Raw genomic sequence first — 144,179 nt, forward strand, 5'->3', positions numbered from 1 at the left:
TCTACCAGAGGAAACATTGATTTAAATCTACGGCTGAGGACCTTTCAGGCTTAGCCCATTCATTTTTTAACATAAACATAGCAGTTTCATCAACATCAAACGCTCTTTTGGATGTAGATGGTCTGAATTTTGACCACTTTGATAAACTTCTGAACCTTCTCCACAGGGAAATAGGTTCTAATTGTTTAAATGTCCTCATCATCATCGTCAGAAGAGGAACCAATTTCATCAAGGACCTTATATTCACGCCCGGATGGTGACACACACATGGGCCGATCATCTCTTCTGGGCCTCTTAGAGGATTTCTGGATGGAATCCTTAAGCTCGGACATTGAATCCTGGATGCCAGTGAGAGACTGTTTCACCCATACGACCTATGGGAACAGAACAGGGTAAGGTTGGAAAACTTAGTAACCAAAGGAGTCAGGAGGGGTTAAACCTTACCACATCGTGGATGGTAGGTTCATCTTTAGAGACTGTCATGCGGCATTTCTGACACTTTAGATATTTCCCATCCCTCTGGGAGGCTCCTTTCACAGTCAGCGCAGGAGAAATGTTTTCTTTTCCCAACCACCTTGTGGGCTTCAGAAGTCCTGATGTCTGAACCTTCCTTAGAAGACATCTGATAACAACACATTAAAATGAGTAACAAGGAGAAAGAAAAAAAGATTTTTAAGCCAGCGGCTCACACTTACATTAGTCAGCAGAGAAATACACTGAGCACTCTAGCACAGGGAAGAGCTTGTCACACTCCAGAGAGAGGGATCCAGCAGACTGGTGAGGCTGTGAGCACCTGGGGGGTTTAAATACTTAGTGTTTGGCTCCAAAACCGCCCATTCCCGCCCATTTAGGGCAGGATAACTACCTGACAACAGGTGCCTTGTGTTCAGACCTCACATCAGCGACCCTCAGGGGGAGGAGCCCAAACGCCACCTATACTGGAGGAGAAGGGAAAGACAAAGAATAGCGCTACTCTAGCGCTCCGAAACCGGAAGTGCAACACGGCGTACGCACGTCACGTCCGGTCTGCGGGGCCCTAGGCCACACAAAAATGGCAGCGCCCATAAACAGGGACACAACTCGAAAAACAACAGCGGCCTGGACACCAAAAGATGCCAGACCACTGTAATCTGTCCAGAGGACAGAACGCTCCACCGGAGCTTGTGCCGGCCCCGACAGAGTCCAGGACCGGCGATCCACCCGTCCCTAACCCAAGGGACGAAAATAAAGAACTAAGGAGGCTAAGGTAGAGGGGCCTTATATACGGAGGTGGGAGGAGCTACAAGTTTGTTTATTCATTAAAATTCCACTCGACCTAATGACCCACAGGGGTGAGAACACCCCAGCTATTGTGAGGCCAATAGGACGACAGGGAAAATAATATTACCAAAGCATTTGTGATTGCAATGATTTTCCAAAAGAAATTGAGTATTATCTGACAGAATTGCAGGGGTGCCAATACTTTTGGCCAGCACTATATTAAACATGGTGGATGTCAAAGAGCCGTGGGGTAAATTGTAAAATATGGGGGACAGGACAGAACCACAATGTAAAATATCGGAGAAAGGACATAGTGTAAAATATGGGGGACGGGACAAAGCTGGCGTGTAAAGGGTAAAATATGGGGGATGGGATTGAGCTGGCGTGTAAATTGAAGGACTGGGGACATATGAAGGATGGGACAGACCTATGGTGTAAAATATAGGGGACGGGACACAGCTGGGGTGTAAAGGGTAAAATATGGGGGACGGGACAGAACACTAGGGTGAAATACAAAATATGGAGGGGGGAGGGGGAACAGAGCTGCAGTGTAAATATGGCGGATAGGATAGGACTGCAGCCATAATACAAAAAGATCTCCTGAAGGGATGGAAAGGTTATGGGGGGCTACAGCCTGGACCCCACAATTAGCAATACATAGTCTAGTCCACGACCTCTCGAGAGGACAATCACAAGTGAGAATAATCACTCCTATCATGCCTTACCCCAGGAACTCACAATCTAACCTTTCTTTCGCACATAAGTTGTATCACTCCTATTATCCTTAAACTGATCTTAATACAGTGACAGGATGAGGGGAGGAATACAGGGGCAGGGTGAGGGGAGGAGTAGTGAGTACAGGGAAGTGATGAGGGGAGGAATACAGGGGCAGGGTGAGGGGAGGAGTAGTGAGTACAGGGAAGTGATGAGGGGAGGCATACAGGGGCAGGATGAGGGGAGGAGTAGTGAGTACAGGGAAGTGATGAGGAGGGGAATACAGGGGCAGGGTGAGGGGAGGAGTAGTGAGTACAGGGAAGTGATGAGGGGAGGAATACAGGGGCAGGATGAGGGGAGGAGTAGTGATTACAGGGAAGTGATGAGGGGAGGAGAACTGAATACAGGGGCAGGGTGAGGGAAGGAGTAGTGAGTACAGGGGCAGGATGAAAGAATGAGTAGCGAGTACAGGGGCAGGGTGAGGGAAGGAGTAATGAGTACAGGGGCAGGATCAGGGGAGGAATAGTGAATACAGGGAAGTCATGAGGGGAGGAGTAGTGAGTACAGGGACAGGATGAAAAGAGGAGTAGTGAGTACAGGGTCAGGATGAGGGGAGGAGGAGAGAGTACAGGGGCAGCATGTGGGGAGGAGTAGTGAGTACAGGGACAGGATGAAAAGAGGAGTAGTGAGTACAGGGGCAGGATGTGGGGAGGAGTAGTGAGTACAGGGGCAGGATGTGGGGAGGAGTAGTAAGCAGAGTGGGCAGGTATAGAAAGAAGCTACTAGAACGTTGGTCACATCACATCAGTTTTGTGCTTACACCAAGTAGTCCTTCAGCTTATTCCCTATATACACCCTTGTGTTCTCCGTATTTACCAGCTGTCAACTGTAGACAACCCTCATCCTCCTAATGTACAGTAGGTTATTTTGTTACCATTATTGAAGAGGTTCAGGTAAGGACAGGAGAGAGGTAAGAGACGCCCCTGAAATCTAAGGATGAGCAGAGGTGGAGAGTGGGGGATGTATTACCACCATCATCCTCTCTACTACCACCACCATCATCTCTATCATTACATGCCACTGTTATTGTGTTGTTATAGCACCAGCACTTCCCTGAGATCTTTGATATCTAAAAGATCCACAATATCCCCGAACATCACCAGGGAGATAAGCGGCATCCATACAATATAATATTGCTAAAGAGGATCAGATACCGGAGAAGAAGAGCTGCATCAGGGAGATAAGCGGCATCTATACAATATAGTAACGATAAAGAGGATCAGATATCGGAAGAGAAGATGAAAGAGCAGCATCAGGCAGATAAGCGGCATCTATACAATATAGTAACGATAAGGAGGATCAGATACCGAAAGAGAAGATAAAAGAGAAGCATCAGGGAGATGAGCGGCATCCATACAATATAATAATGCTAAAGAGGATCAGATACCAGAGAAGAAGAGCTGCATCAGGGAGATGAGCGGCATCCATACAATATAATAATGCTAAAGAGGATCAGATACCAGAGAAGAAGAGCTGCATCAGGGAGATGAGCGGCATCCATACAATATAATAATGATAAAGAGGATCAGATACCGGAAGAGAAGATAAAATAGCAGCATCAGGGAGATAAGCGGCGTCCATACAATATAATAACGATAAAGAGGATCAGATACCGAAAGAGAAGATAAAAGAGAAGCATCAGGGAGATGAGCGGCATCCATACAATATAAGAACGATAAAGAGGATCAGATACCGAAAGAGAAGATAAAAGAGCAGCATCAGGGAGATGAGCAGCATCCATACAATATAATAACGATAAAGAGGATTAGATACCGAAAGAGAAGATAAAAGAGCAGCATCAGGGAGATAAGCGGCATCCATACAGTATAATAACGATAAAGAGGATCACATACCAGAAGAGACGATAAAAAGACAAGCGTCAGGGGGGTAAGTGGTATCCATACAATATAATAATGATAAAGCCAGTCAGATACCGGTGGCCAGTAGACAGTGGTGGTCCCTAGATGGAGGAGAGCCCAGAGATGGAGTGGAGATCCGTGAATGGTGAAGGTCCCTAGAGGGTGAATGTAGCTAGATAGGTGTGATCCCTTCATGGTGGAGGAATCTAGACAGTGGAGATCCTTAGTAGAGGCCCTAAATGATGCAGGTCCCTAGATGGTGAAGGTCATTACATGGTAGAATATTCTAGATGATGCAGATCCCTAACTGGTAAAGGTTTTTAGATGGTGGTGGTCAGTAGATAGTGGCGGTCTCCACAATATGGAGATCCCTAGATAGTTGAGGTCCCTAGATGGTGAATGTTTCTAGATAATGCAAATCACTAAATGGTAGAAGCCTTTAGATAGTGGAGGTCCCTTAATGGTGGGGTGTCCCTAGATTATGGACATCCCTATGTGGTAGAGGTCTCTAGATCAAAAAGACCCATATGATGGAAATCTGCCCTAGAGGGCAGAGTTTCCTTACTTATGGAGGCATCTAGTGCGAGGAGGTCTCTAGATAATAGAGGTACCTAGATAGTGGAGATCCCTACATGGTGGAAGCCCTTAGATAGTGAAGGTCCCTAAAAGAAGAAAATCTTTAGATGGTAAAAGACCCTAGATAGTGGATTCAGGGAGACCAGCCAAACGACAACGGGCTCCTCTTTTGCATATTCATGTTTCCCAGGGGGCAATGCACCTAGGACTTCACTGCATTGAGCGCTTTCACTAGCAGCCGGTAGTGTTGTCGTTTGGCTGGTCTCCCTGAGTTCAGCAATCTGTTTCTTTTATGGCTCTACTAGGCATTGCTCCCACCTAGCCAGAATCCTGCTCCACACTGGTGAGGGGCAACACCCCGAATCAGCTGTATGTGGATGGTTACGTAGCCTTGGTTTATCCCTTGTCGTTACACTGACTTATAGGGCCACTTAATATGGTGGATTTGGTGGTTTCCTAACAGGAGCTGCCACTTGGCTGGGTCCTTTCTGGAGGGATATCTGGCTAGTCCTGTGTTTTGAGACTCTTCAATGAGGCTCCACGGGCTCCTCTTTTGCATATTCTAGATAGTGGATGTCTGTCAATAGTGAAGGTCCTAAGATCATGACAATCCCTGAATAGTAGAGATCCCTTGATGGTGGAAATCCAGACATTATGGATATGAAATAGGGAGGTGCCTAAATAGTGGAGGTCTCTAGTTGGTCCTTAGATTGAGAAGGTCTTTTGATTTTTATATGGTAGAGATCCCTAGCTGTTAAAAGTCTCTATATGGTGGCAACCCCTGGATGGTGGAGGTACTTATATAATGGAGTTGTCTAGATGGTTGAAGCCCTTAGAATCTAAGGGTCCTATTACACAGAGCGATTTTTAACGATTAACGACTAACAATAAACGATCGCAAACTAGACTGTTTATCATTAACCGGAAATCGTTCACCATGTTTACACAGAACGATGGTCATTACATATGATCCCAGCAAAACAATGAACCATGTGCAATTACACTGAACAATTAGTGAACAAATGCGGAACTTGCGCGAACGAGTGTGGAATTACAGCAGACGATTAACATTAATTTTAGGTTAAGATCTAAATCAACGATCAAGGACATACGAACAATTTTTTGATCGTTGCCTGCAATTACACAGAAAGATTATCGTTTAAATTTGAATGATATAACGATTTTTCAGGTGATAATTGTCCCGTGTAATAGGGTCCTTAGGCTTAGATCTCTCTTAGGTCTCTTCATTGTGAAGGTCCATAGATTGTGGAGGTGACTAGATAATGGAAATTCCTGTATGGCTGCAAATTACTTTTATCTAAAAAAAAAACAACAACCCCCCCCAGCCTTACAGTACAGCTGCTGTATGTCCTGCAGGAAGTGGTGTATTATTTCCGGTCTGACGTGGTGCTCTCTGCTGCCACCTCTGTCCGTGTCAGAAACTGTCCAGAGCAGTAGTAAATTCCCATAGAAAACATCTTCTGCTCTGAACAGTTCATACAGGACATACACTAGATGAAAGGTACTGGAAGAATTCAGCTTTATACACAGAAGTAATTTACAAATCTGTATAACTTCCTGGCATCAGTTAATTTAAAATTTACTTTTGGAGCCAGATACATCGGCAACAACGGCCGCACTTTATGCACCTGTGAACACTGCCTATTGATCTACGAAATCTCGGCCTGAGCATATACACATTGTATACGCTCTGGCCCGGATCCCGTGCAGCGCCGCAACGAACTGGCATGAATTGCGGCCGTAGTAAACCCTGTCAGTTCACACAGTGAAGTGAGCCTTGTCTGAATTATTCTGCACCTCATCACCATCAAGAGCTTCTCCATTATCACCTTAGGCAGCAGTAATAGAGAAGGCCCAGGGGGAACTACAAGTACCATCATCACCAAACACCTAGGTGCAGTCCCTCTCTGTAACCTCTGTGGCAGTATTTACCTCAGGAGGAGGGAGAGTTATTACCACTTGGCAGGGCCGGACTGGGACTGAAAATCAGCCCTGGCATTTCAGGGCACACAGGCTCACTCGCCGCGCGGTGACTGGAATTACAGATAATAACACCGTAAATGGGGTCAGAAGCTTCTGTCTCTGCACTGTGTAGCTGAGCTGCAGTTACAGGTCATCACCACTGACTACTGACTAATACCACCACATACTGACTACCACCGTATTCTGACTAATACCACCACATACTGACTTATAACACCGCATACTAATACCACCGCATACTGACTAATACCCCGCATACTGACTAATACCACCGCATAGTGACTAATACCACCGCATGCTGACTAATACCACCACATGCTGACTAATACCACCACATGCTGACTAATACCACCACTGCTACTGAATAAAATCCACTTTAAAAAGACCAATATCACCTTATACAGTTATATAGAGGTAGACCCAGCATCCATATACATTACAGTGCAGTTACATCAGGTGACTCACAGGGGACGTCTTCTCTGATCGGAGTTCTTACCTTTTCATTTTCCTCTTCTTCTGCCCTGGGCTGTTATGAGAACTTCGACGAGCCACGAATCCACAGAATCTGCCAGACAAACATATTAGGCTCCACACTCTGGCACCATCCTTATCTCTCTACAAACTGCACATCTCTATGTTGTCCCCTTATAGGCCCTCTCTCCCCCATGTCGTCCCCTTATAGATTGCCCCCTCTCTCCTACTATGTTGCCCCCCCTTATAGATGGCCCCCTCTCCCCCCCTCATAGATGGCCCCTCTCCCCCTATGTTGTCCCCCCTTATAGATGGCCCCCTCTCCCCCTCTTATAGATGGCTCACTCCCCCCCCCTTATAGATGGTCCCCTCCCCCCCTTTATAGATGGCCCCCTCTCCCCCCTTCTTATAGATGGCCCCCTACCCCCCCTCTTATAGATGGCCCCCTCTACCCCCCTCTTATAGATGGCCCCCTTTCTCCCTTACTTTATAGATGCCACCCCTCCTTTTCCCTACGGCAGTCACCGGGTCAGTAGGAGCACGGGACCGGCCCCTGGAGGCCATCGGCCCTTCTGGCATTTGCCAGAAGTGCCCTATGGCCAGTCCGGCCCTGCCACTTGGCCTGTGACAGGATATATCTCCAGATATTCATCATAACCTCTATCCTCCCCCAGTTCCCCTTACACCAGACTGCTACACATATACAGTAAACGGGGGTGTATACACCGAGCAGCCTAGTAGATATACAGTATTTGTTGGTATATACAGTGAGGGGACAGGTTTATGTGGAGCCTTTAATAAAATTTTCCTGGAGTGTGTAGGCAGCACGTTAAAGGGATAGTTCACAAAAAAATTCAAATCAACTGGTGCCAGAGATTAGTCATTTACTTCTATTAGAAAATCTCAAGCCTTCCAGTACTTACCATCTGCTGTATGTCCGGCAGAAAGTAGTGTATTCTTTCCAGTCTGGAGAGCAGGAGAGGTTTTCTATGGGGATTTGCTACTGGTGGCAACAGAGAGCACTGTGTCAGACTGGAAAGAATACACCATTTCTTGCAGGACACACAGCAGGTGATAAGTACTGGAAGACTGGAGATTTTTTAACAGAAGTAAATTACAAATCTCTTGCACTTGCTGGTACCAGATATCCTAAAAGGGAGTCAGGTGAACTAAAAATTAAAAAAAAAAAATTAAGATTGAGACAAATGGCTACACAAACAAACCTTCTGTGGGCTCTGAGAATCATAATATGAAAATAATAAAGGGTGAGTGCAGTCAATGGCTTTGCAATTACAAAAAAAGTTATTGATAAATTTGCAACAGTAATTAGTAAACCCCCCAAAACATTGTAGAGCATCTAATTATGTAGGTCTTGCCTAGTCCATATTAGCCCTGACTTTATCAGGGGCCATATGAAACTCGTCAGGTGTCAGAAAATAACTAAGGAATTGAATCTCCTGGACCCCAAACACACATTTCTCTACTTCTCGAATCATTCTCTCTTTACAAAATATAAGCATTAGAGATGAGCGAACCGGGTTTGGGTTCGAGTCGATCCGAACCCGAACGATCTGCATTTGATTAGCGGCGGCTGCTGAACTTGGATAAAGCTCTAAGGTTGTCTGGAAAACATGGATACAGCCAATGACTATATCCATGTTTTCCACATAGCCTTAGGGCTTTATCCAACTTCAGCAGCCACCGCTAATCAAATGCCAAAAGTTTGGGTTCGGATGGACTCGAGCATGCTTGAGGTTCGCTCATCTCTAATAACCATGTCTTTCAGGTAGACCAACACAGTCTCTGAATAAGTCAGTCAACGGCAGGAGCTCTACCAAACGGCATTACTAAATCTTATACTGTCTTTCTAGAGCAGGGGTCCCCAAACCGCACACATGCGGCCCAATGAGGCCATTTATCTGGCCCCTGCCTTCTCGCGGCAGAAACCTCCTCTCCACCGCACAGGGCGCAGACAGGTAGGGGGCACTTGACAGCGCCCGACCACCCGGACTCACTGTGACATTATTACTATGGGGGCAATGCAAGGGGGGACATTATTACTATGGGGGCACACCACAGGGGGACATTAGGGATGCTTTTATCAAGATTTGCCCTGTTGCCAATAAGACCTAGAAACTGCCCTGTGTGTATGTCTGTGTTAGTGGAGTGTGCGTTTGTGTGTGTTAGTGGAATGTGTGTGTGCTAATGGAGGGTGTATGTATGTGTGTGTGTGTTAGTGCTCATGTGTGGCTGAGGTAGAACTACAACTCCCAGCATGCACCTGTGTGGCTGTGGTAGAACAACAACAACTCCCAGCATGATCCTGTGTGGCTGTGGTAGAAGTGCAGCTCCCAGCATGCTCCTGTGTGGCTGTGGTAGAACTACAACTCCCAGCATGCTCCTGTGTGGCTGTGGAGGAACTACAGCGCCCAGCATGCTCCTGTGTGGCTGTGGTACAACTACAACTCTCAGCATCATCCTGCGTGGCTGTGGTGGAACTACAACTCCCAGCATGCTCCTGTGTGGCTGTGGTAGAACTATAAGTCCACCATCCTAAGCCCCCCCAATTGGCACCATCCTCCACCTACAAAAGCCCCCCCCCCGGACCAGATATAGCAGCAGCATATAGACCGGCCCTCTACCGGTCTAAGGGACAGTGAACTGTCCCCCTGTGTAAAAAGTTTGGGGACCCCTGTTCTACAGTATTAAAGGATGTTTTCCACTCATCCCCTTCTCTTGTTCAGAGGAGGTTGTAGGCTCCTCTCAAATCCAGTTTAGGGAACCACTTGATCCCAAATTTGTCGGTATTAATCGGTATTGGGAGCCAAGGGAGAAGGCTACTGGTTCTTCACCATAATAACAGTCTATTCAAAGACAAAAACCATCATCTTTTTTTAACAAAGCAGAATCTCACTAGTAGGAGGGGAAACAGAGGGCAAGATAGTAACATACATAGTAAGGCTGGGTTCACACTATGTATATTTCAGTCAGTATTGTGGTCCTCATATTGCAACCAAAACCAGGAGTGGATTAAAAACACAGAAAGGCTCTGTTCACACAATGTTGAAATTGAGTGGATTATTTTAAAACAACGGCTGTTGTATTGAAATAATGGCAGTTATTTACTGTTATATGGCGGCCATCCACTCAATTTCACCATTGTGTGAACATATCCTTTCTGTGTTTTTAATCCACTCCTGGTTTTGGTTGCAATATGAGGACCACAATACTGACTGAAATATACGTAGTGTGAACCCAGCCTAAATTGGGTTGAAAGAAGACAAAAGTCCATCAGGTTCAACCTAGGGAAACCAGAACAATCCCTGGATCAACGTATCACCGGAAATTTAATGCCCATAACTTGTAATATTATATTGTTCAAGAAAAGCATCCAGGCCTCCCTTAAACGTATTTAATGAATCGGCCATGACAACATCATGGGGCAGAGAGTTCCACAGCCTTACCACTCATAAAGAACCCGCGTCGATGCTGATGGTGAAATCTTCTTTCCTCTAGATGTAGAGGATGCCCCCTTGTCATGGTTACAGACCTAGGAGTAAAAAGATCACTACAAAGATCTCTGTACTGTCCATTCATATATTTGTACATTGTCATCAGATCGCCCCTAAGACGTCTTTTTTCTAGCGTAAATAACCCCAAGCTTGATAACCTGTCCTGGTACTGTAACCCACCCATTCCCTTAGGGTCCTATTCCACGGGCCGAGGAGGGCCCGATCAACGATGTAAACGAGCGGCGATCTGCTAGATCGCCGCTCGTTTACTGGGCCTATTCCACGGCCCGATGATCGTTGAGCGAGGGCTGCAAGGACATCGTTACCGATGTCCTTGCAGCCCTTGCAGCATCATACATTACCTGGCTGCAGGGCTTGTCCTCCGCTCCGTCTCCTCCCCGGGTCCCCCGCGCTCTATCTTCTGAATGGCCGGTCAGCTGACACACTCAGACCGCGGCGGTCCCGGCCTGTGATTGGCTGAGTGCTCCGTCAGCTGACCGGCCATTCAGAAGATAGAGCGCGCGGGACCCGGGGATGAAGACAGCGCAGAGAAGAAGCCCTGCAGCCAGGTAATGTATGATGCTGCTGCTGTTTCTTCTCAAATCGTCGGTCGCCCGCCGCGCACCGCTATTCAACCGTAGCGATGCGCGGTGGGGGAACGATGATTTTAGGTCTGGCTCTAAATGAACGATCAGCCGATGACACAATCATCGGCTGATCGTTCTCTCTATTTCACCGAACGATAATCGGCCGAATCGGGCCAAATGGGCCCGATCCGGCCGATTATCGTTACTGTGGAATAGAGCCCTTAATGACCTTTGTTGCCCTCCTCTGCACCTGCTCCAGTTCAGCTGTGTCCTTCTTATATACCGGTGCCCAAAACTGTACACAGTATTCCATGTGTGGTCTGACCAGTGATTTATAAAGAGGCAAAACTATGTTCTCATCTTTAGCATCTATACCTCTTTTGATGCATCCCATTATTTTATTAGCCTTGGCAGCTGCTGCCTGGCACTGATCACTAAAGTTGAGTTTACTGTCCACCAATACCCCCAGGTCCTTTTCGGAAGTAGTTTTACCCAGTGTTTTATTATTTAGCACATAACTATACTTATTATTTCTACGGCCCAAGTGCATAACCTTACATTTGCCCCTTTTCTAGATTGTCAGGAATATAATCTTTTAAGGACTTGGTATACGTGGTCCCAGAAAGCAATTCAATAACGACAGTCAGGAGGAAGAATATTTGCTCCGGTTTAAACAAAAACAACAGATCAGGTATTTCTTTTTTCTCATTACGGAGACTGGTTAGACATACAAAAAAGTATAGGTCAGAACACCCAGAGCTCCACTTCATCAACTCTCCAGTGGTCCAGTTTCATTCAGGAGTATGCTGTTCTAACCAGGGTACCCTAAAATAATCTCAGACAAAATACCTTCCATACTGTAGAATAAGCAATATTCACAATGCAGTGACCCCATCTGTAACAGGATTTGACGGGGTACAATGAAGGGATGAACTGTTTCTACCCCTAAGTGGTTCAGCAAGGACACCAAGGACAAAACCAGTTGTTGAGCAACCTTAAAGCAAATGTACCATCAGGTACATTCGCTTTAACATGACACAGATAGATCGGTGTCGGCGCAGGGAAGTCGGTGCCGCGGCCCATTTTTTGAACCGCGGCCCGTTTCCCGTGTACAGCGCCGTTCTATCCACAGGTACCGGGCTGGGGCTGAAGCATTGGAGGCGGGCCGGGCCACCCCAGTGGGAGGAATCCCCCACCCCTCTATGACGCGGCTCTGTTAGTATCAATGCAGCTGCGTCATAGAGGGGCGGGGGATTCCTCCAACTGGGGGCGGCCCAGCCCGCCTCCAGTGCTCCAGTTTAAAAAATGGACCGCGGCACCGGCTTCCCTGCGCCAATCTATCTGTGGGTCATGTTATGGGCCTGTGATTCTGTAATGTCAGGAGGAGTAAAAGGTGAGTGCAGCTCTGGAACTAAACCCTACCACTGTCCCAGTCGTAAATGGTGAACTCCAAGTGGGTAACGGTCCCTTTCTAAAATGCGAGGCAGACTAGACTGGTCACAAAAGAAAGACAAAGGGGTGAATGCATCTGAAGCCATGTTTTTTATGCAGCTTTAATTTCCTTCCGATACGTCCTGCGGTTCTGAGGCTGCCATCTGAGATTTAGAAATCTACTCCAGATCTGAGCTGGTCTAGATTAGGAATAGTTTACACTGAATAACAGTGTAAATTATGATAAATATTGCCCATGAAGAGAACACACCTCCCCTGGCACAATACCGTGCACCCCTCCTCGTCCACATGGCAAACAGGGCACCAAATGACAAAAAGCTGCACAATTTTTGAGCAAGCGGAGGCTTCGTGCTACTTCTTGCTTGCAACTTTTTGATGTTCTACGCTAGGCTAGACATGTGCTCCAAAGTCAATACCAGGCCGAGGTCAGAAAGTTCAGAAACAGCCAAAACCAAATCACAAAAGTAAAAGGCATTTCAACAGGCAGAGTCCAGCAGGCAGATAACCGCGTGTGAGGCTACAGAGACCAATCACATAAGTCCCTCCTGTCAGTATCTGAGGTGTTTTGTAGGCAGATTAAAGAGGCCCTGTGAGCAGGTTTATGGTGTCCTATCTTAGGGTAGCATAAACTAGTGACAGAGAAGCTGAACAGAATGATGTATCACTTACATTGTTCTGTGCAGCTGATTCAGAGATCTCCACCTGAATAACATGGACAATAAGTAGTCCTCTCCATTATGTGCATGAGCCCAGTAGTCCTGGATATTCATGAAAAGCAGAAAACTCCGCCCACCAGCTACTGGTTGGCAGTTATTTATCCATGCTGTGTATAGGCAGTCAACTGTCAATCAGCAGCTGGAGGGCGGGGGGAGGGGTGTGGCAAGAATCCTATTCTCCTGCATATTAGGAGAACGGCTGAACAAAATGATGTAAGTAATACACCGATCTGTTCAGCATTTCTGTCACTAGGTTATGCAGCCCTCATTTAGGGCGGAATAAACCTATTGACAGATTCCCTTTAAGGAGATCTGGATCACAGACAAAACCTGCTGCTGACTTCATACGTGTAATATTGTTAAGCAGTTCCTCTCTTGTAATCACATCTTCAATATCATGAGCCAGCTGACTACTCGTGTAGAGGCTGTGGCCACTGTAGCAGAGGAGGCCGCCGAGACATTATTTCTTGCATAAATAGTCAAGCGCTGTATCCGATTCTGCAGGCATATCAGGCTTAAGCTTGTATATTGATATGACCTTTGCCCCCACTTCAGTCCTTCCTTCGGGCTTACACCAATCTTTCGCTGTAGGATGAGATGATAACACTTTATTAGTATAGAGTTGCTCTTTTTTACAGTAAAGGTGGTCATACACCTTCAATAACTGATGTCAGTAATCTCTCCCATATATCCTCCCCACAGGAACTTTCTCTCTGTGGCTTATTTCTCATAGAACAAAGGGGTCAGGCAGTGATTTTATGTCACCCCCGACCCCGATAACCACCATCACCTGTCAAGTTATTTTCCGGAGGGCTCCATACTCCTTATACTGACAGTGCGGCAGGTACGGCTGATGAAAGTATAGGGTGTATGGGAACCTTTAGGCCCCACATCTCCAGTACATTCAGCAATCTTCTTTACTGCTCCAGTTTAGGATTGTAATTTTTATACAACAGATATATATCATCTATTGTTACAGTGTCGGAATCATCAGATGAAAAACCACTATTAGAGACAGGTCATTTTTCAGTGACAGCACTAGATGGTGCTGGAGAGTTATTTCTTATGGCATCTGCTCTATAACAAAATTAGAAAGTCTTCAGGCTGAAGCCGATTACCGGATCTGACGGACGGGACAGCACTTGTTATGTCCCCAGGAATCATGGATCGGCTGCAAGTATTGTCCCAGATTTACCAATCTGTCTGAGACAGAAATTGGACAGTTTGTTTTGTCTCAGACAAATGGCAACCAATCACAGATCAGCTTTCATTTTTCAGAATCGGCTGTGATTGGTTGCTGTCTATATAAGACAAAAATGTGTCAGCTTTTGTCTCAGACTGATTGATAAATGCGGGACCATAGTGCTGGGCCTTACAGAGGGCATGGACCAGATCTCAGAGGGCATGGACCAGATCTCAGAGGGCATGGACTAGATCACAGAAGACATGGTGTAGACCACAAAGGGCATGGACTAGGACATGGTGTAGACCACAGAGGGCATGGACTAGGACATGGTGTAGACTACAGAGGGCATGGACCAGGACATGATGTAGACCAAAGAGGGCAAGGACTAGGACATGGTGTAGACCACAGAGGGCATAGACGAGGACATGATGTAGACCACAGAGGCCATGGACCAGGACATGATGTAGACCACAGAGGGCATGGACCAGGACATGGTGTAGACCACAGAGGGTATGGACTAGATCACAGATGGCATGGACTAGGAAATGGTGTAGACCACAGAGGGCATGGGCTAGGACATGGTGTAGACCACAGAGGGGATGGTGTAGACCACAGAAGGCATGGAGTAGACCACAGAGGGCATAGACCAGGGCATGATGTAGCCCACAGAGGGCATGGACCAGGACATGGTGTAGACCACAACCACAGAGGGCATGGTGTAAACCACAGAGGGCATGGACTAGGACTGTAGACCACAGAGGGCATAGACCAGGACATGATGTAGACCACAGAGGGCATGGACCCAGACATGATGTAGACCACAGAGGGCATGGACAAGATCACAGATGGCATGGAATGGGAAATGGTGTAGACCACAGAGGGCATGGTGTAGACCACAGAAAGCATGGAGTCATCCACAGAGGGCATAGACCAGGACATGATGTAGACCACAGAGGGCATGGACCAGGACATGATGTAGATCACAGAGGGCATGAGCTAGGACATGATGTATATCACAGAGGGCATGGACTAGGACATGGTGTATATCACAGATGGCATGGACTAGGACATGGTGTAGACCACAGAGGGCATGGACCAGGATATGATGTAGACCACAGAGGGCATGGACTAGATCACAGATGGCATGGAATGGGAAATGGTGTAGACCACAGAGGGCATGGTGTAGACCAGTGATTTTCAACCTTTTTTGAGCCGCGGCACACTTTTTATACTTAAAAAATCCCGGGGTACACCACCAACCAAAATGGCACAAAATGACACAAACAGTACAAATTATGACAAAAATAATGACAAAAAACAGTACATATTATACATATAGTTAATAATATAGATTCTAAATGTATTTATACTCACTCAGTGTGAAACCTGGGCCTGTTTTCTTCTCCCCCTGTGCTTCTCTCCTGTGCTTCTCTCCACCATATTTCTCCCCCTACTTATCTCCTGTGCTCTCCACCATACTTCTCCCCCCTGCTTCTCTCCTGTGCTCTCCACCATACTTCTCCCCCCTACTACTCTAATGTGCTTCTCTCCACCATACTTCTCCCCCCTACTACTCTACTGTGCTTCTCTCCCCCATGCTTCTCTCCTGTGCTTCTCTCCACCATACTTCTCCCCCCTACTTCTCTCCTGTGCTTCTCTCCACCATACTTCTCCCCCCTACTTCTCTCCTGTGCTTCTCTCCACCATACTTCTCCCCCCTACTACTCTACTGTGCTTCTCTCCCCCCTACTTCTCTCCTGTGCTTCTCTCCCCCGTGCTTCTCTCCACCACACTTCTCTCCCCTGCTTCTCTCCTGTGCTTCTCTCCACCATACTTCTCCCCCATGCTTCTCTCCTGTGCTTCTCTCCCCCATGCTTCTCTCCTGTGCTTCTCCCCCATGCTTCTCTCCACCATACTTCTCTCCCCCCTGTTTCTCTCCACCAAACTTCTCTCCCCCCTGCTTCTCTCCGCTGTTTCTCTCCCCCATCCCCATGTTTCTCTCCCCCCTGCTTCTCTCCCCTGTTTCTCCTCCATCCCCAGGTTTCTCTCCCCCATTATTTTCTCCTGTTTCACAGGGGCACCATAGTTTGGGGAACTTTCCCAGCGGCACACCCGACCATGTGTCGCGGCACACTAGTGTGCCACGGCACACTGGTTGAAAATCACTGGTGTAGACCACAGAAGGCATGGAGTAGACCACAGAGGGCATAGACCAGAGCATAATGTAGACCACAGAGGGCATGGACTAGCACAAGGTGTAGACCACAACCACAGAGAGCATGGTGTAAACCACAGAGGGCATGGACTAGGTCTGTAGACCACAGAGGGCATGGACTAGGACATTGTGTAGACCACACAGGGCTTGGACTAGGACATAGTGTAGACCACAGAGGGCATGGACCCAGACATGATGTAGACCACACAGGGCATGGACAAGATCACAGATGGCATGGAATGGGAAATGGTGTAGACCACAGAGGGCATGGTGTAGACCACAGAAAGCATGGAGTCGTCCACAGAGGGCATAGACCAGGACATGATGTAGACCACAGAGGGCATGGACCAGGACATGATGTAGATCACAGAGGGCATGAGCTAAGACATGATGTATATCACAGAGGGCATGGACTAGGGCATGGTGTATATCACAGAGGGCATGGACTAGGACTGTAGACCACAGATGGCATGGACTAGGACATGGTGTAGACCACAGAGGGCATGGACCAGGATATGATGTAGACCACAGAGGGCATGGACTAGATCACAGATGGCATGGAATGGGAAATGGTGTAGACCACAGAGGGCATGGTGTAGACCACAGAAGGCATGGAGTAGACCACAGAGGGCATAGACCAGGGCATAATGTAGAACAAAGAGGGCATGGACTAGCACATGGTGTAGACCACAACCACAGAGAGCATGGTGTAAACCACAGAGGGCATGGACTAGGACATTGTGTAGACCACAGAGGGCATGGACTAGGACATTGTGTAGACCACAGAGGGCTTGGACTAGGACATAGTGTAGACCACAGAGGGCATGGACCAGGACATGATGTAGATCACAGAGGGCATGGGCTAGGACATGATGTATATCACAGAGAGCATGGACCAGGACATGATGTAGAAAACAGAGGGCATGGACTAGGACATGGTGTAGAGTAGACCACAGAGGGCATGAACCAGGACATAATGTAGACCAGAGAGCATGGACCAGATCACAGAGGGCATGGACCAGGACATGGTGTAGAGCACAGAGGGCATGGACCAGGACATGGTGTAGAACACAGAGGGCATGGACTAGGACATGGTGTAGAGCACAGAGGGCATGGACTAGGACATGGTGTAGAGCACAGAGGGCATGGACCAGGACATGGTGTAGACCACAGAAGGCATAGACCAGGACATGGTGTAGACCACAGAAGGCATGGACCAGATCACAGAGGGCATAGACCAGGACATGGTGTAGAGCACAGAGGGCATGGACCAGGACATGGTGTAGAGCACAGAGGGCATGGACTAGGACATGATGTAGAGCACAGAGGGCATGGGCTAGGACACTGTGTAGACCACAGAGGGCATGGACCAGATCTCAGAGGGCATGGACTATGACACTGTGTAAACCACAGAGGGCATTGAGCAGAACATGGTGTAGAGCAGGGGTCCTCAACTGGCGGACCGCGGTCCGAACCCGGACCGCGGAGGCCAGCTGTCCGGACCCCTGGTCAGACCTCCCAACCGCCCCGGCTCTCATGTGTCCCTCTCCCCACCGCACTGCCTCCCGCCCCATAGGCATACTGTCCTTAGATGTCAGTACGCCTGTGGGGCTGGGGGCAGTGTCGGTCCGGCCCCCGGCTTATTCGCGCTCTCTGGAGATGTCCTCGGAATTCCCCAGCAGAGTGCGCACCTGTGAGCTCAGTGTATGCCGCCGGCCTGAACTTCCCGGAAGTACAGGACAGCGGCATACCCTGAGGTCTCTGGTGCGCGCTCTGCTGGGGAATCCCCGGGACATCCCCAGAGAGTGCGAATAAGCCGGGGGCCGGACCGACATGAGAAAAGAAGAAGACAGGTGCGGTGGGGGAGCAAGGTGCTAGGTGAGTTGTGATTTGTTTGTTTTTTTGTCTCGGGGCTATATACTACTGGGGGGGGGGGGTCTATATACTACAGGCGGGAACTCAAGGGGGTCTATATACTACAGGGGGAGAGCGCACAGGGGGGGCTATATACTACAGGGGGGAGAGGTCACAGGGGGGCTATATACTACTGGGGGGAGAGGTCACAGGGGGGATATATACTACAGGGGGGAGATGTCACAGGGAGGCTATATACTACAGGGGGGAGAGGTCACAGGGGGCTATATACTACAGGGGGGAGGTCACAGGGGGGCTATATACTACAGGGGGAGAGCACACAGGTGGGCTATATACTACTGGGGAGAGCACACAGGTGGGCTATATACTACTGGGGGGAGCTCACAGGGGACTATATACTACTGGGGGGAGCTCACAGGGGGCTATATACTACAGGGGAAGAGGTCACAGGCGGGCTATATACTACAGGGGGAGAGTGCACAGGGGGCCTATATACTACTGGGGGGAGCTCAGAGGGGGCTATATACTACAGGAGGAGAGGTCACAGGGGGGCTATATACTACTGGGGGGAGCTCACAGGGGGCTATATACTACAGGGGGAGAGTGCACGGGGGCTATATATAACTGGGGGGGGAGCTCACAGGGGGCTATATACTACAGGGGGAGAGGTCACAGGGGGGCTATATACTACTGGGGTGAGCACAGGGGGCTATATACTACAGGGGGAGAGGTCACAGGGGGCTATATACTACAGGGGTGAGCACAGGGGGCTATATACTACAGGGGAAGGGGTCACAGGGGGGCTATATACTACAGGGGGACTATATACTACAGGGGGAGAGCGCACGGGGGCTATATACTACAGAGGGAGAGCTCACAGGGAGACTATATATTACTAGGGGAGCAACAGGGGGGCAGTTTTCCCAGTAATAAGCATCAATTCTGTATGTAAATAGTTGAACGTTTGTGAAAAGTAACAAAACATATTTCTTACTGATGTTCAGCTCGGACCTTCACCTGACAGTAGACCCCGGTAAGTGGAGCTTCACTACAAGTTGTTGAGTACCCCTGGTGTAGAGCACAGAGGGCATGGACTATGGTGTAGACCAGAGGGCATGGACCAGATCTCAGAGGGCATGGGCTAGGACACTGTGTAGACCTCATAGGGCATGGGCTAGGACACTGTGTAGACCTCAGAGGGCATGGGCTAGGACACTGTGTAGACCACAGAGGGCATGGGCTAGGACACTGTGTAGTCCTCAGAGGGCATGGGCTAGGACACTGTGTAGACCTCAGAGGGCATGGGCTAGGACACTGTGTAGACCTCAGAGGGCATGGGCTAGGACACTGTGTAGACCTCAGAGGGCATTGACCACAACATGGTGTAGAGCACAGAGGGCATGGGCTAGGACACTGTGTAGTCCTCAGAGGGCATGGGCTAGGACACTGTGTAGTCCTCAGAGGGCATGGGCTAGGACACTGTGTAGACCTCAGAGGGCATGGGCTAGGACACTGTGTAGTCCTCAGAGGGCATGGGCTAGGACACTGTGTAGTCCTCAGAGGGCATGTTACCAGCGGGTAAGAGCTGAGGGACCAAACAGGTAACAGCAGAGTGGCTATGTAATTCTACAGTGTTTGTCAATATAATATGTGTATAAACATATTCAGTTGCCCCAGGGACCAGGAAACATACAGTATATGGAGGAATGTACAATGAGGGACCTGACACTATACAGCGGTCTATGAGGTAATATTTGGATCTATACCGTGAGGGGCCGGGTGTACATAAAGAGAGGAGGGCGGGAACAGGCAGCACGCGCAGTGGGCGTGTCTCCGAACAGCGGATGGATCCGCTCTGTGCTCCGCCCGCACACTATATAAGCCGCAGGCTGCCGGATCTTCTCCTTTTCCCTCAGCTGCCGGTCTTGTTGTCTCTAGCTCCCGGTCCAGTCTACAAGGTACCGGGCGGTTTCGGACGCTATGTACGATGGGGAGGCGGGCGAGGACATGGGGTGGAGGGTGACGTGATGGTTATCGGGGTGCTGTCCTAGTGTCGGGCGCTGGACGACCGTTTCTCTGGCTCCGCCTCTTAGAATCTTCTGGATTCCGGATAATGGGGGCACGTGGTTGGAGCCGGTGACAAGGACGCCGCCATTTTAACACATGACGTCACTGCAGCTGTCATGTACCCCCCCCCCAAAACTGCGGATTGTGGGGTGGTCGTCATACTGTACAGGGGTGATCTGTGTGTGAGGTACAGGCTATACACCGTGTGGGCTGTACCATTGTGTGGGGGGAGATGCAGGCTGTTCTCTTCTATGGGCGCTGTACCGTTGTGTGTGGGTGTGGACTGTACCATTGTGTAACGGTGGTGGGGGGGGGGGGGGTTATAGGATTTCTGTGCTGCTCTAGGGAACAGGTTTGGTATTGGGATGTTGTAGTGGTCGTGCTTACTGCCTGTTGGGGATGCTGGGAAGGCATACTGGGGGCAGCTGGTGTTGAGTGGGCTCCATGTAGGTGCTCTGTTGTATCAGCTGTGTCCTTAGTGGTCATCCTCTTCATGTGAGGGGTGGGCACAGGAGGTGTTGGGGGGCTTTGTTCAGTGGTCATCCTCTTCCTCCTCCTTAGGGGTGGGGGTCTTTGGTTTTTAGTGGTCATTCTCCTTTCTGCTGTTGAGGTGCTGTGGGGGCAGGAGGTTTTTAGTGGTCATCCTCTTCCTTCCATTGAGGTGGTAAGGGGGCTTTGTCCAGTGGTCATCCCCTTCCTCCTGGTGGGGGTCATCCTCCTTCTGCTGTTGAGGTGCTGTGAGGGGTGGGGGCAGGAGGTGTTTAGTGGTCATCCCCTTCCTCCTGCCATGGAGGGGTGTGTGTGTGTGTGTGTGTGGGGGAGGTTATTTAGTGGTCATCCCCCTTCCTCCTGCCATGGAGGTGTGTGTGTGGGGGGGTTATTTAGTGGTCATCCCCTTCCTCCTAGTGGCATATAGTGGTCATCCTCTGTCCTCCGTGTGGGGGGGGAGGTGGTATCTAGTGGTCATCCTCCTTCCTGCTGTTGAGGTACTCTATTGACTCTGCTGTCCCTTACAGATGCCTGAAGAAGTCCACCATGGCGAGGAGGAGGTGGAGACCTTTGCCTTCCAGGCAGAGATCGCGCAGCTCATGTCCCTCATCATCAACACCTTCTATTCCAACAAGGAAATCTTCCTGCGAGAGTTGATCTCTAACGCCTCTGATGTGAGTGCTGCAGTATGGCGGTGTGGGGGCGGGTGCTGGCGGTTCAGATAGCGGTGTCTGATGCCTTTTCCCTTTTCCAGGCCCTGGATAAGATCCGCTATGAGAGTCTCACAGATCCATGCAAGCTGGACAGCGGCAAAGACCTGAAGATTGACATCATTCCCAACAAGCATGAGCGCACCCTCACCCTTGTGGACACTGGCATTGGCATGACCAAGGCTGATCTCATCAACAACCTGGGCACTATTGCCAAGTCTGGTACCAAAGCCTTCATGGAGGCACTGCAGGTACAGGATCCGTCCGGAGGGCAGGGGGTGTGGGGGCCCAGGGCCACATTCTGAGCTAAGCTGTCCTCTTTTCTCCTCAGGCTGGAGCAGACATCTCTATGATCGGACAGTTTGGTGTTGGGTTCTACTCAGCATATCTGGTGGCAGAGAAGGTCGTGGTTATCACCAAACACAATGATGATGAGCAGTACGCCTGGGAGTCCTCTGCTGGGGGGTCATTCACTGTCAAGATAGACAATGGTGAGCACAGGACTAGCTCATATGGGAGGACTTGGGGCCCTTAAGGGGTTTCCTTAGGTACCAGGCTGTGGCACAGTTGGCAGTAGAGGTTGTTGGGACATGCAGCAGATGGAGTGATACTCAGTCTTGTGCTTCTCTCAGGTGAGCCCATCGGCCGTGGTACCAAAGTCATCCTGCACCTGAAGGAGGATCAGACAGAGTACCTGGAGGAGAAGAGGGTGAAGGAGGTGGTGAAGAAACACTCGCAGTTTATTGGATACCCTATTACCCTCTATGTGAGTACAGTACAGGCACTAAACCCCACAACAAAGGTGCGGGTACTGGCATCATACTGATCTGGAGTACAGCATTGGGGAGACAGTGCGTCTAGTGCCTCCCTGTTGTAAGATCAGCCAGCCTCCTCCATATGAGGTGACCAGTCTTGCTGGTGTTTACTTACTGTAAATACTTCCAGTATTAAGTGTTCAGTTGCCAGGGGAGGGGTCTCATTATTGTGTAAGGAGGGGGCTGACTGTATTAATTGTCCTGCAGCTGGAGAAGGAGCGAGAGAAGGAGATCAGTGATGATGAGGCAGAGGAGGAGGAGAAGGAGGAAGAGAAGAAAGATGAGGCTGAGGAGGACAAGCCCAAGATCGAGGATGTGGGTTCTGATGAGGAGGAAGAAGGCAAAGACAAGAAGAAGAAAACCAGGAAGATCAAAGAGAAATACATTGACCAGGAAGAGCTGAACAAGACCAAACCCATTTGGACCCGCAATCCTGATGACATCAGCCAGGAGGAGTATGGAGAGTTCTATAAGAGCCTGACCAATGACTGGGAGGACCACCTGGCCGTCAAGGTAAAGGGGTGAGGGATGGAGGGCCAGGGGGGGGCGTCTGGGATGGAATCAGTGGATAAAGGGGAGGGGGGGGGGCTTCATGATTTGGTGCAGTGCTCTTAGCACTTTAATATAGAGGGGCAGGGGGCAGTCTGGTATGGGCAGTTCTCGTGGAGGGGTAGTCTTTGGGATGGGGACAATGGATGGGCTGGTAATGACCCAGTTCTCTCAGCACTTCATTGGGGGGGGGTATGTTGGGGCAATCTGGAGGGGCTAGTATTGACACGGTCCTCTTTTTCAGCACTTTTCGGTGGAGGGGCAGCTGGAGTTCCGGGCCCTTCTCTTTATCCCCCGCCGTGCTCCATTCGACCTGTTTGAGAACAAGAAGAAAAAGAACAACATTAAGCTGTACGTGCGCAGAGTCTTCATCATGGACAGCTGCGACGAGCTGATCCCAGAATACCTGAGTAAGTGACCCCCTTCACCAGTTATACACATACAGTATTGTGAACACTGCTCCGGGACGGAGTGGTGTAGTCCCTGCAGCTTCTCTCATGGCTTTCTCTGACATTCTCTGACAGACTTCATCCGAGGTGTGGTGGACTCAGAGGATCTGCCCCTCAACATCTCCAGAGAGATGCTGCAGCAGAGCAAGATCCTGAAGGTGATCCGCAAGAACATTGTGAAGAAGTGTCTGGAGCTCTTCTCTGAGCTGGCTGAGGACAAGGAGAACTACAAGAAGTTTTATGAGGCCTTCTCCAAGAACCTGAAGGTGAGGACTTTGTGTCACTGTCCTCCACTGCTGTGTTCTCTAGCTTTTAAATGTTGGTTGTTTCTGCACACTGGGTACTGCTGCAGAACACTTGCATGTGGGTTAATCATGGATTGTAAGTTTTTGCCAGTGACAGCGGCACATTGATTTAAGCTCTGTCTTCTAGCTTGGAATCCATGAAGACTCCACCAACAGGAAGAAGCTGTCCGAGCTGCTGCGGTATCACACTTCACAGACTGGAGATGAGATGGCATCACTGACAGAGTATGTGTCACGCATGAAGGAGAACCAGAAGAGCATCTATTACATCACAGGTGAGCTCCGGCACAGATGAGGTCACAGCATTGCCCAGCCGTTGTTTACACATTGCTGACCGGCCTTCCATCACACAGGAGAGAGCAAGGAGCAGGTAGCTAACTCTGCCTTCGTGGAGCGCGTGAGGAAGCGTGGCTTTGAGGTGGTCTACATGACTGAACCAATTGACGAGTACTGCGTCCAGCAGCTGAAGGAGTTTGATGGGAAGACTCTGGTGTCTGTCACAAAGGAGGGGCTGGAGCTCCCAGAGGATGAGGACGAGAAGAAGAAAATGGAGGAGAACAAGAACAAGTTTGAGAGTCTGTGCAAACTGATGAAGGAAATCCTGGACAAGAAGGTGGAGAAGGTGAGTAGTGAAATCGAGGGCCCCCTCTAAGTCCCCATAGTAAGACAGATGCCATTGAGATTAAAGGGGTTATCCAGTGCTACAAAAACATGGCCACTTTCAGAGACAACACGACTCTAGTCTCCAGTTCAGTTGCGGTTTGCAATTAAGCTCCATTCACTTCAATGGAACTGAGCAGCAAAACCCCGCCCAAGTTGGAGACGAGTGCTGCTGTTCTTGGAAGAAAATGGCCATGTTTTTGTAGCTCTGGATAACCCCTTCAAGTGGTTTTGAGCAGGGGTCCCTCTGTCCTGTACTAGACACTACATGTGGTCTGTATTATCTTGGTATAAGCTGCTCACAGGGTGCCCCTATTGGCAGTAGTGGGGATGTTCTCTAGAGTGTTGGCTGTTTATCTGGGGCTCTGTGTAACTCGCTGATCTCCTGACAGGTCACAGTTTCCAACCGTCTGGTGTCTTCTCCCTGCTGCATTGTGACCAGCACCTACGGCTGGACGGCCAACATGGAGCGCATCATGAAGGCGCAGGCTCTGCGTGACAACTCCACAATGGGCTACATGATGGCCAAGAAACATCTAGAAATCAACCCAGACCATCCCATCGTGGAGACCCTGCGGCAGAAGGCGGATGCTGACAAGAACGACAAGGCTGTCAAGGATCTGGTGGTACTTCTCTTCGAGACAGCGCTCCTGTCCTCTGGCTTCTCTTTGGACGACCCTCAGACCCATTCCAACAGGATCTACAGGATGATTAAGCTGGGCCTTGGTAAGTTGTCACCACTAGTTGGCCCTGACTAGTGTTTGTACTGGGCCCTATGAGGTCTCTTCTCAGAGGCTGCAGTTCCCAGCATGCCCTTGTAGCTTTTGGGAGCTGTAATTCAGGAACAGCTGGAGCAACCCGGTGCAGTTTGTACATAGGCTTTGTCTTGTTATAGCTGTGGTGTGTGTATAGATGTTAGGCTGGCCTACCCCCTGACCAGTGTCTATCTTCTCAGGCATCGATGATGATGACGCAGTGGTGGAGGAGTCGGCAGCTTCCGTCCCAGATGACATTCCCCCTCTGGAAGGTGATGAGGATGCTTCTCGTATGGAGGAGGTGGATTAGTCTCCCTCGGTGTCTCCCTCAGCCCGGTATCTGCAGCCTGTTTCTGGGGAGCCTCTGGACTGTACACAATCGGGACTCCCCCTCCTGACGTGATAAGGAGGGGGAAGCTTCCAGACAAGTTGCTGCTGCAAGCCCCTCTCCCCCACCCAGGTTACTTGCACTGTGGGAATCTGCTGTACGGCGCTCGTCTCCTATACTGTAGTCCTCCCCGCTTCCCTCACCTCCGGACAGCTTGTCACCCCTCGCCCGTGCAGCGCCCTCAGGAATGTCTTGATCTCTTCTCAGTTGTTGTGAGGATTTTTTTTTATTTTGATTTATGTTATGCAGAATAAAGTCTTTTTACAATGTTTGTGCTGTCCTATGGTGTAATGCTGTAGAGGGTCTCCGAAACAGTCCATGAGCTGTATCTGGATCAGGCTGACTTCTCCCATAGGGTAATGCTGCAGAGCTCTGGCTCATACTGTGACAGAAATTGAGGGGGAGGAGGTCTATGATCTAAAGTCTTCTGGGAGGCACAGCACTGTGTATGGGTAGTGATTACCATGGAGGGGGCACAGCACTGTGTATGGGTAGTGATTACCATGGAGGGGGCACAGTACTGTGTATGGGTAGTGATTACCATGGAGGGGGCACAGCACTGTGTATGGGTAGTGATTACCATGGAGGGGGCACAGCACTGTGTATGGGTAGTGATTACCATGGAGGGGGCACAGCACTGTGTATGGGTAGAGATTACCATGGAGGGGGCACAGTACTGTGTATGGGTAGTGATTACCATAGAGCAGTGATTTTAAACCTTTTTTTCAGACCGTCCAGTCATGACAGCACCACCTGGAGATTGAATGCCATTAGTCCTAATAGGAACAGGAAGCACAAGAGGTTAAAAAGGGCCCCTCCCCACTTCACCCTCAGTGTTTTTCCTGTTCCTATCAGGACATAGCACGGGAGGTCTTACCTCCTTCTGGTCCTGGGGCTGATGGCGGGATCAGTATTGGATGTAGCAGGCAGGCGAGGGCATCTGGCCAAGTCTCCAGCTCTCCTCTGAGGCCTGCACCAGGTCGCGCGGAAGGTGCCTCCTGGTCCCACATTTCCCTGCTGCCGTGCTCCCGGAGTTGGAAGCAGTGGGGAAGGAGAGTTGCGGCTCCAATAGCTAGGCCGCGGGACCACGTGTGTGCTCTCCCCTGACGTCACACGCAGGAACGCGGAGCATTCTGGGACCGGAAGCTCCGCCCCCAAGATGGCGCCGGCCACCGGAAGATCGCTAGGCCGGCGCGGGGTTTCCGGAGGGCGTGTGTGCGCCGGTGGCGCCAATTACAAGCTGGTCTGAGGTCTGAAATCATATATAAGCTAAGACATATGCTCACTCGGTCTCTCTTGCCTCTGTGCTGCTATGGACACCCTACGCTCTGAATCTGTGGAGCAGGCTGCCTCTGCCAGCAGTGTGAGTAGCTGACCCCAAGGGGGGGATTCACTTACTTTACTATTTACTTTTGGTAATGGCTTTTCTTCTCTCCTTAGGGAGACAAGGAGCCACATATGGGGAAATGCGTAATCTGCAAGGACAAGTTGTCTGAAGGATACAATAAGCCCCTTTGCCCAAGATGTACTGCTAATATTGTGAGACAGGAGTCTCCATCCCTGGTGGAGAAACTCCGGAAAGTAAGTAACAGAAGGTGAAAGCCACAGTCTCTGCTGCCCTGGCCAAAGACAGGTCTCAGTCACCTGAGCCACCTCCTAAAAAAACAGACTTATTTCTGATTCCGATTCTGAGGAACAGCCTCTGTCTCCTGGTGACAAATCCGGTGAGGATCAAACCGAAGTTGTCCCTGAAGCATTAGAGGAGCCTAAAAGATAGTACTTTTCGGCTGAGGATACGGATATCCTATTAAATGCTATCAAATACTATGGATATCAAGGAAATTCAGGAGTTCCTATATAAACAAGATGAAATGTTTGCGGGCCTTAAGCCTGAGGAAAAAACGCGTTTTTCCTATTCATAGTAACATCAAAGACATGATTCTAGATGAGTGGCGTGACCCCGAAAAAAGGTAGATTCCTAAGGAATTTAGAGCAAGATTCCCCTTTGAGAATCGGATATCAACCTCTGGTCAGAATCCCCAAAGATTGATATCCAGGAAGCCAAGGTGGTAAAGAAAACCTCCCTTCCTTTCGAGGACGCCTCGCAGCTCAAGGACCCCATAGATAGGAAAATGGATAGTTTGCTGCGCAAAGCATGGGATTCTGCCGCTGCAGCTCTAAATCCTAATATAGCCACTACCAGCGCTGCACTGTCTCTTTGTATGGTTGGAGGAATTAGAGAATCATCTCCGTAATAAGTCCTCTAGAGAAGATTTGTTGAAATCTGTACCTATGCTAAAACTTGACACAGCCTTTCTGGTGGACGTTTCAGCAGAGTCTGTCCGTTTCGCAGCTAAATCTGTAGCCCTTACCAACTCGGCTAGAAGGGCGCTCTGGTTAAAGAGCTGGGAGGGTGATAACCTCTCTAAGACTAAACTATGTGCTATTCCCTTCGAAGGGTCTCTAGTGTTTGGATCTGTACTTGATTCCATCCTGGAAAAGGCTGCGGACAGGAAGAAGGATTTTCCGAAAGAAAAATCATCTAAAGGTAAACAAAATTTTCGTCCCTATAGGCAGTACACCTCCACTTCATACAGAGGAAAAGGGAAATCGGGGCGATGGAGTTACCCCAAGGGCGGCAAAGGGAGAGAGTTTATGCTCAATCCCAAACCCGCTAACAAAAAACAATGACTCGATCCCGGTAGGAGGGAGGCTCTCCCAATTTTCCCATCAGTGGGAGAATATAACATCAAATCCTTTTATACTGACAATTATAGAAAAGGGTTACAAGATAGTTCTCAGACCTTCCTCCTCCAAAATTTTGTACCACCAATCTCAACTCAGACTTACTAAATGACCGTCTGTGGCAAGGCATATCAGAACTTCTCTCGTTGGAGGCTGTTGTTCCAGTACCTCTCTCCCAACAGGGTCTAGGCCATTACTCTCGGTTGTTTCTGGTTCAGAAACCAAATGGAGCTTTCAGGACAATCATAAACCTCAAGCCTCTAAACCGAGTAATAGCCTACAAGAGGTTCAAAATGGAGACTCTAAAAACAGCGATTCCACTAATAACCAAGGGAGCCTGGCTAGCCACAATAGACTTAAAAGACGCCTATTTTCATATTCCTATCGACGAAAGTCACCAGAAATACCTAAGATTTGCTCTGATACACAACAGTACCACTCATCACTTCCAGTTCAGGGCACTCCCATTCGGGATAGCCTCTGCACCCCGGATATTCACAAAGGTGATGGTAGAAGCGATCGCTTATCTCAGGTTAAAAGGTGTGACGATAGTCCCTTACTTAGACGACCTGCTTATTGTTGCACAATCCAAAGAACAGCTGAATGTACACATTACCTTGACCATTTCCTCTCTTCAGGACTTAGGCTGGATCGTGAACGTCCAAAAATCAGATCTAACACCATCCCACAAAAAGAAATTTCTAGGCATGATGTTAGACACAGAGAAACAGACGACCTTTCTTCCCCAGGACAAAGTCCAAACTCTCCTGGACAAATTCAAGAAATTTTCCAGAAAGAAGAAGACAACAATTCGGGAAGCAATGTCCGTCCTCTGTTCCATGACATCATGCATGCCGGTGGTGCCAGAGCCACTCACGCATCCTACAAGCTCAAATCTTAAAGATCTGGGATCGCCGCCAATCGCATCTGGACGCAGAGATGTCGGTGTCAACACAGATAAAGTTGTCAATGAAGTGGTGGGTAAGCGAAAGAAACCTTACAAAAGGTCTCCTCTGGTTTCCTCCACAGCTAGTAACCCTGACGACCGACGCCAGTCAATGGGGTTGGGGAGCACATATACAAGATCTATATCTCCAGGGACAGTGGTCAGAAAGGACAAGCAGATGCTCCTCGAATCTAAGAGCACTGAAGGCGGTATACAAAGCACTAAAAGGTGCAGAACATCTCCTGCACAAAAAAGACGTCAAGGTATACTCCGACAATGCGACTACAGTGGCGTTCATAAATCACCAAGGCGGGACACATCACTCTAAGTACATCTTCAGTCACTGTCAGCAGTCCATGTAAAAGGGACAGACAACACAAAAGCAGACGACCTAAGCCGAGAAAAGATCTTACCAGGGGAATGGAGTCTAAACCAACAGGTATTCCAGAGTCTAACAGAAAAATGGGGAACTCCGGAGGTGGACCTATTCACCACAAAGAAAAACAGGAAGGTGGAAAGGTTCTACTCTTTAAACCTAAAAAAACAATCCGGAGGCGGTGGACGCTCTTATTCAGCTGTGGAATTTCCAGCTAGCTTATGCGTTCCCTCCGTTTCCTCTGTTGGGAAGAGCTCTGCAGAAAATCCTAGCTGCTCACATGCAGGTAATTTTCATAGCGCCAGTCTGGCCAAAAAGAAGTTGGTTTTGTCTCCTGAAAAAACTGGCAATAGAAGGTCTCCTCCTACTGCCACAAAGGGAAGATCTTCTCGTCCAGGGTCCTCTAAATCATCAAGGGATTCAGCAACTTCACCTGGCGGCTTGGTTACTGAGAAGTCCGTCTTAGCTCGCAAGAGACTTTCACCAAGAGTTATTGACCCCATGCTAGGTAGCAAAAAAGATGTTACCTCCACCATTTACTTAAAATACTGGAAAAAATTCTGCTCATGGTGTGGCGAGACTCCTCCTGACCCCTGTAAACCGGACATTCCACAAATATTGGATTTCCTGCAACAAGGACTAGACAAAGGGCTTTCCCTCAGCACACTCAAAGTCCAGGTGTCTGCTCTGGGTTGTTTCTTCGATTCACCAATTGCTGAGCATAGGTGGATTAAAAGATTTTTCTGGGCAGTGTCGAGATTAAAACCTAAAATCTCAAACCTTACTCCTCCCTGGGACTTAAACCTAGTCCTTCAGGCCCTAACTCAAAAACCCTTTGAGCCTTTGCAGGAACTATCCACTAAATTTTTTGACACTAAAAAACGTTTTTTTTTAGTCGCCATAACATCTGCGAAAAGAGTCTGTGAAATTCAAGCACTCTCCACAGAAGAACCGTTCCTTACGATCCTAGATGATAGAACTGTACTGAAAACTAAACCCGTCTTTTCTTCCTAAGGTGGTCTCAAATTTTCACAGGTCACAAGATATCATCCTGCCTTCTTTCTGTGATCCTCCTAAAAATGACAAGGAAATTCGTTTTCATGCCTTAGATGTTCGCAGGCAGTTCTTGCGTATCTCCAAAATACCAAAGACTGGAGAACAGACGCTAATCTGTTTCTCCAATTCCAAGGCCCCAATAGAGGCAAGAAAGCTTCAAAGGCATCCATAGCAAGATGGATGAAGTCTGCAGTCTCAGAGGCATATAAGGCCTCAAACAAAGAAGTACCAAAAGCTCTAAAAGCTCACTCTACCCGAGCTATGTCTGTCTCCTGGGCAGAGAAATCTGCGGCATCACTCGAGCAGATTTGCAGAGCGGCTACATGGTCATCCCCTCATACCTTCTACCGGCACTACAAGCTGAATGTGGCCACGTCCCAGGACCTAGCGTTCGGACGGAAAGTGCTACAGACTGTGCTGTCCATCATGACAGCACCCGCTCATTACCCACCCTTGTTATGTTTAGTATGATACTTGTGTTTGAATATGCTATGCTGATAGTAATTGATAAACACTGAGGGTGAAGTGGGGAGGGGCCCTTTTTAACCTCTCGTGCTACCTGTTCCTATTAGGACAAATGGCATTCAATCTCCAGGTGGTGCTGTCATGATGGACTCATGAAAAACAAATTATCGGTGAGTAATAATTCCAGCTTTGAGCCGCGGCACACTTTTTATACTTAAAAAATCCTGGGGCACACCACCGACCAAAATGACACTAAAACAGTACATATTATACATTGAGTATAAATACATTTAGAATCTATATTATTAACTCTCAGTGTGAAACCTGGACCTGTTTTCTTCTCCCCCCCTGTGCTTCTCTCCTGTGCTTCTCTCCTGTGCTTCTCTCCACCATACTTCTCCCCCCTGTGCTTCTCTTCACCATACTTCTCCCCCCTGTGCTTCTCTCCACCATACTTCTCCCCCCTGCGCTTCTCTCCTGTGCTCTCCCCCCTGCGCTTCTCTCCTGTGCTTTCTCTCCTGTGCTCTCCCTCCTGTGCTCTCCCCCCTGCGCCTTCTCTCCTGTGCTCTCCCCCCTGCGCCTTCTCTCCTGTGCTCTCCCCCCTGCGCCTCTCTCCTGTGCTCTCCCCCCTGCGCCTCTCTCCTGTGCTCTCCCCCCTGCGCCTCTCTCCCTCCTGCGCCGCCCCCCCCCCCCCCCTCCGAGATGGTCGCCGCTGCTGGCCGCCCATAGGGTCCGGACGTGCTCCTCCAATCAGCAGAGACCAGGAGCGTGGTGCGCTGTGGAGGGCCGTAGCGCACACGTTGATTGGATGCATGCATCACGGCCTGCCGCAGCGCACCACGCTCCCGGTCTCCGCTGATTGGATAGGAGGAGCACGTCCGGGCGCTACAGGCGGCCAGTAGGTGAGGCGGACAGCAGCCCACATTATAATACGCCACTGATCGCTGTGCATTGCCGTGGAACAAAACACAGGGGCACCATAGTTTGGGGAACTTTCCCTGTGGCACACCCGACCATGTGTCATGGCACACTGGTTGAAAATCACTGCCATAGAGGGCACAGCACTGTGTATGGGTAATGATTACCATAGAGGGGGCACAACACTGTGTATGGGTAGTGATTACCATAGGGGGCACAGCACTGTGTATGGGTAGTGATTACCATGAAGGGGGCACAGCACTGTGTATGGGTAGTGATTACCATGGAGGGGGCACAGCACTGTGTATGGGTAGTGATTACCATAGGGGGCACAGCACTGTGTATGGGTAGTGATTACCATGGAGGGGGCACAGCACTGTGTATGGGTAGTGATTACCATGGAGGGGGCACAGCACTGTGTATGGGTAGTGATTACCATGGAGGGGGCACAGCACTGTGTATGGGTAGTGATTACCATGGAGGGGGCACAGCACTGTATGGGTAGTGACTACCATGGAGGGGGCACAGCACTGTGTATGGGTAGTGATTACCATGGAGGGGGCACAGCACTGTGTATGGGTAGTGATTACCATGGAGGGGGCACAGCACTGTGTATGGGTAGTGATTACCATGGAGGGGGCACAGCACTGTATGGGTAGTGACTACCATGGAGGGGGCACAGCACTGTGTATGGGTAGTGATTACCATGGAGGGGGCACAGCACTGTGTATGGGTAGTGACTACCATGGAGGGGGCACAGCACTGTGTATGAGTAGTGATCACTAGAGATGAGTGCAGCTTGAGCATGCTCTAGTCTCATTGTGCGCCATTTGAATATCGGTGGTCAAAACTCGATGCAGTCCGGGAAACCTGAATACAGCCATTTAATGATGCCCCATATCAGGGTCAGCATGTGGCAGATGTAATAAGTTGGTGCGCCCTCTAGCCATCAGTCTGGTACTGCAGCCTGAAGGGTTTGTCTAATCCTGTATAGCTGTGGTTTTATTGGTCGACCATTGTGATGTCATGGTCAGCAGAAAGCACAACAAACACAGGGGAGTGATGATGGCCGCTGAGGACAGTGTTGGGTTTTAACCCTTAAGGACCTGTTATAGATTAGATAACTGTAGGCTGTACAGACTCTCCATACTTTCCTCCTGATACTGTCACCTGTTGCCGTCCCTCCTCCCACTCTGCAGTTCTTTGCACCATTCACAAGCTTAGATGCTGCACGTTCAATACATGCCTGTATTAGGCCCTGTTCACACAGAGCAAGAGGGGCGGAATTGTCCACTGCAGAATGCCGTTAGCGTCCGTGTCATAATGACACACGGCATTCCGCCCCTCTTGCTCTGTGTGGACGGTGCCTAACACTCGTCTGTCTGCTTTCTGCCTTAAAATTGCTTCATTTTAGTGGTGGACAGTGGCACCTAGGCCGGGCTTCACAGCAGTTGGGGTCCCCCCTCCTATTTGGGACAGTGGCGGTTTGGCTCTATCTCCCAGGTGGGTTGAGTGCCTAACTGCCAGGAAGCCCCGCCTAGGTGACACTGTCTACTGATAAAATTAAGCAATTTTAGGGTACGTTCACACTTACCGGATCCGCAGCAGATTTCATTTAAATAACTGAACACTGCATCAAATCTGCACCATCAAATCTGCTGCGGATTCTGTAGGTGTGAACGCACCCTTAAGGCAGAAAGACTAGTATTATACAGCTGTATATTGAATGTGCCGCATTTAATCTTGTGGATGGTGCGGAGAGCCACGCATGGAGTAAGGGGGGGTGACAATCACTAAGTGGATCTGCAGGAACTGGCTAAGGTGATTGCTGTGGGAATCATCAAGTGACTCTGATGTAACGCTGATCTGCTGTGTACTGCCAGATGCTGTACATATTATACATGAAGACCATGTGATGCTATGCTGCTGCATGGCCACTAGAGGTCACTGGAGGATTATTTCTTGGACACAAGTCACATGAGGAAAGCCAGTCTGACATTGCAGAAAGCAGGCAGAAGGGTGATCTGGTCTGGGCTCCTTTCATTGCATTTTCAGGACTGTGCAGAAGTCTTTGCTGAGTTATTATATATATTAACAAAATGCAAAGTGATAGAAGAGAATTAAGCTGAATATTGACTGTGACCTTTGCTCTTCTTGGCTCTTGCACAGGGAGGTTCCACAATTTAGAACAGGGATGGGGAGGAACCTTTGGCCCTCCAGCTGTTGCAAAACTACAATTCTCATCCTGCCTGGACAGCCAAACTTTACTTTTGGCTGTCCAGGCATGATGGGAATTGTAGTTTTACATTAGCTGGAGGGCTGACAGTTCCCCATCCCTGCTCTGATGCTCCTTCCTCTTCATGTGATGCCAGATTAACAGGATAAGGGGAGATCAGGGCTTTGTGCTGACAGTCACCTCCCTCAGGGTTGTCCTGCTGCAGAATAGGTCTGTTTAAATTCTGTTATTCCAAATAGAGTTAGAGCCAATCAGCTGCTTCTCTGATGGTATCCATGATGGGTAAGGATCTTGTATTGAAGACATCAACCCTGATTAAATCCTGAACTCCTTAGGGTATGTTCACACTGAGTAAACGTGGCAGAATTCTGCGGTGGATCTCTCTACTGCGGAATACCGCCTGCCTCAGTGTGCCATAGACTGTCTATGAGAGGGCTTGCGTGCCTCCGCTCCGGCTGCTTTCTGTTCAAAGAATTGACATGTCAATTCTTTGCACGGGTAGTGGAGGCACACAAGCCCTCTCATAGACAAACTATGGCACATTTACTCAGTGTGAACATACTCTTACATTAAAATGTAACCGCTAACTTGGTGGGACCCTCCACTGTGCCTCACACTAATCCTCATACCCCTATTGAGGGAGATCTTACTTGTGTAGTGCAGTGCAGTGTGTAGTGTGTAGTGTAGTCTTATTGATGTGCTCAGTCTTGCTGTAGTGTGTGACATGACTCGCACTGTGTAGCAGAGTTGGCTTTTCACTCCACCAGTTTTAAGCCACCTACAGTTTCATCTGTTACAGTCAATGGCTGTTCTGGGTGCTCTTACTGTGCAGTTCTTAGATAAGGCTGCGTTCACACGTACAGGATCTGCAGCAGATCCTGTACGTGTGAATGGACCCTAAAGCTAACATCTGCTGTAGATAAGTTAATGGATCACATTGGGAGTGGATTAATAAGAGTCGAGGTAGTGTCTGTTCTCTACATTATCAGCGTTCATTGTGATCCACACCAGGTATCTGCTTCTGAATGGTTATTTAAAATCCATGGGCTGGGACCATGCAGAAAAATAGAAGGGAGTGCAAGCCCTAACAACCTGAACATGACATGAACAAAAACACAGACAAGCTGAAAATAATGGACTGCACCTCAAGGTATAATATACTAGAAAAGTGTATTAACATAAATGCAGGGACAAATGAGGAAAACTAAGACACACAACACCCCACTGACCATGTGCCCCCCATAAGGGGTCCCAAATAACAGCCAGAACTAAGCACACTACACAATATAACCAAATAAAGGTGTATGTATATATATATATATATATATATATATATATATATATATACATACACACACACACACACACACACACACACACACACACACACACACACATATATACACAGTATGAAATCACAAACCAATATGCCAAAAAAGTGCAGGTGCAGCACAGTAAGTAAATAAAATGAAATACAAAGAGTAAGGCTGTCACATGGACAGAGGATCAGGATAGAACATTCGTCGTGTTCCTCAGTCCTGAAGAAGTCTATGGGACAGAACGTGTGGGGTGATCTTTGGAAGATTTTGGAAGCCAAAGCCAGAAATGGATTTGAAAAAAGAGAAATCTTAGTCTTTCCTTTATGACCTGCTCCCTGTTTATAGTCTGTTTCTGGCTTTGGCTTCTGTCTTTCAGATAAATCTCTCTGTGTAAACGCACCATTAGGGTCCATTTACACAGAAAGATTAACTGACAGATTATCTGCCAAAGATTTGAAGCCAAAGCCAGGAATGGATTTGTAAACAGGAGAAATCTCAGGCTTTCCTTTATGACCTGATCTCTGTTTATAGTCTGTTTCTGGCTTTGGCTTCAAATCTTTGGCAGATAATCTGTCAGACAATCTTTCTGTGTAAATGGACCCTAATGCTGCGTTTACACGGAACGATTATCGGGTGAATTTTCGAGATAACGATTGAATTCGAACGATAATCGTACATGTAAACGTGGCGAACGATCGATAAATCGTTCATTTTGATCTTTTAACATGTTCTTAAATCATCGTTCGCAAAAAAATCGCCGATCGTTCACTGATTTTACCTATGTGTGAGATAGGCTTAAGCGATCGCAAAACGAATTTTCTGTACGATATATCGTTCCATCTAAACGCTGATCGTTATAAAAAAAAAATCATTACTTCGAAATCGTTAATCGTACAATCGGGCCAATAATCGCCTCGTGTAAACCTAGCATTAGGGTTCGTTTACACACAGATTATTTGACAGATTTTTACAGCCAAAGCCAGGAATGGACAATAAACAGGGAACAGGTCATAAAGGAAAGACAGATTTCTATTTTTTTCAAATCCATTTCTGGTTTTAGCTGCAAAAATCTGGCAGATATCTGTCAGATAATCTGTGTTTGTAAACGGGCCCTTAGGGTCCATTTACACAGAAAGATTATCTGCCAAAGATTTGACGCCAAAGCCAGGAATGGATCTGAAAAGAGGAGAAATCTCAGTCTTTCCTTTATGACCTGATCTCTGTTTATAGTCTGTTTCTGGCTTTGGCTTCAAATCTTTGGCAGTTAATCTGTCAGATTATCTCCTTCTGTGTAAATGGACCCTTACTGTTTCTATTTCATTTTATTTCCTTATTTTCTGTGCTGCACCAGCACTTTTTTGGCATTTGGCACTGATACTGCATTACATTATATTGGTTTGTGATTTCACCCTGTATATATTTATACACCTTTATTTGGTTATATTGTGTAGTGTGTTTCATTCTGGCTGGCATTTGGGACCCCTTATACTTTTTTTTTTTTTTGGGGGGGGGGGGGAGAGGGGGGGGGGGTTAGGTTCCACTGGAATGCATCATGGTCACTGAGGTGTTGTGTGTATTTTAGATGGTTTTAGTACTTTGTCCCTGCAGTTATGTTAATAATTTATTCTACTACATTGTGAGTTATTTGTGAGGTTCCCTACCCCTGACCTAAGGTCACATCAAACATCCACCGGCCTCTTCTCCCAGTGCATGTAGCCATGGTCTCTCCGGTGGTCCAGGCTCCATTGATGAGATTTAGTTCATTCTATCGTTACACTGAGTTTTTACTGTTTTGCATCCTGTTATCTCCTTAGCCGCCATCTTATCGATTATGACCTATGGATCTGACCTCCATGCCCATAAAGAAGTCCCACAGTGATCTCTTACTTGTCCCCTATTCATCCTGTGGATATAGGACAGGTCAATTTTAATCGGGAAAACCCCCCTGTGCTGCGAATACCTGCTTATTTACTTCAATGGATGAATATGTCAAAGTCAGTGCCCTTAACCCCCGCAGCCCGAGTACATACTTTACCGGGTCCTCGCTTCGGCTTGCTTCGGGATTTCCTTGGGCTCAGCCAATCATTGCACTGCCCTAGGATCCCCCAAAGCAAGCCGGAGCAAGGACCCAGTAAAGTATGTACCAGGGCCATGAGGGTTAAAGCGACTCTGTACCCACAATCTGTCCCCCCCCAAAATTGCTTGTACCTTAGTATAGCTGCTTTTAATCCAAGATCTGTCCTGAGGTCCGTTCAACAGGTGATGCAGTTATTGTCCAAAAGAACAACTTTTAAACTTGCAGCCCTGTGTCAAATTGGCGTGGCCTAGAGCAGTGCTTCTCAAACTTTTTTTTACTGGAGCCTCACCTACCAGACCAAGGCAATGACTGGGCCTCACCACACTGACCAAGAGGGCCTGGGCCTCACCATCTAAAGTGAAAGTCCTTTAAAAAGCTGAAAATAATGCTAGGGCTACCTTTCACCCATCTCCCAAGCTCTATATAGTAATAAAGCAACTACAAAATAAAAGAATAATGTTGCTAAAATGAAGATTTTTTTAAAACAGGAAAGGGACTGTGCAGGTCAAAGTTACTTTTGTAAAAACTGGCTCCCCAGCTGGGTCTCACCAACAACTAGGGGGCGCCTCACTGGTGAGTCCTGCCTTACAGTTTGAGAAGCACTGGCCTAGAGTGTGTGTGTCCAAGCCTTGCACTGCCTCTCCATCCCTCCTCACTGCCCTTATCATTAGGAATGCTTCTTGGCACGATTTTTTTTATTCATCACCTGTCTGAACACTGCACATGTGTTGGATTGTTAAGGCCCTTGTGCAGTGTTCACACAAGTGATGAATAGGAAAAAATTGGCACAGGGCTGCAAATTTAAAAGTTGTTTTTTAGGACAATAACTGCATCACCTGCCGAACTGACCCCAGGACAGATCTTGGATTAAAAGCAGCTATCTGAAGGTACAAGCGGTTTGGGGGGCAGATTGCGGGTACAGAGTCACTTTAAGGGCACTGACTTTGACATACTCGCCTAAAATCCGCTGCAGATCCAGTACGTGTGAAGCCGGCCTTAAGCAATAAAGATATTATGTAGCAGTGTTATAAATTTCAGCTCTAGCTATGACAGGGGTGTTTTGTTTCCAGCAGCCGCCCTGTAATCTATCAGATTAGATCAGCGTCACAGAACATGCGATCAGATAACTGCAGCTATTAACCATAGGCAGCCATCACTGCTAAGAAGACCGGTGGGCTTGCTGCTACTTGTTGTCCACATCACAGGTGCTGCAGCTGGACCATGAAAACATCTGGACCGCCGCCACCACTATTGTTTCCCTCCTGGCAGCGGTATAATTGCACAGGGCGCTGCCTCAATGACCCAGTAATGATAGAATAATTATATTCATCGCCAGGATAAGCGTGAAGCCTCCACAGGGCGAGACGCCCCAAGGGGCACAACATTCCTGGAATCTTGGGTGAACACCTGTGTCTCCAGATACTGCAAGACTACAACTCCCAGCATGCCTGACAGCTAATGACTACAGTACAGTACCTTGTCCAACTACTCCACGCAGGAGTGCAGTATATTTTCTAACACTAGTGACTGGCTGGCTGGCACTACCCCATACAAGGGTGCAGAGACTTGAACTGGTATTATGGCACTGGAAGTAGTAGAGTACATTGTATTTACTATAGTAATAAGAGTATCATGGCATCCGGCAGCTGTCACCAGGGCACGTACTTCCTCCCATGTGCTGGGAGTTCCATGCAGACATTACATTTGCAGGAGCTGCTGTTGCTCCTGGACGAGGATAATCCCAGTTTGGACTATGACCCTCGCAATGTCAGGACGGTTTATGACAGCTTGTTATCTCAATATCTTTTACTGTTCTGAACATGACCACACCCAAGACATAAGAACAGTGTGTTCTCAGTGATGTTACCACTGATCTCTAGTGACTGTATAGGCTGTATTCTCAGTGATATCACAACTGATCACTGAGAATGTGCCTATCCATCACTATAGATCAGCAGTGACATCACTGAGAATACAGCCTATCCATCACTATAGATCAGCAGTGACATCACTGAGAATACAGCCTATCCATCACTATAGATCAGCAGTGACATCACTGAGAATACAGCCTATCCATCACTATAGATCAGCAGTGACATCACTGAGAATACAGCCTATCCATCACTAGAGATCAGCAGTGACATCACTGAGAATACAGCCTATCCATCACTAGAGATCAGCGGTGACATCACTGAGAATACAGCCTATCCATCACTAGAGATCAGCGGTGACATCACTGAGAATACAGCCTATCCATCACTAGAGATCAGCGGTGACATCACTGAGAATACAGCCTATCCATCACTAGAGATCAGCAGTGGCATCACTGAGAATACAGCCTATCCATCACTATAGATCAGCAGTGACATCACTGAGAATACAGCCTATCCATCACTATAGATCAGCAGTGACATCACTGAGAATACAGCCTATCCATCACTATAGATCAGCAGTGACATCACTGAGAATACAGCCTATCCATCACTAGAGATCAGTGGTGACATCACTGAGAATACAGCCTATCCATCACTAGAGATCAGCGGTGACATCACTGAGAATACAGCCTATCCATCACTAGAGATCAGCAGTGGCATCACTGAGAATACAGCCTATCCATCACTAGAGATCAGCGGTGACATCACTGAGAATACAGCCTATCCATCACTAGAGATCAGCAGTGACATCACTGAGAATACAGCCTATCCGTCACTAGAGATCAGCGGTGACATCACTGAGAATACAGCCTATCCATCACTAGAGATCAGCAGTCTCATCAAAGAGGATCCAGTGACTGGATAGGTTGTATTCTCATTAAGGTCACCTCTGATCTCTAGTGATGGATAGACTGTATTCTCAGTGATGTCACTGCTGATCTCTAGTGATTGTTAGGCTGTATTCTCAGTGATGTCACTGATCTCTAGTGATGGATAGGCTGTATTCTCAGTGATGTCACTGATCTCTAGTGATGGATAGGCTGTATTCTCAGTGATGTCACCACTGATCTCTAGTGATGGATAGGCTGTATTCTCAGTGATGTCACCACTGATCTCTAGTGATGGATAGGCTGTATTCTCAGTGATGTCACCGCTGATCTCTAGTGATGGATAGGCTGTATTCTCAGTGATGTCACTGCTGATCTCTAGTGATGGATAGGCTGTATTCTCAGTGATGACACTGCTGATCTCTAGTGATGGATAGGCTGTATTCTCAGTGATGTCACTGCTGATCTGTAGTGAAATTATAGGTTCCTTTCTCAGTAATGTCACTGTTGCTGGCCAGTGACTTGTATTCTCAGTAATATTACTACCATCTAGTAATTTCTAGTTTGTTAATAACTTTAAAGATTAACATTTTTATGCTCTGATTCCTCTGTAACTTCTTCAGGCTCTTCTTACCACTCTGCCCTTGGTGCAGCACTGCCGAGCTCTCTGGTCATTCTACACTTCGGTTACCAGTAACACTACACTTGCACCTCCAGGGTTAGAAACCTCACCTTCTTCTGCATTGTCTTTTTTTTCACAAAAGTTTTAAAGTAAAGTCAAACCAAATAAAACCTCCAGAAAATGTAAATGTACTGTTTAATAATAATAATAATGAGAACGTTCCAGTCCTGAATACAAATAAAAGAAGAAACCACAAATATCCTCCTGAACGCCCGCTGTCCTCCGCTTCTATCCTAACAGGAGACTGGACAGCAGCTAAATCCAAAGCGCCTCATATCTCCGGAGGGGTAAGACAGAGATAAAATCCAAAAGCCGAGCGATCAGCCATCCACCAGTCTCAGAGACTAGTCCCCATTTTATGGGTCAACAACTGTACCGACCAAGTCGCCCTAATCAAACTTTCTGAATCACCGGGGTGTCTACAATCTTCTTTCCCTTCTTCTTCATCCTGCCCCTGGCATAGACCCGAAGGAATAAGGCAAGAAACACCACAGCTACCCCCACGGCTCCCACCGGGGTGACCGGGTGCCCATAGAGCAAACAAGACAAAAGGATGGCCAATGCCTGGCGCAAAGTCATAATAATGGTAAAGATAGCTGCCCCAAACTTGTTAATGGTGTAAAATATGAAGAGCTGGCCAAAGGCAGAGCACACGGACAAGAGAGCTGCGTGGAATGCAAAGTCCGGGTGTCGGGACATGAAGTGGATGGCGTCCTGCAGAGCCCCCTGTTCCAACAGAGAGAAGACTGTGAAGAGGCAGGAGAAGAGGTTCACCCCGAACATCATCTGCACAGACGACATCTTGTACTTGAAGAGAGAGTCTTGCCAGTTGGAGGTGAAGCTGTCGAAGATGATGTATCCTGCCAAGATGATAACTCCAGAGAAGGTGGTGACCCCAGATGCCCTATGGCCTTCCCCATTGGATAGTAAGAACATGCTGACCCCTACGGATATCAGGACAGCAGTGAAGTACTCCCAGTACTCGTAGCTCTTGTGGGACACCAGTTTTCCCATTAGCATGACAGGAATGACTTTGGAAGCTTTGGCCAAAACTTGTGTGGGAAAACTGATGAACTTGAGTGCCTCGTACTGACACCAGCTGCTCAGGATGTTGGAGAGAGAGGCAAAGGAATATTTGTACATGGGTGCCCCATGCCGTGGCTGCTTGGTGAGGCCACAGTAAATACCAGCCACAGTGAGAGCCAGAATACGGTTCATGAACACCAAGAACTGAGAGTCTCTGAACTTCTCCCCTGGGCCCCCAGGCTCGCTAGATGAGTACGTCCGGGTCATCACACGCTCCTGTAACACACCCCATGTCAGGTAAGACATCTGTGGAGAAAACATGGCAGTGGGATTATAAGGGAGAGACAGAAGAGCAATGCCTAGGTCCACACATAAAGGACGCGCTTATAAAGAGAGGGATTATGGTGCCATGTAAAGCCAGTCACTGATCAGTGCTTATCTAACCCTACAGACTCCACCGGGCTGACAGATCAATGGATAGGATACAGGTATTAGTGGGATTGGCCCTTGGTCATACTCAGGGTGCCCATACACATGATATGATTCCAACAACTATGTGTATGCGGGTATCCAATCCTCTCCCCGATGATGTCAGAGAAAAGAAGGATGGGACATGCTGGGTTTCACTAAGTCCAGTCTTTTCCAATCCAGCAGGATAGGACACTGGTATGTGGAGCCCACATGGGACACAAACTCAGACATGCTGGGATGTACGTGCATGGAGGAAATTGGGAAGAACAGCCTGCAGCTGCCCAACGGTATCTCCAGGAGATGGACCACTCCAACACCAGATGTGGCCCTCAAACCCCCCGATACAGTGAGAGACACAAGGCTAATTGGAAACTGGTTGTACATGGACCAGCCTCATAACCTGTGCCCCTCAAATTTCCCCTGAGACATCAGTAACGCAGCAGCCATTCAGCTCTGCAGCCAGTTTCCTTAGTGACTGCTTATATGTATATATGGATGATCTACACGGACCACTCATCTACCTGGAGGCCGGCCGCACAGAAGAGCAGCTTGAAGGCTTGCTGTGTGGTGGAGGGGTCCCCATCTACCCGGGCAGTGGATGATTGTTCTTCGGCTGACAGCGACTTTGACTCATGTCCAAATACACACGACTTTACCACCGGGAAACAGAGCCCCCGACCTGCAAAACGACAAGAGGAGATGATAACCACAACATCTGAGAGGTCTACTAATGTAAGAAAGGCGAATCTGAGAATAATAGCACTTACATGTAACACCGCCCGTATTGGGGATACAGGACAGGTCATCAGGCACCATATATATGGTACATAGTATGAATGTGGCGGTACACATAGGACACGCATACACTTACCTGTCTCCAGGTAGTTGCGGCGTTTGAAGTAGTGTATGAGCAGGAAGCCCGGTATCAGAACGGTCCCGTAACCAGCAATATTTACGATAAACCGCACCAGCCAGAACTCTGTCCATGTGTCCTGGGCAGGGGCTGCGGGGGGCGGCTCTTCAGCTGAGACCCCCAGGAGGATAACCAGGAGGAGCAGAGACCTTGGGAAGATAACAGAAGGTTATAGAACCCGTATAATCTCAGCTCCTGAGACAGATACAAGACATTCGCCACCGATGCTGTGAACCTGAGGCAGCAACAGCACCTCAGTCCTGACAGCAGTGCTTGGAGGGTGGTCAGTAAGTCCCTGTCACTTCCCGGAAGATGGAGTGAAGCATATGAGACACAGCCCAATAAGCTCACAGGCCCGGATCATGGCTGTAAAGACCGTATTAGATAATCGCTTTGTATAATGGGGCCTTAAAGGGGACAGGGGCCACAAAGGTAGGGGGCACATACTTATAAATGACTCTTTAAGCCGTTTCTGCAGTTGGAGTTTGATAAAACTTTATCTGCCGTCCAGGGCTGAAATTTTATCTGAGAACAAAGAGCGCGCCCCACGAACAACAGACGATAGCATTATATACATCACAGGATCCACGCATCCAGTACACAGATATCAATCTATTATCTATAGATTATCAATATTATCTATAGTAGTAATGTAAAGAAATGTGATCAGACGTAAGCTCCACACATCTTATACTTCAGGAACAGCTATTCATCTATTCCTGCTGACAACCAGCCTGTATATCATGTCTGAGAGGTAGTCACAGCCCCGCCCCCAGTATGACATCACTGAATGAACACTTTCTTACAGATGTTTTACTTTATCTGAAATTAAATTCTCCATCATAAGGCAATGTAAGAAGGCCATTGTGACTGTATGCAGTCCTCCTCTCCCAATTCCAGCAGGCTTAAAGGGGTAGTGCGGCGCTAAAAAATTATTCACAGAATAACACACATTACAAAGTTACACAACTTTGTAATGTATGTTATGTCTGTGAATCGCCCCCTTCTCGTGTCCCACCACCCCCGCCCGTGTACCCGGAAGTGTTGGTGCATTATACATTACCTGATCCGTGTCGCGCATGTCCTCCATCTTGTGCCAAACGTCATCTTCGGCCGGCCGAATTGCTGCCGCCGTCCTCCCTCCACCACGTCATAACTGTGCTCAGCCGCGATTGGCTGAGCCCAGTTATGCTCAGCCAATCGCAGCTGAGCGGCTGATGACGCACAGTTATGACGCGGCGGAGGGAGGACGGCGGCAGCAGCGATTCGGCCGGCCGAAGATGACGTTTGGCACAAGATGGCGGACATGCGCGACACGGATCAGGTAATGTATAATGCACCAACACTTCCGGGTACACGGGCGGGGGTGGTGGGACACGGGGAAGGGGGCCATTCACATACATTACAAAGTTGTATAACTTTGTAATGTGTGTTATTCTGTGAATAATTTTTTAGCGCCGCACTACCCCTTTAACAGGCGCAGCTACTCCCAACAGATGAAGTATAAAAAACTACTTTATTAAAATAATAAAAACATATATAAAAGGCTCAGCATTATGCGTTTCTAGACCGGACCGGTCTCCATTAGATGCTTGGTAATGCAATGAGAAGTAGCCATATTTAAATCCAACAAGTAGGAGGATACAGAGTATATACAAAACATAATAAATCACCAGACCACCAGATATTAACCCATAAGTATACACATATATACGGACATACACATATACATGAACACATAGCCAGTAGGTCTCCCTGTTGATCAGGGACCTATATCTGTTCTGGGCATTTATTGGAATCTGTTCAATCACTGTGAGGACTAAACTAGACGGGTCGCTATGATGTTTAAGCAGATAATAGCGGGAGAGGCCGTGCTTAACAAAACCATTTTAAATATTAGCACGATTTTTGTTCATTCCATCCCACAGCGGGAAATGCCCCAGGATACCCCACAGCGGGAAGTGCCCCCCACAGCACATGGACCAGGATACCCCACAGCGGGAAGTGCCCCCCACAGCACATGCATCGAGATACCCCGCAGCGGAAAGTGCCCCCCACAGCACATGCATCGAGATACCCCGCAGCGGAAAGTGCCCCCCACAGCACATGCATCGAGATACCCCGCAGCGGGAAGTGCCCCCCACAGCACATGCATCGAGATACCCCGCAGCGGGAAGTGCCCCCCACAGCACATGCATCGAGATACCCCGCAGCGGGAAGTGCCCCCCACAGTACCAGTCTCAGACGCAGGACCTATTACTACGAAGACGGCTCGGACCAAGTAACTACAAAAGTTCTTAGGTTTGCGGTTGTTAGGTGGTACAACTGTTTATAGTACAGGGTCGTTTTGTATTAATGGCCAATGCCTTTGTAGAATATTTCTGATTTCTCTGGTACCGCAATTAAATTCAGTGATGAAATTTAATTCATATTTCCCCGACTTGAGCATTTTTTTTATTTTTATTTCTATCCATTGTATTAGTGTCATCATTCCTACTCTTATCCCTATTCTGTATGTCACTTACAATGTCAGACATCCCTTTCACACCTGACAGAGCAAACACAAGCAGTGGCGGTAGTACTGTAGGTACATGAGGTGGGGCAATTACAGATCATTCCCCCCCCCCCCACCACCACCTCCCCCAGCAGAGTTCACCCGGTTTATCACCCCATCTGTATGTACAGATAATGCACAGTATCACTTCTCATTCTCAGCACACAGTGAGGATGATGGGGATATACTGCAGGTCAGTAATACGTCTGGGGTTACACTCCTCCTGTACAGTGGGCCCAGGGAATGTTGGTTTAACCCTTGCTGGGGCGTGCACAGGTCACAATGGCCGGTCTGTGTGCAGGGAACATGTCTGTGCTCCGGAGGAGAGAAGGAAGAAAAGAGGGATTGAGCCACGTCCCCCCTCCCCAAAATCATTCCTGGCAGAGGAGGGGCAAGAGGAAAACTGATCCTCACAGCTCAGTCACCACTGACAGATGTGTCCTATGTCACACCACCGCACACCCCAAAAACTTCTGCACCCCCTGTACTACAGGGAGACACACTATGGGCAGATACAATACAGGACATACTATAGGAGGACAAAGAAGAGGTGACACATTGTAAGCAGGGTAGACAAAGGAGAGGACACTTTAGGGAGATACACAGAGGAGAGGACACTATAAGGGGATACACAGAGGAGGGGACACTATAGGGGGATACACAGAGGAGGGGACACTATAGGGGGATACACAGAGGATGGGACACTATAGGGGGATACACAGAGGATGGGACACTATAGGGGGATACACAGAGGAGAGGACACTATAGGGGGATACACAGAGGATGGGACACTATAGGGGGATACACAGAGGAGAGGACACTATAGGGGGATACACAGAGGATGGGACACTATAGGGGGATACACAGAGGATGGGACACTATAGGGGGTACACAGAGGAGGGAGTACACTACAGAGGGGTACACAGAGGAGGGAGCACACTATAGGGGGTACAGAGAGGAGGGAGCACACTACAGGGGGTACACAGAGGAGGGAGCACCCTATAGGGGGGTACACAGAGGAAGAAGCACACTATAGGGGGGTACACAGAGGAGGGAGTACACTACAGGGGGGTACACAGAGGAGGGAGCACATTATAAGGGGTACACAGAGGAGGGAGCACACTACAAGGGGTACACAGAGGAGGGAGCACACTACAAGGGGTACACAGAGGAGGGAGCACCCTATAGGGGGTACACAGAGGAGGGAGCACCCTATAGGGGGTACACAGAGGAGGGAGCACACTATAGGGGGTACACAGAGGAGGGAGAACACTATAGGGGGTACACAGAGGAGGGAGCACACTACAGGGGGTACACAGAGGAGGGAGCACAATATAGGGGGTACACAGAGGAGGCAGCACACTATAGGGGGTACACAGAGGAGGGAGTACACTACAGGGGGGTACACAGAGGAGGGAGCACACTATAGGGGGTACACAGAGGAGGGAGCACACTATAGGGGGTACACAGAGGAGGCAGCACACTATAGGGGGTACACAGAGGAGGGGGTACACAGAGGAGGGAGAACACTATAGGGGGTACACAGAGGAGGGAGTACACTATAGGGGAGTACACTATAGGGGGTACACAGAGGAGGGAGTACACTATAGGGGGGTACACAGAGGAGGGAGTACACTATAGGGGAGTACACTATAGGGGGTACACAGAGGAGGCAGCACACTATAGGGGGTACACAGGAGGGAGTACACTATAGGGGGTACACAGAGGAGGGAGCACACTATAGGGGGGGCTCTGTATAGTGATGTCTCCTGTGATGCGCTATTATTGGATTGTGAGCATTGCGGTTCTCCGCTCCCTTCCTGGGATGACGTCACACTTGCCTCGCGCGCTGCTAATGCCGTGTACATTCACACTCACCGGCTCCGGGCTGCGCTCCGCATCTCTCCGGTACCGGGTGAAGAACTCAGCTCCGGCTACAAACGATGTGCGATGTGCCGCCTCCTCCGAGCCCCGCCCCGCGGCATAGCGACACCTGGAGGCGGGGAGGAGGCACCGCGGCCACGGGAGGAAGGACAAGAATCTGGGTGTCATCTGTATACACATCCCGCTGTATCCTCTGTATATACTGTATACAGGGTGATGTATGCAGAGATACATTGGACAGGGGGATGTATACAGAGTAAACATGGGACAGGTGACTGACTATATACATCACCCTGTATATTGTATATACAGTCCCCTGTCCCATGTTTACTCTGTATACATCCCCCTGTCCAATGTATACGTCATAGCTCTCTCTATATCTCTCTGTATACTCTATATTCATCCTCCCTGTCCCCTGTACACTGTCTACATCCCCCTGTATACCCTCACTATATATCCCCCTGTATACTCTCTCTCTATCTCCTGACTCCTGTATACTCTATACACATCCCCTGTATACTCTATGTCTCCTGTATACTCTATACACATCCCCTGTATACTCTATACACATTCCCTGTCCCCTGTATACTCTCTCTGTATCTCCTGACTCCTGTATACTCTATACACATCCAATGTATATTCTCTCAATATCTCCTGACTCCTGTATACTCTATACACATCCCCTGTATACTCTATGTCCCCTGTATACTCTCTCTGTATCTCCTGACTCCTGTATACTCTATGTCCCCTGTATACTCTCTCTGTATCTCCTGACTTCTGTATACTCTATACACATCCCCTGTATACTCTATGTCCCCTGTATACTCTCTCTGTATCTCCTGACTCCTGTATACTCTATACACATCCCCTGTATACTCTATGTCCCCTGTATACTCTCTCTGCATCTCCTGTGCCCTGTATACTCTATGTCCCCTGTATACTCTCTCTGTATCTCCTGTGCCCTGTATACTCTATGTCTCCTGTATACTCTATACACATCCCCTGTATACTCTATGTCTCCTGTATACTCTATACACATCCCCTGTATACTCTATACACATTCCCTGTCCCCTGTATACTCTCTCTGTATCTCCTGACTCCTGTATACTCTATACACATCCCCTGTATATTCTCTCAATATCTCCTGACTCCTGTATACACTATACACATCCCCTGTATACTCTATGTCCCCTGTATGCTCTATACACATCCCCTGTCCCCTGTATACTCTATACACATCCCCTGCAAGCTAGAGAGAGCCAGCACCTGACACCCCCACGCCTCATGTGACTGACATAGAACGTCCCCCAGTCCCATCCAGTGTACGGCCATAAATCACACCGCAGGTAAATTCCACATTCCAAAACATTGCTGGAATTTACCTGTGACCCTCCATCTACGGTGTGATTTACCCCTGTCTACACCCCCTGCCCCTTGTACACTCCATATACAACCCCTGTACACTGTGTACTCACTCTCTCTCTCTCTCTCTCTCTCTCTCTCTATATATACCTATACACTGTAGATACCTCACCCTGTATACTGTATATACCCCCTGTACTCTGGTAATACATCCCCTTATCCTGTATACTTTATATAAACCCCCTGTTCCTTGTATACTGTGTATACATCCCTCTGTATACTCTATATACCTCCAACTGTCCCCTGTATACATACTACTATATATACATCCTCCTGACCTGTATATACATCCCCTTGCCTTGTACCCTGTATATCTGGTATCTGGTCTAGGGCCTGGACGTTTTCTGTCACACTATGGGTACTATTACACGGAACCATAAACTGCCCGATTCAGGCGCCGACCGCGCATTGTTACGTGTAATAGCGGTGCGTGGCCGCTGAGTGACGATATACATTACCTATCCAGGCTGCAGGGCTCCTCTTCCTCTGTGCTTCTCTTGCCGCGGCCAGTGATTGGCTGAGCAGCCTCTCAGCTGAGACAGGCCGCTCTAAAGCTGAAGCACTCGGACCCGGGAAGAAGCACAGAGGAAAAGGAGCCCTGCCAACTGGACAAGTAATGTATAACGTTTAAACAAGGGCTGCAAGGACATCCGTAACGATGTCCCTGCAGCCCTTGTTAAACGATTATCGGGCCGTGTAATAGGCCCAGTAAACGAGCACCGATCTAGCAGATCGGCGCTCGTTTACATTTATTATCGGGCCTTCATCGGCCCATGTAATAGTACCCTATGGCTTACAGGGAATATGGTTGCCCACATACTAGCTGCCTTCCTTGGATGCAGACCTTTTACCAGGGGTAGCCTGGCGTGCCACAGGTGTGGTGACCTCAAACACCACTAAACAGGTGTGTGTTCTATGTAAGGAGGGGTGTCGGTACTTCAGCCGCATCCTGTGGGCAGATTAGGTGCCACATGTGTGGTGACCTTGGTCAGTCGTTGTCCTTTTTACCGCTCCTGTAGAATGCAGACGGGGTATCGAGCTAGATATTGGGAGGTACCTGATCTTAGATATCAGCATGAAGGGGCAGGAGCTCCGGTTCATTAACATCTATGGGCCACAAAGTACACTGCTCAAAAAAATAAAGGGAACACTTAAAGGGGTTATCCAGCGCTACAAAAACATGGCCACTTTCCCCCTACTGTTGTCTCCAGTTTGGGTGGGGTTTTGAAACTCAGCTCCATTGAAGTTAATGGAGCTTAATTGCAAACCGCACCTGAACTGGAGACAACAGTAGGGGGAAAAGTGGCCATGTTTTTGTAGCGCTGGATAACACAATATAACTCCAAGTTAGGGTCCATTTACACAGAAAAATTATCTGCCAAAGATAATCAGGTCATAAAGGAAAGACTGAGATTTCTCCTCTTGTTAAATCCATTCCTGGCTTTGGCTTCAAATCTTTGGCAGATAACCTGTGTAAATGGACCCTAAGGGTGCCTTCACACACATGGGATCCGCAGCAGATTTTACGGTACGGATTTGCAGCGAAATCCGCTGCGGTTCCAGTGTCAGTGCATCCCTATGAGGATACCCGGCGGCCGGAGCATACATCACCTCCGGCTTGCTTCAGGGGTTCTTGGCAGAACGTCTTGATCAGCCAATCAGTGGCTGTGGTGGGGAAGCGCACTGATTGGCTGAGTGGGACGAACAAACCGAAGCAGAGAGGAGGTGATGTACGCTTCGGCCGCCAGGGGTCAACTTACATACACGCAGCGGGCTGTCAATGGTAGTGGTAGCAAAAGACAGACTCTACAACCCACACAAGTGGCTCAGGTAGTGCAGCTCATCCAGGATGGCACATCAATGCGAGCTGTGGCAAGAAGGTTTGCTTTGTCTGTCATCGTAGTGTCCAGAGGCTGGAGACACTACCAGGAGACGTGAAGGAGGCCGTAGGAGGGCAACAACCCAGCAGCAGGTCCACTACCTCCGCCTTTGTGCAAGGAGGAACAGGAAGAGCACTGCCAGAGTCCTGCAAAATGACCTCCATCCATGTGTCTGCACAAACTGTTAGAAACCCACTCCATGAGGATGGTATGAAGGCCCACAAATGGGGGTTGTGCTCACAGCCCAACACCGTGCAGGACAACTGGCATTTACCTGAGAACACCAGGATTAGCAGATTCGCCACTGGCGCCCTGTGCTCTTCACAGATGAAAGCAGGTTCACACTGAGTCTGGAGACGCCCTGGAGAGCGATCTGCTGCCTGCAACATCCTTAAGCATGACAGGTTCGGAAGTGGGTCAGTAATGGTGTGGGGTGGCATTTCTTTGGAGGGCCGAACAGCCCTCTATGTGCTTGCCAGAGGTAGTCTGACTGCCATTAGGTACCGAGATGAGATCCTCAGAGCCCTTGTGAGACCATATGCTGGTGCGGTTGGCCCTGGGCTCCTCCTAATGCAGGACAATGCTAGACCTCATGTGGCTGGAGTGTGTCAGCAGCTCCTACAACATGAAGGCATTGAAGCTATGGACTGGCTGCCTGTTCCCCAGACCTGATTCCCATTGATCACATCTCTCAGTATCTGGGACATCATGTCTCGTTGCGGATGCTGTAGTCCAGGTCTGGGAGGAAATCCCTCAGACCATCTGCCACCTCATCAGGAGCATGCCCAGGCCTTGTAGGGAGGCCATACAGGCACGTGGAGGCCACACACAATATTCAGCCTCATTTTGACTTGGGTAATAAATGTGATTCCCATTGATAATGTTTGTGTGATTTTGTTGTCAGCACATTCAACTTTGCACAGAACAAAGTACAGTCGTAACTTGGTTTAAGAGTAACTTGGATTAAGAGCGTTTTGCATTAAAAGCTCAAAGTTTTTCAAAATTGTAACTTGGTTTAAGAGCTCCCTGTACTGGGTGGTAGAGACAGTCGGGGAGGGGCATGGTCTGCATAGTGTGGTCTACAGCCCTGTACTCTGAGCCAGGAAGTATTCCACACCTTCAGAATCATGGCAGATCCACTCCAGGCTGGGGCTTGCACTCATGCTGCGTTTACACGGAGCGATAATTCACCCGATCGTACGATTTCGAAGTAACGATTTTTTTTTAATAACGATCAGCGTTTAGACGGAACGATATATCGTACGGAAAAATTGTTTTGCGATCTCGTAAGCCTATCTCACACATAGGTTAAATCGGTGAACGACTGTTTACACGGAATGATCTGCGATTTTTTTGCAAACGACAATTTAAGAATATATTGTAAGATCAAAATGAACGATTTCTCGCTTGTCGTTTGATCGTTACACATTTACATGTACGATTATCGTTCAAATTCAATCGTTATCATGCAAATTTGCACGATAATCGTTCTGTGTAAACGCAGCATTACACTCAGCTATAAACACTGCTATAATGTGCCTGCACTCGCACTCAACTATATACCCTGCTGCTATAATGTGCCTGCACTCACTTAACTATATACCCTGCTGCTATAATGTGCCTGCACTCACACTCAGCTATACACACTGCTCTTTGTCACTGTCCCCCTCCACAGCTCTGAGATTCTCACTTCCTGATTGGTCCATGTTGAGCACACCCCCCTTCCTCATTGCTGTCATGTGACCACACAGACCTCTGACAGGCTCTTTTCTAGCCTGTTGTACTACGCTCCTGCATTATGGGGATCTGCACCTCCATTCAGTATCTACAAACTGCTTCTGTTCTTTCATTCTTATGCACTTACTATACATTATAGTCCACATGCTCATTGCTATTCTGTACAGTGACTTATAATATGACACATTTAGCTTTCTAAATGTTTGTTTTACCTGTTATTCACAATTTTGAAAAAAAAAACATTATTTTTGGGGTGTGGAACCATTTGTCTGCATTTCAATAATTCTATATGGGAAAATCTGCTTCGGTTTAAGAGTGATTTGGATTGCAAGCACCAGAACGAATTATACTCATAATCCAAGGTATCACTGTATTCAATGAGAATATTTCATTTATTCAGATCTAGGATGTATTATTTGAGTGGTCCCTTTATTTTCTTTGAGCAGTGTGATTTGGATACAGAAAAGGTTAAGCCCTTTCTTTTTTATCATCAGCAGCTGGTGATCTTGGTGGTGGGAGATGCTCAAGAAGAGTGTTACAAGGTTCTTCTGTCAGCTCTCAAGGTTCACGTCCCTGAATAGGTATTGTGTGTATCACAGCCTGGGGAAGAAGTTTGAGAATCATGTCTGGACTGAAGGAAACAGAGAGGAGATCTCCAGAGTACAGGCCCTTGCACACTGAGTGAAAGAGGCGGAATCTACAAGCGGATTCCGCTTGTCATTCTACCCGTCGTCCTAATGCTTTAATGGGATTTGTTGTGCGCCTCTGCTCTCTGCTCCAAAAATAAACAAGTTCATTCTTTAAAGGGGTAGTGCACCAAAAAAATTTTTCTTTCAAATCAATTGCTGCCATGAAGTGCCAGAGATTTGTAATTTACTTCTATTAAAAAATCTCAAGCCTTCCAGTACTTATCAGCTGCTGTGTGTCCAGCAGGAAGTGGTGTTATTTTTCCTGTCTGACACAGTGCTCTCTGTTGTCTCCTCTGTCCATGTCAGGAACTGTCCAGAGAAGGAGTAAATCCCCATAGAAAACCTCTCCTGCTCTCCAGACTGGAAATAATACCACTTCCTGCTGGGCATACAGCAGCTGATAAGTACTGGAAGGCTTGAGATTTTTTAATAGAAGTAAATTACAAATCTCTGGCACTTCATGGCAGCAGTTGATTTGAAAGAATTTTTTTTTTGGTGCACTACCCCTTTAAGCAGAGAGTCTCCTGCCATAGCGTTTCATTTCATTCAAATGTCGTCGGATAGTTGGAGCTGACACTGATGCACCCTGCGCCTGCATGACAGCTTGAATTTCTTTGGAACTTGATTGGGGCTGCTTATCCAGTATCTGGACTATCCTACATTGCAATCTTTTTATCAATTTTTCTCTTCCGTGCAAGTCCAGGGAGATTAGCTACAGTGGACAAAGGAACATCAAGATCTCAGGAGGTGAACCTTGAGATTGTTGATATTTTTCCACAATTTTGGTTCTCAGGGGTGCCAACACTTTCGGCCATGACTGTATGTGCGATATGTTGCTTGTATTTTATTATGTGCACTATCATTATTATTTTTTTTTTTAAGTGATATACATGTTCCAGTCGGTCTCATGACCTCCAGACTTCCTCTTCCTATTCCCAGGATTAGCAGTTTCATGAACTTAGGATAAAACCATAGAGAAGTGGCTATGACTGCAGGAAGAAGTAGCACGGTTTATGTGACAATAGTTTATTTCTGGATCATCCATGACTATCACGAGGAACGGCCCAGGGAGGGCAAAGGCATCCACATCCCACCGCAACACATAGAAAACAATCCCACAAACTCAAAAGGGCTGTACAAGAGTGGGTCCTGCTTAAAGGGGGACTCCAGGATATGATACAGAGAAGCGAAAGATGGTGACTGCAGCACAGCATGGAGGAGAGGCAGGAGGGCTGCTGCAGCGTACAACCTCCAGGTTAACTCATCAATATTTCTAGTTCCTATAATGCTCACTGGTTAACTCTTTCACCTACACCATCCTTGGAGTGTGAGATGAGAAGCATAACAACTCCAGCAGACTCTGCAACATTATAGCAGCAATAAGCAATCGGCAGGGAAGGTGGGACAGTAAAGGATTTTTTTTAGCCTTGTCACTTATGTATAAAGGGGTCCGTGAACCAAGGTGGAGAAAGCGATCCAGTCATAGGGCGGCAGATCTATATGGGGCAGATAGCCATAGCTGCAGCTGTGATTATTTGTGGGAGGGGGGTTATATGCAGCAATTGTACAGAGGTCTCTCCTCCCAACCATTGTGCTGGTATGCTCAGCAGGAGATGGGAAAGGGTTATATATAGGGGCACAAGGGCGCACAGTCACATGACGTGGGGAGGAGCCCACACCATATCACATGATGTGCAGGGGAGCTGGAGTGGTGCTTGCTCAGTCTTTGAGTCCTTATGGGCACCGCTCTGTCCCTTGTGAAATTAGTTCATTGGCCATGAAGGAGACCTGAAGCAGCTGACATGGTGGACAAGAGCGGATCAGGCAGACGTCACCACTGGTTTTCCTGAAATCTTCAGATCATCGAATGGAAGAAAAGCAAGGAGCTGAAAAAAAATGGAAGAGGCAGTAAGCATACAGATCACATCTCAGAGGGTAAATACATGGCCAAGACCCCAATCCTGAGACATAATGGGAATGCAGTAGTCCAGGCACATGGTGGGGAACACTGGTGTAGACAATTGCTCTTGTATCAGGGCATGGTGAGGTGCATACTATGAGGTAATCTTGGCCAGAGATGGAGGGGATCTTATTGTTTGGTAGGTTCTCCTTCACTATACCCTACCCTTACCTGGTTGTTGCCCTCTGCCAGGTCTTGTGGGGTGTCCCCTTCTCGATTCCGCTGTAACACGTCCGCCCCCGCCTGACACAATAACCTGGCCAATCCAGCGTCCTTTCTGCCGACCGCCAGGTGCAGCGGGGTGCAGCCGTTATACATAAAGGCGTCCACCTTGGGGCGATGTTGCAGTAAATGCTGTAGCAGGGATCGATCCAGCATCTCCACAGCCAGATGCAGGGGGGTCTTACCGCTGGTGCCCTCCTATAGGATGAGAAAAGAATGGAGGATGAGGGCAACAACTAGACACAGTCCTGCAGCAGAGGGCTATGCTTAGGGGCATCAGCAATGCCACAAGTACCTGACTGTTGACATCAGCTCCGCTCTCTAGAAGAAGAGAGATAAGGGCTTTGTTCCGCCTCAGTGTGGCAATATGCAGACATGACAGACCTGTGCACAGGTAAAGAACCATTAAGTATATATGAATACAAATTACTATGTTAGGCCTGGACTATTCCCAGCCCCAAGACTGCCCCCCTCATGATGCTACATTTATGGTGTTCCCCCATCCCCCATGTTTACATACTCAAGATTCTAGCTTAGGTGTATGCACCCTTCTGCCCAGAACTCACACGGCCCCAACTCATCTAAGGGGCCCCACATCCTCAGGGGTGAGATCACCTTTCCAGTTCTGCATCTGTAGGTTCTGTGGTCCCCTGGGGCCCCGGAGAAGGATCTGGGCACAGTCCAGATGTTCCTTTTCACAGGCCAGGTGCAGTGCGGTGTCTCCCTTCCTGTCCTGTAACTCCAGGTTGACATCTTTCTCTACCAAAGCCTCTACCACCTGCACCTGTCCCAGGTAGACAGCGAGGTGCAGGGCCGACTGTAGGGAGAGAGAGAAGGTAGCGTTAACTTTTTACAACCACCTGCAGAGAAGACCTCGGCCGTGTCCCCTGCTCACCTGATATAGATCATTCTGTATGTCAAGCACGTCTTTCGGTGCAACGGAGATGAAGTAGAGGGAGAGCTCCGGGATGGAGTGGATAATGGAGAGGTGAAGGAGTCTGAGAAGGAGACAACAATTTATTATATACACATCCAGGAGGGAGAGCCACAACCCCTGGGTTCTCCAGAACCAATATCACCAATTCCTCCCTATATGTGGGGCCCCATATCTGTCCTTCTCTCCCCCTTGCAGTGTAGGGTCGCTATGTCTGCCTGCATCTGCTTTTTCTAATGGAATTAAATGAACTGTGATCACCACCAAATTCCACTAGATGGCAACAATGAGATGGTCGCTTGTCAGTGATGTGAGCACAGGAAGGATTAAGTCCGGGACTTTCCACATCTACATGCAGCAAAAGCTGATGAGGCAGCACAGTGTTAGGGTACTATTACACCAAGCAATTTTCCGACAACTAACGATTAACGATAAACGATCTTAAACGACCGCTAAGGCAAACAACCCGAAATCGTTCGCCCAAGTACACAAAACGATGGTCGTTATTTATGATCGTTCTTGCGGTCGTTTAGTCGTCGCTATTGCATACGTTTCAGCTGTGAATTCTTATTCCACCGAACGATGAGCGAACGATCAAACGATAAAAATAGGTCCGAATCCTATTAAACGATCAACGATTTCTCGTTGGTCGTTTAATAGTTGCCTGCTATTACACATAATGATTATCGTTCAAATCCAAACGATTTAGCGATTTTTCGAACGATAATCGTTCCGTGTAATACCACCCTTACAGCACAGCTCAACCAGCCCGGACCCAAAAGGGGATGAATGTAGCTGATCACCGCCATAGTGAGTGTTCAGCGGGAGTGCCAGTGTGCTACAGCTCTAGAGATCCGCAAACTTAACAGATAATTCCAGAAGACTGGAGAAGATGGATGCAGCCCTGCATGAATAAATAAGCTGTATCCATGTTTTCCTGGCAGCCCTAAGGCTGCATCCATCTTCTCCTGACTATTGGAATGAAATGCTGATAGTGAGTTTTCGTGAACCGAAACTTACTGCAAGTTCGCTTAGGTCTATACTGCTTCCTATTATCAGCCATTTCAAAAAGGGGGGTGGGGTAGGGTGGAGGTGCTGTATGTGTACCACTTATCACCAGAGCTAAAAATGTCCAATACATATAACGTTCCAACACAGATATAACCACCATCCACACACAGTAGACATGACAATTTATCCACATACAGAGCAGACACAGCTAGTCCATCCACACGGAGCAGACACAGCCAATTTATCCAAATGGCATCAATACAGAGGAGCCATGACCAATCCATCTACATCCCATCAATACGGAGCAGACATAACTAATCCATCCACAGAGAGCAGACACAGCCAATCCATCCACATCCCATCCAGAGCAGATATGACTAATCCATCCATTGCAGTAATGATGGGTGCAAGCTGATGTGTGCACAGGGCTCTGCGCTGCACATACCCCCCTTCTTCCAGCTGTTCTGGGGATTTCCTGCCCCGGCCTGGTGGCTGCATTCCTAAGAGGGAAATTCTTAGGGTCCCCCCCCCCTCCCCTCTGCTGCACTGCACCCATCACCGGGGATTTCCACAACTTAAAATAGCCATCACCACATCCTCCAGCGACAGCTGTCACCAGACCTGGACACCATAAGTTAACAGCGCTGACAGGAATGTCCTCCAACCAGTCCGGGATCGGGAAACCCCAAAACCACCAAACAGGAAGCACTGCAGAAGCCCAAGAGCTTACACTCTAATCACACACCGGGACATGGAGGCTTCAATACCCAGCGAACATCCCTGAGATTACACATTCTAGGTGCCCCACCAGTCTGATGGCAGTGGTGCATCATTACACCTCCAAAACACAGTGTACCAACACTGGGGGCCCATGTCATTCACAAGAGGAACTGCACCATTAAATTAGAACTAGTGTGGAAACTGAGTGGGCCCCTGGGCTCCAGGCCCCTAGATGGGATCCAGCAGGAGCTGACAGAGGGCAGGTCAGATGAAACCCAAGTCAGACATATTAGAAGATAAACTAAAGAGCAGCTCCCCTTTAAGGATGGCGGCTATATAACCCGCGTGTGATTGGAGGAGAGATACAGAGTCTGGGTGGATAGGGTTAGTGCTCCATCACATCTGCATCACCTACAGACACACAGCCCCCATACTCTAAAAAAAGAGGGACTCCCTAACCCTATCATGATGGGAGTTGTAGTTTTGCAACAGCTGGAGAACCAAGGTTCCCTACCCCTGCCCTAACCAGACTGACCATCCCCAGAGCTGCCCAAATATTAAAGGGCCAGCCTATACACATTGATCAAATTGTAATTGTAATGTATTTTTTTCCCTAGGGAAGTACTTTGTATATTCTCTCCCCTCCTTTTTTGTGTGTGTGTGGGGGGGTTTTCACATGTCCACAATTTTGCGGACGTCACAGACGGGGAAGGTGAGTAATGGATTTGTTCCCCGTCCGGCATGATGTGTCAATATCCTGTCGACAGCAGGGAAACTATTTGAATCGCCGCAGTACCAGTGTCCTGTACACTGCAGACTAAGCTCAGCAGATGCTACACTCCCATTGTTTCCATTCACTGACAGCTTTCTTATTTATATTCAGAGGCAGAAAACCAGCTAAAGCCCCAGGAGCGCCCCTCAAGCCTGTGGCTGTGCCTGGTGCTGCACTGATGAGAGGTGAGGCTGACCCCTCCTAGACCTGGCTCATAGTATAAACATGGCGGCCCCTCTCCCATTACTCACGTGTCGCCCTCTTCAGACAAGTAGGTTAGGCCCTCTAGTTGATCACTGTCCTGCGTGCTGCTCTCCGGGGCTTCAGTAGGGGGCAGGCATGTCGGTGGTAGGGACTCTGTTAAGGACACCGATCCGTAGGTAGAGTCCACCCGCTCCAGGTCCTGCGCCTCACACTCCTTGTCTCCAGCATCAGGGGCCGAATCAGATCCACGGGGCCCCTCATCTGAGGCAGAGGGAAGTCTTAGCTCGGCCTCCTCCTGCAGAGACTTCACTGACTCCTCCAGCCCTGAGTCATAGCGACCGTCTTCTGGGTGGAGGCCCAGCTTCTTGGACACCCAGTCCTCCGACATCGTGATCAAGACAGCAGCTGCAAAAGACAAACATTGAAAATATTTATTTTATATCAATTTATTTATACATTTTTGTATTTATTTAGAGGTGTGAGTTATAGGTGTTTTCTCCAAAAGACAAAGAGAGCCTTAGCACCCTGAACCGGACGGCGAGGGGGCGCGAGGCGACGGCCAGGGAGCCGGTGCGAGGCGACGGCCAGGGAGCCGGTGCGAGGCGACGGCCAGGGAGCCGGCGAGGGGGCGCGAGGCGACAGCCAGGGACAACGGTCAAATGACTGGCAGGGAAGACAGCAAGAGGGGGCAAAAAACTATGGGCAGGGCAGAGGTGCACAGCATCCTGGGAGGAGATCTGAGGGGGACACAGATCACAGGGAGGACAGAGAGCCCAGGGGGCAAGAGATCACCGGCAGGGCAGAGAACCCCAGGGGAAGGGGAGGATGGGCATGGCAGAGACCACTGGTGGGTGCAGTCCCGGTATTACAGCGCCCCGGGTGGCGGTAGGGTGTAGTACAGACATAATTATTTCGGAGGGGACAGTACAGGTATCATGGTGCCCTAGCGGTTGGCAGATTTGAGGTACTTCTCACCTATTACACCGGAGACGTCCGGGGCTCCATCTTCCGATTAGAGCCGTCACCGCAGAACCAGGAAAACCCCGAAGCCAGGACGTCAGCCAATAGCAGCAGCTGATACTGAGGCACGGACCAATCACAAGCCAGGTAGTACTGACGTCACCTACGGCTCCTCCCACTGCTGTTCTACGCTTACAGGTTAAAAGGCTGTAGCGGGTTAATAGTAGTCACATGACCCTGAAGGGCGGGGCTGTCAGTGACGGGGGTGGGGCATACAACAGAAGTGACGCAGGGGCTGACGTGTTAATCGTGTAGTGAGAGTTCCTCGGTTCTTTATTCTCTGCTGCTTTTTGCTCTCAGTACTGGGAGCAGAGCTCTGATGTGCAGATTCATCGCGCCCTCCTACAGCCTTCGTTGTCCATAGCAACCAATCACAGCTCGGCTCTCATATGTTGACGAGCTCGTAAAATGAAAGCTGAGCTGTGATTGGTTGCTATGGAAGACAGACTTTCACTGGAGACAGGGCTATAATTCTCTGGTGTAGGAGTAGTGAGGTTATTGCTGGGTGTTGTAGTAGGCCTCTGGTGTGGGAGCAGTGACTGCTGGGAGTTGTAGTAGGCCCCTGGTGTGGGAGCAGTGACTGCTGGGAGTTGTAGTAGGCCTCTGGTGTGGGAGCAGTGACTGCTGGGAGTTGTAGTAGGCCTCTGGTGTGGGAGCAGTGACTGCTGGGAGTTGTGATAGGCCTCTGGTGTTGGAGCAGTGACTGCTGGGAGTTGTAGTAGGCCTCTGGTGTGGGAGCAGTGACTGCTGGGAGTTGTGATAGGCCTCTGGTGTGGGAGCAGTGACTGCTGGGAGTTGTAGTAGGCCTCTGGTGTGGGAGCAGTGACTGCTGGGAGTTGTAGTAGGCCTCTGGTGTGGGAGCAGTGACTGCTGGGAGTTGTAGTAGGCCTCTGGTGTGGGAGCAGTGACTGCTGGGAGTTGTAGTAGGCCTCTGATGTGGGAGCAGTGACTGCTGGGAGTTGTAGGCTTTTTTTGAGGGAGCAGTGACTGCTGGGAGTTGTAGTAGGCCTCTGATGTGGGAGCAGTGACTGCTGGGAGTTGTAGGCTTTTTGTGAGGGAGCAGTGACAGCTGGGAGTTGTAGTAGGCCTCTGATGTGGGAGCAGTGACTGCTGGGAGTTGTAGGCTTTTTGTGAGGGAGCAGTGACTGCTGGGAGTTGTAGTAGGCCTCAGGCATACGAGCAGTGACTGCTGGGAGTTGTAGTAGGCCTCTAGTGTGGAAGCAGTGACTGCTGGGAGTTGTAGTAGGCCTCTAGTGTGGAAGCAGTGACTGCTGGGAGTTGTAGTAGGCCTCTGGTGTGGGAGCAGTGACTGCTGGGAGTTGTAGGCTTTTTGTGAGGGAGCAGTGACTGCTGGGAGTTGTAGTAGGCCTCAGGCTTACGAGCAGTGACTGCTGGGAGTTGTAGTAGGCCTCTAGTGTGGAAGCAGTGATTGCTGGGAGTTGTAGGCTTTTTGTGAGGGAGCAGTGACAGCTGGGAGTTGTAGTAGGCCTCTGGTGTGGAAGCAGTGACTGCTGGGAGTTGTCGTAGGAACAGTAATCTTTGGGTGTTGTAGTGTGCCCTCAATGTGGGGTAGGTTGTTGGGGGTCCCTCTCCTTGCACCCACTACCTCCACTGTGGACCTGCCCTGTGGAAGTATCTGTGACTTGTGGATAGTCCTCCATGTTCTTTCGTGCAGTGTTGTCATAGTGATTTTGCATCAGCCGGAGGGCCATGGTTTGGAGACCTTTTGTATGTAGTCAGGATGATGGACGGCCACCTTGGGATGAGGGGATGACTGCAGCATGAGCTACACTTCTGGTGACGCACTAGATTATGGGACCAGATAATAAGTAAAACCCACAACCTGATTAGTCCAAAACCTGCAGTGTTGCTGGGCGTGTTAGGGTATGTTCACACTGAGGAATAGCCAAGGAATTGAAGAGGAAAGTTTTCTGCTTGAAATTTCCTCCTCTTCAGTTCTGGCGGAATAGGCATGGAATGTGAGCGGAAAGCGGAAATTCAAAGCCCCAATGACTGCTATGGGGTTTCTCTAGCAGAATGACATGTCCGTTCTTTGGGCAGAAAGCAGATCCATGTAAATTCCACCGTGTGAACAACACAACGGAAATCCCATTGAACACAATGGGACATTGCTCTGTACATATTTTACAGGTGGAATTTCAAGCAGAATATGCGTAAAACTAAGTGCGGATTCCGCTTGAAATTCCTTGCCTATTCCTCAATGTGAGCATACCCGTAGTCCATTAGAATTAGGAAAACATGGCATCTTTCTTCCCAGAACAGCGCCACACTGATTATTGGTGAGATCTGGTATTGCAGCTCCATAGAAATGTATGGGACTGAGATGTAATACCAGACACAAGCTGTAGACAGGCATGGTGCTACTCTGGACAACACCTTAACCACTTTTGATAGAAGAATATGGGACAATGGATCAATAAATGTTCTTTATTAATAGTATAAAACATCATAGAAAAGCAAAGAAAAATAAAATATACAAATCATTTAGCAGGAAACAGTGATAAATAATGGGGGTAAGTGTAAGGGACAGTCAAGGATGAAGGGGGTCAGTGGTAGATGATATACAGCGGAGTACAAGTATAATGAGTCCACAAAAAATAATCATAATGTTAAGGACATCAAACCTAAAACAACTGGTACCTACACATACTATCCCGATGCAGTAACTGCACATCATGTGGCACCATGAATAAGGCTGAGAACAGACGGTCCAATAGATGGCGATCAACAGGAAACAACAGAGGAAAGTTCTCACCAAACATGTCTGGATGTAACTCAGCATTCTGTATTATACCCCAGAGCTGTACTCACTATTCTGCTGGTGGGGTCACTGTGTACATACATAACTTATCCTGTACTGATCCTAAGTTACATTCTGTATATTACTCCAGAGCTGTACTCACTATTCTGCTGGTGGGGTCACTGTGTACATACATAACTTATCCTGTACTGATCCTAAGTTACATTCTGTATATTACTCCAGAGCTGCACTCACTATTCTGCTGGTGTGGTAACTGCACATACATTACATTTCTTATCCTGTACTGACCCCGAGTTACATCCTGTATTATACTGCAGAGCTGCACTCACTATTCTGCTGGTGGGGTCACTGTGTACATACATTACATATCCTGTACTGATCCTTCGTTACATCCTGTATTATACCCCAGAGCTGCTCTCACTGTGTACATACACTACATTACTTATTCTGTACTAATCCTGAGTTACATCCTGTATTATACTCCAGAGCTGCACTCACTATTCTGCCGGTGGGGTCGCTGTGTACATACATTACATTACTTATCCTGTACTGATCCTGAGTCACATCCTATATTATAGCCCAGAGCTGCACTCAGTATTCTGCTGGTGGGGTCACTGTGTACATACATCTGTTCTTTCCAGTGTCTTGCTTTTTTTTTTTTTTATCTTGTATTTGGCATGTTCTTTAGATTTCTGCTGTACAAGTCTCTATCTCCCTCCTCCCCCTCTTTAGACTTGTAAATCTGATCCCTGAGCTGCTACAAGTCGTAAACGGGAGAAGGGAGCATTTTTGTCTGATAAGATACATTACACATATGTACAGTCATCTGATATAGGAGATATAAAGCTGTTAAGGCTTTTTGTAGCATTGCTGACCATTTCTGGTAACAACCAGCAGAATAGTACTGTACATATGATCTGGGGATCAGGGGTGGATATACTATATATTTTATACCACCCAAAACCTGAGTATCTGGGTCACGGCATTGGGGCAGCATCACAGAAAGCCACTAGTAAGTGTGTGAAGAACTCACACATCTAACCCCTCAGTAGTAATAAATACCCAGTGAATACAATAGTCTTTGTGCAGGTTTCCTGAGTGCGCAGTACAGGTCACGCGATCACTGGTCACCACTGCGGAGTCCTTGCAGTTTTGCTGGCTGCAGCCAGTCGTCCGGCAATCAGTGTATGTGGCTTTGTTATTCTTTCTTGCGGAAGAACTTTCTGAAAACAGATTTATTCCGTGGCTTCAGGTCTGCTGCGTGTCTGCTGAACAACCCCCCCTGCGGGGCGGCAAAGGAATGACAGCGACTGCGGGGAATCAGAGGTTCATCAATATAAACTGTCACAGAGAAGCTGGAGCAGGAATCCTGAGGACCCGAAACGGGCGTCACTTTCTGATACACAACTGTAACAAAAGGATAGGACAACGATAACCCCAAAACATAACACGTAATGAATGGATAAAGCAGAGTATTGTCACCACTGATCTCTAGTGATAGATAGGCTGTATTCTCAGTGATGTCACTGCTGATCTCTAGTGATGGATAGGCTGTATTCTCAGTGATGTCACTGCTGATCTCTAGTGATGGATAGGCTGTATTCTCAGTGATGTCACTGCTGATCTCTAGTGATGGATAGGCTGTATTCTCAGTGATGTCACCGCTGATCTCTAGTGATGGATAGGCTGTATACTCAGTGATGTCACTGCTGCTCTCTAGTGATGGATAGGCTGTATTCTCAGTGATGTCACTGCTGATCTCTAGTGATGGATAGGCTGTATACTCAGTGATGTCACTGCTGCTCTCTAGTGATGGATAGGCTGTATTCTCAGTGATGTCACTGCTGATCTCTAGTGACGGATAGGCTGTATTCTCAGTGATGTCACTGCTTATCACTAGTGATGGATAGGCTGTATTCTCAGTGATGTCACTGCTGATCTCTAGTGATGGATAGGCTGTATTCTCAGTGATGTCACTGCTGATCTCTAGTGATATATATGCTGTATTCTCAGTGATGTCACTGCTGATCTCTAGTGATGGATAGGCTGTATACTCAGTGATGTCACTGCTGCTCTCTAGTGATGGATAGGCTGTATTCTCAGTGATGTCACTGCTGATCTCTAGTGATGGATAGGCTGTATACTCAGTGATGTCACTGCTGCTCTCTAGTGATGGATAGGCTGTATTCTCAGTGATGTCACTGCTGATCTCTAGTGATGGATAGGCTGTATTCTCAGTGATGTCACTGCTGATCTCTAGTGATGGATAGGCTGTATTCTCAGTGATGTCACTGCTGATCTCTAGTGATGGATAGGCTGTATTCTCAGTGATGTCACCGCTCATCTCTAGTGATGGATAAGCTGTATTCTCAGTGATGTCACTGCTGATCTCTAGTGATGGATAGGCTGTATTCTCAGTGATGTCACTGCTGATCTCTAGTGATGGATAGGCTGTATTCTCAGTGATGTCACCGCTCATCTCTAGTGATGGATAGGCTGTATTCTCAGTGATGTCACTGCTGATCTCTAGTGATGATAGGCTGTATTCTCAATGATGCTCTCTAGTGCCTGGATATGCTGTATATTTTACCTGAGCTAAAGGACTGTGACCTCCTCCGGCCTGGCAGGTTACTCTCAGAGTCCGCACCATCAGTATCGGGCAGCAGAAGATGTGAGTTCGGTTTAGGGATTTCTAAATGGAGAAAAGAGAAGTTTATTTCTTCGGCACATTATACATACGGGTTATGTTTTTGGCTCGGCCTACTATCAGGAGATCCCAGGAACGGTACTAGACCCCCACCTCGGCTCCCACCAGACAACAATGGGTGTCTCACCGGCTGCCATATTCTCCGCCTCCTTCCAGAATGGTGGATTGACTACCGGCTCTGCAGCTCGTACTGGTACAGATTGGCACAAATCTGGCATCAAGGACCTTAATGGATCGACAGATTATTGTTAGCCCTCAAACTGATCATCATCAGTCCCCAAACTCACGAAACACCCCATAATGATTATTACTGACCCACAAATGCCCTGCAGTGACATTAGGGGATATACATGTGTATAGTGAAATTGGGGGAGATAAATATTGGATACGCTGTTTCTTTTCTCACCTACAAAGAATGGAGAGGTGTGTAATTTTTATCGCAGGTACACCTCACCTGTGAGAGACAATCTATAAAAAAAATTCCAGAAATTCACATTGTATGATTCTTAAATAATTATTTGGCATTTTACTCCATGCAATAAGTATTTGATACAATAAAAAAACGAACTTAAAGGAGAACTCCGGACAAAATCTATTTTTAATATGTTATTACAAACAAAACACAGCAATCACTGAGCTCAAGAAGATCAGCGACAAAAAATCCAATGCAGTACTCATTTAAGAGACTCCATTGATACATTGCCCCCTATAAATTTAAATATGCAAAAAAAGGGGTCCATGGAGCCTCAGTTAGGAGTCTCAAAACATGGGAATAGCCAGATATCCCTCCAGAGAAGGAAAACTTGTTGCCAAGGGGTGCCTGCTAGTGGGGAGATCACCAAACCACCCTGATACATAGCCACTTAAAGAGAACCAATCACGGGCGAAAATGATTTTTTTTTTATTCCCTAATTACATGTAAATCCTAATTTTAACAATATTTGTAAATATAATTAATTAATTTTAAAGCTGCGTTTTTTAAGTATTTCTGTTTTACTTTCCTGCCTCGCGCCTGCTCTTTTCAAAAGAGCTGGCGCGAGACAGGAAACTCCCGTCATGCAGAGCGGCAGCAAGGCCGGGGGGGCCCGCCATCTTGATGACGTCACTTGCGTTCCACCGCTGGAACGCAAGTTACGTCTTCAAGATGGCGCCCCACCCCCCCCCGGCCTAGCTACACCAAACAAGCGGATTAGGTAAAGTATAAGACTGTAAAGGCAGTCTGTATCTTCATGAAGTCTATTTATGAAGATACAGACTGCCTTTGCAGTCTGTATCTTATGCCTTACCTACTACTCTGTGCCGGTGCAGCAGGGCCGGCGCCGCCATCTTGATTACGTCTTTGCGTTCCACCGCTGGAACGCAAGTTACGTCATCAAGATGGCGGCGCCGGCCTTGCTGCACAGAACAGAGGATTAGATAAAGTAGAAGATACAGACTGTAGAGACAGTCTGTATCTTCATAAATAGACTTCATGAAGATACAGACTGCCTTTACAGTCTGTATCTTCTACTTTACCTAATCCTCTGTTTCTGTGCAAGCAAGGCCGGGCGCCGCCATCTTGATGACGCAACTTGCGTTCCAACGATGGAACGCAAATGACGTCATCAAGATGGCGGCGCCCAGCCTTGCTTACACAGAAACGAAAGAGTAGCTAAGGCATAAGATACAGACTGCAAAGGCAGTCTGTATCTTCATAGATAGACTTAGGGAAAGATATACTTTAATATTAGGGACAGTGAAATTTAGATGATAGGTTCTCTTTAAGTCTCACTCGGTTGCGAGTATTGGAACATAAATATGGAAATAGCCAAGGGGCTATATATCAGGGTGGTTTGGTGAACTCCCCACTGGGAGGCACCCCTTAGCAACAGGCTTTCCTTCTCTGGAGGGATATCTGGCTGACTCGTAACTGAGGCTTCAAGGGCCCTTTTTTTTTTTTTTTTTGCATAATATGTTATTACATAAGCAAAGTTAGACAAATTCCTAATATACACTAATTATAGGAAATGCACATATAGTGCTATTTCCCTCAATTTATTAGAAAAGGCAGGCTTCAATTTCTCTAAAAAAAACAAAAACAAAACGCTGCAGTCATGACCCAGTTGTTACCTGAAATGTCCAGCAGGGGGCGCAGTATATATAGACATCACATGTAAAAAAAATATTAGGGCCCTTTCTGTGCTTTAGGGACAAAATTCAGCCAGAAAAGCATCCAGACCTCCCATGAACTTGTTTAGCGAGTCAGCCATGAAAATATCATGTGGTAGAGAGTTTAGTATTTTTTCCCACTCCTCCATATAGATCTTCTAGGTTTTGGAGCTTTTGCTGGGCAAAATTGAGTCTTAGACTTTTCTGTTGGGTTCAGGTCCAGTGACCTCTCCAGGACGTTGAAATGCTTTATACGGAGCCCCATCCATCCTCCCTTTAATATGGTGCAGTCGTCCTGTCTCCTTTGTAGAAAAGCACCCCTAAAGTATAATTTTTCTACCCCCATGCTTCAAATGGACATGTGCTGCCGTGAGCAGGGGGACCTTGCATGCACTGTAGGATTTTAATCCATGACAACGTAGTATGTGTTACGGTAATCTCGAGAATGTGGTCCAATGGTTGTTTCCTTCTCACCAAGCTGCTTGTCTGTGGTTCTGTAGCCCATGCCAGCCTTGTGCAGGTCCACAATTTTGTCCCTGGTGTGCTTAGATAGCTATTTCTTCTTGGCTATGGTGGAGAGGTTGGAGTGTGATTAATTGATTAGCGTGGACAGGTGTTTTTTTTTTTATACGGGTAACGAGTTCAAACAGGTGCAAGTAGGGAGAGTAGGATGAAACTAACAGGTCTTTGAAAGACAGAATTCTTTCTGGTTGGTTGGTGATCAAATACTTATTTCAAGCAATAAAATGCAAAGTTAATATTTTTAAAAAAAATCATACAATGTGATTTTCTGGATTTCTTTTTTTAAAATTGATTCTTTCTCTCACAGTTGAAGTGTACATACGATAAAAAATGCAGACCTCCCCATTCTTTGTAGGTGGGAAAATTTGCTAAGTGCAGTGTTTAAAAATACCTATCTTCCCCACTGTATACGTATAGTGACGTTGGAGGGGGATATATATATATATATATATATATATATATATGTTGTGTGTCTGTATATAGTGACATTCTGGGGCTGTAGTGTGTGCGTAAGTGTATATGTATGTATATATATATATATATATATATATATATATATATATATATACACATACTGTATATATATATATATCTTCTTCCTCACCCACTTGCACTTTACTTACTGGGAACTGCAGTCCGTCAGGCACTAAGCCAGTTCTGAGAATGCGGAACCCCAGCACTTAGTGAGGATGCAGGAGGTGCTGCATGTCAGCTGCTGCTCAGAAAGATGTTCCTGACCCCAAATATCCTGCAGCCACTGCCCCCCCCAGACAGTGACCACAATGAGGGACAGTCTCCTGTACCCCGCACTCCTGAGGACCCTATATCCTTAGATAACACAGTATACGGTATACAGTATGACAGACCTGATTCTTGGAGAAAGATGGGGGACCACTGCTGCCTCCCTGAGGAGATCCGAGTCTTCCATCCCTGTAGATAACACAAAGTAATGTTATGGATCCGTCCTGTCAGCCGCCGGTCATCATCCACTCAGGGGAGGAGATGCCACTCACCTGAGTTGTGGCGCAGTCTTATCAACCACAGCTGGAGGGACTCTGGTGTCGGGGCCCGAAACAGATATTCAGAGCCATCCATTAATCTGCAAGAGGAGGAAAGAGGCCATAGACATTACTGATACTGCAGAAGACTTGTCATGTCACATAGGCCTCTCAAAAGTTTTGATCAGTGGGGGTTTGGGGACTAACCCCCCCCCCCCAATAATCACTGTATGCAGCTGTAGGGGTGAAGACTATATACCAAGAATATGCGGTGTATAGAGCTGTGGTGGGAAGGGGTAGTATATACTGAGTATATATGATATACGTGTATTGTGACATGGGAGGGGGTGTATATATGTGTAAAGTGACATTGGGGGCTGTAGTCTACTTGCCCGCTCAGACTTTATCTCCTGGAAAATGTAATTCATCTGCCACTAAAATAATTTTGAGAATGTGGAGCCCCCACACTTGGTAAAGGATAAGGCCAGCGCTGCATGTCTGCTGCTGCTCAGGAGGAAGCGACCTGTGAGCTCGGGGGCGAATAGACCAGAAGGGGAGAGCCAAGGGGCTCTGCACAGTAAGTAGACTGGCTGTGCACTCACCGCAGCCGGAAGCAGTTGTCCCTCTTTGTGTAGTCAGATTCTGGGGTGCAGAGTGCTCCTGTGAGGTGCAGTGGGGGAGCAGATGCAGATCTCTATGGAGGTAGATTAGGGTCAGTCAGCACCATGGATAGAAGCACAAAAACCCCCAGAGCTAACAATCACGACATAGAAACAACAGCTAATGTGAGTGAACAGTGACTGATGTGAAGAGGTTCTGCAGCAGCTGGGACTGTTATCAGCTGATATTAAGTGCTGCAAGATGCACATGCACCTCATCTACCTTATAATTCACCAGCAAGAAGACACATCATCCACAGTCCTTGAAGGATTCAGTTCTGCAGACACTCACCTTTGTGGAATGTTTGTGGTCATGGTAGAAACAGAGAGTTCGTCTCACCAGCACTGCATAGAACATCCCCCATGTGCGACTGGAGGCCTGAGGACAGCAAGAGATTATGATGATGAACAGGTCAGATGTCAAAATAGGCATCAGGTCCCGCCCACTGCGACAGACAGCACCAGGAACTATGACAAACCAAATAAAAGAACCGCCCACTGTGACAAACAAAATCCTGCAATATCCTCTGTATTCTGCCACACCCTTCTGATCAATTCATTTTCTGCTCACCTTCCGGCCCCCGAGCTGCAGGATGTGTTTCCTCTCCAGAGTCCCCTCCATCAGCTGGAAGTCCAGTTTCCGGGTCACCTGCAACAACAAGACAAAGACCACATAAACACCCAGGCAATCTATTATACCCCCATATACAGACAAAGAAGTCATATAAACACCCAGGCAATCTATTCTACCCTCATATACAGATAAAGAAGTCATATAAACACCCACAGGCAATCTATCCTACCCTCATATATAGACAAAGGGCCCTATTCCACCAGACGATTATCGTTCAGATTATCGTTAAATCGTTCGAATCTAAACGATAATCGTTCGGTTAAAATGCAGTTAACGATTAACGACCGAACAAGAAATCGTTGATCGCTTTATAAGACCTGGACCTATTTTTATCGTTGCTCGTTCGCAAATCGTTCGCATTGAGTAAGACTTCGTTCGGTCGTTCGCAGTAGATACGAACGCAATAGCGAAGAAAAAACGATCCCAAATACGATAATAAGTAACGATTATCGTTCCATGGAAATGAGTGAACGTTTTCAGGTCTTTCGCAATAGCGGTCGTTTGAGATCGTTAATGATTATGCGAATGATAATCGTCCAGTGGAATAGGGCCCAAAGAAGTCATGTAAACACCCAGGTAATCTATTAAACCCCTATATACACGTGGAGAAGTCATATAAACACCAAGGCAAACTAATATACCCCTTATACAGAGGGAGAAGTTATATAAACACCCAGGTAATCTATTCTACCCTGCATACAGACGGAGAAGTCATATAAACACCTAGGTAAGCTATTATACACCGTATACAGGCGTAGGAGTCATATGAACAGCCAGGTAATCTATCATACCCCTTATACAGATGGAGGAATCAGATAAACACCCAGGCAATCTATTATACCCCTTATACAGGCTGAAGAGTAATATAAACACAAAGTTAAACTATTATACACAGTATACAGGCGGAGGAGTCATAGAAACACCCATGTAATCTATTATACCCCTTATACAGATAGAGAAATCATATAAACACCCAGGTAATGTATTATACACTGTATACAAGCGGAGGAGTCATATAAACAGTAAAGTAGTCTATTATACCCTTTATACAGATAGAGGAGTCATGTAAACTAATATACTCCTTATACAGGTGGAGGAGTCATATAAACACCCAGGTATACTCTGTAGACAGGCAAAGGGGTCATATAAACAACCAGGTAATCTATTACACCCCATATACAGACATAAGAGTCATATAAACATCTAGGTTATCTATTATACCCTGTATACAGGAGTGACATAAATGCCTTCACACCTTGAACGCGGACTCTTCAGTCTCAGGTGGAGGAATCTGTGAACTTGGCACTGATCCACTTTTGCTGATCTCTGGATAGCAGGGTGTTAGGGCAGGGACTGTACTCTGACTCTTCTCCCTATAGGTGGCGGAGGGTGGCAGAGTAAATGTGGCCACCAGCATGTTGGGCTCAGCCCCCATCACCACCTGGCTATTCGGTTTTCTATGAGACTCATGTTTTACTGGAGACAAGCGACCTCCCACCATCTCCTTTGGTGCCATATGGTGAGTTTGTGCTGGGCATACCAGTGGAGCCTTCTTGGCATTATTCCATATGCCTTCCAGCTCCTCGTCATCATTCTCCAACAATTCTTGGTCTGGATGGTAAACGTCTGCAAGTGAACTTGCCTTAGAGAATATCCTTTTGCCAAGCGAGGTCTCTATGGGACTGTAGGGGTCATGTGGGTGGTGGGATGGTTCAAGTGTGTGGAGGACACAGTCAGAGGGAAATGTTACTGCTTGTTGTCCATCATCAGGATGCTCCTTTGTTCCTCCTGTCTCTGTAAGGGCTGAAGATAAGGTGGCTGCTCCCCTTGTGTTTCGGAAGACTGGAGACAAGGTGAGTGCTTCTCCTGTTTTTTGAAGGACCCTAGATGAGGAGGTAGTTCCTTCTGTTTCTTGTAACACTGTAGATGACGGGATAGCTCCTTTTGTCTCTCGCAGGACTGTAAACAATGTTGTAGGTCCTTCTGTCTTTTGTAGGATTGTAGATGAGATTGTAGGCCCTTCTTTCTCTCGGTGGACTGTAGATGAGGTTGCAGGTCCTCCTGTATCTTGTAGGACTTTAGACAAAGTTTTAGGCCTTCCTATGTCTTGTAGAACTGTAAAGGAGATGGTGGGTCCTCCTTTCTCTTGTAGGACTGTAGATGAAGTTGTGGGCCCACGTGTCTCTTGTAGGACTGTAGATGATGTTGTAGACCCTCCCATCTCTAGCAGGTTTGAAGAGGAGATGGTAGGCCCCTGTGTCTCCTGCAGGAGTATGTCGGAGATGGTAGGTCCTCCTGTCTCTTGTGGTACTGTGGAGAAGATGGTAGGAACTCCTGTCTCTTGTAGGACTGTAAATGACGTTTTAGGTCCTCCTGCCTCTTGTAGGAGTGTAGAGGAGACTGTAAATCCTCTCGTCTTTTGTAGGACTTTAGATGAAGTTCTACATTCTCCTGTCTGTAGTAGGACTGTACAGGAGGTGGTAGAGCCTTCTGTCACTTGTAGGACTGGAGATGTATTGGTAGCTTCTTCATCTGTGTCTTGGAGGACTGGACATGTGGCAATAGCCCTTGAATCTGAGACATCACGGATTAGTGAAGCATCTTCACGACTCTTGGGTGAATTCATGGTTTCCTCGTTTGTATCCCAGTCAGGGTCAAGCTGCTCTAAGACAATAGGGGACAATCTGTCTATCTCATAGTTTTCAATGAAGTCTTCTAACTCCTGACACTCCTGTGAGCTGGCCGAAGACTTTCCATACCCATGAATGTTCTGCCTACAAAATCCTGAGCTACTAGTCAGGGCTTCTAGCCATGCCTTGGTGCCTGACCAAGGTGTGTCTCCTCCAGTGATGGACAGCTGTTCTTCTGTCACCTCCAACTTCTCGGCTGTAGGTTTTGGCTTTGTTTTAGAATATAAGTGTTGAGCATCTCCAGAGTCTTCTGTGGCAATCACTGTAAGCGTGTCCTGGATATTGTCCAACATGTGAGGTTCTTTGGAGACCTGTGGGGTTAGGACAATACCTACAGGAAGATGTGGGCAAGAACTGGGCACTGTATTGGGACCTGACATAAGACTTTTCTTAGAACCAGATCCACATTCTGCATCAATGTCCCTACTGAGTGGGTTCCTTACATAGTTTACAAATGTCTCAAGTTCTCCACTTGTCTCTCGAGTTGGGAGGTTCTTCTCCTGCTTTGGGGGCCAAGTGGAGGTCTGGTATCTGGGACCCTCTTTGGTGTTGTCTTTTCTGTCTGGGTAAAGTTCCATGATCCCTTGTATTGTACATCTCTCAGCTTTCTCCTTTCTCCTCAGAGTCTTGAAAAATATCTTGGATGTGATTGTCGAAGGAGCACCAGTGGAAGATTCAGATGGAGGCAACAAGGAATCATGTCCAGATATGGGAATGTTCCTGGAGATTCGTGGCACAGTCAGGCTTTGGTAAGTTCCCTGTGCTTCTTCCTTCATGTTTAAATATGAGCTCACCTGGGCATGAACGAAAGAGAGACAGACCTGAGCATCAGAGACATACAAGGGTGAGACACCCAGAGATGGGAAAAGTGACATCTGAAGTATAAATGAAAGTGATGAGGAAGATGTGTGGGTATGAAGGTGAGGAGGGAGATATGTGGTAATGATGGTAATGGGGAGATATGTGGGTATGAAGGTAATGGGGAGATATGTGGGTATAAAGGTGATGAGGAGATATGTAGGTATAAAGGTGAGAAGTGAGATATGGTATAAAGGTGAAGAGGGAGATATCTGGATTCGAATGTGATGGAGGAGCTATGTGGGCAAAAAAGGTGATGAGATATGTGGGTATAAAGGTGATGGAGGAGATATCTGGGTATGAAGGTGGGAGATATATGCGTATGAAAGGGATGAGGGCACATGTGGGCATGAAGGTGAGGAGGAAGATAGGTGGATATAATGGTGTTGGAGATATGTGGGTATGCAGGTGATGAGGACATATGTGGGTATAAAGGTGATGAAGAAGATACCAAGGTATGAAGGTGATGTGGGGAGATATCTGGGTATGAAGGTGATGGGGAGATATCTGGGTATAAAGGTAGCAGGGTGACCTGTGGTTATGACGGTAATGAGGAGATATGTGGGTATGAAGGTGAGGAGGGAGATGTGTGTTTATGAAGGTGATAGGGAGATATGTGTGTGTTTGAAGGAGGCGAGGAGATATCTGGGCATGAAGGTGATGGAGGCGATATCTGGATATGAAGGTGAGGAGGGAGATATCTGGGCATGAAGGTGAGGAGGGAGATATGTGAGTATGAAAGTGATAAGGAGATTTGTTGGTATGGAGATAATAAGGAGATTTGTGGGAATAAAGATGAGGGGGGGAGATATGTAAGTATAAAGGTAAAGAGGGAGATGTCTGGGCATGAAGGTGATGGAGGGAGATATGTGGGTATGGAGGTGATAAGGAGATATGTGGGAATAAAGATGAGGAGGGAGATATGTAAGTATGAAGGTGATGAGGAGATATGTGGGCATGAAGGTGATGGATGCAATTTCTGGGTATGAAGGTGATGAGGAGATATGTGGGGTCTGGGTATGAAGGTGATGAGGAGATATGTGGGAATGAAGGTGATGGATGCGATATCTGGGTATGAAGATGAGGAGGGAGATATCTGGGGTCTGGGTATGAAGGTGATGAGGAGATATGTGGGCACCTCACTAGGACTCATCATGGGCCATCATGTTGAGCTGTTCACCTGAATGCTATATAAAGGATAAAAGAATAGTCTGGGGATGGAGCAAATCTCAGCAGTGGACGTTGTCGCTGCTGTGTGTATGGACTGTAGAGACACAGGTTAGCATAGTAATACATCCCCCCCCAGTGGCCAAGCAACCATAAAATCACAGCAAACCAGCAGGAAGCAAACAAATGAGCATATCTAAGAAGGTGACCATAAAATCGGTACACAGACACACCATTACAGGAGCACGTCCCCTACTCGCCAGGATTCTTATGTAGTGACCAGCAGCCATATCAGTATAGTCTGCTGGAGACCAGCGCTAAATACCCCCCACCCCTCCCAACACCATAACTGTGCTTGACACTCCCAGTACCTAGGGTATCTGCATCACAACAGTGATCATGGTGGCCATATTATCCCAGTGACTGTAGTGTGCTCAGCCATCACCCATAATACAACCAAGAACCCTCATCTGGGGAAGCTCCACCCCATAATGAAAGAAGCCCCACCTCCAGATACATCTACATATCCTGTGCTGATCCTGACCGCAGCTCCACATGCTGTCACATCATGTCTAAGGGCCCTATTCCACCGGACGATTATCGTTCAGATTATCGTTAAATCGTTCGAATCTAAACGATAATAGTTCGGTTGAAATGCAGTTAACGATTAACGACCGAACGAGAAATTGTTGATCGCTTTATAAGACCTGGACCTATTTTTATCGTTGCTCGTTCGCAAAACGTTCGCAAATCGTTTGCATTGAATAAGATGTTGTTCGGTCGTTCGCAATAGATACGAACGCAATAGCGAATAAATAGCGAAGAAAAACTATCGCAATTATGATTATAAGTAACGATTATCGTTCCATGGAAATGAGTGAACATTTTCAGGTCTTTCGCAATAGCGATCGTTTGAGATTGTTAATCGTTAACGATTATGCAAACGATAATCGTCTGGTGGAATAGGGCCCTAATTCTCTAGTCAGAGCTGCACTCCGTGTTCTACTGTATAGTGAGTGCAGCTCTAGAGGTGACTGGTGGATAGGGCATGATGCGTTCCTCTGTGTTATGTGGAGGTGTATTGGAGGAGGAGTAGTACTCTCATCATCTGGCAGGTTAGTATATTAGTTGAGGTGTAAACACTCCGCCACTACAAGCTGTCACACGCTGCACTCTGATTGGTCAGTTACCTCGGTCACTACAGGAAGGGATAGACGTTTCTTTCTCTTTAAGCTCCTATATGTGCCCTCCAGCACCCCCTGACAGCGCCTCCAAAAGGACTTGTGGGGGGAGTGTGGCTGAGCGGATGGAAGAAAGAGACATGTAGCATTACATGACGGGGGAAGGGGGGCAATCGCTTATTCCTGCGGACCCTGATTGGTTGGTGTTCCCCCCCCAGCCAAGTGACCCCGTTACCACCCATCTTCTCACCATCTCTGCTTTTTCTTCCTGGGGTTCGTGGATCACAGGTCCTGCCGGTAGATTTTTTGGCTCCAGCCACAAGGGCCCCTTAGTGCATTTCCGGGGACCCCCCTCCTCCATGTCTGTGCCCTCTAGGGGTCTGCAGGATGGGGGCTGGAAAGATATAGGACTGAGGGCCCTCCTCCTGTACTTGCGCAGTGTGGGGCCCCTGGGTGCGGGCCGGGGCCTTACATCCTCATCCTCCAGACATTCAAACTCTTCCAAGGAGGCGGAGCCAGATGCAATCTGCACGGGGAGAGGACAGATTATAATGTGATTATATCAGTACAGGAGATTATAGTATTATGTGTGATTATATCAGCATAGAAGATTATAGTTTTATATGATTATAAAGTTTTATGTGTTGTTCGATGGGGCACAGACCTTTAGGTCCTCCACGTTGCCAGCGTCTTCGTTTGCCTTTATTCCCATAACCCTCTTGTGTTTCTGGCATCTCCACCTCATGAGTAACCAGCTGAGCAGCCCCTGCACCTCCTCCAGCCGCTCACGGATCTGTGGGGTCATCAATCATTGGGATCAGGATAAATGAAACATAACGTATAGCGTGCTGAGACCGCCATGACACCGGCACTCTCACCATCCGTGCCAGCATGTGATCCTCTCCAATCAACTTCCAGCCAATCCCAGACAGTGCCTCAAACTCCTTCAGCTTCTTTTCCATTGTCCTTTCTAGCTCCTCTCTCTGCGAACGGCTGAGACGGCCCCTGGGACTCCCAGACAAGATCTGATCTCTGGTGACCTCCGTCCATGATCTGAGGAAAAAGGGTCGAGAAACAGGAAATAACACAGGAGAGGAGGAGATTATACAGAGGAGAGGAGGAGATTATACAGAGGACAGAAGGAAATTATACCGAGGAGAGGAGGATATTATACAGAGGACAGAAGGAAATTATACCGAGGAGAGGAGAAGATTATACCGAGGAGAGGAGGAGATTATACAGAGGAGAGGAGGAGATTATACAGAGGAGAGGAGGAGATTATACAGAGATTACATGCACAGACAGGGAGCGGGAAGCAGAGGGATCCTTAGATCGTTTGGGTGTTCCATTGAAGACAGCTGCGGTCTGCTGCTGCAGCTCCTATTACAGGGGGTGACGTGTAGCAGACAGTCGCAGCACACATTGTGGTCTTAAAACACGTTGAAAGACCATGCTTAACAGACATTGTGCATGTCAGCTGATCGTGGTCTTTTAACATGTTTTATTACACTAAACTATTTTCAGCCTGAACGATCGGTAATCAGTCATGAAGGACGATAATCATTCAGTGTAATGGTGCGTTTACACAGGCAGATTTATCTGACACATTTTTTAAGCCAAAGCCAGGAACAGACCATAAACCGGGAACGGGTCATAAAGGAAAGACTGAGATTTCTCCACTTTTCAAATCCATTCCTGGCTTTGGCTTCCAAAATCTGTCAGATAAATCTGCCTGTGTAAACGCACCATAATAGGGCCTTAAGACATTATATTGTCGAGAGGAGGGGATTATACAGAGAAAAGGAAAAGATTATATTGAGGAGAGGAGGAGAATATACAGAGGAGAGGAAGAGATTTTACTGAGGAGAGGAGATTTTACAGAGAAGAAGAAGAGATTATACTGAGGAGAGGAGATTATGCAGAGAAGAGGAAGAGATTATGCTGAGGTGAGGAGATTATACAGAGAAGAGGAAGAGATTATACTGAGGAGAGGAGATTTTACAGAGAAGAGGAAGATATTATGTTGAGGAGAGGAGGAGATTATACAGAGAAGAGGAAGAGATGATACAGAGGAGAGGAGGAGATTATACAGAGGAGAGGAGGAGATTATACAGAGGTCAGAAGGAAATTATACAGAGGAGAGGAGGAGATTATACAGAGGAGAGGAGGAGATGATACAGAGGAGAGGAGGAGATTATACAGAGGAGAGGAGGAGATTATACAGAGGAGAGGAGGAGATTATACAGAGGTCAGAAGGAAATTATACAGAGGAGAGGAGGAGATTATACAGAGGAGAGGAAGGGATTATACAGAGGACAGAGGGAAATTATACCGAGGAGAGGAGGAGATTATAGAGAGTAGAGGAGGAGATTATACAGAGGAGAGGAGGAGATTATACAAAGGTCAGAAGGAAATTATACCAAGGAGAGGAGGAGATTATACAGAGGACAGAAGGAAATTATACAGAGGAGAGGAGGAGATGATACAGAGGAGAGGAGGAGATGATACAGAGGAGAGGAGGAGATTATACAGAGGTCAGAAGGAAATTATACTGAGGAGAGGAGGAGATTATACAGAGGAGAGGAAGGGATTATACAGAGGACAGAGGGAAATTATACCGAGGAGAGGAGGAGATTATAGAGAGTAGAGGAGGAGATTATACAGAGGAGAGGAGGAGATTATACAAAGGTCAGAAGGAAATTATACCGAGGAGAGGAGGAGATTATACAGAGGAGAGGAAGGGATTATACAGAGGACAGAGGGAAATTACTTCGAGGAGAGGAGGAGATTATACAGAGGACAGAAGGAAATTATACAGAGGAGAGGAGATTATACAGAGGAGAGGAGGAGATGATACAGAGGAGAGGAGGAGATTATACAGAGGACAGAAGGAAATTATACCGAGGAGAGGAGGAGATTATACAGAGGACAGAAGGAAATTATACTGAGGAGAGGAAGAGATTATACAGAGGAGAGGAGGAGATTATACAGAGGACAGAAGGAAATTATACCGAGGAGAGGAGGGGATTATACAGAGGACAGAAGGAAATTATACCGAGGAGAGGAGAAGACTATACAGAGGAGAGGAGGAGATTATACAGAGGTCAAAAGGAAATTATACCGAGGAGAGGAGGAGATTATATTGAGAAGTGAAGGACATTATACTAAAGAGAGAAGTAGAATGTAATGAAGAGAAGAGGAGATTATACAGAGGAAAGCGAGAGAGTATACAGAGCAGAGGAGGAGATTATACAGAGCAGAGGAGGAGATTATATTAAGGAGAGGAGGAGATTATACAGATAAAATTATACTGAGAAGAGAATAAGATTATACAGAGCAGAGGATGAGATTATACTGAGGTGAGGAGAAGATTATAGTGAGGATTATAGTGAGGTAATACAGAGGAGAAGGGGAGGTTATACAGAGGAGAGGAGAAGATTATACTGAGGAGAGGAAGAGATTATACTGAGGAGAGGAGGAGATTATTCAGAGAAGAGGAGGAGATCATACTGAGGAGAGGAACAGATTAAACAGAGGAGAGTTGGAGATTATACTGAGAAGAGGAGGAGATTATACAGAGGAGAGGAGTAGAATATACAGAAGAGGTTATATTGAGAAGAGAAAGAGATTAACAAAGCAGAGAATGAGTTTATAATGACAACAGGAAGAGTTTATACTGAGGACATAAAGATTATAGAAAGGAGAGGATGAGTATATACTAAGGAGAGGAAGAGATTATGTTGAAGAGAGGAAAAGATTATAATAAAGGAGAGGGGATATTATACAGAGGAGATATTATTACAGAAAGGAGGGGATTATAGATATATTGTACTGAGCAGAGAAAGATATTATACAGTGCAGAGAAGGACATTATACCAAGGAGATTATGCTGAGGACAGGTGGAGATTATAATCCAAGGAGAGAAAGAAATTATACAGTGGATAGGAGGAGATTATATTGAGAAGAGGGGGAGATTATACAGAAGAGAGGGGGAAATATATACAGTGCTCAATACTGATGAGAGGAAGAGATTATACAGAGGAGAGGAAGAGATTATACAGAGGAGAGGAGGAGATTATACAGAGATTACATGCACAGACAGGGAGCGGGAAGCAGAGGGATCCTTAGATCGTTTGGGTGTTCCATTGAAGACAGCTATCGTCTGCTACTACAGCTCCTATTACAGGGGGTGACGTGTAGCAGACAGTCGCAGCACACATTGTGATCTTAAAACACGTTGAAAGACCATGCTTAACAGACATTGTGCATGTTGGCTGATCGTGGTCTTTTAACATGTTTTATTACACTAAACTATTTTCAGCCTGAACGATCGGTAATCGGCCAAGTAAGGACGATAATCATTCAGTGTAATGGTGCGTTTACACAGGCAGATTTATCTGACACATTTTTTAAACCAAAGCCAGGAACAGACCATGAACCAGGAACGGGTCATAAAGGAAAGACTGAGATTTCTCCACTTTTCAAATCCATTCCTGGCTTTGGCTTCCAAAATCTGTCAGATAAATCTGCCTGTGTAAACGCACCATAATAGGGCCTTAAGACATTATATTGTCGAGAGGAGGGGATTATACAGAGAAGAGGAAAAGATTATATTGAGGAGAGGAGGAGAATATACAGAGGAGAGGAAGAGATTATACTGAGGAGAGGAGATTTTACAGAGAAGAAGAAGAGATTATACTGAGGAGAGGAGATTATGCAGAGAAGAGGAAGAGATTATGCCGAGGAGAGGAGATTATACAGAGAAGAGGAAGAGATTATACTGAGGAGAGGAGGAGATTATACAGAGAAGAGGAAGAGATTATATTGAGGAGAGGAGGAGAATATACAGAGGAGAGGAAGAGGTTATACTGAGGAGAGGAGATTTTACAGAGAAGAAGAAAAGATTATACTGAGGAGAGGAGATTATGCAGAGAAGAGGAAGAGATTATGCTGAGGAGAGGAGATTATTCAGAGAAGAGGAAGAGATTATACTGAGGAGAGGATATTATACAGAGAAGAGGAAGAGATTATACTGAGGAGAGGAGATTATACAGAGAAGAGGAAGATATTATGCTGAGGAGAGGAGGAGATTATACAGAGAAGAGGAAGAGATTATACTGAGGAGAGGAGATTATACAGAGAAGAGGAAGATATTATGCTGAGGAGAGGAGGAGATTATACAGAGAAGAGGAAGAAATTATACTGAGGAGAGGAGATTATACAGAGAAGAGGAAGATATTATGCTGAGGAGAGGAGGAGATTATACAGAGAAGATGAAGAGATTATACTGAGGAGAGGAGGAGATTATACAGAGAAGAGAAAGATATTATACTAAGGAGAGAAGATTATACAGAGAAGAGAAATATATTATACTAAGGAGAGAAAATTATACAGAGAAGAGGAAGATATTATGCTGAGGAAAGGAGGAGATTATACAGACTGGTAAGTAAGACATTATCTTGAGGAGAGGAGGAAGAGAATATACTTCTGGTGCGTTTACACAGACAGATTTATCTGACAGATCTTTGAAGCCAAAACCAGGAACAGACTATAAACAGGGATCAGGTCATATAAGAAAGACTGTGATCTATCCTCTTTTTTAAATCCATTCCTGGCTTTGGCTTCCAAAATCTGTCAGATAAATCTTTCTGTGTAAACACACCCTAAGGAGAGGAGATTATACAGAGAAGAGGAAGAGATTACGACACTGACATCATCCCCAGGTATTGCAGAAAGAACTCCCGGAGTCGCTCAGTTTTCTGTAACCGGGCCTTGTTCTCCTGTACGGCGGCCTGTAAATCGTTCCATGTCCTTACTGCGTCCTCGATGCTCCTATTTGCTGACAGGTTCCAAGCCAGACTTAAATCCTGCAGCTGTTCCCTCCTCTCCTGCAGCCTCCTCACCTCCGCACCAATTGTTTTGGATACATCTGCCTATAGGAGAGATATAAGTGGTCAGACTGTGCCCACCAACCCTGGATACACCTGCTGTCCCTAGCCATGGCACTCCCACTTAGGTACAGCAGGCCCATGTCTGGCCACTAATCAAGGAAGGTGGTCGTGCTAGACACCATGTACTCACCTCCACCTGCTGCTGCTGACTGATTGCTCCCTGCAGATCCCTCAGCTCTGCCTCTCTTTTCACTGACACAAACTCCTTCTCCGCTGCCTCCAGCTGGGACCGGACATCCTGTAGTTTGGCATGGGCGGCCGCCATGATCTGGGACAAAGCCGAGATCTGAGAAGAAAGAGGGGTTAGAGGGACCTGTTACCTCACCATGAATGCTGTTGCCCCTCATTCTCCCAGTGACTGGGTGCCCCCCCTTCCGGAGCCGATGCCACCTAACCCCCGAAGCCAAAGTCCCTAGACTCCATTGCCGGTGGCCCCTGACCCTGGTTCTGGTGCCCCTTACTTTACTCTCTAGCTCTGCGGCCTCTCTGCTGTCAGCTAGCGCACGCTCTCGTTCTTTGACTGCGTCGTTCAGTATTTCCACGGCTTCCTGCAGCTCCTCAAGGGGGGTGAATGTTTGAGACCTGACTGTGGCCGGAGCATCGGATTTACCACGAATGGCACCACGTGGGGTCATCTGAATCCAAGCAAACAGAAGAACAGTGCATCAAGATATGTGTATGATGGGTACAGACATGTAAATCACATATACTCAACTACACCTCCCCCCTCACCGTTTCCTTCTGCTTCCGCTCTTCCTCCATTTGTACAACCTTCATGAATTCAGACAGCACCAGCGTGTCCCTCAAATCAGAGACTCTGCGCTGGAGAGTGTCCTGAAGAGTCCGAAACCTGAGCCAAGACACAAATGGAGGACAGATGGCTGCCTTGCCTTCACCACATGCAATGTAATATTTTTGTACTGTATATCGGTATTATTTGAGCACTGTATAGCAGTGTTATCTGGATACTGTATAGCAGTATTACTTGGGTACTTTATAATGGTATTATATATGTACTGTATAGCTATATTATTTGGGTACTTTATAATGGTATTATATATGTAATGTATAGCTGTATTATTTGAGCACATTACAGCAGTAATATTTTGGTACTGCATAGTGGTATTATTTCAGCACTGTATAGTGGAATCATGTGGATACTGTATGGCAGTACTATTCGAATACTATATCGAATCACTTTTTAGGCACTCTTATCTTGATACTATAGAGGTATTATTTTTATATTACACAGAGGTATAATTTGAGCACTGTGGAGTGGAAATATTTGGATACTGAGTGCAGCTTTGGAGGTGATTGGGGGATAAGACATGATGGTAGAGCAGAATAGTGAGTGCAGCTCTGGAGGTGAATGGAGGATAAGGCATGATGTAAGAGTAGAATAAAATAGTTGATCTGGTCCTTTGAACCTGCTATTATATGTGTTCTCGATCACAGCCTTCCTTAGAAGGGTTGGTTGGGGCCATTGGCAGGGATTGAGATGAGCCTGGATTAGTGATTAATGATGTCACCGTTTTTGAGAGGAGAAGCCGATATGGTGATGTCAGAGGTGGAACGCTACTCTGAGGCCTCTCGGTCTAAGAGTAACCTAGAAAAGTGTGAAAGTCTCTGGCTGGGAGGGAGGCATGTCCCGGACACCCTTCCAAGGCCCCAGGACGCTGTAAAAATCCTAGGCATTACATTTGGCCAGGGTAATTACCCCACTAAAAACTGGAATGTTAGGCTCCAGGATGCCGCTCAGAAGGTGGACCAGTGGAAACATTGGTCTTTGAGCCTTAGGAAAGGGTACATCTGATCAAATCATACCTGCTCCCTTTGTCCATCCACCTGGGCACTGTATGTATCTTACCAGAGGTTTCCTATACTAGGATCTACAGCCTGTTCTTCCTGCTGTTATGGGGGAATAGGCTGAACCTGGTCAAAAGAGAGGTTACGTGCTGCACAAGGGTTTGTCTGTGGTGTTACTAGTATAGACCTTCTTGAAAGCTATATTTGCAAATCTCTGGAAAAAAAGGTTCCTCTGTGGGTACTCTCCTGCAGGGAATGGTTTTGACCTCCCTTCCAGGAATGGAAGACAGGAGGGCGAGTAAAGAACATTTGCACACCCCATGGATATCTTCCGGCTCATGCTATCCCGACTCTGAAGGTGAAATGTTGATGGGGTCTGGGAATGTGGGAGATTAGGTCAAGGAGATTCCTTGACCAAAGGGTTCTATTGACCCATTTCCAGAAGCCCCTGGTGCTCAGGGCCTGCTCTAGTCAGGATCAGGGTTGGGTGAAGTCTTTTAAACTTGAAATAAATCCCCCAGAAGTTTTTGGGACTTGGCCTGGCGTTGCTTCCAGGGGAAGCTATATGTAAGGGACAACCTGAAGTGCAGGAACTCCAATGATCGGGATGCCCCGAAAGAAGTGTGGGAATCCACTGGAAAGCATGGACCATTTCCTGCTTGATTGTCCCTTCAATTCTGGTGACCTCGGGAAGACTGGGTATGGCAGGCCGGGTACTAGTAGGACCTCTCTCCTGTGGAGAGGGTTTTCTTTTGCAGTGCCCTATTGTGTACCACAATTTTGGTTAAGGATAGTGTAATGTCAGTTTTCCTGTCAGGGAATGTGTAAGAGAACAGTCAAGGAAAGTAGAAAGAGAAAGCATGTAAACTTGGTTATGGAACCTGGACAGCCATCCTCCAATCCTGATGGAGGGCTATCGCAATTCACCATGGCTTTTTGGTTTGTTTTCTCAAGATATGGTGTGAAGGGCTTACAGGTCACCAAACTTGGGCCTTGTTATTTGGCTTTCATATTATTATGTTGTTTGAGCTATGTTATTATGTAAGATTGGGCTATAAGGATGCTGATTTTATAAGTCTGAGGCCAAGTAAGGTTAATGGACATTTTATAATTCGAGGACAGGAGGGGGTATGTTGGGGTATTAGATAGGTTGGGCGGGTGTGTGTGTGTGTGTGGGGAGTGATAAGCACTGTGTGTGCTTTTCCCTGTCGTGAATCAATGAAGCCGACACTGACTGCTGAGAATGCAAAAGAAGGGCCCTTGGAGCCTCATCGAAGAGTCTCGAAACACAGGACTAGCCAGATATCCCTCCGGGAAGGACCCAGCCAAGGAGCGGCTCCTGTAAGGAAACCACCATATTAAGTGGGCCTATAAGTCAATGTAATGACAAGGGAAAAACCAAGGCCAGGTATCCATCCACATACAGCTGTTTCAGGGTGTTGCCCCTCATCAGTGTGGATCTGGCTAGTCTTGTGTTTTGAGACTCTTGGATGAGGCTCCACGGGCTCTTCTTTTGCATATTCATGTTTCCCAGGGGGCAATGCACCTAGGATTTCACTGCATTGAGTGCCTTCACAAGCAGCCGGCAGTGTTATCGTTTGGCTGGCTCTACTAGGCATTGCTCCTGCCTAGCCAGAATCCTGCTCCACACTGATGAGGGGCAACACCCCGAAACAGCTGTATGTGGATGGACGCCTGGCCTTGGTTTTCCCTTGTCATTACATTGACTTATAGGGCCACTTAATATGGTGGTTTTGGTGGTTTCCCTACAGGAGCCACCCCTTGGCTGGGTCCTTCCCTGAGGGATATCTGGCTAGTCCTGTGTTTTCAGACTCTTCAATGAGGCTCCACGGGCTCTTTTTTTGCATATTCATGTTTCCCAGGGGGAAATGCACCTAGGATTTCACTGCATTGAGCGCTTTTACTACCAGCCGGCAGTGTTATCGTTTGGCTGGTCTCCCTGAGATCAGCAATCAGTTTCTCTTACTGAATTCTGAGAGTGATGGGGTGGATTGAGGTTACTCGGGTGTTAGTATAATATTGCTGGGAGGCCTGAGTGCCATTGGTTTAGTTTCGATTCTTGTTTATTATATACAATATTGATGTTATGTTTATGCAGTATAGCAGCTATGTGTTAGTTATGGCTGTGCCTTGTTAATGCTTATGTTTATTGTACTTTTTTAAGTTTTCTATTTTTCTAAAAAAGTTGGAGGATAAGACATGATGTAACAGCAGACTAGTCTGTGCAGCTCTAGAGGTGACTGGAGGATAGGACATGATGTAACAGCAGAACATTGAGTGCAGCTCTGGATGTGACTGGAGGATAACACATGACGTAACAGCAGAACAGTGAGTGCAGCTCTGGAGGTGTCTCCACTGTGGCGCAGAAGTTCCTCACCTCTCCTCCACCTCCTGGATCTTCTCCTCCATCTCCTCAGTCAGACACTTAGGTTTCCGACACCTTTTGGAGTTCCTCCGCAGTCCCTGCAGCGCTGACCCTCGCGCTTTGACCTGCCGCTCCAGCAGTGTTATGTGTTTCAGGTCTTTGCGGATGAGCTCAGGGCTTCTCATGGCAGTCGGTTCTGATACCAGCTGCTCCACCCCTTGCAGCCACTGACAGCTAGAGCTGAGCTCGCGGAGGAGTTGTCTGACCTGAGATGGATAGGAATATAATGCATCAAACATATCTATAGGCTCTGGGGGATGATACTAATATCTGTAGGCTCTGAGGAAGAGGGGTACTGATATTTATAGGCTCTAAGGGAAACAGATAACTATAGGCTCTGGAGGAGGATATTGATATCTAAAGGTTTGGGGGGGGATACTGAAATCTATAGGCTATGGAGGGAGGTGACTGATGTCTATAGATTCTGGAGGAAGGTGACTGATACCTATAGGCTCTGGGGGAAGGATACTGATATCTTACAGGCTCTTGGAGGGGAATGTGACTCATATTGATAGGCTCGGGGGGGGGGGGTGTGTGTGGCTGATTTCTATACACTCTAGGGGGGAGGTGACTGATATCTATAGGCTCAGGAGGAGGGAAGTGACTGATATCTATAGGCTCAGGAGGAGGGAAGTGACTGATATCTATAGGCTCAGGAGGAGGAAAGTGACTGATATCTATAGGTTCGGGAGGAGGGAAGTGACTGATATCTATAGGCTCAGGAGGAGGGAAGTGACTGATATCTATAGGCTCGGGAGGAGGGAAGTGACTGATATCTATAGGCTCAGGAGGAGGGAAGTGACTGATATCTATAGGCTTGAGAGGGGGAGGTGACTGATATCTATAGGCTCGGGAGGAGGGAAGTGACTGATATCTATAGGCTTGGGAGGGTGAGGTGACTGATATCTATAGGCTCGGGAGGAGGGAAGTGACTGATATCTATAGGCTTGGGAGGTGGGAAGTGACTGATATCTATCGCTCTCACCTCAGGGGTCACAGATGTTCCTTTCTGAGTGTTATGATTGGTTCCTGGTTGGGAGGTTACTGACCTGATATAAAGGGGAGAGCAGTAAAGGTTATAATACCTGAATTCTGTATACAGCTTGAAGCTTATGTCTTATATACGTACCCCGTGCACCTCTTGGCCTCAGTGGGGCGCTGGCCGATGACCTGACTCCTGACTTGTTGCATATTCAGTACGGGGACCGTCCTCCCTTTCGTCTTCTCTATCTATAAAGATAAAACCCAAGTCTCCAGTTATAGGAGAAAAGGTTAGAGAAGAAGGAGGACGTCCCCACCGACACTGACCTGACACCCTGCAGGAACGTCACCTCCCAGGAGGCCTTGCTCTTGGTTTCCCACGCTGCTCTGCTCCGGGTCGCCTGCTTCTCTGGTCTTCTCGGTCCTTGGAGACAACATATCAGAATCTGATCATAATCACTGTGGGAAATGTCCCGGAGTCAGCATGACCCCAGGACCTCAGCACATCTGGCACTGCTACACCATTCATACAATACACCCACCCCGACTTGGGCCTGCCCTCACCATTAAGGGTTTGTTACAATGTATCAGTGCATGATAAGAAGCTGATGTGGTACCTGAGTGTATGTTGGAGCCGGGCCCAGCACTCCTTCACCTGCTGATGCTTCTGCAGAGCTCTGGAAGATAGCAGAGGATGGAGCTTGGACACTTGGGAGACGGTGACATCCAACATCTGCAGGAGAGAAAGTCATGTAATTCCTAAGCTACCCAAAGGGGGCGCCACAGCGCAGTGACCAAATACCATGATCTGGCTGGCGATGTCCCTCAGGTTCTGATCTCCATGGTCATCATCTTTGCTCAGCACCCCCGCACTGTGGCTCTAGAGGGGAAGAGAGACTGAGCTGTATTGTGCTGCAGCACTGTGCTATATAGTGTACTCCTCACACACAGCGCACGCCATACCCTCCTTACACACAATGAATGCTGCACCCTCCTCACACAGTGCACACCGAACTCGTCTCACATACACAGCGCATGCTGCACCCTCCTTACACACAGTGCACGCTGCACCCTCTTTACACACAGCTCACGCTGCACCCTCCTCACACACAGTGCACGCCGCACCCTCCTCACACACAGTGCACGCCATACACACTTTTCACACAGTGCACGCCATACACACTTTTCACACAGAGCATGCCATACCCTCCTTACACACAGCGCATGCTGCACCCTCCTTACACACAGTGCACGCTGCACCCTCTTTACACACAGCTCACGCTGCACCCTTCTTACACACTGTGCAAGCCACACCCTCCTCACACACAGTGCACGCCATACACACTTTTCACACAGTGCACCCCATACCCACTTTTCACACAGAACATGCCATACCCTCCTTACACACAGCGCATGTTGCACCCCCCTCACACCGCATACACACAGCTCCTCACACACAGCTCCTCACACACAGTGCACACGGTATGCACACGGCACACATAGCACACCACATGCACTTCACCCTCACACACCGCACCTTCCTCACACACAGCGAATGCCGCATGCTCCTCACGGACGTAGCACGCTGCACGCTCATCACACACAGTGCATGCCACACCCTCGTCACGCACATATCAGGCCGCACCCTCCTCACACACTAAACACACCCCACCCTCCTCACGCACAGTGCACGCCGCACCCTCCTTACATGCAGTGCACGCCACACCCTCCTTACACATACCACACCTTCCTTACACTTAGCACACCACACACTCTCCTCACACACAGCGCACGCCTCACCCTTTTCACACACAGCACACGCCTCACCCTACTCACACACAGCACACGCCTCACCCTACTCACACACAGCACACGCCTCACCCTACTCACACACAGCACACGCCTCACCCTTCTCACACACAGTGCACCCTTCTTACAGTGCACACCACACGCTGCTCACACACAGCGCACGCCTCGCCCTCTTCACACACAGCACACGCATCACCCTACTCACACACAGCGCATCCTTCTTACAGTGCACACCACACCCTTCTAACACAAAGCGCACACCTCACCATTTCCACACAGCACAAGTCGCACCCTCCTTACACACAGCACATGCCGCACCCTCCTCATACACATTGCACGCTGTTCCCTCCTTACACATACAGTACCACACCTTCTTTACACTTAGCACACCACACACTCTCCCCACACACACAGACTCCCCCAAACAGACTGCACCCGCCCCTCACCTTCTCCTCCAGGGCTCGCAGGATGGTGTCTGCTTCATGCCACAATGACGCCGCCTCCAGCGCCATCTGCAGGCTCTGGTGATGTTCATGCAGTAAGTTCTGGAGCCGCAGCCACCTGTGAGGAGAGATGGGAAACAAGTCAAGGGAAGATGCGAGGTTCTCAGCTGGGCTCTGGGGTGATGATAGAGCAACATGTTCTCACCCCCCCCCCCCCCATTACATCAAATGTTATAGTGGTCACAGGAGCTGAAATCAGTGTGGCTACACGCAGGACGTGACGCCTAATATCGCCCTAACACATACACAGCAGATGTCATAACCAATATGATAACCATTACGACTCCTGGTCTTGAGTGGTGAATCAATCCATTTTTGCACCAACACCTAGGGGTATATCCAGGTGATAACCAATCCCCGACACTGAGGGGCCAAGGTTGTCACCCTGCGCTACTAATTCCATTGGGTGGTAGGCACTCTAATAGCCGTCATGGTGGTCATATTGGTTATCGCCCAGTGACTCATGGAGGAGATTCTGGGGTTTAATTTACATGCGGTTGAGGTGCTTGCGGCGGGTGGACGCGGCTCGGCTCTCCGGACGGCCATGTTTCTCCAGCTTCTGGGCGAGGCTGTTGATGTCCTCCTGCAGGCACCCATAATGGACCTGCTCCTGGGGGAGAAGCAGAAATACTAGTGAGTGGCACCACCCGGGGTCTGTGGATAGAGCGTTCCCATGCCACCATCGCCCTCACCTGCCTCAGGTCCAAGATCTTGCGGGTGATCTGCACTTTGTCCAGGTTCTGGTCCAGGAGGAGGGGGAGGGGGGGAATCTCCTCCTGCAGAGACAGTGAGAGTATACATATATATACCCTGTATACACACAGACATGTACGCTGATCAGCGCTACCGATCTCACCTTCTCCCTCATCCACATCTCCAACTCATCCGCCTTCTTATTAAACTCCAGCAGAGTTGTGGCCCCACTGGATGTACAGTTCTGATTGGAGGCCATTTTCTTCAGCATCTGCCATTGGTCCCTCAGAGTCTGGAATTGGGAGCAGACGGAGGTTGCGCCTGACGGCTGAGCCCGGGACACCTGATCAACCATCTGCAGAGAGGATATTGAGAGTGATGGGTCAGGATGGGTCATCGGAAGGTGCAGGGATAGTAGGAATCAGGCTGTGTTCACACTGACATATAAGGAGACAGATACCATGACCTTTGCACTGGTAATGGGTAATGGACCAAACTGAACACGATTATCAAGCACAAAAAAGTTCTCTGAATCCATAGGAAAGAGAATAAAACAGACGCATTGCGGATTCGGATGTATCAGAACCGTCATAGTGGTGGGTCTAAAAACAACATCAGAAATAGTTTGTTATCACAGTGTCACATAGTATTGCTGTATAGAGACCACCTGTCTCATCCAGTATCCACATCACATGGTATTGTTGTATAGAGACCACCTGTCTGATCCAGTATCCACATCACATGGTATTGCTGTATAGAGACCACCTGTCTTATCCAGTATCCACATCACATGGTATTGCTGTATAGAGACCACCTGTCTCATCCAGTATCCACATCACATGGTATTGCTGTATAGAGACCACCTGTCTGATCCAGTATCCACATCACATGGTATTGCTGTATAGAGACCACCTGTCTCATCCAGTATCCACATAACATGGTATTGCTGTATAGAGACCACCTGTCTCATCCAGTATCAACATCACATGGTATTGTTGTATAGAGACCACCTGTCTCATCCAGTATCCACATCACATGGTATTGCTGTATAGAGACCACCTCTCTGATCCAGTATCCACATCACATGGTATTGCTGTATAGAGACCGCCTGTCTCATCCAGTATCCACATCACATGGTATTGCTGTATAGAGACCACCTCTCTGATCCAGTATCCACATCACATGGTATTGCTGTATAGAGACCGCCTGTCTCATCCAGTATCCACATCACATGGTATTGCTGTATAGAGACCACCTGTTCGTCCTGTATCCACATAACATGGTATTGCTGTATAGAGACCACCTGTCTCATCCAGTATCCACATCACATGGTATTGCTGTATAGAGACCACCTCTCTGATCCAGTATCCACATCACATGGTATTGCTGTATAGAGACCGCCTGTCTCATCCAGTATCCACATCACATGGTATTGCTGTATAGAGACCACCTCTCTGATCCAGTATCCACATCACATGGTATTGCTGTATAGAGACCGCCTGTCTCATCCAGTATCCACATCACATGGTATTGCTGTATAGAGACCACCTGTTCGTCCTGTATCCACATCACATGGTATTGCTGTATAGAGACCACCTGTTTCATCCAGTATCGACATCACATGGTATTGCTGTATAGAGACCACCTGTCTCATCCAGTATCCACATCACATGGTATTGCTGTATGGAGACCACCTGTCTCATCCAGTATCCACATCACAAGGTTTTGCTGTATAGAGACCACCTGTCTCATCCAGTATCCACATCACATGGTATTGTTGTATAGAGACCACCTGTGGATGTGATGGGGATATATGATAGAACAGGTGATCCCTATACAGCAATACCATGCAATGTGGTTATGCGATGGGACACCAATACCATGTGACACTCTGTGATACTTACAAGGACGTCATGTTCCTGTTATATTATGACAAGTATCTGATGATGTCACTTTTACTGCTGCTTTTTGTCACGGCCGCGGCGATGTCCCGTGTTCCGGGCCGCCGCAACCTCCTCCTGCCCCATGCAGCCGCCGGGGTCCTTGTGCAGGGACCCGGCGCTGCTGCTAGTTCGGCCCTGGGGGCGCCTCACCCTCCTCCGCTCCTGTCTCTCACTGTGCCGGCCGGCGCGTCCCCGCCTCCTAGGGCGCGCGCGCGCCGGCTGTCTCAGGTTTAAAGGGCCAGTTCCGCCCCTAATTGGTTGCTGCACATCACACTCTCCTATTAGTTCCAGCCCTGCCCCCTCCCAGGTGTTGGAGCCTCTACATGCTTCCCATAGCGTTTGGCCCAGCTCCCTGTTGTTCCTGACCTTAGTCCTTGTCCCTTGTTCCTGTCTTCAGTCCTTGTCCCTAGTCCTTGCCCGCTGCCTTCCCATTGTTCCTGAGTCCTGTCCGCCACCTGCGATCACGTCTACAGTCCTCTGCCTGCACTCCTGCCTACTGCTCCTGCCACGCCTCCCTGCCGTCACTAGCAACCAAGCCAGGGGTAGCGACCTGGGGGTCGCCTGCCGCAGTAAGTCCATCCCGCCTTGCGGTGGGCTCTGGTGAAAACCAGCGGCCCCTTAGACTCCGCTCCCTGGTGAGGTTAGTGCCATCGCTAGTGACGGTCCAGTGGATCCACTACTCCAGGCGTTACACTTTTAGACCTTCCACTAAGAACCTTCTAAGACATCTAAATCCATAAGTCGTGCGGCCATGTTTTTGTAGCACTGGAAAACCCCTTTAAAATATAAAAGCAGGGTCTGGGTACAGGGGGGCTGTTATAACTTATGGGGGTACATATAATGTACAGAGATGCAGTGATAATGTACAGGGGCACATATAATGTACAGGACTTCAGTTATAATGTACAATGGTGGCTCTGATATAGACACCTGACTCAGGCGTAGGACTGTGCCCTCGTAGGTCTGGATCTTTTTCTGGAGGAGGGCTGAGGAGCCGGTGTCACCCCCATCAGTCAGGTCCTGCAGTTTACATTGCACCCAGCGCTCCACCTGCAAAAGATCAGATTATTTCTATGTACAAATTTATTTTTCCATGAGAACTGAGTGATGGCCTGAATGTACAACACCCAGAGACTGTATCCAACCGGGAACACCCAGAGACTGTATCCAACCGGGAACACCCAGAGACTGTATCCAACCGGGAACACCCAGAGACTGTATCCAACCGGGAACACCCAGAGACTGTATCCAACCGGGAACACCCAGAGACTGTATCCAACCCAAAACAACCAGAGACTGTATCTAACCCAGAACAACCAGAGACTGTATCCAACCCAAAACAACCAGAGACTGTATCTAACCCAGAACAACCAGAGACTGTATCCAACCCAAAACAACCAGAGACTGTATCTAACCCAGAACAACCAGAGACTGTATCCAACCCAAAACAACCAGAGACTGTATCTAACCCAGAACAACCAGAGACTGTATCCAACCGGGAACACCCAGAGACTGTATCTAACCCAGAACACTCAGAGACTGTATCTAACCCAGAACAACTAGAGGCTGTATCCAACCCAGAACACCCAGAGACTGTATCTAACCCAGAACAACCAGAGACTGTATCCAACCCAAAACAACCAGAGACTGTATCTAACTCAGAACAACCAGAGACTGTATCTAACTCAGAACAACCAGAGACTGTATCCAACCGGGAACACCCAGAGACTGTATCTAACCCAGAACACTCAGAGACTGTATCTAACCCAGAACAACTACAGGCTGTATCCAACCCAGAACACCCAGAGACTGTATCTAACCCAGAACAACCAGAGACTGTATCTAACCCAGAACAACCAGAGACTGTATCTAACCCAGAACACCCAGAGACTGTATCTAACCCAGAACACCCAGAGACTGTATCTAACCCATAACACCCAGACTGTATGTAACCCAGAACAACCAGAGACTGTATCCAACCCAGAACACCCAGAGACTGTATCTAACCCAGAACACCCAGAGACTGTATCCAACCCAGAACAACCAGAGACTGTATCTAAGCCAGAACACCCAGAGACTGTATCCAAGCCAGAACAACCAGAGACTGTATCTAACCCAGCACACCCAGAGACTGTATCTAACCCAGAACAACCAGAGACTGTATCTAACCCAGAACACCCAGAGACTGTATCCAACCCAGAACACCCAGAGACTGTATCTAACCCAGAACAACCAGAGACTGTATCTAACCCAGAACAACCAGAGACTGTATCTAACCCAGAACACCCAGAGACTGTATCTAACCCAGAACACCCAGAGACTGTATCCAACCCAGAACAAACAGAGACTGTATCTAACCCAGAACACCCAGAGACTGTGTCTAACCCAGAACACCCAGAGACTGTATCTAACCCAGAACACCCAGAGACTGTATCCAACCCAGAACAACCAGACTGTATCTAACCCAGAACAACCAGAGACTGTATCTAACCCAGCACACCCAGAGACTGTATCTAACCCAGCACACCCAGAGACTGTATCTAACCCAGAACACCCAGAGACTGTATCTAACCCAGAACACCCAGAGACTGTATCTAACCCAGAACACCCAGAGACTGTATCTAACCCAGAACACCCAGAGACTGTAGCCAACAAAGAAACCAGCGATGACCTGACTGACACACAGCACCCGGTCCTCACTTCTTACTGACACATAGCACCCGATCCTCCCTCCTTACTGACACATAGCACTCCATCATTCCCTTTTACTGACACATAGCACCTCATCCTCCCTCCTTACTGACACATAGCACTCCATCATTCCCTCTTACTGACACATAGCACCCCATCATTCCCTCTTACTGACACATAGCACCCCATCATTCCCTCTTACTGACACATAGCACCCCATCCTCCCTTCTTAATAACACATAGCACCCCATCCTCCCTTCTTACTGACACATAGCACCCCATCATTCCCTCTTACTGACACATAGCACCCCATCCTTGCTCCTTACTGACACATAGCACCCCATCATTCCCTCTTACTAACACATAGCACCCCATCATTCCCTCTTACTAACACATAGCACCCCATCCTCCCTTCTTACTGACACATAGCACCCCATCCTCCCTTCTTACTGACACATAGCACACAATCATTCTCTTACTGACACATAACACCCCATCCTCCCTTCTTACTGACACATGGCACCCAATCCTGGCTGGGTTGTGGTATCTGTGTGCAGGGCTATGCCTCTCTTTCTCTCTCTCTCTCTCTCTCTCTCTCTCTGGGAGCACACAGGGGTCTCCAGGCTGAGGGCCCTGGGAAGCTCCATAGAAACCACACAAACAGCAGGTAAAGGTGGAGCTGTCCCCTGCCCCAAAGGCTGACACTCTACTATTATATTCTAATGAGGGCTCGGAGATCCCGGGAATTAACCCCTGCCTTCCCAGAGACACTGACCCCTTCCAGACCTCACAGAAGGACCTGTGAGAACGGACAATAATTTCAGAAAAGGCACTGGGGGGAGAGACTGCTGCCACAGGTATAACCCAATGTGAGATTTCCAGGAGCCCTAAGAATGACGGAGCCCAGGACTGTTCTGCACCTCCTGTCAATCATCCCGGGAAACAACTGATAACCTTGAGCATTAGCTTGTAGTCACCTCTCCCCAGGCTGACATGGCTGATAACAGAGATAGTCGAGCGAGCACAGATCTAGCAGATTTGCGCTTGCTTATTCGGCAAATCGGGCCATGCTTTACAGCCACCCACGCATTATTAGTAGCCTACACACTGGAGACCTAATGCAAAGCCCAGCTGTGAGTGGCTGGGAAGAGGGTGGAGAAAGCGTGACTCTTTGCCACTGTGGCTCCACCCCAATGCCTAGTGATCGGGCCCCGGTACGAAGGATTAAACATTTTTATTTTAAAATTGCCACCCAGCCGGAGTCTGCCGGGCACAGTGTGGGATATCTGTGCCCGGCAGCTGTAAGGCTCTAGGGCTGGTTCAGTTTTTCTCAGGGAGGTGATTAGTTCTCTTTAAAAAAGGGCTACATGAACATTGCTAACTATATACAGTGGTACCTTGGTTTAAGAGTAACTTGGTTTAAGAGCATTGCTTTGGTTTAAGAGCCCCCGGAACTGGGGGGGGGGGGGGGGGGGTAGTGGGGGAGGGGCATGGCCTGCATAGCGGGGTCTACAGCCCTGTACTCTGACCCAGGAAGTCTCCCTCACCTTCCAAATCATAGCAGATCCACTTTAGGCTGGGGCCTGCATCAGGGGACAGGACTGTGGAGGTAATCTCTTCATAGCAACCTCTCTCTCTCTCCCCGGACAGAGAGTGCATGTATGTGCCCACATCTGCCCTGCTCATTCCTTCATGCTCCCTGCAGTCTCTGTCAGCCCTTGTGTTTTCCCTCCTCTCCATTCCTGTTATAATGTGCCTGCACTTACACTCAGCTATACACACTGCTGCTATATTGTGCCTGCACTTACACTCAGCTATACACACTGCTGCTATAATCTGCCTGCATTTACACTCAGCCATTTACTTTAGAATTTGCTTTGATATAGTGATTTGGATAGAGTGGATTTGGATTACAAGCACGGTCCCAGAACGAATTATGCTCGTAATCCAAGGCACCACTATATATATATATATATATACTGTATATATATATATATATATATATATATATATATATATATATATATGTGCCCCATCCTGACATCCTGTACTCTTACGTTCACACTGAGTAAAATAGGCGGAATTCCGCCTGCCTCAGTGTGTCATAGCATCTCTATGGGAGAGCGCGCGCTCCTCTGCTGAGGGTGGGTTCACACTACGGAATCCACGCAGATAAATTCACCGGGCTGATTTCGCCAAAAGAAGTGACATGACAATTCTTTCGGCAAAATGTGGAATCCACCCGCCCATAGAATGGTGTCTATGGCGCGGGCGGAGATGTGTGCAGCCATGAGCGGGTACGAGGGACGGAATCCACTGTAATTTATCCGCAAGGATTCTGTAGTGTGAACCCACCCTTAGAGTGGAGAGCAGCGGCAAGTGAGGAGCGTGTGCTCGCCCATAGAGATGCTATGACACACTGAGGCAGGCGGAATTCGGATACCGCCTATTTTACATACCCTTACAGACCCTCAAAACAGCACAGAAAAGCAGAGGGTCAGACATAAGGGGGTCTGGAGAACGTGCCCTATATCCCTTATGTACACAAGAGCTCACAATCTACAGCTCTGCTTTCTTACTGGGCCCCCAGGTGTCCCCAATATACCTGCTTGATCTCCCGACATAGCTGTGCGATGTCGGGGGGCGCCCTGGAGTCTCGTCCTGCTCTGAGATGGCTTCCAGTGGAGGGTGCAATCCTTATATCGTCACTGACAGAATCACTGGGGGGTCCGGGACTCTGCAAAAGAAAGAAATCAATCCTCCAATCACCTCCAGATCTGCACTCACTATTCTGCTGTTACATCATGTCTTATCCTTAAATCACCTCCAGATCTGCACTCACTATTCTGCTGTTACATCATGTATTATCCTCCAATCACCTCCAGATCTGCACTCACTATTCTGCTGTTACATCATGTATTATCCTCCAATCACCTCCAGAGCTGCACTCACTATTCTGCTGTTACATCATGTCTTATCCTTAAATCACCTCCAGATCTGCACTCACTATTCTGCTGTTACATCATGTATTATCCTCCAAACACTTCCAGAGCTGCACTCACTATTCTGCTGTTACATCATGTCTTATCCTCAAATCACTTCCAGAGCTGCACTCACTATTCAGCTGTTACATCATGTCTTATCCTCAAATCACCCCCAGAGCTGCACTGACTATTCTGCTGTTACATCATATCTTATCCTCCAGTCACCGACAAAGCTGCACTCACTATTCTGCTCTGGCTCTAGTTCCCTCCAAGCAGAAAAGGCTGTATAGTGGGCAGCATCCTGTAGTAGTGAGGAGTCAGGGGTTAATATGGGGGTGCACACTTCCTGGGTGAGGTCAGGCCGCACCCAGTGTGGACACAAGAGGAGTTCTGTGCAGTATGAGGCAGGGCCGGGGTCACAGGACGGCCGCCCCCAGGAGAAAGAAAGGACGAGATTCACTGAGAAGATTCCATTATCTCTGCAGGCGGAACTCCCCAAGTACTGACCTCAATATAACACAGGGAAATTGTCTACAGCGAAACCTATATTAGAGCTGAGTACATCTGTGTTATATATAGGAGTACAGGCCTTTCATATACAGAGGTAGAGCCGCACATCTGTGTGTTATATACAGGAGTACAGCTGCTGATCTGTGTTATATACATGAGTACAGCTGCTGATCTGTGTTATATACAGGAGTACAGCTCCTGATCTGTGTTATATACAGGAGTACAGCTGCTGATCTGTGTGTTATATACAGGAGTACAGCTGCTGATCTGTGTTATATACAGGAGTACAGCTGCTGATCTGTGTGTTATATACAGGAGTACAGCTGCTGATCTGTGTGTTGTATACAGGAGTACAGCTGCTGATCTGTGTGTTATATACAGGAGTACAGCTGCTGATCTGTGTGTTATATACAGGAGTACAGCTGATGATCTGTGTGTTATATACAGGAGTACAGCTGCTGGTCTGTATGTTATATACAGGAGTACAGCTGCTGATCTGTGTGTTATATACAGGAGTACAGCTGATGATCTGTGTGTTATATACAGGAGTACAGCTGCTCTGTGTTATATACAGGAGTACAGCTGCTGATCTGTGTGTTATATACAGGAGTACAGCTGCTGATCTGTATGTTATATACAGGAGTACAGCTGTTGATCTGTGTGTTATATACAGGAGTACAGCTGCTGATCTTTGTGTTATATACAGGAGTACAGCTGCTGATCTGTGTGTTATATACAGGAGTACAGCTGCTGATCTGTGTTATATACAGAAGTACAGCTGCTGATCTGTGTGTTATATACAGGAGTACAGCTGCTGATCTGTGTTATATACAGCAGTACAGCTGCTGATCTGTGTGTTATATACAGGAGTAGAGCTGCTGATCTGTGTGTTATATACAGGAGTACAGCTGCTGATCTCTGTGTGTTATATACAGGAGTACAGCTGCTGATCTGTGTGTTATATACAGGAGTACAGCTGCTGATCTGTGTGTTATATACAGGAGTACAGATGCTGATCTGTGTGTTATATACAGGAGTACAGCTGCTGATCTGTATGTTATATACAGGAGTACAGCTGCTGATCTGTGTGTTATATACAGGAGTACAGATGCTGATCTGTGTGTTATATACAGGAGTACAGCTGCTGATCTGTATGTTATATACAGGAGTACAGCTGCTGATCTGTATGTTATATACAGGAGTACAGCTGCTGATCTGTATGTTATATACAGGAGTACAGCTGCTGATCTGTGTGTTATATACAGGAGTACAGCTGCTGATCTGTGTGTTATATACAGGAGTACAGCTGCTGATCTGTATGTTATATACAGGAGTACAGCTGCTGATCTGTATGTTATATACAGGAGTACAGCTGCTGATCTGTGTGTTATATACAGGAGTACAGCTGCTGATCTGTGTGTTATATACAGGAGTACAGCTGCTGATCTGTGTGTTATATACAGGAGTACAGCTGCTGATCTGTGTGTTATATACAGGAGTACAGCTGCTGATCTGTGTGTTATATACAGGAGTACAGCTGCTGATCTGTGTGTTATATACAGGAGTACAGATGCTGATCTGTGTGTTATATACAGGAGTACAGCTGCTGATCTGTATGTTATATACAGGAGTACAGCTGCTGATCTGTGTGTTATATACAGGAGTACAGCTGCTGATCTGTATGTTATATACAGGAGTACAGCTGCTGATCTGTGTGTTATATACAGGAGTACAGCTGCTGATCTGTGTTATATACAGGAGTACAGCCGCTGATCTGTGTGTTATATACAGGAGTACAGCTGCTGATCTGTATGTTATATACAGGAGTACAGCTGCTGATCTGTGTGTTATATACAGGAGTACAGCTGCTGATCTGTGTGTTATATACAGGAGTACAGCTGCTGATCTGTATGTTATATACAGGAGTACAGCTGCTGATCTGTATGTTATATACAGGAGTACAGCTGCTGATCTGTGTGTTATATACAGGAGTACAGCTGCTGATCTGTGTGTTATATACAGGAGTACAGCTGCTGATCTGTGTGTTATATACAGGAGTACAGCTGCTGATCTGTATGTTATATACAGGAGTACAGCTGCTGATCTGTGTGTTATATACAGGAGTACAGCTGCTGATCTGTATGTTATATACAGGAGTACAGCTGCTGATCTGTGTTATATACAGGAGTACAGCTGCTGATCTGTGTGTTATATACAGGAGTACAGCTGCTGATCTGTGTGTTATATACAGGAGTACAGCTGCTGATCTGTGTGTTATATACAGAAGTACAGCTGCTGATCTGTGTGTTATATACAGGAGTACAGCTGCTGATCTGTGTGTTATATACAGGAGTACAGCTGCTGATCTGTGTGTTATATACAGGAGTACAGCTGCTGATCTGTGTGTTATATACAGGAGTACAGCTGCTGATCTGTATGTTATATACAGGAGTACAGCTGCTGATCTGTGTGTTATATACAGGAGTACAGCTGCTGATCTGTGTTATTTACAGGAGTACAGCTGCTGATCTGTGTGTTATATACAGGAGTACAGCTGCTGATCTGTGTGTTATATACAGGAGTACAGCTGCTGATCTGTGTTATATACATGAGTACAGCTGCTGATCTGTGTGTTATATACAGGAGTACAGCTGCTGATCTGTGTGTTATATACAGGAGTACAGCTGCTGATCTGTGTGTTATATACAGGAGTACAGCCGCTGATCTGTGTGTTATATACAGGAGTACAGCCGCTGATCTGTGTGTTATATACAGGAGTACAGCTGCTGATCTGTGTGTTGTATACAGGAGTACAGCTGCTGATCTGTGTGTTATATACAGGTGTACAGCTGCTGATCTGTGTGTTATATACAGGAGTACAGCTGCTGATCTGTGTGGTATATACAGCTGCTGATCTGTGTGTTATATACAGGTGTACAGCTGCTGATCTCTGTGTGTTATATACAGGGGTAAAGCTGCTGATCTGTGTGGTATATACAGCTGCTGATCTGTGTGTTATATACAGGTGTACAGCTGCTGATCTCTGTGTGTTATATACAGGGGTAAAGCTGCTGATCTCTGTGCGTTATATACAGGGGTGCAGCTGCTGATCTGTGTGTTATATACAGGAGTACAGCTGCTGATCTCTGTATTATATACAGGGGTACAGCTGCTGATCTCTGTGTGTTATATACAGGAGTACAGCTGCTGATCTGTGTGTTATATACAGGAGTACAGCTGCTGATCTCTGTATTATATACAGGGGTACAGCTGCTGATCTCTGTGCGTTATATATAGGGGTACAGCTGCTGATCTCTGTGCGTTATATACAGGGGTACAGCTGCTGATCTCTGTGCGTTATATACAGGGGTGCAGCTGCTGATCTGTGTGTTATATACAGGAGTAAAGCTGCTGATCTTTGTGTTATATACAGGAGTACAGCTGTTGATCTGTGTGTTATATACAGGAGTACAGCTGCTGATCTGTGTGTTATATACAGGAATACAGCTGCTGATCTGTATGTTATATACAGGAGTACAGCTGCTGATCTGTGTTATATACAGGGTTAAAGTCACTGATTTGTATCATTATAGCCACTGATCTGTGTGTTATAAACAGGAGTACAACTGCTGATCTCTGTGTGTTTTATGCAGCAGTACAGCTGCTGATCTGTGTGTTATATACAGGAATTCTGCTGCTGATCTGTGTGTTATATACAGGACTACAGCTGCTGATCTCTGTGCGTTATATACAGCAGTACAGCTGCTGATCTGTGTGTTATATACAGGAGTACAGCTGCTGATCTGTGTGTTATATACAGGAGTACAACTGCTGATCTGTGTGTTATATACAGCAGTACAGCTGCTGATCTTTGTGTTATATACAGGAGTACAACTACTGATCTGTGTGTTATATACAGGTTTAAAGACGCTGATCTGTGTGTTATATACAGCAGTACAGTCGCTGATCTGTGTGTTATATACAGCTGCTGATCTGTGTCTTATACTGGCTATTTACAGGGTATAAGTTATGACAGTGGAGATCACAGTGAAAGTCAAAGAGAATATTTATTGTTATAGTGCACAGGTTGACAGGTGACATCATGTCCGGCGGTAACAGTCAGTAAGCAGGACGTTGCTGTAATCATTTTAGTTGTTTTTCACCTTTGTGCTTTCTCCATTATTTCCTTAATTTTCACTTTACAAACTTCAAACTTTATTAACAAAATATAAATATAAAATATAATAAATAATTTCTGAGTAACACATGGACCCCAGAGCTTACAATCTAATTATTACAACATACCCCCCCCCCAGTATGAGGTCACCAGCCCCTGTTCAGGTATCTGTACCGATACTAGAACAATGGTGAGGCTGGTCCAGAAGCGGCGCCCCCCGGGGACCATCCTGAGCCGTCCAGGCTTCTCCAGCGTCTCCTCCTTTCCTTCCCTTACTAATGGGGAGAGGAGGGGGGTCCATCACATTGTGTAAGTTTTCCCCATGACCTCATCCATTCTGCGGCTGCATGCTAACCATTAACCCTTCCCTGTCCAACACCCTGACATTACAGATCGCCAGCAGAAATAGCTACAGTAGACATTACTGATGTAACAGTTGGACTTCCGTAGATCACTGCAGCACAATGTGTAAGTTACTGATCTCCAAGTGTCTGTTGTGTGGACCCTGGAACAGGGAACTCCTGCTTGTACCCAAAATTCCTGCAGAGAAACGTCCAAGAATTACAGCCGGGGACGGCGCTTGCGGTAAAGCAAATAGCTTTTTTGTGACTCTTAAAACTATTCGAGGGTAACATCACAGCGTGCTTAGAAAGACGGATCCTACCCTTAATCATGCCATCCACAAAGATAGTTGGCATCCGTCTAAGCTCGCTGTGATGTTATCCTCCATTCGTTTTAAAGGGGTTACAAAAACATGGCCACTTTTCCCCCACTCTTGAAACTCAGTTCCATTGAAATAAATGGAGCTTAAAGGGGTTATCCAGCACTACAAAAACATGGCCACTTTTCCCCCTACTCTTATCTCCAGTTCAGGTGCAGTTTGCAATTAAGCTCCATTTACTTCAATGGAACTGAGTTTCAAAACCTGACCCAATCTGGAGACCACAGTAGGGGGAAAGTGGCCATGTTTTTGTAGCGCTGGATAACCCCTTTATTTGCAAACCCCACTTGAACTGGAGAAAAGAGAGGGGGGGCAATGGCCATGTTTTTGTAGTGCTGGATAACCCCTTTAAGAGTCACAAATAAAGCAATTTGCTTCACTGCAAAAGCTGAACCCGGCTGTACTTTATTGGATGTTTTTCTGCAGGTATTGGAGTGGGACCCGCGTGCCATCGTTGACCAGGAACAGTGAGCTAGCTTTACTTTTCTTTATGTTTGTACCCACAATGTATACTATGGTGTATGTGCTGCTTCATTGCATTGGATAGAAAGAGAGAGAGATAGCGTAAATATATGAGATAGATAGATGATAGATAGGAGATAGATGATAAATAGATAGATAGATAGATAGATAGATAGATAGATAGATAGGAGATAGATAGATAGGAGATAGATAGATAGATAGATAGATAGATAGATAGATAGATAGATAGGAGATAGATAGATAGGAGATAGATAGATAGATAGATAGATAGATAGATAGATAGATAGGAGATAGATTATAAATAGATAGATAGATAGATAGATAGATAGATAGGAGATAGATAGATAGATAGATAGATAGATAGATAGATAGATAGATAGATAGATAGATAATAGATAGGAGATAGATAGATAGATAGATAGATAGATAGATAGATAGATAGATTATAAATAGATAGATAGATAGATAGATAGGAGATAGATAGATAGATAGATAGATAGATAGATAGATAGATAGATAGATAATAGATAGGAGATAGATAGATAGGAGATAGATAGATAGATAGATAGATAGATAGATAGGAGATAGATAGATAGATAGATAGATAGATAGATAGATAGATAGATAGATAATAGATAGGAGATAGATAGATAGGAGATAGATAGATAGATAGATTATAAATAGATAGATAGATAGGAGATAGATAGATAGATAGATAGATAGGAGATAGATAGATAGGAGATAGATAGATAGATAGATAGATAGATAGATAGATAGATAGATAGATAGATAGATAGATAGGAGATAGATTATAAATAAATAGATAGATAGATAGATAGATAGATAGATAGGAGATAGATAGATAGATAGATAGATAGATAGATAGATAGATAGATAGGAGATAGATAGATAGGAGATAGATAGATAGATAGATAGATAGGAGATAGATAGATAGATAGATACAGTCCAACAAATACTCCACGGCAACTCCAATGCGTGTCAAACGTGTTTCAAATTTTATTCCATTCCAAGATGTGTCAAATCAAAAAAGTGCAGCACAGCAGTATGCGACGTTTCGACAGTCTCTCACTGTCGTTTTCAAGTGCTTGAAAACGACAGTGAGAGACTGTCGAAACGTCGCATACTGCTGTGCTGCACTTTTTTGATTTGACACATCTTGGAATGGAATAAAATTTGAAACACGTTTGACACGCATTGGAGTTGCCGTGGAGTATTTGTTGGACTGTATTAGTTTGGTCCGTGGTCGGGACCTATCTACGGGCACCCGCAAGACTGAGGTAGTGCCGCTTTGAGATTAATTGAAGATAGATAGATAGATAGATAGATAGATAGATAGATAGGAGATAGATAGATAGGAGATAGATAGATAGATAGATAGATAATAGATAGGAGATAGATAGATAGGAGATAGATAGATAGATAGATAGATAGGAGATAGATAGATAGGAGATAGATAGATAGATAGATAGATAGATAGATAGATAGATAGATAGATAGATAGATAGATAGATAGATAATAGATAGGAGATAGATAGATAGGAGATAGATAGATAGATAGATAGATTATAAATAGATAGATAGATAGATAGATAGATAGATAGATAGATAGATAGATAGATAGATAGATAGATAGATAGATAGGAGATAGATAGATAGATAGGAGATAGATAGATAGGAGATAGATAGATAGGAGATAGATAGATAGATAGATAGATAGATAGATAGATAGATAGATAGATAGATAGATAGGAGATAGATAGATAGATAGATAGATAGAAGATAGATAGATAGATAGATAGATAGGAGATAGATAGATAGATAGATAGATAGATAGATAGATAGATAGGAGATAGATAGATAGATAGATAGATAGATAGATAGATAGATAGGAGATAGATAGATAGATAGATAGATAGATAGATAGATAGATAGATAGAAGATAGATAGGAGATAGATAGATAGATAGATAGATAGATAGATAGATAGATAGATAGATAGATAGATATAGATAGATAGAAGATAGATAGATAAGATACATGTTCTCTTGGATGTTGTTAGTCTCTCAGTCTGCTGACTATATTGTTTGTAGGGGCAGCAGTATGTGCTCCAGAGCTTCACTCTCTGATGTAATAGAAAGTCACAGTCTAGCATAGTGGTGTTATCAGGGTGATGGGTGTTGGCAGTCTCTGTCCTAGGGTCCTATTACAGATAACTGACAGATTTTTTGAGCCAAAGTCAGGAACACACTACAAACAGAGAACACGTCATAAAGGAAAGACTGAGATTTCTCCTCTTTTCAAATCCATTTCAAATTCCCACAATGCACCCCTTCGCGCCATCTTTCCCAGCACAGCATGGATGACCTTAGTTTAGGGGGACGTTAGTCCGGACGTGTGCCTCTAACCACGCGCCCCTATAATGTTTCCTTCACTGTTTGCTTGCTGTAATCTGGATAATACGTGGACGGCGCTTGCGGTTGGTGGTAGATTGTAAGCTCTGGGGAATCTGCACAAATCCAGCTGTCTCCTTATAATAAATAAATAATGTCCAGTGGTGTGGGGGAGGGGAAATGTCATACTGGCGGCCATCTTGGCTCCGGTATCAGGACCTGGGGTATGGGGAGAGCCCTTACCTTGGCCGTCCTATGACATTCCCTCACAGACCAATCGTGCGGAGGATCAATGGCGCCCGGGGTCACGTGCCTCAGTCCGCGGCTGTTGTTATTATTACAGTTCCCGTGTGAGGTTCTGGCGAGTAGCTGGGGGCTCATGGCCGCAGTCTCAGCCCGTCTGGACAGGGTGATCTTTCTGATGGAACGCACCAGGGATCCAGGAGTTAAATGATCCCTATCTGTCATACAAGTGACTGGACTGTGAGAGTGTGCGGCGCCCCCCGGAGGTGATGGTGGAGCGTCCTGCACCAAGTACCCACTGAGGTGGTTGTTGCCAGCCGACCCAGAACAGGAGGTAGAGAAATCTGGACACTTAGGAATAGAGAGTCTGGTCCCAATAGTAAATGGCTGCGGCTTCCTCATGGTGGTCGCTGTGGTGGCGATCCTCCCAATTTATGTGCTGCTCCTTGTGGTGTCCTGAGGAAAGAACAGAGACAGTCAGAGAACCCCATAACATATAGGATTGTCCCAGTCAGCAGATCCCTATAGATTACACTGTCAGCAGCAGATCCCCATAGAATCTCTAGGGATCTGCTGCTAACAATTTAATCTATAGGGATCTGCTGCTGACAATGCAATCTATAGGGATCTGCTGACTATGTAATCAAGTGATGTCTTGAAAATGTAATTTAAAGGGATCTACTGTATGTGTCCTCTGTAGGAATCTGATGCTGACTAATCTATAGGAATCTGCTGCTTACTATGTTATCTATAGAGATCTGCTGACTATGTCATCTATAGGGATCTGCCACACACTATGTCATCTATACTATAGATGACATAGTGTGTGGCAGATCCCTATAGATTACATAGTCAGCAGATCTCTATAGATAACATAGTAAGCAGCAGATCCCTATAGATTACTCAGCAGCAGATTCCTACAGAGGACACATACAGTAGATCCCTTTAAATTACATTGTCAAGATATCCCTATAGGTTACATAGTCAATAGCAGATCCCTATAGATTACACTGTTATCAGAAAATCCATATACATTAGAGTCAAAAGCAGATCCCTACAGATGACAGTCACTAGTTCCTTATAGATTACATAGTCAGAAGATCCCTATAGATTACATAGTCAGCAGCAGATTTCTACAGATTACACTGTCAGTAGCAGATCCCTGTATAATAATATATGCACAGAAAATTGTCAGCAGATTCCTATAGAGTACACTTTTGGCACAGGAGATCTTTATATTTACAGTCAGCACAGTAGATCACTACCCAATCTCTATAAATGACATAGCAGCTTACCATCAGAAAGCTATAGATTACACTGATCACATAGCAGATAGCTGTAGATTACACTGATCACATGGCAGATAGCTATAGATTACACTGATCACATGGCAGAAAGCTATAGATTACACTGATCACATAGCAGATAGTTATAGATTACACTGATCACATAGCAGATAGTTATAGATTACACTGATCACATGGCAGAAAGCTATAGATTACACTGATCACATAGCAGATAGTTATAGATTACACTGATCACATAGCAGATAGCTATAGATTACACTGATCACATAGCAGATAGCTATAGATTACACTGATCACATGGCAGAAAGCTATAGATTACACTGATCACATAGCAGATAGCTATAGATTACACTGATCACATGGCAGAAAGCTATAGATTACACTGATCACATGGCAGATAGCTATAGATTACACTGATCACATGGCAGATAGCTATAGATTACACTGATCACATGGCAGAAAGCTATAGATTACACTGATCACATGGCAGATAGCTATAGATTACACTGATCACATGGCAGAAAGCTATAGATTACACTGATCACATAGCAGATAGTTATAGATTACACTGATCACATGGCAGATAGCTATAGATTACACTGATCACATAGCAGATTACCAGCAGATGGCTATAGATAGCAGCACAATATATCAGCCTATATCCCCATATATTTGTCTTCAGATCCCTTCAGATGATCAGCAGATAACACTCCCAACAGATTCCAATAGAAAACACTGCCAGCAGTTCCAGATCCACACAGATTATACAGTCAGTAGATCCCTACAGGTAACATTGTCACTTGTTAGCAAATCCCTATACTTCACACTGTCAGTACATCCCTATGGATTACACTATCATCAGTAGATCCCTGTATACTACACTGTCAGTAGATCCCATTACACTGTCAGTAGATCCCTATAGATAAAAGACTCCTATAGATGACTCTGCCTGAGGATCCAAAAAGATTACACTGTTGATGGAGCAACAGCTGAATTACACTATGTAACATCCATCCATCATCCATCATCCATCCATCATCCATCCACAGTAATTCCCTGCATATAACCTGGTGGGTTTTCTGTACGATCTTACATAGATGATCACTGGATCCCCACAGGTCGGATGATTAGCGGATCTCTATCAGCCATAATCCTCCCTACCCGCAGATGAGTATGAGGCTCGGCTCTCTAGCAGTTCCCTCTGTCAGTTCTTCCTGTCAGTGCCCCGCGTTCCCCCCTCCCGCCCCGGGGCCCCTCACCCACCTTCCTGGCCAGGCCGAGCAGGCAGAGCACACAGCCGAGCGCGGCTTCCCGGAACTGTTCGGACGTCAGATAGTCCCAGAGCCGCCGGAGCAGGAGGGAGAGGCGGCCCCGGAGCCAGAGCGCCCCCCGCCGCAGCTGCCGGCCCCCGGACACCGCCGCCCGACTACCGAGAGCGCGGAACACGAGAGCGCGGAGCAGGAGGAGCGGGGCGGGCATGGCGGGCGGAACCTGCAACACAGGAGGGAGACACCGAGACACAGTTATAGCGGGCAGCGAGACGGGAGATCAGCCCTGTACTGGATAGCCAATAAGTGTATATTATATCATCACTGTACTGTATAGCCAATAAGTGTATATTATATCATCACTGTACATTATATCATCACTGTACATTATATCATCACTGTACTGTATATCCTTATATCATCCCTGTACATTATATCATCACTGTACTGTATATCCTTATATCATCCCTGTACATTATATCATCACTGTACATTATATTATCACTGTACTGTATATCCTTATATCATCCCTGTACATTATATCATCACTGTACTGTATATCCTTATATCATCCCTGTACATTATATAATCACTGTACATTATATCCTTATATCATCCCTGTACATTATATCATCACTGTACTGTATATCCTTATATCATCCCTGTACATTATATCATCACTGTACTGTATATCCTTATATCATCCCTGTACATTATATCATCACTGTACATTATATCATCACTGTACTGTATATCCTTATATCATCCCTGTACATTATATCATCACTGTACATTATATCATCACTGTACATTATATCATCACTGTACTGTATATCCTTATATCATCCCTGTACATTATATCATCACTGTACTGTATATCCTTATATCATCCCTGTACATTATATCATCACTGTACATTATATCATCACTGTACTGTATATCCTTATATCATCCCTGTACATTATATCATCACTGTACATTATATCATCACTGTACATTATATCATCACTGTACTGTATATCCTTATATCATCCCTGTACATTATATCATCACTGTACTGTATATCCTTATATCATCACTGTACATTATATCATCACTGTACATTATATTCTTATATCATCCCTGTACATTATATCATCACTGTACATTATATCCTTATATCATCCCTGTACATTATATTCTTATATCATCCCTGTACATTATATCATCACTGTACATTATATCAGCCCTGTACTGTATAGCCAATAAGTGTATATTATATCATCACTGTACTGTATATCCTTATATCATCCCTGTACATTATATCATCACTGTACATTATATCCTTATATCATCCCTGTACATTATATTCTTATATCATCCCTGTACATTATATCATCACTGTACATTATATCAGCCCTGTACTGTATAGCCAATAAGTGTATATTATATCATCACTGTACTGTATATCCTTATATCATCCCTGTACATTATATGATCACTGTACATTATATCCTTATATCATCCCTGTACATTATATTCTTATATCATCCCTGTACATTATATCATCACTGTACATTATATCCTTATATCATCCCTGTACATTATATTCTTATATCATCCCTGTACATTATATCCTTATATCATCCCTGTACATTATATCATCACTGTACATTATATCCTTATATCATCCCTGTACATTATATCATCACTGTACTGTATATCCTTATATCATCCCTGTACATTATATTCTTATATCATCCCTGTACATTATATCCTTATATCATCCCTGTACATTATATCATCACTGTACTGTATATCCTTATATCATCCCTGTACATTATATCATCACTTTACTGTATATCCTTATATCATCCCTGTACATTATATCATCACTGTACTGTATATCCTTATATCATCCCTGTACATTATATCATCACTGTACTGTATAGCCAATAAGTGTATATTATATCATCACTGTACTGTATATCCTTATATCATCCCTGTACATTATATCATCCCTGTACATTATATCATCCCTGTACATTATATCCTTATATCATCCCTGTACATTATATCATCACTGTACATTATATCCTTATATCATCCCTGTACATTATATCATCACTGCACATTATATCCTTATATCATCCCTGTACATTATATCATCACTGTACTGTATAGCCAATAACTACATTATACAATCTCTGCACATTATATCAGCCCTGTACAGGATAGCCAATAAGTGTACATTATATCCTTATATCATCCCTGCTCATTATATCATCACTGTACATTATATCACCCCTGTAAGTATAGCCTTATATATCCCCTGTACATTATAGCCTTATATCATCGCTGTACATTATATCACCCCTGTACATTATAGCCTTATATCACCCCTGTACATTATAGCCTTATATCATCACTGTACATTATATCATCACTGTACATTATATCACCCCTGTACATTATAGCCTTATATCACCCCTGTACATTATAGCCTTATATCATCACTGTACATAATAGCCTTATATCATCACTGTACATTATAGCTTTATATCATAACTGTACATTATATTACCCCTGTACATTATAGCCTTATATCACCACTGTACATTATAGCCTTATAACATCACTGTACAGTATAGCCTTATATCATCACTGTACATTATAGTTATATCATAACTGTACATTATAGCCTTATATCATCACTGTACATTATACAATTTCTGCACATTATATCACTACTGTACATTATATCCTTATATCATCACTGCTTATTATATCATCACTGTACATTATATCCTTATATCACTACTGTACATTATGAAGGAGATTTATCAAACAAGTGAAACTGGCTCAGTTGCCCCTAGCAACCAATCATATTCCACTTTTTATTCCTCACAGACTCTTTGGAAAATGAAAGGTGGAATCTGATTGGTTGCTAGGGGCAACTGAGCCAGTTTCACTTTACACCATGTTTGATAAATCTCCCCCTATATCCTTATATCATCACTGCACATTATATCCTTATATAACTACTGTACATTCTTATATCATCAGCATACATATCCTTATATCCTCACTACACCCTGTACATGATATCCTTATATCCTCACTACATCCTGTACATTATATCCTCACTACACCCTGTACATTATATCCTCACTACACCCTGTACATTATATCCTCACTACACAGTGTACATTATATCCTTATTTCCTCACTACACCCTGTACATTATATCCTCACTACACCCTGTACATTATATCCTCACTACACAGTGTACATTATATCCTCACTACACCCTGTACATTATATCCTTATTTCCTCACTACACCCTGTACATTATATCCTTATATCCTCACTACACCCTGTACATTATATCCTTATATCCTCACTACACCCTGTACATTATATCCTTATATCCTCACTACATCCTGTACATTATATCCTTATTTCCTCACTACACCCTGTACATTATATCCTTATATCCTCACTACACCCTGTACATTATATCCTTATATCCTCACTACACCCTGTACATTATATCCTTATATCCTCACTACACCCTGTACATTATATCCTTATTTCCTCACTACACCCTGTACATTATATCCTTATATCCTCACTACACCCTGTACATTATATCCTTATATCCTCACTACACCCTGTACATTATATCCTTATATCCTCACTACACCCTGTACATTATATCCTCACTACACCCTGTACATGATATCCTTATATCCTCACTACACCCTGTACATTATATCCTTATATCCTCACTACACCCTGCACATTATATCCTTATATCCTTACTACACCCTGTACATTATATCCTTATATCCTCACTACACCCTGTACATTATATCCTTATATCCTTACTACACCCTGTACATTATATCCTTATATCCTCACTACACCCTGTACATAATATCCTTATATCCTCACTACACCCTGTACATTATATCCTTATATCCTCACTACACCCTGTACATTATATCCTTATATCCTTACTACACCCTGTACATTATATCCTTATATCCTCACTACACCCTGTACATTATATCCTTATATCCTCACTACACCCTGTACATTATATCCTTATATCCTCACTACACCCTGTACATTATATCCTTATATCCTCACTACACCCTGTACATTATATCCTCACTACACCCTGTACATAATATCCTTATATCCTCACTACACCCTGTACATTATATCCTCACTACACCCTGTACATGATATCCTTATATCCTCACTACACCCTGCACATTATATCCTTATATCACTGCTGTGTATAATAGACACACGATAAGTTACAGATTCTTGTCTCGCAGTCTTTTCTCATGACATCATCCTAGCAGCGGTTTCCTCTGTCTTGAGGGTTAACCCTTTCTGCGCTGCACTGACCCCAGCACAGAGAAGGGAGGTGTCTGGCCGGCAGGGTACTTCAGATTATAACACTCATCATCCTCATCCTAGGAAGCCGTCATATTGAGAGGCTGAAAACCCACCCTGTCCCAGTCCTGTTCTATACACAGCAGAGGGTTTGTTACACTGTATCAGGATCAGACCCCACAGGCTGCGTATATTTCACTATATCTTGTATACTCATCAGCTGCCTCATCATCCTGGGGCTCCATGTAGGAGGAGTGATGGAAGTCACATGAGCTGACTTTCATCTATACTCTGTACCCGAATACATGTATACAGGGGGCCCCTGCCACTGCAGATTATTACACCAACTCTATAGACCTAGACATAGTGCTATATACTGCAGATTATTACAACACTGACCCCTTCACAGATGTGCAGAACATTGCTCTGTCCTCTCTACCTCCTGACAGATACATAGTGATATATATCCTGCAGATTATTACACCACTGACCCCTTCACAGATGTGCAGAACATTGCTCTGTCCTCTCTACCTCCTGACAGATGCATAGTGATATATATCCTGCAGATTATTACACCACTGACCCCTTCACAGATATGCAGAACATTGCTCTGTCCTCTCTACCTCCTGACAGATATATAGTGATATATATCCTGCAGATTATTACACCACTGACCCTCCACAGATCTGCAGGACATTGCTTTGTCCCCTCTACCTCTACATAGTGATATATCCTGCAGATTATCGCACCTCTGGGACTCACCTTGTACGCTGGGTGTCCGGTGTGAGGCTTTCGGCTTCGCTGTGATCAGACCCTTGGGTTGGGGGGGGCACCTGGCCCTTTATAAGCCCCGGCCCCATGTGTGATGGGGGAACAGCTGAGCGGGTGGGCGGTGGGGGGGTAGCAGCTGTCCGCTCCTGTTAACTATGGATTAACTCTTTCATTGTTTATTTGTATTAGCAGAGTGGGGAGGTGGAAAGTAGTGATAAAAAAAAAAATGTCTCGACCAATCACAGAGCAGAACACTGCGTCCTCTATAACTTTATAGTAATACCTCAATAATGGCTGGATGGTGGAGGAGGAAAAGGAGACCTGACCGGGGGAGACCGGGGTAATGGGGGGACATCACCTCTCACTACACCAAGTAAGGCCCTGGTCACATGATGTGGTAAGATCACGTTTTTCCTGTACTCACCATAATAAATAACCGCAAATTTGGGAGATTCACTACGCTGTCTTAGTCCATGTTCACATGGCGTATAACACCGGCCGTTCTGTGACTCTCGACCGGGTCACAGAACAGTCGGTGTTAGAGTATTGGCCGGATGATCTTCATTTCTGTTATATTGGCATGTGCGCCCGCATTCGCCGGAGCCGCACTCTCCATTGTGTAGACTGTCATGTCTTGTGCGGCCACTATTCAGTGAATAGCGGACACACAAAACTGACGGAATCCCGGCCGGAGCATATACTTGGGGGGGGATTTATCAAACATGGTGTAAAGTGAAACTGGCTCAGTTGCCCCTGGCAACCAATCAGATTCCACCTTTCATTCCTCACAGACTCTTTGGAAAATGAAAGGTGGAATCTGATTGGTTGCCGGGGACAACTGAGCCAGTTTCACTTTACACCACGTTCCCTATGTGTATAAGCTCTGGCCGGGATTCCATTCATTCCAATACAACGTATGTTTTGCATAAATCACGTCCGTTTTTGCACATTGCCACGTTGTGTGAACATGGCTTTATACTGAAGCTTTCCTTGTTGCCCATAGCAACAAATCACAACTCTCAGACATGGAGAGAGAAAGGAAATCACAACTCTCATAGGAACCAATCACAACTCAGCTTTCATTTTACCTCAGCAATGTGACAACTGAAAGCTAAGCTGTGATATGTTGCTATAGGAGCTGTGATATGTTACTGTGGGCAACAAGGGGAACCTCAGTATAAGTGGGGTGAATCTCCCCGATATGTGGGATGGATGGTGGAGCTTCTGATGTGGGAAATAAGCTGACCCAGCAAATCTGAACCCAGTCACTAATGTTTTAGAGAGTAATAGATTGTATATACCTGTACTACAGTCACCTCTCCCCAGCCTGACTGATACCAGAGAGTAATAGATTGTATATACCTGTCTTATAGTCACCTCCCCCCAGCCTGACATGGCTGATACCAGAGAGTAATAGATTGTATATACCTGTACTACAATCACCTCCCCCCAGCCTGACATGGCTGATACCAGAGAGTAATAGATTGTATATACCTGTCCTACAGTCACCTCTCCCCAGCCTGACATGGCTGATACCAGAGAGTAATAGATTGTATATACCTGTCCTACAGTCACCTCTCCCCCTGACATGGCTGATACCAGAGAGTAATAGATTGGATATACCTGTCCTACAGTCACCTCTCCCCAGCCTGACTGATACCAGAGAGTAATAGATTGTATATACCTGTCTTATAGTCACCTCCCCCCAGCATGACATGACTGATACCAGAGAGTAATAGATTGTATATACCTGTCCTACAGTCACCTCCCCCCAGCCTGACATGGCTGATACCAGAGAGTAATAGATTGTATATACCTGTCCTACAGTCACCTCTCCCCAGCCTGACATGGCTGATAACAGAGAGTAATAGATTGTATATACCTGCCCTACAGTCACCTCTCCCCCTGACATGGCTGATACCAGAGAGTAATAGATTGTATATACCTGTCTTATAGTCACCTCCCCCCAGCATGACATGGCTGATAACAGAGAGTAATAGATTGTATATACCTGTCCTACAGTCACCTCTCCCCAGCCTGACATGACTGATACCAGAGAGTAATAGATTGTATATACCTGTACTACAGTCACCTCTCCCCAGCCTGACATGGCTGATAACAGAGAGCACAAGTGTAGATTAAGATTGTCCCAGCTCATCCGTGCAGTGTTGGGGGGAGGAGATTTGTGGCCAGTATGGCAGCTCTGCAGCACGTGTCATTACACACAATGAGCCCCTTGTTCAGGGTGCGGGGGTCCGGGCAGCTGCTGCCACCTGACTGTACCACAAGTGCTGGGTGTGAACGATTCTGCGTCACCCACAGCCCTGAGTGTCACCCACATTCCAGGCGTTCACCCCATACCAAGCCCTGCGCTCCCCGCACTCCATCCATCATTCCCAGCATAACATTAGGATGACTGCAAGTGTCTCAGCTCAAGTGCCATGTGATGAGTGACATCACCGCTCTTCAGATATAAGTTATATTATACAGGAGGTGACATCATCGCTTTACAGATATAAGTGATACTATACAGCAGATATAAATGATACTATACAGAAGGTGACATCACTGCTCTCCAGATATCAGTTATATTATACAGGAGGTGACATCACTGCTCTCCAAATATCAGTTATATTATACAGGAGGTGACATCACTGCTCTCCAGATATCAGTTATATTATACAGGAGGTGACATCATCGCTTTACAGATATAAGTTATATTATACAGGAGGTGACATCATCGCTTTACAGATATAAGTGATACTATACAGCAGATATAAGTGATACTATACAGAAGGTGACGTCACAGCTCTGCAGATATAAGTTATATTATACAGGAGGTGACATCACTGCTTTCCAGATATCAGTTATATTATACAGGAGGTGACATCACTGTTCTCCAGATATCAGTTATATTATACAGGAGGTGACATCACTGCTCTCCAGATATCAGTTATATTATACAGGAGGTGACATCATCGCTCTGCAGATATAAGTTATATTATACAGGAGGTGACATCATCGCTCTGCAGATATAAGTTATATTATACAGGAGGTGAAATCAGTGCTCTCCACATATAAGTTATATTATGGGGGGGTGATATCACCACTCTCCAGATATGTTATACAGGAGGTGACATTAACGCTTTGTAGAGATGAGCGAACCTCAAGCATGCTCGAGTCCATCCGAACCTGAACTTTCGGCATTTGATTAGCGGTGGCTGCTGAAGTTGGATAAAGCCCTAAGGCTATGTGGAAAACATGGATATAGTCATTGGCTGTATCCATGTTTTCCAGACAACCTTACAGCTTTATCCAAGTTCAGCAGCCCCAGCTAATCAAATGCCGAATGTTCGGGTTCGGATGGACTCGGTTAGCTCATCTCTAGTTATAATATACAGGAAGTGACATCACAGCTCTCCAGATATAAGTTATACTACACAGGAGGTGACATCACCGCTCTCCAGATATAATTTATACTACACAGGAGGTGACATCACTGCTCTCCAGATATAAGTTATACTACACAGGAGGTGACATCACCGCTCTCCAGATATAATTTATACTACACAGGAGGTGACATCACTGCTCTCCAGATATAAGTTATACTACACAGGAAGTGACATCACAGCTCTCCAGATATAATTTATACTACACAGGAGGTGACATCACTGCTCTCCAGATATAAGTTATACTACACAGGAGGTGACATCACTGCTCTCCAGATATAAGTTATACTACACAGGAGGTGACATCACCGCTCTCCAGATATAAGTTATACTACACAGGAGGTGACATCACCACTCTCCAGATATAATTTATGCTACACAGGAGGTGACATCACCGCTCTCCAGATATAAGTTATACTACATAGGAGGTGACATCACTGCTCTCCAGATATAAGTTATACTACACAGGAGGTGACATCACTGCTCTCCAGATATAAGTTATACTACACAGGAGGTGACATCACTGCTCTTCAGATATAATTTATACTACACAGGAGGTGACATCACCGCTCTCCAGATATAAGTTATACTACACAGGAGGTGACATCACTGCTCTTCAGATATTGGTTACATTATACAGGAGGTGACATCACTGCTCTCCAGATATAGGTTACATTATACAGGAGGTGACATCACTGCTCTCCAAATATAGGTTACATTATACAGGAGGTGACATCACTGCTCTCCAGATATAGGTTACATTATACAGGAGGTGACATCACTGCTCTCCAGATATCAGTTATAATATATAGGAGGTGACATTGCTGTCTAGATATACTGCAGGTTATATTATTCAAGAGGTGACATCACTGCTCTCCAGATATAGGTTACATTATACAGAAGGTGACATCACTGCTCTCCAGATATAGGTTACATTATACAGAAGGTGACATCACCGCTCTCCAGATATAGGTTACATTATACAGGAGGTGACATCACTGCTCTCCAGATATAAGTTATAACTTTCAGCGATGTGTTTTTGTTGTCCAGTATTGGGGTCCCCTCCCCCACTATCTCTATGTAATGAGCCATGAGTCAGGACATGTCTCTTAGCGTACACAGAGGATCCCCCAGAGCTGACACTCATCAGTGATCTATATTTACATCACACACAGCAGCTGAGGGACAATCAGACCATTGTGCTCCCCCCACAGCTGTCCTGCTCATTCCATCAGTCGTTCTGCCAGCAGCTGTCGCTTCCCTGGGACCATCTGTGGGGCTGCTGACCACAGGGACACGAAGAAATATGGCCGCTCAGTGCTCCGTAATACCCCCTGATATTATATTGTATTAGGGGTCTCGGCCATCACAGAGGAAAATATATACAGCTGCAACATCCTAATAACATCCAGACTGATTATGTAACAGGTTATTGGCAGTGATTGATTGGTCATGTCTGCTCTGTATGAACAGGTCACAGCCAGAGATTGGTCTTTTCTACTGTGTATGAACAGGTTATGCTACGTTTACACGGAACGATTATCGGGCGAATTTTCGCGATAACGATCGAATTCGAACGATAATCGTACGTGTAAACGATCGATAAATCGTTCATTTTGATCTTTTAACATGTTCATAAATCGTCGTTCGCAAAAAATTTGCCGATCGTTCCATGTAAACAGTCATCGCGCGATAGTCCGGCCGCCCTCTCATCCGCAGCCCCCTGCGCTGGCTCGATCGCCACCCCTGCCGCCGCCGCTCTGATCACCACCCCCGCCGCCCCGATCGCCACCCGCGTTTACACAAGGTCCATTTACACAGAAAGATTATCTGACAGATTATCTGCCAAAGATTTGAAGCCATAGCCAGAAACAGACTATAAACAGAGATCATGTAATGAAAGAAAGCCTGAGATTTCAATTCTTCTCAAATCCATTCCTGGCTTTGGCTTTAAATCTTTGGCAGATAATCTGTCAGATAACCTTCCTGTGTGAATGGACCCTTAGGTCAAGGTATTGATTGATCATAAATGTTCTGTATGAAAAAGATTACTTCCAGTGATTGATTGGCCTTGTCTGCTCTGTAGGAACAGGTTAGGTTCAGGTATTGATTGGTCATGTCTTCTCTATGTCCAGAGATTGTTAGCTCACATCTAATCTATATGAACAGGGTAGGTCCAGGTAATCATTCGTCAGGCCAGGGCCATAGCTAAAGGTTTGTGGGCCCTGGGGGGTAGGGTAAACACAGGCAAGCCACAGGTTACAAAACTACAATTCCCATAATGATCTGTTAGAAGAACATGAAAATCAAAACTCACATGTAAAAATCGCAGCAAACACGCAGCAATAAATACGCAGCCATACGGTACGTGTGATGGGTGCATTCACACCTACAGGATCCGCAGCGGTAAGTGTGAACGTACCCTTACACATCTTCCTTCTCCTTTTCTCTAGTATGTTCCCCACCAATAGAAAGTTAGACCTGGTCACCACTATATGTGTGAGTTAGTTCCTGGTGGGAGAAGTTTTCTGTAGTGGAGTTGGAGAGAGTAATGGTCCTTTTACACTGAACGATTTATCGTTCGAATTTGCACGATAACTATCGAATTCGAACAATAATCGTACGTGTAAACGCAGCGAACGATCAAGCGACGAGCGAGAAATCGTTCATTTTGATCTTTCAACATGTTATCAAATCATCGTTGATCGTTCGCAAAAAATTCGCAGATCCTTCAGTGTAAACAGTCTTTTAACGATTTCACCTATGTGTGAGATAGGCTTAAGCGATCGCAAAACGATTTTTCCGTACGATGTATCGTTCCGTCTAAACGCTGATCGTTATAAAAAAAACATTGTTCATTCAAAATCGTTAATCGTGCGATTGTGCGAATTATCACTCCGTGTAAAAGTACCATAAAAGACACCGTTGATTTCCAGTCTGTTAGAGCAAAAGTAACTATGCACTGCTAAGCCCACAAATGGGGTAACTGTCACCTGGGCCAACCTTGCCTGTGCCTAGGATCCTTCTTAACAAGTCAGGACAATCTGCAAAGACTAAGGGCCCTATTTCACGGAGCGATAATCGGCCGAATAGACCCGATTATTGCTCCGTGGAATAGAGACAACGATCAGCTGATAATCGTTGTCATCGGCTAATCGTTGATATAGGTTAGGACCTATATTTGTCGGGCACAGACCGCGCACCGCTACGTGGAATAGCGGTGCGCAGCCGACTGACGATATACATTACCTATGCAGGATGCAGGGCTCCTCTTCTTCTGCTTCTCCAGGGTCCCGCCCGCTCCTCCAGTGTCAGGGTGGCCTGTCTCAACTCAGGCCGCTCAGCCAATCACTGGCCGCGGCGGTCCTGGCCAGTGAGTGGCCTATCAGCCGAGACAGGCCACCCTGACGCTGGAGGAGCACGTGGGCCCTGCACCATGCATAGGTAATGTATACTAGTTAAGCTAGGGCTGCAAGGACATCGGCAACGATATCCCTGCAACCGTTGTTCAACAATAATCGGGCCGTGGAATAGGCCCAGTAAACGAGCGCTGATCTAGCAGATTGGCGCTCATTTATCGGGCATCATCGGCCCCTGGAATACCACCCTAAGGATTGATCCTCAGTGGGACAAAGGGCCTAAGTCAAAGTATCCTATTGGCACCTGCTCAACTTTCTCAGGTAATCTTGAGGAGTTAGCTTCACCCATTTGTTCAAGCCTGGGACTCGTGCTACCAAACCTGCCAGTCTCTTGGCTGGTATGGCAAAAGACGATCTTCAGCTCGTTCCGTCTAACCGTTAGTACGAGAATTTCTTCAGTAATACTAAGTCACGCTCTACACTATCCCGGCAGAGTACTGCACTACCTAGGCATCTAAAGTCAAGCTACACTCCTGCTATTCTTATCTTCTACTATCAGTCACTACTAGAGATGAGCGAACCTGGAGCATGCTCGAGTCCATCCCAACCTGAACGTTCGGCATTTGATTAGCTGGGGCTGCTGAAGTTGGATAAAGCTCTAAGGCTATGTGGAAAACATGGATATAGTCATTGGCGGTATCCATGTTTTCCATACAACCTTAGAGCTTTATCCAAGTTCAGCAGCCCCAGCTAATCAAATGCAGAACGTTCGGGTTCAGATGGACTCGAACCCGAACCCGGTTCGCTCATCTCTAGTCACTACCTCAAGCAGTACCTATACCTGCACCTAACAAGCTGTCTCACCTGTATTGCACTGAAGTTCCCCAGAAAAGCCATTCTTTTTCCTTCACCACACCTGCACCCACACATTGTGCTAACCTTTACATAGCCCAGTGCCAATGTGACAGGGGGTGGGTAACACCACTCCTGGCCACCATGATAAGTGCCCCAGTGAAAACACCTGAGCCCACCTGCTGTTTGCCATTTAGGAACCCTGGCCATGGTAGGGGGGGGGGGGTGTAGTTCTTCACCCTGGAGAACCACAGGTTGGACAACACAGCCTATGTTAGTGTTCCCCCCCTTTAGCAATTCTCACCTCTCCAGGCTCCAGCTGTTTTTCGGTGCTCTGGCCTCGTCTTGATGCTATATAATGCAGGTGGAGTTAATTGCTCTGCATTAAATAGGAAGTGGCAGGACAGGCAGCCAGAGATTGATTGGTCATGTCTGCTCTGCATGAAGAATCAGCGCCTGTAATCTTCACCAGCCTTCTTCTCCTGCTGCTGGCACCACTGGGCACTACTATTCTAATGCCAATGTTCACCATGCCCTGAATAATGCTGGTGGTGTAGTACTGTCCTCTCCATCAATGCAGCTAGTGCATCACCTACTCTGAAGAAACCCTAGGAGGGGCATTAGAGGAGTGTGACCCAAGCCAATAGCAGGCGGCCAGAGGGGAGGATGACAGAGGGTCCCCCAACTGGATATGGTACCAGGCTGGGCATGGAGCATAGTACATATAGTCTTCTTCCTGGGTTGAGCTGTGAGTAGAATGGCTGCAGTGCTGAGAGGGAACCAAGATGTCACCATGGAGGTCCCCATGGATCTGTTGTACTGTACACCTAAACAATGCTGCCATAGTGCACAAACAATACAGCTGCTTCTGTACCAATATAATGGGAAAGAGGGTGCTAACCCACATCATATTTCAGCTGTCTTCTGTCTCCAGCCACCATGTATAATCACCACCCACCATCTATCGTCACTGTCCACCGATGCTGAGACCCCTAGTGTAGTGGTGGACACAATTATAATGGAGCCCTATGGAACCTACGGTAAGCACGTCTGTCAGAAGTTCCATAGGACCGGACCCCGACTAAAACAAACCTCTGACAGGTCGCTATGACATATAAAAAGTTTGTTAAAATGATAGGTACAAGTCTTTCCAGATTTTATGCCTGACACCCTCCACCATTTTTGTAGCCCATTTTCGGACCCGTTCTATTTTTATCAATATCTTTTTGTAGGTGAGGTCTCCAGAACTGGGCACAGTATTCCAGATGTGATGTCAACAGAGCTCTATACAGCGGGATCACAGTCTCCCTCGTCCTACTGGTTATACCTCTAGCTATACAGCCCAGCAAACAATTAGCTTTTCCTGCTGCCTGGTTGCGCTGGTGACTCATTTCACTGCCCCTAAATCTTTCTGCCAATTTGATACTTGGATAGAGGATTACTTCTACCCAGGTGCATGATTTTACATTTAGTCTCCATTCACAATTTACAGGACCATCTATAGCCTCCAGCAACCATCTATAGCCTTAAGCCTCCATCCATAGGACCATCTATAGCCTCAAGCCTCCATCTGTAGGACCATCTATAGCCTCCAGCCACCATCTGTAGGACCATCTATAGCCTTAAGCCTCCATCCATGGGACCATCTATAGCCTCAAGCCTCCATCTGTAGGACCATCTATAGCCTCCAGCCACCATCTGTAGGACCATCTATAGCCTCCAGCCACCATCTGTAGGACCATCTATAGCCTCCAGCAACCATCTATAGCCTTAAGCCTCCATCTATAGGACCATCTATAGCCTCAAGCCTCCATCTGTAGGACCATCTATAGCCTCAAGCCTCCATCTGTAGGACCATCTATAGCCTCAAGCCTCCATCTGTAGGACCATCTATAGCCTTAAAAGGGTTATCCAGCGCTACAAAAACATGGCCACTTTTCCCCCTCTCTTGTCTCCAGTTCAGGTGTGGTTTGCAATTAAGCTCCATTTACTTCAATGAAACTGAGTTTGAAGCCCCACCCAATCTGGAGACAAGAGAGGGGGGTAAAGTGGCCATATTTTTGTAGAGCTGGATAACCCTTTTAAGCTCCATTTACTTCAGTGGAACTGAGTTTCAAAACCCCACCCAAACTGGAGACAAGAATGGTGCAAAAGTGGCCATGTTTTTGTAGAGCTGCATAACCCCTTTAAGCCACCATCTATAGGACCATCTGTAGTCTCCGGCCACCATCTATAGCCTCCAGCCACCATCAGTAGTCTCCAGCCACCATCTATAGGATAATCTGTAGTCTCCAGCCACCATCTATAGGATAATCAGTAATCTCCAGCCACCATCTGTAGGATAATCTGTAGTCTCCAGCCACCATCTATAGAACCTTTTATAGTCTCTGACCACCATGTATATGGCGCCCATCTGTCTTTAGCACCTTGCAGTCACTAACCACTCTCAGTCATCAGATAGGAGGTCACCAGACATACTGTGAGCTGCATTGCTCTTTCTCTGGGGTCTTTTGAGGGTTCAGGGGACATTTTGGGGGTGACACAGAAGCCAGTATATTTCCCCTACAGTTTTTTTTTTTTTATTAACATGCTGTAACAATCTCCAATATCCAGCACTAAGCAGTGGTGACGGCGCCCCCACCAGGACAGACATCCCCCCGCCAGTCTTATAGATTGAGCCCTTTACTGGTGGGGTCCTCAGTGTGTGTGTGGGGGAGGCTGATTGAATACAAAGATCTCTGTAAGGTAACATTATGGGTAGCAGCCTGTGTGGCACATCTGTTGCAGTGGGAGGAGCCATACACCCCGCAGTGATTGTATGGATATGTACAAGGCACCAGGGGTCCTGTGTCAGGATCAGGTCCCCGAATGGCTACAGTGCGATGAGTAGAACTTTTTTTGGCTTTTCGTCATGTGATCAGTCCTAGTGATTATATCCCCTATAGGATGAGGTGGGTGACCGCTGGCACCAAGAAGTGTCCAGGACTTAGGGTCCGCAGGCTGCTCATCTATCCGCACATTGTCAGCGTCAGCCACTGCAAGAAAAGAGACAGTAAAGGGTTAACAGCCAGTAACTCCCATTATCCTTTAAGTACTACAGCCATCTTTCTAGATACAACGTATCTGATTGGCTGTTCTACTATATGGCATTATGTAAATCTGCAGAAGGCATCCTGTGCTGTGCTGCCCCCGTGTGGCTGCTCTCTATATGACATAATGTAAATATGCAGAAGGTGGCCTGTGCTCTGCTGACCCTGTGTGGCTGCTCTCTTTATGACAGAATGTAAATCTGCAGAAGGCGGCCTGTGCTCTGCTGCCCCCTTGTGGCTGCTCTCTATATGACATAATGTAAATATGCAGAAGAAGGTCTGTGCTCTGCTGCCCCCGTATGGCTACTCTCTATATGACAGAATGTAAATCTGCAGGAGATGGAAGGTTGCTTGTGCTGTGTTGCCCCTGTGTGGCTGCTCTCAATATGACAGAATGTAAATCTGCAGATGGTCGTCTGTGCTATGCTGCCCCTTGTGGCTGTTCTCTATATGACAGAATGGCTAATAACAGAGAGCAGCCGCAGTTCTGTACACTCTCTTGGGTCATCACACTTATTATTTACCTCTCCTAGGTTCATCTCTGCCACCCCGGCTTCCTCAGAGGCAATGCCTTTGAAGAATCCTAAAAAGAAAACAAAACACAATAATAGGTTTAAGGGTCAGAGGTCACATGAGGCCGCTGCTCTACAGAGGAGATGAGACTCACTGAACATGGCCTCCAGCTTCACCAGACAGCACACAAAGTTATCAAAGTCAATCCCCAGATCCCCATCAGCGTAGCGAGCGACCAGGACCTGCATGATCTTATTGTTCAGCCGGAAACCTAGAGAGAGAGAAAGCGAGAGAGAGAGAGAGGACATAAATATGGCTCCAGGGCAGAACCCACTTACACTCACCACCTGAGGCAGACTCCACCTACCCTCACCACCTGAGGTAGACTCCACCTACTCTCCCCTCACCACCTGAGGCAGACTCCACCTACTCTCCCCTCACCACCTGAGGTAGACTCCACCTACTCTCCCCTCACCACCTGAGGTAGACTCCACCTACCCTCACCACCTGAGGTAGACTCCACCTACTCTCCCCTCACCACCTGAGGTAGACTCCACCTACCCTCACCACCTGAGGTAGACTCCACCTACCCTCACCACCTGAGGTAGACTCCACCTACTCTCCCCTCACCACCTGAGGCAGACTCCACCTACTCTCCCCTCACCACCTGAGGTAGACTCCACCTACTCTCCCCTCACCACCTGAGGTAGACTCCACCTACCCTCACCACCTGAGGTAGACTCCACCTACTCTCCCCTCACCACCTGAGGTAGACTCCACCTACCCTCACCACCTGAGGTAGACTCCACCTACCCTCACCACCTGAGGTAGACTCCACCTACTCTCCCCTCACCACCTGAGGTAGACTCCACCTACCCTACCCTCACCACCTGGGGCAGACTCCACCAACCCTACCCTCACCACCTGAGGCAAACTCCACCTACTCTCCCCTTACCACCTGGGGCAGACTCCACCTCCCCTGACCACCTGGGGCAGACTCCACCTCCCCTGACCACCTGGGGCAGACTCCACCTCCCCTGACCACCTGGGGCAGACTCCACCTCCCCTGACCACCTGGGGCAGACTCCACCTCCCCTGACCACCTGGGGCAGACTCCACCTCCCCTGACCACCTGGGGCAGACTCCACCTCCCCTGACCACCTGGGGCAGACTCCACCTCCCCTGACCACCTGGGGCAGACTCCACCTCCCCTGACCACCTGGGGGAGATACCACCTACCTTAACCACCTGGGGAAGACACCCCCTACCCTAACCACCTGGGGAAGACAACCCCTACCCTCACCACCTGGGGAAGACAACCCCTACCCTCACCACCTGGGGGAGACACCCCCTACCCTTACCACCTGGGGGAGACACCCCCTACCCTAACCACCTGGGGAAGACACCCCCTACCCTCACCACCTGGGGAAGACACCACCTACCCTTACCACCTGGGGAAGACACCACCTACCCTTACCACCTGGGGGAGACACCCCCTACCCTAACCACCTCAGGAGGATTCCACCTTTCCACACGACCTGGGGCAGACTCCATCTGTTACTACCTGGGGCAGACTCCGCTTACCCCCCTCACCACCTTGGGCCTTCTCTTACCGGCAGTCTCCAGGGCCATTCGCAGCTCATAGGAGCTCATGGTTCCGGACTTGTCCAGGTCGTGCTGCCTGAAGACCCCCTATAACAGAAGTAATAACATCATCAGGGGATCCTCTTGCCTGTGCTGGATGTCAGTGTGTATCCCTCCAGACATGTTGGCCTTTTCCTCCTCCCAGCCCTATTATAGACCCCGAGACTAGTGAGACTCACTTTGTCCTAACCCTGCTGAGGTTTGTTACAATGTATCAGTGCAGGTAGCATGTACACTGGACACAACTGTAACAAACCCTCAACCCTGAGTAGTGAGGAGCTGGGGCGGCAGCCATGACACATTATTTACATGGGGATAGCTATGTCAGATCACCAGAGATGAGGACAAGCACCATCATGCTAGGAGCTGTAGTCCCCCGACCCTCTGTGCATCAGAGAGTAGGACAAGCACCATCATGCTAGGAGCTGTAGTCCCCCGACCCTCTGCACTCACCAGCCAGGTCCGGATTTTGTTCCATAGGATCTGGAACTCCACTACCCCGAGCTTGCCGCTGCCATCCTTCTGTGAGCGACATAGTTAAAGAACAGACAAGTAAAGGGGACCCTAAACTTCTGACCACTAAGGGAATAGCCAGCAGATCACTGCCAGCAGGGCAGACCGACATTATATATCCTGCTTCCGCCAGAGTGCCCCTTATACATACACTATTGCCGACAGAGTGCCCCCATATATACTGCTGCCCACAGAGTGCCTCTTATATACACAATTATCGACAGAGTGCCCCCCCATATATCCTGCTGCCAACAGAGTGCCCCCTATATATACACACTACTGCCAACAAAGTGACCCCATATGCACTACTGCCGACAGAGTGCTACCCCAATATATTCTACTGCTGAAAAAGTGCCCCCATCCATACTACTGCAGACAGAGTGCCCCCATATATACTACTGCCAACAGTGTGCCCCCCATATATACTACTGCCAACAGAGTGCTACCCCAATATATTCTACTGCTGACAGAGTACCTCCATCCATACTACTGCCGACAGAGTGCTACCCCAATATATTCTACTGCTGAAAAAGTGCCCCCATCCATACTACTGCCAACAGTGTGCCCCCCATATATACTACTGCCAACAGAGTGCTACCCCAATATATTCTACTGCTGACAGAGTACCTCCATCCATACTACTGCAGACAAGAGTGCCTCCCAATACATACTACTGCCAGCAGAATGCCCCCTCCATATATACTACTTCCAACAGTGCTGCCCCCTATATATTTCACTGCTAACAGAATGACCCCCATATATACTACAGCTGACAGAGTGCTCCACCTGCTTTACTCTACAGTTGAAAGAGTGCCCCCATATATACTATTGCTAACAGAGTGCCTCCATATACAATATACTACTGCTGACAGAGTGCTCACCCATGCATACTACTGCCAACAGTGCCTCCCCATATATACTACTGCAAACAGAGTGCACCTATAAGTCATGGCCATCGTCTTGCTTCCTATAACTGACTGACTTCATATTGTATTGCCTGTATATAGTGTTATGTTATATACAGGAACACGTAGATCGGATATAATATCCTGGAACATTATAAGGCTCAGGGGCCGCCACAGCATATAATCTCTTCTCTATAGGGGGCAGGATGGTGGCCGTGACCACCACCCACTCGTCATGTGACCAATACTGAAGGATACGTCCATGAGGTTGACCATCTGGCGGCAGGCCTCCATACCAAACCCGTCCGTCTTCAGGTCCTTGTCTGAGAAGGAGACAGGAAAGATGAGAGGCACAACCACCATTGTGATTACCGTCACCACCGTCATCATTATTTTCACCATCATGTTTCTTATCAATACCATCTTCACCACCACAATCATCACTATCAGCATCATCATCTTATTCACCACCTTCATCACTCTCATCACCACCACCATTGTCTCTCCATGTACGTCTGTAAACCCTTCACTGATCCTGATTGCCACATCTCCTTCCTGCCCCTCCCGGTGCATTGTAAGAAATGTAGTGTTCACACCAGACGCTGCACTGTTTAGCCTAGTGCACACACAGCTACATCTCCCATAATGCAATGAAAGCAAGTGTGCAGACAGGGACCAGGAACAGAATGCAGCTCTGGTTGTGGCTGGAGCGCCCCCCGCAGATCACTCACGTCTTGACACCACTCTGTTGAGGATGGTTCGCAGCTCAAAGACGCTGATCTCCATGTCCTGAGGAAGAGGAGAAGTCACTGCGTGAGTCCCTGCCCCAACTACAGTAACACATAAAAGAGCCCCCCACCCCCACACACGTCGACCCCAAATACAGTGACAAAGGGTAGATGCTTCCCATCCCACACACCCTAGCCTCAACTCACATCTCCTGCCAGCTGCTGGAACATGGCCTTAAAGGAATCATCCACATCATCCTCTGTAATGTTCTCCTGAAAAGAGAGGGAAACGAGATGCACCATCATTACCACCAGTACAGCCATGACCACCATTACCATCATCACTACCATTACCATCATCACTACCATTACCATCATCGCTACCATTACCATCATCACTACCATTACCATCATCACTACCATTAGCATCATCACTACCATTACCATCATCACTACCATTACCATCACCACTACCATTACCATCATCACTACCATTACCATCACCACTAGAGCCAACATTACCATCAGTATCCTCACAGCAGCCATCATCATCATCACCACCACCATTGTGCTTGCTGCCAGAAAACTGCAATGTTCTTGTTTATACTCTTAGGCTAAGGGCCTGTTCACACTACGGAAAACAGGCAGAAATTCCTAGAGGAACCCCCACCTGCGGGCTCTGCTCAGAATCCCGCCTGCTATCTGAGCACCCCTCCACTCTCCGCACCTCTCCAGTCAAAGAATTGACATGACAATTCTATGAGCAGAGAGGCACGAGGCATCCCATTGAAACAGATAGCAGGCAGTCTTCTGAGTTGTGTCCGCGGGCAGGGTTCAGCTCGGAATATACACCTTTTTTCCGTAGTGTGAATGGACCCTAAGAATTCTTATCTTTATATTGCAAAAAATAAGCAATGCTTGCGGGTTACTGCTACACTGTAACAATCATATGGGGTCACTTATAGGTGCTGAAAGTCTCTAATCTGTATGTAGCAGCAAGACCTGTGTCCTACCTGATCTGGAAGATCTGCGGACACCTCTTCATCCAGCTCCCTGATGAGACATGAAAAGGGGGAGGTGAAAAACTAAACCCCAACACCCTGCACCCCAGTAAAGTGTCCAATCCATAAGACATTATGTGACAGCAGAATAGAAAGTACAACTTTGGAGGATAACACATGATGTAATAGCATCATAGTGAATGCAGCTCCTGAGGTGACTGAATGATAAGACATGATGTAACAGCAGAAAAGTGAGTGCAGCTCTGGAGGTCACTGGACGATAAGACATGATGCAACAGCAGAATAGTGAGTGCAGCTTTGATGGCAATGCTTGTATGGTCCTCAATGTCAGTAAAACAGGGTTGTACATGGTTCCTCAGTATTACATGCAGGGGCACTAGACTTGCGTTGTGGATTATACAGTACATGCCATGGGGGGGGGGGGGGCGGGGGGTTACTATAATTACATACTATATAGTTGTACACCTGGCTCCACCTAGTACCAGACTTAGCTCTTCCCCACTCACTGTGTCTCGGACTGTTTTTCGGTAAAGACTCTCAGTACAAAGTCACCCTCCTTGTGCGCCTCAAAGGTGGATGGTACTATGATGTACTCTCCGGGGGGCAGGCGGATCTGGGTGCTCACTTCCCGCAGATTTATGAAGGTCTCAGAGCGAGCACAGGATTGGTGCCGTAGGAAGAAGTCCTTCTTAAGGTGAACATTCTGACAGCCCTTAAACTGTAGGGATGAAAAGTGTCAGGACAAGAAGGAAGATCCTGGACTGGTCACAACGCAGCAAATATACAACACTAGGGATGAAAAGAAAGATGAAGAACGGGAAGACGAAGGAGAAGAAATAAGAGGAAGGATAAAGAAGAGGAGGAGGATGTAGGAGAGGGTGCAGTAACTGGAAGAAAAGGAAAAGGGTACCAACCAAAACAGGACCCATATTTTTGGTTACAGACCCCAACTGGACTCATGTCTTCATTTACCAACCCCACCCAGACCCATGTGTTCAGTCACCAACTGCACCCAGACCCATGTCTTCAAGGATCAACCCCAACTGGACCCATATTTTACGAGTCCAACCCCAACCGGACCCATGTCTTCAGGGTCCAACCCCAACCGGACCCATATCTTCAGGGTTCAACCCCAACTGGACCCATATCTTCATTCAACAACCCCACCCAGTCCCATGTGTTTGGTCACCAATTGCACCGAGACCCATGTCTTTAGGGACCAACCCCAACCGGACCCATGTCTTCAGGGACCAACCTTAACCAGACCCGTGTCTTCAGGGTATACCCCAACCAGACCCATGTCTTCAATAACCAACCCCAAATGGTCCCATGTCTTCAGTAGCCAACTCAACCAGACCCATGTTTTCCTGTTACAACCCCAACCTGAACTATGCCTTTAGGGACCAACCGCAACCAGACCTATGTCTTTAGGTGCCAACCGCAACCGGAACCATGCCTTTTGTCACCAACTCAAACCGGACCAAAGTCTTCAGGTGCCATTTCTAGCCACTACTAATAGATATGGAACTACCAACCCTTCTATCCAGGAAGCAGGCTGCCCTGACCTACATACCACTTCAGAGCCAGCAATGGCCCCAGGTCCATCTTCTCATATTAATCAATATCCTGAACCCCAACATTTGTCCAACTCTTCAACCCCTCACTGTACCATAATACTTCATGCTCCATATGTGTGTCACGTACCTCATCAGGGACCTAAAAGGAACAGGAAAAAGAGAAGACTCACATGTTGGCAATTCATCAAACCCAAACAATATACCTTCTCAAAGAACCCCTCCCTCCCATCCCCCTTATTATCATGACTGGACAGAAGGACTGGTAAAGGACCATGTTATAATGTTGTGATATCGTTCAGGATGCAAGACCTCAGCACTAATCCAGAGAATGGGCCTAATGACTGTCACAGGGACACCCCAATAACATGCATCTTGTGGGGTCTCACCTCATACACAGCAAAGCCAATGGTGTGCATGTCTCCGCCCGCTTTCCGCTCTTGTCTACGGTTTTTCTGCATCAGGGCCACCAGGAAGCTGCAGGCCAGCTCATTATCATCAGGGTCATCGTCCTCCTCCAGAAGGGTGACCTTAAACTGAGGGTTAATCCAGAAAGTGGCTGCAACCAGAAAAAAAAGTGGTGGTGAGTGCCTGGCACTTATACAGACCAGTGAGGTACATGGACCACCCGACTACCCTTACCTGGGTTATTTCTGCAGCCCCCGGCTGTGCTCCCCCGCCGCCAGGTCCCCTCATACATCGTTGTGTGCCACTTGCTAACTTCATCCTTACCGAGGGCATCAGGGGTTAGATTACAGATCTCCAGACGTGAAAACTGGCGAAGAAATTCTTGGAAGGACATCCTGAAGAACAGCAGAGTGCAGTGAGACTTAACGAATAGATACTCTATAGTATAAATACCGGCCCGGTAAAAGTGACAGTGATCAGCTGATCAACTATTGCTATCAACTGCACATCTCCCTGTGTAACAGGAGATTTATCAGCTCTGCTGCCACCTATGTCCATGTCAGAAACTGTCCAGAGCAGGAGAGGTTTTCTATCGGGGTTTGCTGCTGCTCTGGACAGTTCCTGACATGGGCAGAGGTGGCAGCAGAGAGCACTGTGTTAGACTGGAAAGAATACACCACTTCCTGCAGGACATACAGCAGCTGGAAAGTACTGGAAGAATTGAGATTTTTAAACAGAAGTAAACTACAAATCTGTATAACTTTCTGACACCAGCTGATTTAAAGTGTTTAATTTTTTACCGGAGTACTCCTTTAATACCCTGGAAGGGTGCTTTTACACATCACAAACTGTTCATACAAGACCTAACCCTTAGAGATGTGAGCACAAAAACATGAGGACTGAGTGTCCCCTGTGTGATTAGCGATGTCTGTGCAGCCCTTGCCTTTAGTGTAAAATAATAAACGTTATACCTAAACGTTATACCTAACGTTATACCTCTTGGCTGGGCAGCCTGTCACTTCAGAGATCATTTCAGAAGCTCCAGCAGTGGCTGCGGGCAGGAGAGAGCTGAGCACCGGGAGCGTGGAGAGGTAGGTATAATCTTTTATATATTTTTTACACATTTATCAGCCATCGGCCACATGTCGCTATTACACATAGCAATGTGCACCCAGCGGCCAATGGATGTTTTTAGGTAGGATTAAAACAACATGATTAGCTGACGATCGTTTTCCTCAGCTGATCGTTGTCTTTTTTTCCACGGAGCAGATTATCACTTCTTGTAATAGGTCCCTAATGGCATGGACACATGCTGAAGGACCAATCACTTACCAGAACTCGCCATCTTCCATCTTCAGGCGCAGATCTTCCCTCTCTGAAGGATCAACCTCATTCCATTCAGAAGAACTAAAAGAGACAAAGTTATCCTTAACAATAGTGGGAAACTACAATTCTCTTTAGGTACTGACAGCCTCAGGAGAAGTAGATGCTCAATATATGGAGAAGAAGCCTCATGGAACACACACACACACACACACATATACACTTGCACAAATGGCTCAGCTTACTTATCACTCCAGGCTCCTGTCCACTCCACCTGGCCCCATGGATTCCTGATTCGGATGAGCTTCTCCACCTGACCCCGGTAATTCACCTGTTGATGGAGAAATTGTCAGCAAGATCCTGGAGCAAACACACTTATAAGAAAATCACTGTAGCTCTTCGAGAGCCCCCATAGCTGTCCCCACCTCCTTGAGACCAGTCACAGAATACGCGTGGCCCTTCACCAACTTCTTGAAGGTAATGGCCTCCATGTCATAGGCACTGGTAATCTGAGGGGAAAAAAAGAGAGTCAGATAAGGGGAAAAGAGAACAGTCACAGTCATTGGGCACCGCTATGGGGGCCGCAAACAGGCTAATACAATATAAAGAGATACAGCTCAATCTAAAGACCCCATGAGAGCACAGGTCCAGACCATGTTCTAGCATTAGCATTTATGGGCACAGCTCTGGGGCTGTACCAGGGGAGTAACTAGAAATGGCTGGGCCCCATAGCAAACTTTTGATTGCCCCCCCCCCCCCCCGACTGACCACTAAACGGTCAAGTGAAGTCATAACTACATAACTGCTAGCTCTGGTCAGGAGTGCTTGCAGTTAAAGGGACATTTGCAAAACCCAGGAGACCAGCAGGGCCACCCGTTGCTGCAAATGATGACGGCTCAGGGGGCCCAGTGTATTGCAGGGGCAGGCCATGGGGCCCCCTGATGCGGCGGGCCCCATAGCAGCCGCTATGGCTGCTATAGTGGTAGTTACGCCCCTGTGCTGTACTACCCAAGACCGTCTGCAGGGGGTTTGTGAGGTGACTACATTTTTGATTTTGTTAAAGGTTAAGTAAAACTTATTAACAGATGACAATAGCGCATTATGTAAATAAAGAGCTCCTTACATCAATGGAGCAGCCCAGCAAGGACCCTCGCGCCAGGGCCCGGCTGATGATTTTGTCCAGGTCACGTGGGGCTTTTCGCAGTTCATACATCACGGCAACCCCACCGGTGAAGTCTTCAAACCCCTCCATGGTGCTGCCACCAGAGAGGGCCTCATAGGAACCATTCAGCCTGGAGGAAAGAAGACATAGAGCAAGATCTCAGCACTACTGAGCACAAGCATGTATGTGTGTGAGAGGGTCCGAGAGTGTGCGAGAGGGTCTGAGTATGTAAGTGTGCCAGGCACTTACTTGGCATAGGCTTTCTCCAGCAGTGCACTCCAGAACTCTGAGCACTCAGCGGAATGAACAAAAACCAGCTCTCCATCCTTCACTGGCAATCGGTCATCGACCACCACGTCCACCCACTCCCCAAACTGCCAGATCTAGAGACCAGGAGACAACATATGTTGTGTTATTAAAGCACATTTTGTAAATCAGAATGCTTTTTGTGCAGGAGCCGAGCATATAACTATAATCTCCATCATCCTATGCTAGGAATCTCAGAAATTATACATATATTGCCATTCTCTGGCTTACCTGGAAATGGAAGATTCCGGCATAGTCTTCTTGAAAGCTCTGCCCATGAGGGACGACACGATGCAGCAGATCCTCATTCAGTGTCAGGGAACCGATAGCAGCCAAAAGCCAACAGTCACCTGGGGAGAAACAAAGGCTGAGTGTCAGGATCCCAAACCAAGGAGACCACAGGGTCTCAAACTCAGGAGGGACACCAGGTCCCAGACCAAGGAAAGCTTTATGACTGAGGAGACCCTAGTGCCCCAGACCCGGGAGACCGCAGTGCCGTGGACTGGGGACACATGAGGGCCCCACTTATTTTCTTATAAAGATTGTTAACTAGGTGAAACCCCCATACACAAGCCCTGAGCCCCCCATACAGGATGTTTGAGAAAGAATTAGAAGTTAGATTTTAATCAAAGAACTAAAAAAGAAAGTGCCCCCTTCTCCTTGTGCTGGAGGACATTCTGCCCAGCAGTGAAGGAGTTAAGGATTAACTAGAAACATTTGCTCTATTATTAGCCGCTGATCCACCGCCACCGCCGTGTACAGGTCACAATATAGGCTGGACAGGAGTCTATATATATGAGGTCTGGACACCACATTATAAACTATACTGCAGTCACATTCAGAGCTGCTGCTACTCTTCTGCGAGCTCTTAGGATCCTCTGCTGGTTCAGTGTCTGTGCAGACCAGTGATCTCCAACTTAGGGCTGTCTGGTCATGGTGGGAGTTGTAGTTTAGCGTCAACTTGAGGGCTATAGGTTGGAAATCACTGATATAGACCATGTTATGCTGCAATGCATTTTGGAAGATGTTTGGAGAACTTTATCTAAGTTGTCACTAGAAAACTAGTGTGAAAAGGCCCAATCAGTTTTTGCCAAATCCTACACAAAAACCATTGACAGCTCCCCCCGTAGTAATGAGGTGGACTCACCCAGCGCCCCCTGACAGATGTCCGTCCTGGTGGCTCCACCCACAATGAACTGTGGATCTGAGACGATTTCCTGCAGAGAGAAGATACAGGAGTCATCACCGTGGGATCCTCCAACTCCAGCCCCCCATACAGGTGATTTCTCCATAAGGTCCCTGACTATTTATAGGACCCCGCTATCTCTCCCCTCACCAGCCAGATTCACTGTAAGGCTCCATCTCTAGGGACTGAACACTGGAGGATCCGATGTGCTGCATCTATACAGATATCTAAGTATACAAGCCTCATTGCAGACCCCATGGCGGTACTCACTGATGGACGCTTCCATCTGACCCCTTGTACTTTGCTGGAGCCAGGCCCTAGCTCCTTGAAACCCATGGAAGAGGTGATGGCTGGGAAATGGGGGTCCTCAAACAGGGTGCCGTTCTCCAGGCATGACTGGCGCAGAGACTCATAGTCCTGTTTGAGGTATTTGACAGCACATTCATGGGATCCCACCCCTGACGCCTTCAGACGGTCAATCTTCAGCTTTGATGCGATCCCACCAAAGGGCATCATCTTTCCCCCTGAAAGAAAAGAAGCAAGAAACTGAGAAATTGAAGGTCAAGGAGCTGACCATAGACCAGGGTCCCCCACAGGACTACAGGATACAGGATGAAACATTGCAGTTTATAGAATGGCCACTAGATGTCAGCACAACTGAAATAACCAATGAAAAAAAAAGCATCTTAGTTAGCAGACTATTGTGAAAATCAATATGATCACCTTTATCACCAGGAACAGAGGATCCTGCCAGAAACTAGAGAGAGCGCAGCATGTCAGGAAAGAGCAGAGGAGCCGGAACCATAGCGTATTATAGGGGGACAGATAGCACTATGTGCTTGAGGCTCAGGAGGGGCATTGTACCACTAATATCTACTCCCTCCCCTCCACCCATCCCAGTAACAAGGAGTCTGTGAGGGTGGGTTCACACTGAGGAATCCGCGCTGAGAAGTTCCCGCGGATTCAGTCACCCGCCCGTACTTGCGCCTGCGCGCATCTCCGCCTGTGCCATAGACTCCATTTTATGGCGGACAGATTCCGCCATTCTTTCGGCAGACGGCGGAATCTGCCTGTGCACATAATGAAGTCTATGGCACAGGCGAGCGACGGAATTCGCGTGAACTTCTACCTGCGGATTCCACATTGTGAACCCACCCTTAGGAAGCTACTAAAGGCAGAGAGGGTCACAGAGACAAGTTGAGGGTGCTGAGTAGGGGGTCTAAAAAAAAATGAGGCCCAAAGCCCAATGAGAGAGAAGGAACCATGAGCAGGAATGGGGAACCTTGGAGTGTAATCAGTCTAATGTCAACATTCTAAGCCCACATTCTATGTAAACAATCTAAGCCTTCATTCTATTTCAACATTCTATGTCAACATTCTAACTCCACATTCTATGTCAACATTCTAAGCCCACATTCTATGTAAACATTCTAAGCCCACATTCTATGTAAACATTCTAAGCCCACATTCTATGTAAACATTCTAAGCCCACATTCTATGTAAACATTCTAAGCCCACATTCTATGTAAACATTCTAAGCCCACATTCTATGTAAACATTCTAAGCCCACATTCTATGTAAACATTTTAAACCTACTTTCTATGTCAAGGTTCTAAGTCCACATTCTAAGCCTAACATTCTAAACATTAATTGTAAGTTATCATTCTATGACAGCATTCTATGTCAGAATGTTGACATAGAAGTTAGGTTTAGAATGTTGGCAGAGTATGTTGTTCTATGTCAACATACTATGGCAGAACATTAACATATGGGGGGGTTTACGAAGCCTACGCCAGAGGCGTACGCCAGGGAGAAGGTGCAGATTCGCCCCTTCTCCCTGGCGTATGCCTCACGTACGCCCCGCTCCCCCGAAGGGCGGGCTGGCGGAGCTTGCAAGGGCGTGACGAGGCGGGGAGGAGGCGTAAATCATGATCAAAATCTACACCTGCTGGAAGCAGGTGTCGATATTGTACGCCGGGCGCAGATTTGGGTGCCCAGCCGGCCGGATTCACCAAGAGGCGAGTGCCTCTTAGTGAATCCTGCCTGGGAAAAAGGACGGGGTCTTCGTAAATCCCCCCCATAATGTCATAGAATGGGGACATAGAATGTTGTAAACCTACATTCTAAGCCTACATTCTATTACAACATTCTATTGAAACATTCTTTGTTAGAATGTAGGCTTGGAATGTTGGCATTGAATACTGGCTTAGGCCATAGTGTGAATGGGGCCTTAGAATGTTGACATAACATTCTAAGCCTACATTCTATGTCAGCACTCCAAGCCTACATTCTATGTCAGCACTCTAAGCCTACATTCTATGTCAGCACTCTAAGCCTACATTCTATGTCAGCACTCTAAGCCTACATTCTAATGCTGTTATGTAGGCTGATTCTTTTGTCCCAGTCCGGCCCTGGCAGGATCTATCACTTTATATCTGTCAGGAGGTATAGAGAGGACTGATTAATTTTCTGTAAACCTGTAGAGGTCAGAGGTGTAATAATCTGCTGGATATATTACTATGTATCTGTCAAGTGGTGGAGAGGACAAAGCAATATCCTGCAGGTCTCTCTGTTTCCCCCTAAGATTATGTACTTTTGCCCGGTTTGTCACATAGAGAAATCACCTGCATACGTGTATGTAAACCCCCCCCCCTCTCCGCTCCAGAACCCCCACATTATGCCCCTGTTGTCAGGCAGGTGCGGGGGAGGGGTGCAGAGCAGATCCAGGTCTCCCTATTGCTGGGCTCTGAGTCAGCTGAGTCAGAGCCAAATCCCAGCAGTCAATAAAGCAGAGCGGAGAGGAGAAAGTGTCTGCACAGATCATCTGCCTCACCTCCATTATAACTGAACTGTAATGACTGTGACTGATGACATCACTGCGCTGTGACATCACAATGTAGTGGCTGAGCCTCAGTAACGGTTCTAGGCTATAGATGTCACATGATCTGTGGGGCGGGTGCGGTGCTTTGCGGTTCGTGATACTTTATCACCCAGAGGATCAGCTGCTGCCATATCTCCAGGACCTCCTGTTTAGAGAGATTACCAGAATCCCCCGCTGTGGCCGCACATCAGCTGCCTAAGGATCATAAAGTGACTTAGTGTATAAATATTTACATGGTTCCTCCCCCACAGCCAGCAGTCCTGTGCAAGGGGCAAGAGGTGGGATCAGTAATGACTGGGGATCATAAAGATGACACTGCTGGGAGATCGATCCCACCACCAAGCATGGAGGCTCCCAGATCCCCCTCCCCCCATCTAATATGTCCACAATCTTACATATCTTTCCCATACAGCACCCCATATCAGATATGCCCCCGTACAGTCCTCTAACAGATATCCCCCTGTACACCCCCCCTTATCAGATATCCCCCGTACAGTCCCCCATCAGATATCCCTTGTACAGACCAACATCACATATCCCCTGTACAGCCCCCAATCAGATATTCCCAGTACAGACCCCCCCGACCAGATACCCCCCAACAGACCCCCATCAGATATCCCCCTGTACAGACCCCCATCAGATATCCCTCCAAACAGACCCCGAAAAGATATCCCCTGTACAGACGCGCATCAGATATCCCTCCATACAGTCCCCGAAAAGATATCCCCCACATATAGCCCCCCATCAGATATCCCCCTGTACAGACCCCCATCAGATATACTTCCGTACAGTCCCTGAAAAGATATCCCCCTGTACAGCCCCCCAGATATCCCCCTGTACAGACCCCCATCAGATATCCCCCTGTACAGACCCCCATCAGATATCCCCCTGTACAGACCCCCATCAGATATCCTTCTGTACAGTCCACAAAAAGATAACCCTCTGTACAGCCCCCCATCAGATATCCCCCTGTACAGACCCCATCAGATATCACCCTGTACAGACCCCCATCAGATATCCCCCTGTACAGTCCCCCATCAGATATCCCCCTGTACAGACCCCCATCACATATCCCCCTGTACAGACCCCCATCAGATATCCCCCTGTACAGACCCCCATCAGATATCCCCCTGTACAGACCCCATCAGATATCCTTCTGTACAGTCCACAAAAAGATAACCCCCTGTACAGCCCCCCATCAGATATCCCCCTGTACAGACCCCATCAGATATCACCCTGTACAGACCCCATCAGATATCACCCTGTACAGACCCCCATCAGATATCCCCCTGTACAGTCCCCCATCAGATATCCCCCTGTACAGACCCCCATCAGATATCCCCCTGTACAGACCCCCATCAGATATCCCCCTGTACAGACCCCATCAGATATCCCCCTGTACAGACCCCATCAGATATCCCCCTGTACAGACCCCATCAGATATCCCCCTGTACAGACCCCCATCAGATATCCCCCTGTACAGACCCCCATCAGATATCCCCCTGTACAGACCCCCATCAGATATCCCTCTGAACAGACCCCGAAAAGATATCCCCTGTACAGACGCACATCAGATATCCCTCCATACAGTCCCCGAAAAGATATCCCCTGTACAGACGCGCATCAGATATCCCCCACATATAGCCCCCCATCAGATATCCCCTTTACCAGCTCCTGACTGGTTTATATCATACGTAATAACAATCCAGCCTCCACCTTCCATCACCAGGCCGGCCTCTATCTCTACCTGAGCACCATACAAGCCTCCACCTCCACACCAGCCTACCTCCCAGATGCTGCCATTAGGAGCCCTCCACCAGATGCCCACATACCTGAGGAGAACGTCGCCATGAGGGCTTGTGTGTGGGAGAGCCGCAGGCCGCGAAGCTGATGACTGCAGGTAAGCGGATAAAGAGAAAGGGAAGATGGTGAGAAAGCAGAAAGGGAAGCAGCAGGTAACAGTGTCTGCCGGACATTACATGGCTATTACAGTCTCCTGGGGCCCCCACTGACATCCACCCCACGGTGAGGGAGGGCAGGTGTATGGGGGAGTCCTGGGAGATTGTATCTAGTATATAAGGACCAAAGAAAAGACGCAGCTATATTAGCTACAGCTGAGCGGTCATGCGGGATGTAATGTACAGGGGCAATATATAGCCCTATAGTCCCCCACACAGCGCGCATATATATATATATATATATATATATATATATATATATATATATATATATATATATATATATATATATATATACACACACACACACACACACACAGTATACAGCCCGGGGCCAGATTAAGGTTGGTGGAGGCCCCGGGCGCCCCCCCCCCCAATAAATAAACTATGCCACGATCTATACAGATGGCAGCTTACTGTAGGCGACTTAGCACAGGCCCTCCTCGCTCCTGGCTGTATTGCTTTGCATCCTCCTCTGTTGCGCACGTGATGGTCACTAGAGGCTGCAGTGCAGAGGAAGATGCCAGATCCTAGAGACAGGAGCAGGGAGGGCTCAGTATCAGAATATATTCCCACATTCTGTTAATAACGCAATGTGAGAACACAGCACTTTCTGTGCTCTGTTGCCAACCGATCTACTAGGGTTCCTGCTGGTGGGGGCCCCTAAGTGGTGGAGGCCCCGGGGCATGTACCCCTGGTGCCCTCCTTTTAATCCGGCCCTGATACAGCCCTATAGTCACCTACACAGTATGAGTATGTATATGTATATATATATACACACACACACACACACACACACACACAATATACAGCCCTATAGTCCCCTACACATTGCATATACACACACACACATTTATATCCCTATAGTCCCCTACACATTGCACATATATACAGCGCGCATATATATACACACATACATACACACAGTCCTATAGTCCCCTACAGTACAGTGTACACACACACATATCTATATATATATATATATATATATCCCTATAGTCCCACTATCTCCTATCTATCTATCTATCTATCTATCTATCTATCTATCTATCTATCTATCTATCTATCTATCTCCCACTATAATCCCCTACACAGAGCACATATATTGAGCCCTATAGTCCCCTACACAGTGCATACTGTATATAGGCCCCTCAGCTACACTGGGGTGCTATATACCTGGAGCTGTCAGGATGTTCCTATGTTTTGCTGTGTGGACGTTATTGCGGGGGTGACAGCAGGAAGTGCAGCCATATTGGTGGGGCTGTGAGGCCTCTGCCTGGAGCCACAGTACATGCAGCTGCACGGAGCAGGGAATACGGCAGCCGTGACGTTCCTGAATAAAGTAAAAACATTTCCCACATTCCCTAAATATAAGAGATGAGAGGACTAGACTGCAGAGAGATGGCAGACACAGGACACACAGCTGCAGGGTTGTTACAGTGTATCAGTGCACATAATCCTCTGCAAGCTAAAACAAACCCTGTGAGCTCCAACCTGCCCTGACACATTGTAACAGACCCCCATGCAATGACGTCCAGAGCACACAAAAATTACTGTTAAAAAAAAAACTAATGGAGTCCACAGAGTCTGTAGAGCTCACAGAGCATTGTCTACACTGGATACAATTGTGTCACTTCTCAGCTAAGGACAGGACTAGCGATATACAATGTATCAGTCTGGGGTCCAGGCTGTAGAGCTCACAGAGCATTGTCTAGACTAGATACAATTGTATCACTTCTCAGCTGGGAGCAGGACTGGCTATGTACAATGTATAAGTCTGGAGTCCAGGCTGTAGAGCTCACAGAGCATTGTCCACACTGGGTACAATTGTATCACTTCTCAGCTGGGAGCAGGACTAGCTATGTACAATGTATCAGTCTGGTGTCCAGGCCATTTAGCTCACAGACATTGTATATATTGGATACAATTGTATTACTTGTCTACTTGTATTATGATTTCTACGAGATTGTGAAGATTTTCGTATTATTCAGGGATTAAACGTCATTTAAATAAAACCAGAAAAACCTGTTAAATATCGACAACGCAAAAATCATTGAATTCACAGGACAGAGGCGTCAGTGCAGCGAGCGCCCAATGCAATGGCCTCCAGGGACATCCAGGGCCTCACCTGTCCAGGTAAATACAGGAGATGAAACCGCAAAGGCCCGCGCCTCCCACGACACCCAACCCTCACCTGGGAC

General features: G+C 46.9%; 5 protein-coding genes across 9 annotated transcripts in view; 1 reads left to right on the top strand and 4 right to left on the bottom strand.

The window, feature by feature from the left end:
* The first annotated feature begins 20,336 nt into the window (after positions 1-20,336).
* HSP90AB1 (heat shock protein 90 alpha family class B member 1) lies at positions 20,337-25,945 on the top strand. The gene is made up of 12 exons (XM_069955422.1): positions 20,337-20,445; positions 21,571-21,717; positions 21,798-22,004; positions 22,085-22,244; positions 22,386-22,519; positions 22,776-23,081; positions 23,362-23,527; positions 23,642-23,832; positions 23,999-24,146; positions 24,225-24,493; positions 24,924-25,257; positions 25,487-25,945. The coding sequence occupies exons 2-12, from the start codon at positions 21,571-21,573 to the stop codon at positions 25,594-25,596; spliced, it is 2,172 nt and encodes a 723-aa protein (XP_069811523.1). The 5' UTR covers positions 20,337-20,445; the 3' UTR covers positions 25,597-25,945.
* A 15,431-nt stretch (positions 25,946-41,376) lies between these two features.
* SLC35B2 (solute carrier family 35 member B2) lies at positions 41,377-48,201 on the bottom strand. The gene is made up of 4 exons (XM_069954382.1): positions 48,098-48,201; positions 43,624-43,814; positions 43,274-43,431; positions 41,377-42,587 (listed from the first exon to the last, which is right to left on the bottom strand). Exons 1-4 carry the CDS (start codon positions 48,118-48,120, stop codon positions 41,649-41,651), a joined length of 1,311 nt encoding a protein of 436 aa, XP_069810483.1. The 5' UTR covers positions 48,121-48,201; the 3' UTR covers positions 41,377-41,648.
* A 6,640-nt stretch (positions 48,202-54,841) lies between these two features.
* Positions 54,842-61,006, bottom strand: NFKBIE (NFKB inhibitor epsilon). Its single transcript, XM_069955098.1, has 7 exons — positions 60,630-61,006; positions 59,702-60,059; positions 56,909-57,011; positions 56,629-56,830; positions 56,309-56,397; positions 55,963-56,211; positions 54,842-55,717 (listed from the first exon to the last, which is right to left on the bottom strand). Exons 2-7 carry the CDS (start codon positions 60,040-60,042, stop codon positions 55,652-55,654), a joined length of 1,050 nt encoding a protein of 349 aa, XP_069811199.1. The 5' UTR covers positions 60,043-60,059; positions 60,630-61,006; the 3' UTR covers positions 54,842-55,651.
* Positions 61,007-63,130: 2,124 nt separating this feature from the next.
* LOC138774171 (spectrin beta chain, non-erythrocytic 5-like) lies at positions 63,131-115,131 on the bottom strand. 5 transcript variants are annotated; one of them, XM_069954809.1, is made up of 32 exons: positions 115,085-115,131; positions 109,942-110,169; positions 107,372-107,827; positions 98,449-98,580; positions 94,083-94,202; positions 91,373-91,564; positions 91,209-91,292; positions 91,008-91,126; positions 90,460-90,574; positions 89,007-89,084; positions 88,822-88,937; positions 88,532-88,628; positions 88,353-88,453; positions 88,209-88,272; positions 87,176-87,429; positions 83,704-83,821; positions 83,433-83,606; positions 83,102-83,257; positions 82,733-82,953; positions 77,899-78,073; positions 77,685-77,813; positions 77,271-77,546; positions 77,030-77,137; positions 72,380-74,608; positions 71,062-71,139; positions 70,783-70,869; positions 70,434-70,525; positions 69,847-69,932; positions 69,700-69,763; positions 66,291-66,388; positions 66,047-66,148; positions 63,131-64,766 (listed from the first exon to the last, which is right to left on the bottom strand). In XM_069954809.1, exons 3-32 carry the CDS (start codon positions 107,771-107,773, stop codon positions 64,705-64,707), a joined length of 6,129 nt encoding a protein of 2,042 aa, XP_069810910.1. In that variant the 5' UTR covers positions 107,774-107,827; positions 109,942-110,169; positions 115,085-115,131; the 3' UTR covers positions 63,131-64,704. The 5 variants fall into 5 exon arrangements, with proteins under 5 accessions (XP_069810910.1, XP_069810907.1, XP_069810909.1 ...); XM_069954806.1 differs by having other exon boundaries at positions 63,131-64,863; positions 115,085-115,130; XM_069954808.1 differs by lacking the exon at positions 77,030-77,137 and having other exon boundaries at positions 63,131-64,863; positions 115,085-115,129.
* Positions 115,132-125,329: 10,198 nt separating this feature from the next.
* Positions 125,330-144,179, bottom strand: part of CAPN11 (calpain 11) — a 23,965-nt gene continuing 5,115 nt past the window's right edge. The window contains exons 2-23 of the mRNA XM_069955441.1: positions 141,853-141,914; positions 137,410-137,663; positions 137,101-137,170; positions 136,185-136,303; positions 135,897-136,030; positions 135,609-135,777; positions 134,911-134,994; positions 134,731-134,816; positions 134,495-134,569; positions 133,397-133,557; positions 133,144-133,313; positions 132,885-132,896; positions 131,687-131,898; positions 131,172-131,211; positions 130,366-130,431; positions 130,162-130,219; positions 129,689-129,753; positions 128,466-128,534; positions 127,982-128,060; positions 126,523-126,639; positions 126,380-126,438; positions 125,330-125,801 (exon numbers count right to left, since the gene is read on the bottom strand). Coding sequence (XP_069811542.1) covers positions 125,775-125,801; positions 126,380-126,438; positions 126,523-126,639; positions 127,982-128,060; positions 128,466-128,534; positions 129,689-129,753; positions 130,162-130,219; positions 130,366-130,431; positions 131,172-131,211; positions 131,687-131,898; positions 132,885-132,896; positions 133,144-133,313; positions 133,397-133,557; positions 134,495-134,569; positions 134,731-134,816; positions 134,911-134,994; positions 135,609-135,777; positions 135,897-136,030; positions 136,185-136,303; positions 137,101-137,170; positions 137,410-137,663; positions 141,853-141,871 — 2,145 coding nt within the window. The 5' untranslated portion in view covers positions 141,872-141,914 and the 3' untranslated portion in view covers positions 125,330-125,774. The remainder of the gene's footprint in view (positions 125,802-126,379; positions 126,439-126,522; positions 126,640-127,981; positions 128,061-128,465; positions 128,535-129,688; positions 129,754-130,161; positions 130,220-130,365; positions 130,432-131,171; positions 131,212-131,686; positions 131,899-132,884; positions 132,897-133,143; positions 133,314-133,396; positions 133,558-134,494; positions 134,570-134,730; positions 134,817-134,910; positions 134,995-135,608; positions 135,778-135,896; positions 136,031-136,184; positions 136,304-137,100; positions 137,171-137,409; positions 137,664-141,852; positions 141,915-144,179) is intronic.

The sequence above is a fragment of the Dendropsophus ebraccatus genome, chromosome 15 (genome assembly GCF_027789765.1).
Source record: "Dendropsophus ebraccatus isolate aDenEbr1 chromosome 15, aDenEbr1.pat, whole genome shotgun sequence".
NCBI lineage: Eukaryota > Metazoa > Chordata > Amphibia > Anura > Hylidae > Dendropsophus > Dendropsophus ebraccatus.

Excerpts from the sequence above, each read along its gene's own strand:
- SLC35B2 (XM_069954382.1), bottom strand. The coding sequence starts at position 48,120 with ATGCGGAGCGCAGCCCGGAGCCG. Across the intron at positions 43,815-48,097 it reads CGGAGCGCAGCCCGGAGCCG|GTCTCTGCTCCTCCTGGTTA; the intron begins GTGAGTGTGAAT and ends TATCTTCCCAAG. Across the intron at positions 43,432-43,623 it reads CCGCAACTACCTGGAGACAG|GTCGGGGGCTCTGTTTCCCG; the intron begins GTAAGTGTATGC and ends GTCGTTTTGCAG.
- LOC138774171 (XM_069954806.1), bottom strand. The coding sequence starts at position 107,773 with ATGAGGAAGCCGCAGCCATTTACTATTGGGACCAGACTCTCTATTCCT. Across the intron at positions 94,203-98,448 it reads TATGTCGGGAGATCAAGCAG|GTGGAGCGCTGGGTGCAATG; the intron begins GTATATTGGGGA and ends GATCTTTTGCAG. Across the intron at positions 71,140-72,379 it reads CTGAAGAGTCCGCGTTCAAG|GTGACCCGGAAACTGGACTT; the intron begins GTGTGAAGGCAT and ends TTGTTGTTGCAG.
- NFKBIE (XM_069955098.1), bottom strand. The coding sequence starts at position 60,042 with ATGTCGGAGGACTGGGTGTCCAAGAAGCTGGGCCTCCACCCAGAAGAC. Across the intron at positions 57,012-59,701 it reads TTGTCTGAAGAGGGCGACAC|ACTCCTTCACCTCTCCATTA; the intron begins GTGAGTAATGGG and ends TCTCCTTCTCAG. Across the intron at positions 56,831-56,908 it reads TACAGAATGATCTATATCAG|TCGGCCCTGCACCTCGCTGT; the intron begins GTGAGCAGGGGA and ends CTCTCCCTACAG.
- HSP90AB1 (XM_069955422.1), top strand. The coding sequence starts at position 21,571 with ATGCCTGAAGAAGTCCACCATGGCGAGGAGGAGGTGGAGACCTTTGCC. Across the intron at positions 22,245-22,385 it reads CACTGTCAAGATAGACAATG|GTGAGCCCATCGGCCGTGGT; the intron begins GTGAGCACAGGA and ends TGCTTCTCTCAG. Across the intron at positions 24,147-24,224 it reads GAGCATCTATTACATCACAG|GAGAGAGCAAGGAGCAGGTA; the intron begins GTGAGCTCCGGC and ends TCCATCACACAG.